Source organism: Lontra canadensis, unplaced genomic scaffold, assembly GCF_010015895.1.
Source record: "Lontra canadensis isolate GAN:19392208 unplaced genomic scaffold, GSC_riverotter_1.0 scaffold85, whole genome shotgun sequence".
Taxonomy (NCBI): domain Eukaryota; kingdom Metazoa; phylum Chordata; class Mammalia; order Carnivora; family Mustelidae; genus Lontra; species Lontra canadensis.
Genome location: NW_022631079.1, coordinates 3282790 through 3426968, shown reverse-complemented (window position 1 = coordinate 3426968; position 144179 = coordinate 3282790). Strand labels below are relative to the sequence as shown.

The 144179-nt window shown below is 39.6% G+C and overlaps 1 protein-coding gene across 4 annotated transcripts; it reads right to left on the bottom strand.

The window, feature by feature from the left end:
• Positions 1–49143: 49143 nt before the first annotated feature.
• PTEN (phosphatase and tensin homolog) lies at positions 49144–135427 on the bottom strand. Of its 4 annotated transcripts, XR_004385662.1 has the most exons (9): positions 134642–135425; positions 109612–109696; positions 82976–83020; positions 77269–77312; positions 75186–75424; positions 60966–61107; positions 56307–56337; positions 56041–56207; positions 52991–53057 (listed from the first exon to the last, which is right to left on the bottom strand). XR_004385662.1 is itself a non-coding variant. In XM_032883028.1 (8 exons), the coding sequence occupies exons 1-8, from the start codon at positions 134718–134720 to the stop codon at positions 50058–50060; spliced, it is 1167 nt and encodes a 388-aa protein (XP_032738919.1). In that variant the 5' UTR covers positions 134721–135418; the 3' UTR covers positions 49144–50057. The 4 variants fall into 4 exon arrangements, 3 of the variants coding, with proteins under 3 accessions (XP_032738919.1, XP_032738920.1, XP_032738922.1); XM_032883028.1 differs by lacking the exons at positions 56307–56337; positions 82976–83020 and adding an exon at positions 49144–50243 and having other exon boundaries at positions 52833–53057; positions 134642–135418; XM_032883029.1 differs by lacking the exons at positions 56307–56337; positions 134642–135425 and adding an exon at positions 49144–50243 and having other exon boundaries at positions 52833–53057; positions 109612–109710.
• Positions 135428–144179: the final 8752 nt, after the last annotated feature.

Here is a 144179-nt window from a genome sequence, read left to right as displayed (position 1 = left end):
ATGTCCAGAAACACTCTGCTGTGTGAACATAGGCCAGGATAATAGAAAATCCCGTCCCCTGGGGTAACTGCACTCACTTCACTGCCTTCTATACTATATTTTGTATGAGTACATTCCTTTTGATCTATTCAAGAATGCAACATTTAAGTATGTCCAAGAGTATTTGCATACCTCCTTGACTCAACTAAAATAATAATTAATATTTCTTGAGTGTTTACTGTGTTCCAAGATCTGTGTGGAGAGCTTTTAATATATATGATTTCATTTAACCCTAAAGATAACCTTCGGAGGTAGGTACAGTCACAATCCCCATATCATAACCAAGGAAACAGAACACAAGAGATAATAAGTAACTCATCCAAAGTCAACACAGCTAGTAAAAGAAGTGGTTTTTAAACTTAAATGTGCTAAAATCTACAATAATACTCTTAACCTAGAACCTTCTACTATACGCCAATGCAAATTGTTTACTGAGTAACAAAATTACTCAAGGGGCACTGATGTCAGATTATGTGACCAGATCTGAGAGTTCTTCTATCTTTCTGAGACAGGTGCAGAAAAACAAACTCTTTACAAGGGGTCATTTCTCTTACAAAACCTGCAGTCACGCCCTAGAAGTTACCAGAGAAACATGGACAGAGCCCTCCTGCAGCCTGGGCTGGGTGAGGGAGTCTGCACCTTGCCCTGGTCCTTGACCTCTTCAGCCTGTCCTCTGCCTATGCTTTTGATACTGTGTTTAAGCCCACAGCTATGCCTTGAAGGTCTGTCAAGGCGAAGGGTTACCAAACCCAAGGTGCTTTCCTGAAACCATTTTTTCAGATTTCGTGTGAGGGCTTCAGTCTAAGCACAGTAACACTATCTTAGAAATGTATGGTGCCGAGAGAGATGGCAGGGGCTCAGAACCCTGAGTAGGTTCAGGTTCCTAGACCACCCAATGGTCAATGGATGTGTTGGTAAGAAGCCCTCTCCCTGATCCCATGCGCTCTTCTCTAGAAGGAAACACACAATAGCAGGATCTCCTTAGTTCACAGCCGGCATGAGTCAGAGCTCTGTCACCTGCATTATTATATTTAATCCTTACATCCACTCTGGGAGGTTCACACACATGAAACCTGAGATTTAGAGAAGCTAAGTGACTTGTTCAGTGTCTCACAGCTCTGGTGGCCTGACACCCTTACCCTTCGCTACCTGCTTATTCTATACTCCATGAGAAAAGGAGGTGGCCAAGATGTCAGCCTCCAACAGAGCCCAGGACAGCCATTCTTCATCAAAGACCCACAGACTCCCAGAAGGATGCTGTATGCCAATCTGTTCCAGTTAACAATTGCCCTTGATGGCTGTAGTTTGGCTTTTACGAGTTTTACAGTAGTCCTCTGCGGGAGAAAGACCCCACAAACACCACTGTCGCGCATGTCCAAGATCAGCCACTGGAGATATTTTTAGTTGACAGCCTCTCAGTCTCCATGGCGGTGTCCTGGATTACTCCCAGAAAGAGGGATCCTTTCCAAGACTGGACATGTAATAAGGAAGCGGACAGAATACAGAAACTAATGATGGAATACTTTAGTGTTTCCATGGGGGAATTCCCTCCCAGCATATCCCTAGAAATTATAAGATGCTTTTTTCTGACTCTCAAATTCCAAGAAAAGTTGGTCAAGAAATTGAGCTAATAGGGGAAAGTATTATAATCACTCTGAGAGAACCAGAGCCTATCAATGGGCAGAGAGACATTCCTGTTTAAGGGAATCCACTGACATTAAGCAGGAATTTAGAGCAGAATGATGCACACACGCAGCCAAGGGTTAGGCCAGCATCTCAGGGACCTGGGGGCGGGGCATGTAAGGGGGATGCTGACCGCACCCCATCAGTTGATCCTTGTAGCTGTTGCCATATTCTGAGGTTGCCATGTTTCGAGTGTGTGTTCATGATCCCATTTGTCCTCTGCAGTGGATAGTTGGGGGGGGTGTGGAAGGGTAACATTAATAAATATATGTGCATACATCCTGATAAAAATGACTAGTACACCAACAAATAAAACATTTCAGTAGTAAAATGAATTCTTACATTGGCAGTTTCAACATGATATCCTGTGTCATGATGTTAACCTTGCTTGGAGATCCAATGTGACGTTATTCAAATACTGCCCAATAATGTTTGCTGGCATTTTCAAACTTTTCAATATTTACTATAAGCTACGGCTCCTTGCAAATCCTCTAAATCAAAGGTTTCTTATTTATTCAATACATTTTCTTAGACATCATCATAATAAGAATATAAGAATGTGGAAATATTTGAAGAAGAGCTTGGGATTGGGGGAATTCCTAAGAATTTCTGGGAGCTCTGATTTCTCATTCCTACATCCTGACGATTAAGATCTGCTGGAAATTTGGAAACACTAGAAGTCTTACATGGAGTGGTTGGAATGGCTAACACGTCACTCCTGGTGTGAGCTCTGAACTCTGGGGTGCTCACGGCAGTGTCCAGAATTCAGACCACTTTTCTCGAAGCAGCGCCACACTGTCAACACGATCCCTCTAGGTTTGGGGTGGCACTTCCAGGACCAATAAGCACAGGAGAAAAGCCAAACCTAAATCCAAAGGAAAGAACAAGCTCGATTTTCCTGAGATAAGACGTGAAACTTAGAATTTTCCACCCAATTTGTGCAACCACTACCTAGAGAAAAACATGTCTCTGTAGAGAAGACAGAGGAGTGGGGACATGCCACAAGCTACAATACCAGAGGAGACGAAGATCCCAGAGCATATCCCACAGACAGTGAGTGCCAAAGGCTCCCCGAGAACTAGGTAGGACACCAGTGAGTTCAGGACAGAAGAAAAGCTGACACACCTCTTCTTTTTGTATCTCTTGCTTCCTGTTTGTGGCTGACACTGAGCTCTAGAACACCTCATCTTAGCCCTGTCCCCTGTAAGGTGAGTGCCTATTCTTTAAGAGAAGACATTACTCCCTTCATGTTTTCTACTTCAACTTTCCTTATGCATCTCATGTAACCTTTCCCCCACTGAGCTTGACAGAGCTCCCCACTCACCTGTGTACCTCTATAGAGAGGTAAATATATAGAGAGAGATTTTTAAATACATAATATGTAATATACGCATATATATATTCATGTATGTGTATATATATTCATATATATATTCATACACACACACACACATATATATATATAAAGATTGGTATATATTGCAAAAAAAATTCCAAGTTTGAGGGCAGTAATTTATCAAGAAAAGTTGACTATGGTAGAAGACTGTTGTCTGTGGATGAACGTTTTACCAGGTTTCCTCATGTACCAATGTCATCCCATCAACAGAGCTAACCGTCTTCAAGTTCTTCACGTAACTATTCCTCCCAAAAATGAAACTCTAAAAAAAAAATAGGTTATCTTTGTGTCAGGATCTCTGCCAGTCCTTTCTCAATCCAGTCAGTGTGAGTGCTTGTGCTGCCAAAATGTGGTCTTGAGCAGCCTTTGGTTTATTGTGTTGTCGTGAGAAATCCAAGCATTCCTCCGGAAAAAATGTGGTGGTAGCGCTTTTTACCAACAGCCTTCATAAGACACTCCCCAACCACAGCACCAAGCAAGGGCCCGGTGAGGCCCCAAACCCAAGAGGGACACACAGAGTGACCTGGTGTGTGAGGTCCAGGCAGAGGAATCTGGTCTTTATTCTGGAGAATGGGCCTTCCTTGGAAGATTCGCTTAAGGTGCCCAAGGCAGTATTTTCGGAAGATAAATTGGTCTCTTGAATGGGATGATACAGTCATCTGTCAGCCAGTGGCTGGCCCCTTACCAAAAGTACCTCTCTACAAATTGCTAGGAAGTAGGGAATTTGAGAGAAGCCGGGGCTCAGTGGCTGCATGGATGAAGAGGTCGTTTTACTCCTTCTGTGAAGTGAGAGTAAGAATCCTACTGCTTGAACATCGGTGTCGAATGCTCAGCCGGTTGGCTCTCCCCGTGCTCGCTAACGCCCTCCTCCTCGTCCTCACCCCCATGTTCTCCAGCACCAGCACCGTCATCATCACCAGCAACGGCACCTCGGGCTTCCCAGAATCTTTTGAGACCCTCTCCACAGGCAGCAACCCTTGCCCTCCAGAGGATTCCTCAATGTTCTCTCTCTCCAGCTTGGAGAAGATCGGATCTGGGGCAGGATCTGAGGAAATAATTAAGAAGGCCCAGGGTGTTGGCCAGGGAAGCAAATTAAGTGTTGATTCAAGCACAATGACAATCCCCAGAAAATGTAAGTGGGTCGGACACCCCTTGGGTGTGTGCCCCTTATAGAGGCTGATCCACCCCACGGGGACCCCTTTACAAATGGCCGCTGCCAACATGCATCCTTGGTGAAATACACCTTCAGGGAATTCTCCAGAAATGGACATGTCCTGTGCGCTTCCAAGAACCAAGTTAGGATCGTTTGTTCCCTACTCAATTCATCTTTTACCCCCAAACACATTCTCTTGGAGCAATCTTCCTCTTTAGAAGTTCCTCTCTTGGGTTTTAGAGAACGTTTTGGCTTGAGCTCTTTCTAAAATTAAAGCCAACTGCTCCTGCTCTCCAACGCGGGGATATTTCACTCCGACCAGAGCTGACTATCACAGACGCATCCCAAACCACATAAGTTCTTACTGTTTCAACTGTCCTAAGCAGCTGTTAAAACATACCCTAAGATATCAAAGCCTCTCTAATTAACTTCCTGCTTCTCTGGGACTTCAAAGTCTTTCAGAAAGTTTTAAATAGGGTTTTGATAGAGAATTTGACCTAATATTTAAAGAAAATTTTGCAAGCTTGCCCAAGAGACTCCAACTTCTCCTTCCCTTTTCCACCAACCTCCCCTCTCTACGCTTAGAATTCTAGTGGTGAAAATCGAAGAGAAAAAATTTAAACCTGCCATAACCAAAAAAGGGAGTCTCTCTGCACATCCCGGGCTATGTACGTGGTCAGTGGCTGACGCCCTGCCCGAATGCCTCTCCCTCCACACCTCCCCATCCTTCTCAACCTGCCAGTCCTTTCCCACCTTCAAGCCCAGGCTCAAATGCACCTTCTCTGGGAAGTGCCCCGAGCCCCCACCCCAGGCCCTGCACAGCCCCCATGCCTCTCTGCCTGGCCCTGACCAGGATGAAGTGGAACACAGGCATTTGCATGTCTGTCTCCCCGTCTAGAACGTGAGGGCCACAGGGCAGGAGCTCTTCTGTCGGAACGGTTGTGCTCCTACAGACTTGCACAGACTTCTGCACATTGGCGGTCAGGGCCAAACAGGTGTCTGATAACGTGACTGGATTTAAAGTAATTCTGGGGGAGGCAGGGTTGCTTTTCAACAGACCCATTTCTTACTCATATTGAGCTCTCTCTCCTGGCTTTCTGTGAACCTTGTAACACAGTCACTGTACTAAGCCATCACTGCTCTAAGAAACAGTGTCAGAAAAATCGCCAAAGCTTGGGGCACCTGGATGGTTCCATACTGACCATCCAACTCTTGGTTTTGGCTCAGGTCATGATCTTGGGGTCCTGGGATCGAGTCCCACATTGGGCTCCATGCTCAGCAAGGAGTCTGCTTGAGATTCTCGCCCTCTGCCTCTCCCCCAGCTTGTGCACCCAATCGCTCTCTCTTGAAAATAAATGAATAAATAAAATCTTGAAAAAACGTAACCAGGGGCACCTGGGTGGCTCAGTGGGTTAAAGCCTCTGCCTTCAGCTCAGGTCATGATCTCAGGGTCCTGGGATCAAGCCCCACATCCGGCTCTCTGCTCAGCAGTGAGCCTGCTTCCCCCCACTCCGCCTCTCTGCCTAGTTGTGACCTCTGTCAAATAAATAAATAAAATCTTTAAAATAAAAAAAGAAAGAAAGAAAAAACATAACCAAAACTTAGAAATAAAGCAAAAAAGGGGGGGGCTTGCAAAACTTCCCAAAGCCACCCAGGACCCCTTTCCTAGGGGAATGCACTTGACTCACCCATTGTTTTTATCGACTTAGAAGTCCCTGACATAGTGAAGCTACTTATTTTCTTACAGATTTCTGTCTGGAAGGGATGAAGATAATTTCTGCCCAGTGGAACAGATAACCCCTAAGGTTTATGGCCTTTTAGATATTAACCGGTTTATATATAACTCAGTGATCCTATCCCTACATTTCTGTATTAAATTGCCTGTAAAGACCCTCACTTCTTAGTTTTTGAGCAAGGCCATAACATGGTCCCTTCATTAATTAATGAGTTCCATAAAATCTTTGGCCGTATTCCCTTCATGTTTCTCTGAAAGTAAAAATTTCCCCTTTTTGAAAATTTTTTTCTAACACCATGTGTAAGCCGGAGTGACAGTAAAAAATCAAATTTCAAGGGAGCAGGGTGCACAGAGAAGCAGAGAGCCTTGGGCTGGGGAGGCAAGAACCTGGCCCTGCTAGGAACTTGCTAAACCCTCTGGAAGCTCCGTGTTACCTGTCAGATGGGGACACGGCCTAAGCTCGCTGGGTCCTTTGCTGGCTTACTGAGATAACCAAGTGGGATGGTTGACTTTAAAGAACTGGGTAAAAGTCTCCACCAGTTCAGCAGTGAGGAAGGCAAGACATGGAAGACATGGATGAATGCAGACAGAAAGAAGGCGCTCTAACTCCCCAGGTGAAGCCACTGTCACCTCTTGCATGGACAGAAGCTGTATGTCCCCATCCATTACCCTCATAGCAGCTGATGTTCTTCCAAAACTGAAGAGAGATCATGTCACACCCCTGCTTCGAGCCCTTCTTGGCCTTCCAGCACTTCGAGAATAAACTAAAGCTCCTTTTCTGGCCTACAAGGTGCTCCATGATCCAGCCCAATGGCTAACTCCCCAAGTTCATCTCAAACCTTTCCCACCCTCGCTCGCTTTGCCCCAGCTCATCTCAGGTGTTGTGAGCTGCTTCAGACATGCTCAGACTTCTCACCTCAGGGCCTTTGCACTTGCTATTCCTTCTGCCAGAAAATCTCCTCCATCTCCCCATTTCTTCACATGACTGGCCTCTTTCTTTGACTTTAACTTAAATTTCACCCTCCCACAATGATCACCCCTACCCATCCTTTCTTTTTTTCTTTTTTTTTTTTTTTCCTAATACATACCATTTTTCTGTCTCTCAGGACTCTGTTCTTTTCCTGCCCAGCACTGCCAGGATGGGACTAGGTTTATGTGTTGTCTGTGTCCTCCACCAACTGTAAGCCCCACATCAGCAGAGACTGTCTCTCGTTTACACCCTCCTGCCCGGCACATCCCAGGTTCTCAGTACATCCACGTTGAATAAAAGAGCATACAGGCAGGAGAAATCCAGCCGGCTCCCAGTAACGGTGCCCTGCAGCATCCGCACTTATTTCTGACACAGTGTGATGCGAGTTCCTCCATGTTGAACCCATATTTCTAAAGACAGCAGCCCTGTAAGCTCATAGGCATGGCCTCGGAGCTGCTGCAGGAAGGGGGATCCCCAGGAGGGCATGGCTTTAAGATAAGTACAGCAGTTGCCCTCGGCCAGCGTTTCATCACTAGAAGGTGGGGACCCCCTTCCTGAGAGGACAGCAACCCTTCCCACCAAGGTTCGAACGTTACCCAGACATATGGCCCCATCTGTACCTGACAGCTGTGTTTGAGGCAGATGGCAGGAGTTCCCGACGATTTCAACAGCCAGATGGGGAGAGAAGGTCCCAGGCCCCTTGGCAAAACCCCACCCGCTTGCTCCGGGGCGTCAGATCACAGGGCTCCCTCCCACCCAGCCTGGGTTTCTCAATCAGAGCCGGCAGAGCCCAGCTCCATTTCCATGCTGTGATTACCCCTCCCAGGGACCCCGATCGTGTCTGCAAAACACCCCATCCCCTCCAAGATGCTCCCCTGGGCCACTGGGCCGCGCTAGCTGGGCTCCGGCCTCCCAAGAAAAGATGCTTGGATGGGCAATTCTCCCCTAGAGTTGCATGCTTGTCTGTTTTTCACAGCAAAGCTATCAGGCAGCAAGCAACAAGGTCACGGTGGCACCGAGCTACTTCCTGGAAAGGTGTCTGGTGGAGGGAAGGGCCAAAAAAGGTTGCGTTCACCATGTAGCTGGCCCTGCAATTGGCCTTGAGTTCAGACGCTGCTGCAAGTCTGCCCCTGGACGTTCTTTCCCTCAAAGGCTGCCAGCCAACTGTAACACTGAGGTCTATACGCCGGTAGGGCCGCCTTGCTTTGGGGCTGGTGGGGGAGATCACCTTATGATCCAAGACAGATTTGGGACGGGCAAAGGATGCCTGTCTCAGAGTGGTCTCCCTTGCCATGCAAGGGCCCAGCTGCAACTTCCACGGGCCGGCCCCCTCCCGGCCAGGCCACCCCTGCCCAGAGCCCTCCCACCGGACCCGGGCAATCCCCAGTGAACGGCCCCTCTTATCTCCACTCCACGACCCATGCATCCAAAGGGGCCGCCCGTCTTCCCCCAGGCACAAGAGACTGAAAACTTCTTCAGACTCACAAAACGACACCCATGAACTTGTTGCCGTGCTTTGTTTAATTTTTTTTCCTCCCTCAGAAATATTCTTGTGGCCAAAAATAGAACATTTTCCATTCTGAGGAACAAGCAGCATCCATGGGAATTAAAACTAGTGCTTCATGCCGCTCCAGAAAATTCCTGCCAAACACGCACACTCAGTCACACAGAAGCAGCTTTCGAGTCCTGAAAAGCGGCCTTCTGTAGGTACAGTGCTGATCCGGAGCCAAAGGCCCTCTGTTTATTTTCTATTCAAGAAAGTTACCCGAAAAGAGCACTAGGGCACCTCAAGGACGCTTTATAGGGAAAAGCTAAGTTAATCTTGTGTAATGACTGTGAAAATGGCCCCATTGTCCGCCGCCCTGCCCGCCCACCACCATCCCAGAATTCCTCTCCAGGCTCAAGCCTCTGAAATTCCAAAGCTCCCCTCGGTACAAAGTTCACGGCCTTTCCTCCAGCGGGCTGCGGCTGGGTGTTTGCCGCAAGCTGTCTCTCAAGTCATTCCCAGGGTAGAATCCGAAATCACGGGTCTAGGAAACTGTGTTCAAGCTTCAGTCCCGAACAATATGTCCTGGTAAAGTCAGACAAGGGTAAAATGTGGAATAACAGTAATCCAGAAAATTATGCTCCCAGCACAAGCCCCGGGAGCGTGTTGTACACGCAGTTCTAGAAACTGATCACTCCGAGCACATCCATAATCCTCTTTAATGGGCGATGCGTGACTATAGGGCCTTGCATGGTTTTGGACTTGCACTTGGGACCCGTTTGTCCATCCTCGGGCCGCCCCCCAGATCAGCGGGGGCTGAGTTTTATGTGCATCTGGTAAGCATTGGGGTACTGCCAAGAAAAATGAGGAGTCCTTTACTTGAGCAGCTACGGCTCACCCCAAAAGTACCCAAGACCAGAAAACCAACGTAGAGAGAGTGAAGGAGGGGCCCAGCGTGAGTGTTGGGGGGGCAGACATATGAGAATAAGGGAGGAAGGAGAAAGGGGGAGCCGGAGGAGAATCAGAATGGGAGACGGCGATGGATGGAGAGTGGAGGCTCACAGAAGCGGGGTGAAGGACCCAAGATGGGCCCTAGACAGACACGCTCAGCCAGACAGAGAGGAGGGGAGACAGAGCGGGCTGTGGGGCTGGACTGCGGGGGGCTGCCGGCCAGTCACTCACCAGCCTGGTTGTGCTGCGCCAGTTCACGGCTCTGAGCCTCCACTCTTTCATGGGGCCACGGAGCTCTCAGCATCTCAGGGAAGCCCGTGTAGATTAAAGGCGTTGGGATAGAGATCTTAGAAGCACGTCTAGTGCTGAGTCAACATCCCACAAGCGCCGGCCGCTTTTATTCCTGAGCGATCAGCACGCGGCCTGTTTCCGTTGGAGAACAGTGGTCTGCGAGTGAGACCTCCTGCTCCACGGCCCTTCGGTGCTTCCAGCACACACGGAGGCACGAGGATGAGCGACGGACCCAGCCCACGTCGGTGAGAGGAGGAGTTTCGGGGTAACAGCCCAGACACTAGCGAGCCCTTGGAGCACCAGGCGAGCCCCCCATCCTGGAAGAAGGGGCTCCCAGCTGCCAGTGAGCCACCGTCCTTCCCTGTGACTTCATTAACTCCTTCTCTCGGAGAACAGGGTCTGAAGTTGCACACGGAGAGCACTGCTCCGGCTTCTCCTCCCAGCTTCCGCGGGAGCCCTTGCCGCCCAGCTCTCCACTGAGTACCGGCCCCAGGATTAGTATACAGCAGGCGCTCCTTCCAGGCCTGCCCTTGCTTGTCTGCTCAGGCTCTTGGGCCTGGATTTCTCTTTCCTTTCTCTCCAGTCAACCAAAACATGAGTCAGCCTTCCAGCCAAAAGCGCTGGGTTTTGTGTGCCCTTTCTCTCTCCCTCTCCCACCGTCTGCAGTGTGACTCTCCCTCACCCTGTGCCCTTGGCATGCACACAGTAAACACATGCACCTTGTTGTGATTGGAACTGTGGCCTCCAGAGTTGATACGTGGAAGAACTAACCCCCCATCCCTAGAGGCAGACTTAAACAGGAGGAAGACGGTGTGGGAGACGCAGGGAGGAATGGCATGTGACAGTGGACAGTCGGAAGGACACATCCACAACCAGCGACCACTGAAGAGCGCCAGCAAACCACCAGAGGCTACAAGGCAAGGAACAGATTCTCCTCCAGCTCTCCGAAGGAGCCAGCCCTGCCAGCACCTTGATTTTGGACTTCTAGCCTCCAAAACGATAAGATAATAAAATTCCCAGTTGATGGGACTTTATTACGGCAGCCCCAACACACCATGGGAGCTCAGTGAGGTCGGGGACTGAGTCCCACCTGACTTTGGATCCTCAGGCCTTGTAGAGCTTCTGGCTGGTGAAAGGATCACTAAACTTTAAATTCCCATGAAGCAACTCTTTAAGAATTCAAAGTCTAGAACACAGGCAGCAAGCTGTGGCTCACGGGTCAAATCCAGTCCCCGCTGCTTGTTTTGGTAAATAAAGTTTTATTGGAACTCAGCCACACTCCGTTCGTTGATATTTTGTCTACGGCCAATTTCACTAACTGCAGAGTTGAGTAGTTGTAGCAGAAATCAGATGGTCCACAAAACCTGAAGTATTCACCCTCTGGCCCTTTACCAAAAAAGTTTACTGACTCCTGCCTGGTCCGGAAAAAAAGAAACATAAATGGAGCCTAGCAATAAAAGAAAATAAATGCACAGGGAGCGTGAAATAGAGAACGATCGGGGCGCCTGGGTGGCTGAGTGGGTTAAGCCTCTGCCTTCGGCTCAGGTCGTGATCCCAGGGTCCTGGGATCGAGCCCCTCGTCGGGCTCTCTCTCCAGTGGGGAGCCTGCTTCCCCCCCTCTCTCTCCCTGCCTCTCTGCCTACCTGTGATCTCTGTCTGTCAAATAAATAAATAAAATCTTAAAAAAAAAAAAGAAAGAAATAGGGAACGATGGGTTGAATCAATGTCTTCATAAGGAAGGTGACATTTGAAAAGTGAGAGAGATTTTACTCAGAAAACACAAAATATTTAATTTATTCACTCTACCGTGCCACCCGGACCAAGCGTTTTTGTCCTCATTGCTCCATAGTGTGAAGAGTTGGAGTTGGAGCTGGTTTGGGGGAGAGGGATGATGAGTTGCATTCTCCACACATTGACCTGGCATGTGTAGAGGCATGTAGAGTGGCATGAGAGGCATACCTGAGAGGAGGTTCCAACCACGGACAATGCTGAGCTGTCACCGTCAGAGGCACAGACTTAGGATTCAATACAAGAAAGATCGCTCAGGAAAAAAGTGGGAAATGAGTAAAGAAGATAGTTGCACGTGAAACTCAGGGGAACTTCAGAACTTCTGTGGTAGGAGAAGAAAAGGACAAAACCGTCAGGGATGGGAGGACAGGCAAAACAGGAAGAAAGGAGCAAGTGGCGTCCCTGAGGCCCAGGGAAGCAAGGAGTATACTACAGGCTGCCCCAGGCTGTGAGGACCAATCCCTCAGACTTAGCAACTGACAGACCACATGGTGTGGTGACAGTCCTTTCAACTGCTCTTCACGAATCATCCCTCATGCTGAATCACCAGGAAAAGCGTACTTCAGGTGTCGTGGAGAAAAAAGAGAAAAGAAGAAGAGTGTGAGAACGGGAGGGAAGGAACAAAGAGATGAGGAAAACTCAGGAGTGGAAGATAGCTGGGCTGAGATGAATACCTACTCCCTAAAAATCTAAATATCCTACTCTTTCTATGCTGATTCTGTACAGATTCCATCCTTTGTCTATATGCAGCGGGACTGAAAATTAATAAAATGCACAAGATCTGTAAACCATCCATCCCATTAAATGACCAAAACACTGGCCTACTGACATCAGTGGCGACGTAAGGCATTGAGGTAGCCACAACCACGGATGACGGAGTCTGCCAGGGACTGTTGTGCTAGTTTCTTCACACTCCTCATTTGATCCCCACTAAAACCCTGTGGAGTGAATATATAGTAACACCTAATCTGTATTTTTTCAGATAAGGATCCTGAGGCTCAAGAAGGTCCCACAACTCTACAGCACTCCCGGGACAAGCAAAGGCAGGGGACATGGGGACAGGGAAGGGAGTTGAAGCCAATATTTACTGAGCGCTCTTTCTGTGGAAGTATTTTATGAAGAATTATACATCCTTTGGCTCATTTAAGCTTCACAAAAACCGAGGTGGAAGAGGAGATGAAGGGGAAATGAACTTGGAGAGGTTCGATACGGTGCCAGAGGTCAAAATGTCGAGGGAAAAAATTTCTCTGTTTTCTGAAGAAATCCTTCGGAATTCAGACGTAAACTACACAGCAAGGTATTTGAGGTTGAGATCAGTCAAAGTCGCTGCTAAAATAATGCAAAATAACTCTGGTGACATCTAAGACGTTTCTGAAGGGCTCTTCTGATCCTGAATGAAAGGTGACAGAACTCCAGCTCCCACAGCCCTACCTCCGGAAAAAGGAAATGCCCTCACGGGGCTGGTGCGGGCTCCTCCTCCTTGAAATAATGGGGTGGGGCTAGATGACCCCAAAGTTATGTTCCAGCGCTAAAAGTTGATGCTTCCAAGCACATGATAGAGTCCAGCTGGTAAAGGGTGTTCAGTGTTTATAAAAGTAGGCAATTCAACAGAGACGAAGAGAGAACCCACTGAAGAATTTTTGGAAAGCCTTTCAGTTGTGGAAAACCACTCCACTGTTGTGGGGAGGACTTGCTTCTCCAAAGTTTTCACTCCCATGCTCCCTCACACAGCTCCCAACACAGGGTGGCCAGTCCACGCTCACTCCTGCCCTCATTCACACGTTCATCCCACAAGCGAAAAATTCTCCTTTGAAATGTAGGTGGCACAGTTTAGTCAACACTTACAGGAAGATCCTGAGATAATTGCGCTGCTAATAAAAAAAGACAGGAAGAGATCCTTCTGCTTAAGAACGCCGCGTGACGTGAAGACAAGAGATAGACGACAAGTTCCCCATCATGGTTCTAAAGACTCGAGCTCTTTGGGCTTGACTCCAGGTACATAAACCCTCATACCCTCTGCCGGTGGAAGTACACAGGGCTTCTGGAAGATCTTCCTGGCAATTCTTCTCGTGAGCTTTAAAATAAATCATGCCCTTTGACCTTGGGATTTTCCTTCTAGGGATGTGAGCTTAGGAAAATCACCAGAATAAAGCAGGCTAAGAGCAGTAGTCCAGTAATACTGTTCTACCTCTGGATTCACAGTGTCTGCCATCTCACCAGCTGGTCAACTTTGCAAGAAGTGATCACCCTCTCTGTGCCTTGGCTTCCTCGCCTGCAAAATAGAGATGATGACTATCTCCACATCTCAGACATGCAATGCGGACTAAGCGAGTTAGTAAATGTAATATATTTATGTACACTGGCTCATTTATTTTTCATAAAAAACTTCATGAGGAAAGCAAGAAAAATATTAGTCTGACCTGGTCAGTCAGAAGCAGTCAATTATCCAGAGGCTCTTTTCTTATTACCGTGTACATCACAGAGACACAGACACGTTCGTCGCAACATAATTCTTCACAGTGAAAATTTGTTCAAAATTAAGTCTTCGACAAGGAGAGAACGGTTAAATAAATAATATTTCCACATGATAAAATAGGCAGTTACTTAAAATGTTTTCAAAAAGAAGTCCAGGCAAGGGGGAAAATTCAGCAAAGAATGTTAAGTGGAAAAATCGGCTGTGAGGTTGCATGTCTTGTGTGAATCCCAATGTTGACCCAATGTTGACATAATGTAGCAGATAAGGCCGGCTTCACCCAAATCCCCTTCTTTGGAGCCCAGATCCCTCCCCAGCTGCTGGGGCCATTGCCCACTGATACCTCACAGCTGCACCCCTCACTGGGAATTGTTCTGGGTTCTAGGAAGTAGACTCATCCAAAATTAGCCCCTCCAGGGGGCCAAGGACTTGCTGATGCAGGGATACAAAAGCCTGCCCACTTCCCTTAATTTGGAACCACCGTGAAAGGCCCGCCCTGCTCGGCTCCCCAGAGAGATGAACCACATCTCAGTGGAAACCCCATCTGGAGTATCCCTCCCTTTCTTACAGGGTAATATCCCCAGGAAACATTCAGTGTGCAGTTTTTGTCCTGGGGTGGGGGTGGGGGTCTGTGTCCAGGGAACCCAATCTAAGGTATTCTTACCTCAAGATTTTATGAGGGAATATCTCCAAGACACAAAATTCCTGGATTTTCCAAATCCTCTGGGATAAGTCTGTATTATTTTAAATGAGCAAAATGGCCTTGTTTTAAAAGAGGCAGGGTCCTCCCTGAGGTGTTAAAATGGATCAAGCCCATGTATTTCAATACCTACATTTTATTTTTTCTTCTTGATCTCAGACTTTTAAAAAATATATATGTAAATATTTTCATTGCAAGGATATCACTGGTAAGTAATAAGCTAAGGTTAAACACAAATCCACACACTTGGGAGTAGAGATCATGCCTCCACCATAATCCCAAAAACGTGGTTTATAATATAATTCTTTTCTCTTGGAGTATTGTCTTCATAAGCTGTGCTACTTACTAGCCAACCTTCTCCCCACCCCACCCCAAAAAATCAGCCTCATTGCTTGATAATAGGACATTGGGCATCTAATTGACCTTGCCCATCTTCTCACCTACCCCAACATCCCCTCGGACTTTACTCCAAATACCACAGAAAGACTCAAGAGATCCAATTCTTCCTCAAAGGATTAACCTTTATTTTTCCTTCCTTGAGGACATTCAGAAGACCCCGACAGCAGTTTCAAGAGAGGAAGCCTAAGAACATTGTGAGCAATGTTGCGTCTCTAGAACAAGTCCCCAGCCATCCAGAGCAGCTCCTTGGAGAGAAGAACGCTTTTTACGTATCAGCACTGGGGGCTGGTTTAAAACCAAATCCGCCGTGTAACTTTCGGAGTCACTTTTATGTCCCACGTAATTCCACTCTAAAGCCACAGGTTGTCCACAGCTTCAGTTAAGAAACAATAAATCTGGGGAGCCTGGGTGGCTCAGTGGGTTGGGGCCTCTGCCTTCGGCTCAGGTCATGATCCCAGAGTCCTGGGATCAAGCCCCGCATCAGGCTCTCTGCTCCACAGGGAGCATGCTTCCTCCTCTCTCTCTGCCTGCCTCTCTGCCTCGTTGTGATTTCTCTCTGTCAAATAAATAAAATATTAAAAAAAAAAGAAACAATAAATCTTCGGAAGTAGCCGTTTGAGTCAGACTTGTCCTTGTAGGTATGGCCCATCTCCTTGTGTGAATAAATGCCAGATTGTTGTAATGATGCCAGAAAAAGCCATCAGGATCCATAGAAGCTAAAGAGGGAGAGGAAAAAAAAAAACAACTTGTAGAAAACTCCTGGGCAAAGAGTATGTACTACCCACAGACGGGTGTGAGTCGAACAATGGATTCATGGGGAAAGAGGACACTTAGGGAAATCCTTGTTTCTGGATTGTTTCTTATAAGGAATTCCGACTCTGGGAGTCTATCTCAAGAAAACAGTCACAACTGTGGGGAAACGTCCATGCACAAAAGTGTCATCACTGTAATGTTGTTTATTTATGTTGATGATGGGGATAGGCTAAGTGCTCAACACTAGGGATGTCATTGCGTAAAATGCTACATTTAATGTTTCTGAAGACTTTAGGATCGTAAAGAAAAAGACTCAGCCATAGTTGAATGAACTAAGCAGGATCTAGGGTTTTATGCCTGATGTGAGGTCAGCTCCACGAAAACACACACAAGCTACGTAATCACTAAAAACCAACTGGAAGGAGAAACCAAAAAATGTCACCAGGCAGTGGGTGTCTTAGGTCTTAGAACAGTGAGGATCCGCATGACTTTCTTTCCTTCCTTTGAACTCGTCTGCCGTTACCAACTCTCTAGAACGGAAGAAAGGTTACAAACCTTGTAACAGTTGGAGGAGGAAGAGAAGGAAGAGAGTGGCTGTCCCTCAGCCTGGTTTCCGAGGCAGTTTTAGAAACAAGAAATCGGAGGCATCACTGCCTCCTGGGACAGAGGGCAGAAAATCAACACTGTGAGAAACAGATCCACATGAACATGTTAAAATAAAGGCAAAAGGGTCCCCACAGCAAGAACAGGAAATCAGGTAATAATGTTTACAGGTTAGCCTGTGTGATTTTCTTGTTTCTTTCCAGCAGATCGTCCTTGTCTTTAGTCTGCTGTGTGTTCTAGGGCCCTTGTTCACACCGCAGTGAGAACCACGAGTCTATTCTTGGCTTGGGTTTTAGAACCCAGAGCCTCTGAGGAGCTGCAAAAAATTGGAGACGTGACTTGGGAGCCAGGCTTGCTGGCTGTCCAGATTAGAAGGCGTTGCCCGGACCAGGAGGACGGGGGAGCTGGAGATGAGGCTGGGAGGGTCTTCAGCGGTCTGTCCTGCTGCCCGCCACCTCCCCTCATCATGTGTGGACGGCAGAGGAAAAAGCACAAACCCCACATAGGCCAGAGGGTACATGCGCCCCTTCCCCGGGTGGGGGGGGGCTGCAAGACACCAGAGCAGAAGCAGTCAAAGCAGCTACTGGGGTTCCCCAAACCCACGGGGTGCAGCCGAGAAACTGGACCCCCCATGTCTAAGAGTAGTAGAGAGGAGGACTCCCACCCTGTGCCCAGCAACCCCGCAGGGTGCACAGGGGGAAAATACACTCGTGCTCCAGAGAGCCCCCCCCATGGGGCCCAGGGCCTCCGCGGCTCAGAGTCTCTGTATCCAGGGAGGGGGACACCAAGCCCTCTGGAACCAGCAGAGAGATCCACCAACCCTGAAGGAGCTCTGAGATGAGATCAGAAAGGACCCAGTAATGACCTGTGTCCTGTCCAGCACCAGACACGGCCATCTCGGTGGCTCCCAGCACAGATGGAAAATCACTCTCAGCGAATGCATGGGCCTCAGTCTCAGTGGTAGCCGTGTGCAAGTCCCCAGGAAATGCAGTGTAGTCATGGGGAGGAGGGATGCTGAACTGACAGAAATTTAATTTCTAATACCCCAGGGAATGGGAAGTCAAATGGGAAAGCTGCTATTTCATTGATACTAAGAAGTCATCGATTGTAAAATGCATCATTAATTTATGTACCACTAAGAAAGAAGGATGGCAATTAGTCTATGAAACAATGCTTTCTCATCACTTAGAATTGGTATTTTATGCTTGCTGAAGAAGCTTTTCTAGACTTATGGGGACAAAGACTTTTATTAGCTATCACTCTTGTGTATGCATAAAAAAAGAAAATAAATTAATTAAGAAATTCCGGAAGTTATCTTTGCATTCAGAATCTAACCATGCCAAACCCATGTTCATATTTTCCTGGTCCAGCATATTTTGTTGGTCCAGGTGTTGATGATAAAACATTTCTTACAAGGGTCCCCACAATTGGCTCCAGGCTTCCTTCCCAGGTGCTGTCACGCATTCTAAGAGGCTTAATGTGGGTGTGTTCTTGTTGGACGCGTACAAGCAGGCGATGTCTTTTCACATCACTCGGTAACAAAATGTACCCGTGTTTCCAATCCTTGTAGCAATCTACCTCTCGGACCTTGCATGACGTGGTCCCTTTTCAGGGACTCCCCAAACACGAGTGTTCACTTTACTCATGCCAACTTTACACCCCACTGTTCTGCTTCCCAACCTTTCTGTCAACTCCAACTTTTCATTTCGATCCTGAAACTCAGGATGATCATTTTGAAAACATTTCAAACAGTGACTAAACTCAATTTGGACGCTACAGACAATGCGTAGAATCCAACAGAAGGGACAAGAATATAAATGCCAGTGAACAAGTTCAAACATTCACAGGCCGCTATGTTGGTCCTGTCACCTGGCCCCTAATCGAGATAGAGAGATGCCATCAACAGTGAGATCCGGATTTCACAGATGTCCACGCATGAAAAGGCATGTATTAGAATGAATGAAGTATGAGCCCTTGGGTTCAAGAAATATTTAAAGTTACATGTGTTGCACAGCTGAGCTGGTAAAATAAAGTTGTGCCCATCACGCAGGTGTAGCGAGGGTAGACTACACTTGCCACTTAAAGGCATCCAGCAAAGGGTACAGTAGCAAGCCGGCCACAGAGGGGTCCAACGTCCTTGTGCCAATGTGGCCTCATGGTGTGTGGCCGCAGCAGGAGCAGCACCCCCGAGCCAGCTGCTGACACGAACAGAGGGAGGTCGCATCGTTTCTCAGAGGAAGGGTCTCAGCTGTCCCTTCCAATAATCCATTTTCCTCCTGGCCCTCAATCAGGAGGAGTGTCCTCCTGACAAAGAACAGATTATAATGTTCTTTCGTGGGATGGCTACAGGACAGGATACAAACAAAACGAAATAAACAACAACAACAAGGGACTGACGGGTGAGGGGAGGAGGAAAGGGAGCGCGGTCCTGCGGTTAGCAGCTTGCAACTGACACATAGGTGAGTCCCAGATCTGGGTTATTTATTATATTATGACTCACTTCACCTTGGGGAGGCAGAAACTAGTTACTCAGTAACACCGTTTCCTCTTCTTCCTGGTCATATAACTGGACCATGCGTCCCAGCAACTTTGCACTTAGATGGGGCTACGGAATTGATTTCGGTGGCCAGTGGAATTGGAGCACAGGGCTGGGACATCCCACTTCTTGACTTGGAATCTAAATCCCTCTGCTTGGTCCTCTCTCCTTCCCCTTCTCTACTGCCGCTGGATTCAGGGGACTGCAGGAGGGATCCTCACGCCCTAGGGGAGGGAGGTCCCTGGATAATAGGGTCCAGGGGAGAACCTTGACCACCACACTACAGGGATAGTAACAGCAGCAAAACATAAGGCTTTGCACGATCTATGGTTACCCCACTCCAATTAATACATGCTCTGCCTCAGATTCCTCATGCAGGGGTAAATAGTTACCTAGGGGAGTCAGCACGGCACGGGCCCCACGGGAAATACACGGAAATAGTGGCTGTATGTTACCATTGTTCCTGGGCCCGTCCTTGCTCTCGCTGAGGCAACGAACTCAGAGAGAGAATTCTCACCGGCAGGAGGCTTTCTGCAGCCTAGAGCGGAGGGAGGTAAAACTCCTATAAATATCAGCTGACACAGACTGTCTTTAAAGTGAAATTTGAGCAATCACATTTTCAGAGACTGAGAATATTCTGCAAATAGTAATAAAGACCCCGAAACAAGGAAGTGATGGATTCCCAAGCAGGCAGAGTAGGTTAAGGACCCATGTCAGACTCAGAAGGAGGTCAGCAGAGGCTGGGAGAAGAGAAATCTGGATCAAGCCAGAACAGAAACGGCTCCCCAAGCCACACTGGAGAACGGCTCTGTGCAGCCCCTCAGGGAGGAAGAGGTGGTGGCTGTCATCAAAATTCTACCCCTGGCTATATAATGATTGCGTTAATATAGAATAAAATATGTGTGGTTCTTTCTCAATGGCATCTCTGTCACCCTTGTTGGATTCCTTTATTATTTCCACGAGGTCCTCAGTTAGGAGACCCCTCTAGGAATAGAGACACCCACTCACCTGCCGTTTGGAGTCATTTCTGGAGAGGAAAGTGGCTTATCTTTGTCAAAAGGGGCTTCAACCATCTTCCTTTCTAGCTGGGCCTGCAACATGTTCTCCTGGCCTAGGAGACTTTCCCCAGCCAAGCTTCTCTTTCCTTTGTTCACTTATTCTTTCGTTTATTCCCTCAAGAAACACTTATTGAGCACCTACTATGTTACAGGCACCGTGTTAGCTACTGGATATAGAGCAACAGCAACATGAACACAGTCCCCGCCTTATTGTTCTTACAGCTCAGCTCTGCACAGGAAGACAGACAAGAAACAGGTAAGCCGATAAATGTACAATTACATCTGTAGACCAAGGGTTCTGAACGTGGGGGGAGAAAATAGGAAAATCATGATGCTCTCCAATGGGGAAGAACAAGAGACATTCCACCAAGCAAGATCATCTAGGAGCCCCCGCCTGGGGAGATGGTAATTAAATCATTTTGGTCTGTATGCACGTTGTCTCATCAATATATCATGAACACCCTGGAGACAGGGATTTCTGCATTTGGCAAAGTTCCCACACACAAATAGGTGCTCATTAAATTCATTGATAAGGTGGCTGCCTCTTTGTCTTCCAGAGAGGGTCGGTCTAACTCTGGGTTTTGACCTCGTCTTCTGCTCATCTGTTGGGTCCCCAGGGCCTCATGGATGGGCTGTGTCTTTGCGGTTCCCAGCAGGCTAGAGGATGCTGGGGAATGATCTTGGGAAAAGCCACCTTCCACATGCTGGCCTTGGCCGTTGATGCAGGCATCCTGGGAGGGTTTGCGGGATTACCTCCTGTCTGGACAGTTGTCTGTAGCTTTAGTGTTGCTCTGTCCACTCTCTTAAAAAAAAAAAAAAAGGCACCACAGTCAGAGTCATTATTAAAAGGGAAAAATCAAACAGTAATAACACTCCAGAGACACCAGAAGTATTATGAAAAGGAAGTGTTTAAGTGGAAAATACTGAGCTTTGGAAACAAAACGGCAGGCATCCGAACTTACTTACGTAGGAAGCCCCGGGAAGAGATGCGAGGGACGGTGGGGAGGTCTTTTGCCACTGAGTCAAGTCCCCAGCATTTGCTCTGGGATTTGAAACTTTCCATGGTCTTACATTTCATCAGCTGCTTTGAGTTACATTTAAAGAAACACATTTTTAGTGAGAAATTTTTGACAGAGAACGGGGAGCAGATGTAATGCTTTGGAATAATTACTTCCTTTGTTGACAGCTTTTTTTTTTTCCACAGCACCCACTTGCAATTAAATACAACAGTAATTAAAATCTCTAAATTCACTCAGAATTACTGTCCCATCGGTCACCTCCAGAAAGCCTTCAAATGTCATTGTGAAAAGAATGTCTTCTCAGAGATGCCGGGTGCTAAGACAGAGGGTTTGCATTTTTCTAATCTGTAGTCAGAAATTGATAATAGGCAGGAAATGTTTCACTGATTTGAAAATCATTGCCGTGAATTAAAAATCCAAGGCTAGAGACCATAGGATAGCTTAAACTCTCTTAGGGAAAAAAAAGGGAGACTAGGTTGGTTTTGTTGTTTTTTGGTTTGGGGAGGCGGGAGTGTTTTGGGTTTTTTGGGCTTTTTTTTTTTTACATTCTCATACAAATTACAAGCACATCCAAGGATTTAGTGACATACATGTTAGAGACATAGACCAACACACTTCCCCCAGTGCAGACATGAAACATTGGGTCTAATTTAGCCACAATCTCAGTGTGTCTTTCTGAGCCTCCCCTTAACAGACAGAGTATGTTTACATCTGTTGGTAAACCTGTCAGTTAAGTCTTTGAAGGTTTTTAAAGTGATTCAAGAAGGGCCTCTCCTCCCCCACCATCTTCACTCCAGTCCTTACAAAGCCGAGCCCTTCCCCAGGGCCTCTGATGAATCCCTCTCCTATTCCTGTAACTCTGATGCCCACTTTGCCCGCCCACAGAGCACGGCAGGATTGAGCCTCAGTTTACCTTCTTGTCCTTAGCTCTCCGTCTCGATAGCATGCTGACCCTCTCCGCACCCTCCACCATGCTACTTTCTCCACAGGGAATGCCTTTCTTCTCGGGCATGCCCACCACATCTCTCTCCACCCTTGAGTCCCAATCTGAGAAGAGCTGCCCCGTGAAATGGGCCCCTAAGGTCAGGGAGCCGGGGGCAGGGGGAGCCTCTGTGGGAATCCTAGGGCATTCGGAAAATTCCCCATGCTGACTCGAATCACATTCAGACCTTCTTTTCTCCACTGAGCCACAATCAGAAATCTTCTCCTGATTTGCCCACCCCCTACAATTAATTCTCACCTTTTGTTCATTTGCTCTTTTGTTTCCAAGGAATGGGACTGAGAATAGGGTGGAATTGCCGTCCTGGCCAGTTTGGGGGGTACAAGTAGGCAGGAAGGAGACTGGCTACCCAGCACTGTTGGTAGATAACCATTCGCAACTTGAGAACATTCGATGAGCCCTCCTTGCGGGGATAGAAGATCTTAGCCTCGTGGATATGAGTGTGAAGAGCGAGCTCTCAGCCTTGCTGGTGACCTTCAAATCCTCAAGCTCCGGACATTCCCAGACATGCTTTGTCCCTGTGGGATTCCCGTGAGGTAGAGAATTAGGAAAAACAGGATAAGAGGAAAGACAGAGTTTCACGGTTCCACTGCCTACAAAAGGAGGTTCTCCTACGGTCAGTGTCTGGAGCTCGGTCTTCTGGCTGCGAGAACACGCAAGCTAACATACACAGGTGGGTCATTTGAGAATCCATAGGACTGTCACAGAAATCCAAGAACAAGAAGGAAAAGCACACCTGGGTGCCTCCCGAGAACCACAACCTGGAAACTTCTAGAACCTAGGCCATTATTTCCTTAGACTCACCCACATTACTCAGCACATCTGTTCCTTCCTTCTTGTCCTCCACTGTCTGTCCTGTTCCCTCACAGTCTTTCCTCCCTAATGATGTTCACCTGCCCTTGGCTTTCTAAGTCCTCTCTTGCTTCTCACCTGATCCCCTTGCCCTCCTCTCTTGATCTCACTTGACCTGGGATCTTCACGTCCATTTCCTGACTGGCTGGACCTCTCAGCCCCCATTCTACCTTGCTGAGAGAGCAGTGTGATCTACCCGAAAACCCTGGGCACAGTCACTGAGCAGCCTAATCAAGGCTCCCACCCAGCCTGTTCTGTGTTAGTGTGAGGGGGTGGTCTTCGTGGCAATCAGTCACGTGGTAGGTGTGACCACTCCTGAGGAGAAGTTTTTCCTTCTAGCAGGGCAGGGATTAGAGCCCACCGGGAGCCCCCCAGGGTCCAACTGGGAAAGATGCTGGAGGGGTTGAGGGTGACAGACCAGAGCTCCCAGTTCTCCCCTCACCGAGTCTGTTTGGGAAGCCTCTTCCACAGTTTGATAACCTAGCCTACTGGGCTCCTCACTAGGACCTTAAAATGTTTTAAGCTGCTGCCTTACTTTACAGTTAAATACTAAGACAGGCTTTAGGATCACACACTCATGAAAAGATGGCTCAACTTCCATGATTGCTGAATTCTTTCTTAAAAAAAGGAGGGTCTCCCTCCCATATAACTCATTAGGGTCTATTATGTGGGAAAGGTCCAGGATGTACCTCATGGAAATAATTGTGAACACCTGAGATAATTGGCCACATTTGCCAACCAGCACTCACAAGAGAAGGATTTGCCCATCGCTGTTGGAACTCCTGAGGCTTAGTCCTAAGGTTTAGGAATAAGGGCAGTTGTCAGATATGAACTAGTGCAGAATCAAAGCCCCTATTCAGAAAAGGGGGAGAAGGTGAGAAGCAACAGTAGAAGGTCCTCATTACCTCGGCCCCTGCTTCCCTTCCGGGCGTGTTGAGCTGACGAGGAGAAAACATGCCATGTCTACACCTGATTATGTAGTTGGTGAAGATCCAGAGAGATAGCTTCTATTCTGTTCCCCAGGTGGCTCTGTCTTGTTCCATGGCTGCAACGGGTCCCTGAGGTCCTGGCCTGGAAGCTGCCTGTTCAGACTCCTGTTCTCTCTGGGGTGGGCTTCTGCTCTCAGAGGGTGATGAAAACTCGCTGTGACTGGGAAAAAACACAACAATGACAACTAGAAGATCAGACCGCAATCCATCCATCTTGCACTCCTCATGGGTGGGGGACGTCCTGTCACTTGTCACTCAGGGTCTTGTTTTCATCCTACTCTGCGGTGACAGTTGGACACAAAGCAAGAAGACCGGGGTAACAGATGACCTCTCTCCATTAGGAAATGTATTTATTTCATTAAGTTAAACGGGGAGAAACTCACTTCTGCATGAAGGTCAAAAGGAACTGGATAAAAATACAACATCAACACTTTTTTTTTTAATTGCTCAGTAACCTAGAAAGAGAGGGAACAAAGAGATAGAACCCAAACAAGATAAAGAATGCCTACATACAGCCAACAGCTAATATGATATACATGGTGAAAAAGTGAGTCCCACTAACACCAAAAATAAGATAAAGATGTCTTCTCTTACCATGTCTAACACAATCTGGAATTTCTAGTCAATGAAATAAGACAATGAAAAGAAAAGCGAGAGGGAGCTTTGGGGAAGGAGATAAAATTGTGGTCTGTATCTAATATCGCTGTTGACCTAAAAAATCCAAAGCAATTAATAAAAATTATCAGTCCAAAAAAGAGACTGGAATAGGACAGAAAGATCTAAAATAGACATAAATTTTTTCCTAGGTACAGCAGGAGTCATATTGGAATTGGATCAAGGTGATAGACTGAACACAGATGACTGCCAGATTTTTAGGACAACAGGGATAAACCCAACAAGCACAAGAAACTAGGAGAAAGAAACATACACCAGAGAAAAACTCTATGAAGAGTAGAAGAGAACGCAAGACCCTCCACACAGATTGGAGAAATATGAAGACTGAGAGGGGGGCCTTGGCTCCATCAATACGTGATTATATGTGATTAATAGTTCACAAGCATTGTTAACATTTCCTTGGCCGTTTTGTATATTCCTGTGTAAATGTACATACATATACATGAATATTCATGTATTCTATTATTGGGTTATTGGAGTCATGCTCCTACTAAGGTTTAGAGTTTGCATTCAGGGAAGCTGAGGGGAGACCTTCAAGGTCACCGGCGATAAGGACTGGGTAATATCCACTGGGCTCGGCAAGGAAAGGGTTAAGCTGGTAGGCTTGTGCGAACAGCTCTAGAGGGCTTCCTGGAGAGGAGTCCTGGCTCCCCAGGCTCAGCCAAGCACCGGAGGTGAAGGAGAACAGACGTCCTACAGGATTCGTTTAGAAGTTTGGCTGTCCGGGGAAGGAGAGCATGCTGTAGCTAGAGGAGGGGCTACGTGGCTCGAGCGACTTGTCTTGTAAGCTGGGAAAGGCTTGAGTGTGTTATGTAGACGGTGGCCATGAGTGTCAACATCTGGAAGAACGAGGAGAGTCCCTAAGAGCTCAGTGGTCGGGGACAAGGTGAGGCAGAGCCAGAAAGTTCTTTGAATGTGCTGAAGCGAATGGGGAGAGAGTCCTGGAGGGAATTGCCTTAGACACCACCAAAGTGACTTCTGCAACACACTCTCCCGCCTTCTCACTAACAAGAAACAGTGGCACACATAGCACTTAGTAACTTCCACGAGCGATGGCAAGAGATGGCCTCCAGCTCTTGGATCCTTCTTAGGGTCCCCCCTGCTTAAGCCCGGGGCTTCCTTCCAAACCACAGAAAAGACAACCGGAAGTGGCGGGGCCATCCTCAAATCCGAAAACCATCATGGCCCTAGCTGAGACCTCCATTTTCTTCACACCAACTGTGTACGCTTAGGGTAGCTAAGCTATGGGAATAGATCCAAACGCACAATGACTCAACATAATAAATGTTTATTTCTGACTCGCATAACAGTCCAGGGTGTGTTTCCGGAGAGTAGGGAGGCCTGTGTTAATGGCAGCACCAGGATCTTCCAGACTTGGTTTCCAAGGTCTCAACTCAGTTGGCCAGTAGAAGGAAAAGCATAAAGGCTAGCACAGGAGAGGTCTCAAAGGCCCTCGCCAGGATGCAGCCCAACTCCCTTCAGCACACATGGCGTAGACTGGCATAAGGACACACGGCCACACCTAGCAGCAAGAGAGACAGAGAACTATCATCTAGCTGTGTATCCCGGCAGAAGACGTACATTTGGGAAAACAGCTGGTGTTCTCCACTAAACATCTTTTCTTTGGCCCCCCCCCTTCACTCTGCTGCCGAAGTGGTCCAACATGGAACTTGGGTAACATCTGGTGAGTGCCTGAGTGGGCGAGAGAATGGCATCTGTAATTCTCCTCAAAGCTCCCCAATGTCTCCCCATCAGCTACAAGGCAAAGACTGTAACTTCCTGTCATTGCCTCAAGGCCCTTCCTGCTCTGCCCCTGATTTCCTTCTTACCTTCATTTCACACTTTCCCTCCGCTCACACGAGCCTTCGGCCAGACTGCGCCATTTGCCATCGCCCGACTTCGCCATGTTCTCTCATATGCGATGTCTTTACCCACTTCTCATCTCACTTTTCCACCTGCAGAACGCCCACGTGTCCCTCAAGCCTCAGTTCAAGAGTCGCTTCCTCTTGGAAGCCCTTACAAATGCCTGACCTCCATGCCCACCCTGGCAGAGGTAGAGATGGGCTCCCCTTCAGCCCCTTGGCATCTGGACCCATCTCCAGTCCACAACTGCCGGGTGATTTCGTGATTCCGTGTCTCTCCCGCAGGAACAGAGCTGGCTCACGGGGAAAGCAGTGGCTGTTCTATCTACTCTCTTCCTGTCAGCAATGGGGCAGCAACCAGTCAGCCATCTTTAGCTTTCTCCGTTTCAAATTCCACTAGCAGCCAAAAATAAGCATCAGCATACAGAGAAAATATCAGAGAGGTAAATAAGAAGTTCCCTCCTCCTGTTGGGTAAAGGGCATCACCGGCATCCAGCGGGGCTTGCTTCATCTCCCCTCATCATTTGCACTGAAATCACCAAATCCTATCCATTCCATGTTCTTGATGTCGCTGGGTCCCCCTCCTCTCTGTGTGCTCCGCCCCGGCAAGTCCTGCCCTTCCCCTCACTCTCCCCTCCTCCTAACTGACCTCCCTCTCCTCAGGCTCCCCCTTCCACCATATTTGCACCGGTATGGATCCAGGAGGGGACTTTTAGGGACACTCTCCCCATCCTAGCTGGGGCCAACTCCTCTCCCTAAGCGCTAGGATGTCCCAAACTCTTCCCAGCTTCATCCCCTGCACACCTGCCTTCCACCGATGCTCGAACCCCAGATTGCTGTTTATCATTCCTTGACTCTAATAGAAGCGTTGAGCCCTCCAAGTCCGGCCCTCTCTTTCAAATCACCCTTCTGCCCCAGTCCCCACCCTGCCCTTTCCTACCACACAAATCTTCATTAGAAAGTGACTCAGAAAAGATCTTCTTCAGAAGCCATCGCAGCACACAGAGGTCCACACAGAGCTATTGAGCTCTACCCTCAGTTAAACCATGTAGAGAAAAAGGGGAGCCCTGCCACTAGAGGTATGGGTGGCTCCCACATGTAGGTGATCCCAGGAAACTTTTCAAGACGGCCAAGAAAGAAACGTCTTGCGGAGGCGCCTCGACAGAAACAGGCAGGAAATTCTCCCAAACTGACCCTGACCCCTGGCCTTCTTCACTCAAAATCAACCAGTATTCCATTAAAAAGTTGCAGCCACAGAATGGGGCATTCTTTCCTTGTGATTCACATTACCCAGAAGTCTCTGGTTTCCCGGAATTTGTGTTAAGTAGTAGCTTTCAAAGATGATAATATTTGCCAACAATCCCTGGGGCACCACTTTACATTTTCCTAAAACAAAAAGGGGATTATTTTGTCTGTATTTCTCCCTTCTACAGGCTTTGGCCCTATAGCCGCTCTTGCCCCCTCTGGCATTAAGTAGCAATGCTGTCCCATTAAATTATGAGAATTATGCTTTGTCCTGAAACATCGGTTGTCAATTAAGGTTGACAAACAAGCTTCCTGACATTCTCAGGAACATCTTGCCCAGCATGTGGTTACTAATTTCTCACTCCTTTTGTGAAACACTGGTCCCGGGCAAGCAGGCAGAAATAAACACAGGAGCGTTTGGGTTTTTAACCAGCTTCCCAGCCCCACCTTCTCGATTCTCCGCGCCTGCATTGCCCTCCCGACTAATGGGCTTGGACGATCGGGAGAAGAAAAATGAGGATGTGATCATTGTCAATCGAATGAAATCGAATAATTCTCTGTGGATGGTTTGTTATTTTTCTCCTCTGGCTTTTTCCAGCCTCCCTCGTAATGCAGGAGGGAGTTGTTATCCGTCTCCCTCCCGCCTGCGGATCCATGGTCCAGATTTTGGCTTCCCTGTAAGGGGCCTTGGGTAAGCTTCGTGAAGGTAAACACAAGTACTCTGTGCCCCTCTGCCTGTTGTGTTTTGTGCTCCACATGTACAGACCGAATTAATTCCTCAAGATCCAGCCCCATTTCTTTCCTAACCAACCCCAGGTTCACTTGTGCCTGATACTACGTACATATGTGTATATATATGTACTCATACACGCATACAGATATGTTTATCCACATGTGTTCACAGACTTTCTTTGGATAATTCAATATACCAAGCATCCAAAGTAAGTAACCTTATCCCCATTTTATAGATGAGAAAACTGAGCATCAGAGACGTCTCAGTAATCAGGTTACTAGCCGGCTGAGGGGCAGACCTTGCCCTCACATTCAAGAACGCCTAATGCTACAGAGATCTTTTTACTACACCGCCCTGTCTCTTACCACCCCCAGAGGCCAAAAGTCTTCTTCACTTCCCCAAACCTGCAGCAGCGTCACATAGTCCTTCCAAGATTACGTTCATTTTAATATCCATATTCCTTTGAGATTATTTCTGTTTCTGTTCTTTACTTCGTGGGATGCTGTGCTTGGGAAAACCTTCTGCCTGCACCCTTGGCGATCTTTTCCATATAGAACGTTTTGGCTTGAGTTTCTCTCAATTCTTACACTTTAGTAAAGCTTCCCAAGCTGCACTGAAGGTTTTGTTGTCTGTACGCACGTCTCCTCTGTCTTCCTGGTCACCCCTCTCTTAGGACGGACCATCTTTTTACTAATAATATTTCATGTGAGTATCAGCTGGGTAGCTTCTCCCCTTTGCTTTTTTAATTATCCAAGTAATACAACTTCACTATAGAAAGGATAGAAATTTCATATAAGTAAAAGGAAAATGTTTAATAATTAGAAATCTCACCCCCCAGATGGGTGTGAGGGAGGACACGTATTGTGATGAGCACTGGGTGTGGTAGGTAAGTGATGAACCACTGAATTCTACTCCTGAAACCAACACTGCACTGTATGTTAACTAGAATTTAAATAAAAATAATAAAAAAAACTGGAATGCCCCCCAAAAAAAGAAATCCCACCACCCAGAGAAAATACTCTTCCTACTGCTGTCTCCATCCTGCATTATTTTTACCCAGAAAAATATATTTGTATACATGCATACAGATTTTTAAAAATAAAATTATATTATGCACATGAGATATTTTTAACTAAAGATTTGTCATTTAGTGTTCCAGGAACTTTAAAAAGAAGACTTTTTTTTTTTTACAAAGAATAAAATTTGTTACATATTTTTAAGTATTATCTTATTTATATTACTCAATTTATCTATAATCACAGATACTTTTGTCTCTTTGATTAGGTAAAAACACAAAGGAATTATTCTAAGGTTTCTTTCCACTGTTGCTTTGATTCTCCTGTTCACAGATTACAAATAGAGTTTGTAGTATATATTTTGTTGTCCAGTGCATATAATTTTATTATAGTAATTTTACTGAAGCTTGTGTATGTCAGCAAAAAGACCGCAATCCTTCCTCCTATTTGCTGATTTTTACACGAATATATAACTTTTTATGTTAAAACTGGCATATATGTATTGAATGCCTACTGTGTACAGACCCCTGCCCTCCCAAACTCATGTTCCCATCACGAGTAGGACTCTGCTAGGCAAAGTATAAGTAAGTAATTCCATAAGCCTGAATTCAAGAAAGTCACCAAGATGTTTCCAGGTACTGTTAATTTTGTCATGAATTCATGCACGGGCGTATCTGGACCTTTCTTGTGCTCAGAAGCAGCTTTGCTCCCTTTCCTCTCTCCCTGTCAGGACCACCGTTTATCCATGTCGCACCTTTCTTTTTTGTCTACCTGTTGCAGTTCCAGATGTTCCTTCCGGTTCTCTATTCTCGTTGTCCTTTTCCTCTGTGTTCTCAGAGCTCCTTACACTCGCCTTTCACTGAACTGACCTTATTCTCTGCAGTGGCGACACTGCTCCTTGTTGCTTCCAATGCTGTTGCAGTTTCTGCCACGGTCCTACCATCCCCTTGCATTTCCCTTTCTCTCCCATTTTGTTGTCTTACCATAACATCTTTTAACTCTTCTGTAAGAATTCATGATTTCTTCCAGGGTCCTGAGAGCGCTAAGCGAATGCTTCCTGAGATTTCACTGTCTTTCCTGAAATGCTTTCATCCCCTGGTTTCAAAAGCTATGGCAATCCTCTAATTCTCTCTGTGGCAGAATTTTTTCATCTATCTCATTTCTGTCTTGTTCTATTGCTGTTTGCTTATTTTTTAAGTCATTCATTTTATTGAAAAATATATTAGTAGAGGATCTCCACATGTCAGGCACCAGAAGGAAAATGGTGAAAGGAAAAAAAAAAAAAAATCCTAGGATTGGCTTACAGTCCCATTCCCTGCTGTGAATGAGACTATAAACAAGCAAGAAACCAAAGATCCGGTATGAACTGGGGCAAGCTATTAAAGAAAAAGAAGGGAGTCCTTCAAGAGAGAATACCAAAGGGGGGAGGAGTCTGCCTTTTATTGGGTGATGCTCTAGACCTCCTGGGAAGTGACAGTTAAGATGAGATTTGGAAGATGAAAATGAGCAATCCAGATGAAGAAAGGGTAGGTGTGAACTAGGCAGGTATGAAGCACAGCACGTGCAAATGCCCTGAGGCTGGGAACACTCTTGCTCTTCTCTGTCCTAATCATGCTACAGGATTTAAAGTGAAAGAGATGGACAAAACCAGGTCACTCCCAGGCTTGGATGTTCTTGGAGATGCTACAAGAAGTTACTAAGATGTTCAAGGTAAGGAGTGCATGGTCTGACTGAGACTTTAGATCTACCATGGCTGCTCCTGGGAAGCACGAGGTGGAAAACAAGTCTGTTAGGATACAAAGTCAGTGATCCAAATGAGAAGTCATAGTAGTTCAGATATTGGCAAAAGGATTCAAGATGTATTTTTGGAATTGGAATTTTGGATTAAGTGAACTGGATCAAATGGGGCAAAGAGGGTTTCATTAAATAAGAGGAAGAAATTGCTAGGCTTTAGGTTCAAGCAATGGGGTGGATAATGCCACACTCTCAGCAGAGAAACAGGTTTATGGGTGAGAATCAGGAGTTGGGTTTGGGACACAATAAGTTTGTGATGCCATTTGAAAAATAGACAGGCTTGGGACTTTGAAGGGAAATCTTGGATAGAAATATAAATTTGGGAGTCCTTGGGTTACAGAAGGTGTCTTACATCACATGAATGGATGAGGGCACCATGGGTAAAACCACAGAAAGAGAGATGAGTAGAACCAGCTGGAGAGCTGATTTGTGTTCTCAAAACCATTCCAAAAGAAGTCTACAGAAAACTGGAAAGAACTGAGCCCAGAGTCTGCCCCCAGGTCCCATTGCACTGGGCTAATTTGTCTTTTTTGGTTGACTTCCATATTTCATTCTCTGTTGTAGGAAGGCGATTCTCCACATCAGTTTACTGTTGGCTTGGTAACCACTCTTGATACATCTGCTCACATGAAACAGCCCTCCATCTTCTAGAGAAGAAAGTAGACATTACTATCACTCTGTTTGGGAAAGTCCTCATCTGCCTCCATGTGAAACCCTGAGTTACTGAGAAGATGGATCAGAGAAAATCCCCAATTTGCTTTTCATTACCGTAAGCCATGTGTCATGTTCTTATTTTAGCCACATATCCCATCCTCATTCTCAACTTTGATTGCTTTAACTTAAGGGGTGCTGATAGGGCTTTAGGATTTCCTTCCCTCTCTATCACTTCCGTCTGGTCCTACTGCTCTGTACTTAATAGAAATTCTTTGAATTTTGAAATTCTTTGAAATGTGGTTGGCATCATTCCCCGGTTTCAAAACAAATTAGTTGGGGGTATTTTGTTTTTGTTTCTTTAATGTCTCTTGGCCATTTCCAATTCTGAGAAAAGCTTCAGAAATGTATACATAAGCTACCATCTTTGCCAAAAGTCTGTGGCAGCTGGCATGGTTTCTTGATTCCCCTACATGTACTTAATTCATATCTAAATATTCTCAGAAAACGTGTTAAAAATAGACCTTTTCAAATTCACAACCCACAAAGGACTTGTGTTTTAATGTATACTAGATCACACCACCTGGTCCCGTGTTCATTCAATTACATATTGTTAACAAGGGTGTTTAAGATTCTAATGCAAACGAAAAGTGATATATCCAAACAAGGAATAGTATTCAGAAAGGGGTGAGATATCACATGGATGAAACTTGCAAACGTCACACTAAGTGAAAGAAGCCAGACACAAAAAAACACGTATTATATGGTTTCGTTAATACAAAATGTCCGCTGTACAAATCTATTGAGACCCAGAGTAGATCAGCAGTTATCAGGAGATGTGTGTTGCATTTGCTTGAATTTCAGTGTACCTCTAATACTCTTACATGTTTTTTCCAAGATTCTCCAGCATCTGTGTCACCTACCTACTGATAACTTTTTGCCTATACTCCAAAAACACTGGTTCCACTCTTCCTCCTGGAGACCTGAGTCCTCCCTGAGGACTCGATGTTTCTGTTTCAGTCTGGACTGGTTTTCCTCTAGGCCTGCTATGTCGTTTTATTTTTAGGACTTCCTTTTGCTGTTCTCCCTCCCCTTTCCCAGATCCCATGCCTTCCTCTTTCTTGGTTTACTTCCGCATTTTCCCAGAACACGTTCTCCCGTACCTTGCCAGGAAAGGTTGCATAGATGATAAAAATTCGGAATCCCTAAATATCTGAACATCTGTCTATTCTTACCTTTGACTTGATTGATAATTGCGTGAGGTCTGGAGTAGTTCTAAATCGGTGTATTATTCTACAGGTGATTCTTGAACGTGCATTTGTAACTGAATTAATATGGTAAATACTAGAAATAGAAAAGTGGGTGAGTGAGATATGAGGAAGTCAAAACAAAGGTAGATTCTTCTTTTTTAACTTGATTTTTTAAAAAGAGAGAAAAGGGGGATGGGGAATGGGCAAAATGGGTGAAGGGAAGTGGGAGACACAGGCTTCTAGTCATGGAATGAATAAGTCATGGGAATATGAGGCTGAGCGTAGGGAATATAGCCAATGATATTGTAATAGCATTTTGTGGTGACAGATGGTAGTGACACATGTGGTGAGCATAGCATCAGTATAGAGACGTCAAATCACTATGTTGTGTACTTGAAAGTAACGTCATAGTGTGTCAACTCTACATCAACAAAAAATAGATTTAAAGAAATAAAAAAAAATTAATACAAAATAAAGAGAGTGATATGTAAGTAGAATGCAAGATAAAGGTTTTTTTTTTCTCCTTTTACTAAAAAAAGAGGGGGGAAAAACGATATCTAATAGGCTCTAAGAAATGACCCAAAGGAGATTAAAATGGGATGAAAAAGAGATAATTCATCTCAAAAATGAGATGAAAAAGAGATAATTCAATAAGACATGACCTAGGTCCCAAGAAAGTGAGGACAAGGAGCACAGTAAAAAAGCTGGCCTTACACAAGAGGAAGAGGATTTTTCCTTTTGCATCACAGGGAAGCAGATTGAAGGAGGGAGAGTGTGGGTTGACGATAGAAGGACAGGAAGTTGAGAGTCTTTATTTATTTAGGAAAAGGCCGGGGTAGGGCTGAGGGAGAACGGAGGAAGCGGGAGGGACAGAAAGTGCAGGCAGAGAAGGTTTGTGGAGCAGGAGAGAGCTGGACCCAGGAGGAGGCTGGGGTTGCCAGGGAGCTCTGGGTGAGGAGAAGCCCCTCTGCTCATGGCCCAGCCCTCAGCGACAGACTCCTGCAGGCCAGGGCAGACACACACTTCCCCCTACTCATGCTGCGAGGACTCAGATTGCCGGGAGGCCTGGACCGAGGGTGACCTGTCTGCACCCCACAGGTGCTCCCCCCCCACGCCATCATGTTGTTCCGGAGACCCGGGCAGTATCCAGACCTGCTTCAGTGACCAGCCCCGGAAGCTTCTTCAAAACATGGCGGCACACGCAGCTCTTGTGCTTCACAGACTGAAGAGCCGGAGGCCCCAGGAGGACGAGGCAGGTCACAGAGCTGGTGAACGGTGGCACCGAGAATCAGCCCAGTGGCCTGAGCCTGTCCAAAGCCTGAACCGTAAACAAAAACGCACACAGATTTCGTATGCTCGTTGCTTCATTCAGTCAGTGCCCGCTGGACAGTCTGCTGCTTGAATAAAGGAAGGGGAGAGAAAGTCCCCTGTGTCCCATAGCAGGCGTCCCTTTGGGGTCTGACCCTCGCCTACTGCTGACAAATCATGGGAGGAGAGCTCGTGGGGCCCTAGCATTCATCAAAGTGCAGACTGAGAACACAACAGAGACCAGACGGAGTCTTCTGGGAGGCCCTCTGGTCAAAACTGGGACCCACGCTCTGCTTGCAAACCTCAGAAAGAATAATTAAAAGTAAAGTTAGGTTCTTCTTCAAGTTTGGTTGGAAACAGCACTGTCCACTTTCTAATCCAAGCCATATATGCAATTTTAAATTCTCTAGGAACCATATGTTTTTTTAAAAATAGAGATGAAATTAATATTTTCATATAAACCCATGTATCTAAAACTTATCTTTTTAACCTGTAATTCCTATTAAAAAAATACCGATGAGATATTTTACATTCTATTTTTCATACTAAGTCTTCAAAATCTGGTGTGTCACTTACACTTAGAGCACATCTCAGTTTGGACTGGTCCTATTTCAAGTGCTCAATAGCTACAATGTGGCTAGTGGCTTTAGTAACGGGCAGCAGAGCTAGGACAGCACACTGTCTTCTTCAAAGTCCCTCTTGGTGATGCTTTGTAAACTGAGAGACCACAACTCCATTCCTTCCAGGGACCGTAACCTCTAATGTTACAGACACGGAACACCGGTCAAGACTTGAAGTCACTTGCCCAAGGGCGTCCACTGAGTTGGCAGAAACCAGGATGAGCACATTTTCAAATATTCTAACTCCTCATGCTATGATCTTCCCGTAAGGCTATGCTACTTCCTCTCATTAGGTGGAGTTCACAGATTTTATACTTGATAATACCCTCAGTAATTTCCTTTCTCAAGGCCAATTCTTTTCTCTGTGCCCCTCCCATCTGCCATTTCCCTACCATGGCATTTTGCATATGGCGGGTACTCTATAAACGGTTTCTAATCAAATGAGCTTGGTTCAGTTTGTACAAGCAGTAGCCATACAAATTATCCTTCAACTGTTTCTTCGTAGTTATTCAAATACTTCAGGGTATATGCCACGTGAAGCACTTGTCAGGTGATTGTGCAGGAAAACGAAACTTAAGATGACCTCCCAACCCTCACGACATCTGGCAGTTGCTGAGTTATTCTGTAGGGTTCTGAAGCTACCTGCTATGGGATATCATGTAGTCTTTTTCTGGGAATCAGAGTTGGCCAGAATACATCCCCCGGGAGAGTGAAGGCAATCTTTTCTCATTCCTGCATGTCTGAACTCTCTCCCATTTCTCCTAATTTATCACAGATTACGGCTAGTGATTTTGAGACCATTTTCATGTTTCTTCAGCACTCTGGAAATTAATTTGTTTGGACCTTTAGATGAATGTTCTCTTCTTTACTTCTCCCCAATCAAAGCTCTTCACCAGTGACCCTCAAAGCGTGGCTGATGGCCCCAGTGGGATATCGAGACCCTTTCAGGAGAATGACGAACAGTATTTGCTGTCAGGGATAAAATTCAAGCTTTTAAATAAAAATTAGTATTTTAAAAAACTTGTATCTGCCACTTTGAACTTGACAGCTTCCCAGTATTTAAAGACTTTTCTAATGAGCTCAGGGTGATGTTAGCAAATGTGATTTTTTTTTTTTATGTTTACAGTGAAGTGTGTCAATATTTGGAAGACTACACAAATCAGTGAGCCAATATTTTCTAAATAATCCATTCATAATGTTACAGAATTATACATGAGTAAAAGATCATTCAGAGAATAAGATAGGAGTGCCTGGGTGGCTCAGTCAGTTAAGCATCTGCCTTCAGCTCGGGTCATGATCTCAGGGTCCTGGGATCAAGTCCCACATAGAGTCCTGCTTGGGCTCCCTGCTCTGCAGAGAGCCTGCTTCTCCCTCCCTCTCTGCCTGCCTCTCCCCTCGCTTGTGCTCACGCACGCTCACTCTGTGACTCTGTCAAAAAAATAACTAAAATCTTAAAAAAAAAAGAAAAAAGAAGAACAAGATAAACTAACAGGTTTGAATCAAACAGAGTACAAAAGGTTCATTGAGGGGTCCCAATCTCACACTGCAGTGAACTTTTAAGAAAGTACAACTTGAGTTTGATAGTATCAAGAATACCTACAACCATCTAAAAAGGCTCTTAAAAAACTTCACCCTTTCTAACCACGTATCTGGTACAGAGGCCATATTTTCTTCATGTGCTACAACCAAAACAACATCTCACAACTGATGAAATGCAGAAGCATATATGAAAATCCAGCTGTTTTCTATTAAGCCAAGTATTAATAGATATAGAAATTTTTTTGAAGCCACCCTTAATTGCTAAAGTTTTGTTTTGGAAAGCATAATTATCTTTACTCAAAACGTTATTTATGTTAACGTGTAATAAGTTTATTGTTATTTTTAATTAGTAAATATTTCTCAGGTAATAATGTCTCAGATTTAATTTCCAATAGGGTAAAATATCTGTAGGTAAAGATAACCTATACACTCAAAAGCTTTTCAAGGTCCTCAATAAATTTTAAGAGTCTGAAAGAATCCTGAGACCAAAACACGTGAGAACCACTGCTTACCCGACTGTCCTACCCATTGCAACTTGACGACTATGCCCTTTAAAGAAAAAAAATAAAGATTCTCATTTAGTTGTTATAGGAAGTAACTATGTAACACAGTAGCTAGTGGTCTAGGCTCAGGAACCAGATAGAGGGGAACTTAAATCCTGGTTCCACCACTTAACCAGTTTTTCCTATGCTGACCAGTTACCGAATGTCTGCCTCCCTTGATTTCTCACACATAAGATGGATACAATTGTGCTTCCTATCTGTTTTTTTTTTAAGATTTTATTTATTTATTTGACAGACAGAGATCACAAGTAGGCAGAGCAGCAGGCAGAGAGAGAGGGGGGAAGCAGGCTCCCTGCTGAGCAGAGTCTAATGTGGGACTTGATCCCAAGACCCTGGGATCATGACCTGAGCTGAAGGCAGAGGCTTTAACCCACTGAGCCACCCAGGCGCCCCTGTGCTTCCTATCTTACAGGAATTAAATGGCAGCACTTGTTAAACTCTTAAATCCAGAATTATCACTATTACAAGAATTCACACTGCTTTTTAAAAATAATATGGCACTAATGTAACTATGGGAGATATTCTAAAGCCTTGAAATTGTCTTCCTTCATCAGGAAGTCATTTTTCCAAACATAATACCAGTCCCATTTTCCTCCAGACTCACCTTAATGATGTCACATAACAGATTTCTAAGTATTAGCAGCATTAAACATTGCAATTTTTTTTTCTGTTATGAGATTGGAAAACATGTATTGGGCCTACGAGATAGGTCGATTTTCATGTGACATCTCTGTAATCACATCCACAATTGGGAAAAGACCCTATTACAAAGGCTGATTCAAAGAGTTAACATGAGGGGGCCTGGGTGGCTCAGTTGGTTAAGCAACTGTCTTTGACTCAGGTCATGATCCTGAGTCCTGGGGTCGAATCCCCGCATTGGGCTCCCAGCTCCACGGGGATTCTGCTTCTCCCTCTGACCTTCTACCCTCTCATGCTCTCTCTCACCGTCTCTCTCTCAAATAAATAAATAAAATCTTTTAAAAAATTAAAAATTAATTAAAAATTTAAAAAGCAAAGAGTAAACATGAGCAGGCGAGCAAAGCAATTTATCAGGCACTGACTCTGATGATGAGCTTGGCAATTATCTAGTGATGACTCTCTTAGGTTTCGAAATTGCTTTTGCTGCAGGTACACAACTTAATGGACCCAATTAGGGAACTTTGTCAACGCATGCCTTAGCTCGGACATTGTAAGTTGCAGAACATATGTGACATGTTTTTACATATTAAGCCTGAATAAAACACTGTCACAGAAAATTTGCATAATCATCACAGTTGGACCTATGATAATGCTAATTCCTTATTCAACATAATTGACAAACAGCAGGAACTTCTTCATATGCATCTCAAGGAGCCACATGAATGTACTTAGATTAATATCTTATCAAGGCTCCCTGTAGCTAATTACAGTCAGATACAGTTTGCTTTTCAAAGCCTCATCCACCTTAAAGAACTTAGGGTCATCATTAAAATTGGACACTTATTAATTTACTTTCAAGTGTGCTGATTCTTTCCTGTCATTTCCATTTTTCTATTGTCCATCTAGTGGTTTTTATTTCTAATTTCGGATATTGTATCTTTGGCCATAAAATTTCTATGTGGTTCTTTTTATAAATTGGTTCTCTGCTGAGAACTTCTATCTTTCTGTTCCAGTGTGTTTATCTTCATCTCATGGGGCATAATTATAATAGTTGCTTTTATGTCTGATAATTCCAGCATCTGGGTTCTCTCGTGGCTGGCATCTCTTGATGGACTTTTTCTTTGGAAATGTGTTACATTATCCTGGTTCTTCCTTCTTAAGCAATTTTGGATACTGGGTTGTATCCTTTGGGTCTTACTAAAATTTTCTGAAAAACATTTTATTTGCTTGTTTGTTTTTTTGTTTGTTTAAGCAAGTAATCAACACAGTCAGGTTCAGACCGCAAATTCTCTGTCACCTTCTGTTAGTGGTGGTTCCCATATCATTTTCATTTTTTTGTAGACTTTGCTATGGTTCTTTAGGTCTGTCTTGTGCACGCCAGCTCCGGACAGAGCTCAGGACTTGGAGAAGTTCATATACACAATGAGAGGGTTCCCCATCCCAGCTCTCCCCTGTTCAGGATTTTCCTCCTTCCCTTAACCCACGCTCTCTGGCCAACAGGAGACACTTTTCCTGGTTTCCTCTGGCTAGCAGGTGGATTTCTCCTAGAGTTTCAGCCGCTCAGGTCTCCATGGCTGCACAGCCCTCAAGTGGGACGGACCCCTGCCGCAAAGCTGTAAGACAAAAGAAAGAAAAAAATAAAAGCAAATCATCCTCCTATAGGGTGCTTCTCCGAGTCTTAAGCCTCCTTCACGGTCTGTCTGCTTGTGTTTCCTTTTCAGAATTCTTAGGTATTTGCTTCTTGGCATTTGGTCCAGTTTTTGACAACCACAGCAGAAATGGCCTTGAGTGGTTCTACTCCACCTTGGCTGGAATCAGAAGTTCCCCCGTCTACTTCTCCAAATATTACCTTCCCCTGCTCTCCACGCCACTCACTGTGCTCTAGCCTTTCTCTTCTTATAGTTTCCTAAACGGCCAAGTTTGTTCCCGCAACAAGCCATTGTACTCGCTCTTCCCTCTGTGTAAACTCTGTTTCCCGCTCTAAAATGTCAGTGAACTTTTCTGAGCTCTACAGCACCATCATTCCACGTGGACACGCTAAGCATGCAGCATACACCTGACAGGCCGCTGGTCGACCAGCTTAATGGAGAACGAATTACTTTAAACCACAGCGCATCTCTAAGTTCAACCACAAGTAAGGTACAAGTTTATTCAGCAAATTTAAGGCCAAACTGGCCCATCTTGCTCTCGTTCTGGGTCTTGCTGTAAAAACATGTGTCTACCCCTCACCATCGTACCTATCGAGAACCTTGCAAGGATGCGGAGTTCTCTTTCATGGCACGAACACCTGTTAGACATTTCTCTTCTTCATCCATTTTGCGGGACTCAAGGCTTGTAATAAAATGGGCTTTTCTTCTGCCCACGATAAAGGATATTGGCAGGATTCCATTACTGATTGTTTATGCGTTCGTTGTTTGCTTTGTAAACTTGATTATGTGTACGGGGGAGCCTAGTGTCATAGTGTGGTCAAGATGCATAGTTCCAGTGGGCTCCAGTTCCGTTCCCTCCTTACTAGTTGTGAGGCCTGGGCAATTCGAATACTCTTTCAGGTTTTGTGCATAAACTGAGGTGAAACCACCCACCTTGAAGGGTGGGTAAAGCCCGGCACGCGTCTGCCACCGTGCGTGGCGCGCAGGGCTGGCAGAGCGTTTCCCTAGCTGCCCTCTAGTACTAAGGGATAGCGGGAGCTCCCCGAGCCCTCTTGTCTTCCCTTTTCCTTCTCTTCCCACTTCAACTTCCTGCCTCTCTGATCTGTGTTTCGGTCTCCAGGTAGGTGACTTATCACAGGACTCCTACGAGTTTCAAATCTGTATCTTCAGGTTTGCTGAGGTAGAACTGTGTAGAAACTTCCTTGGGAAGGATTCGAGCAGCCTGAGGTTTTCAAGTACCTTCCCACCATGGTTTTACCTCAGTGGACCATGTTCATAGTGATACTTGTTTTAACCTTCTTGGATTTTTCTGTGGAAACAATGGCCTCATGTCTCCTCCAAGATCAACAAAACACGTTCTAAGTGGTGTCTGCCAGGACTGGCAAAAGGGAAATGTTAAATCATGCCTACTCTTTGACTGAAGACTAAGCATTTTTGAACATTCATCTGATCTCCAGTTCTAACAATCCTGAGAAGCCCGTGTACCATCAATAGAGTATTAGCTGAGTAATTAAAGATCCTCGTAGCTCCCTTGTGGAAGAAAACCATTTAAAATGGTGGGCTTCCCTGCCAATGACATCTTCATGGAAATATTGAATAAAATGAAGAAGCTGGCTAATTTTCACATCCACCTGTAAAACTGAAATACATTTCCTTACAGATAATAAGGATCGCAAAATTACAAGTTCTGTAATTTCAAAGACAGGATTTTAACTGAAAAGATAAGCATAAACATGACTCTAATCTGTTATTTTCCCTCGTGTGCATGTTACAGTGTGTTCTCTGTTACTTGGACCACTTTATCTAACTTTCAATACATGGATAGCATTGGCGTACTTTGAGTATTTTTATAGATTATATTTTTGAGAAGCTTCACGATCTCTATACATCACATTTAACTGAATATTATTAAATAGAAAAATATAACTCAATTTTTTCCAAGTCTCGGGTATTTTGAGAAGGGTAAAAACATGGCTTATTTCCTTGAATATTAAGTGAGAGGTGTATTTATCATTACTATTAGAATGTCCTTTCAAGTTCCAATGAAGTAGGTTTAGGGGACATGCCCAGTAAGTAATGTTTAATCTTTAGGCCAAGAATAAAGGATGGATACAATATTTTTTCTAAATTTACATGACAATTCTTCTCGCATAGGGGAAACCTATTCTACTACTTTAATTTTTCTGAGAGCAAACTAAAATGTAAAAAACAAAACAAAACCCTCATTCAGACTCAGAATAAAAACAAAATGCAAAATTGCCTAAGTATGTTTAAGATCACCTAAAATCGTATTTTAAAATTTAAATTTAAAATTACTAGCAAAAGCTATTCGTTGATACTTTCTTTCAAAATTTCCTCCTGATGAGAGGAAGAAAGTGATCAATAGCAAATACCAGATAATAATGCCACAATAAATAAAAATTTTCAAGTTTCTATTGTATCAAATTAACTCAGTTATATTACTTGGCCTTTACCACAAACTTAAATTTCTTGGATTTTGAAATGTGGTAGGCGAAGGGGGGAATCCCCCTTTGTGAAAAAAAATTTTCTTTTACTATTTAGGTATTGGTGCTTTCCAAGAAGTTTCTGCTCATATGAGTTAAGAATTAAAGTGTACAGCACTGGAGTGCCTGGGTGGCTCATTCTTAAGCGTTTGCTTTCAGCTCAGGTCATGATCCCAGGGTCCTGGGATCGAGCCCTGCATGCTTCTCCCTCTCTTAATCCCCACTGTTTGTGTTCACTCTCCTGCTGTCTCTGTCAAATAAATAAATAAAATCTTTATAAATAAATAAAGTATACAGCACTAGGACATAAATTTCACCCCTTTTGTTTCTCAGGTAGCTCAAAATTTGTAACTTGTTTCTCATCGATAATCCATAAATGACATTTTCTTTCAGCTTTATAGAAATATTTAAGGCCATAACAGAACTTTAATTTCTACTGAAAAGCCATTATCAAGTATTTTCAATACACGTTTAGTAAGAAAAATTTTAGAATGAACTCAACTCTGGGAACGAAGAGGAACACACTGCTTATATAGATTTTGTCAAACCAATCTAGGAAACAAAATGCTATAGAACACAAAGACATTCTCAAGATCGTCCCTACATATACTGGTAAAAATCTTAAAAACTCAGGAACCAAATATGAGAGTTGTAAAAGGTGAGAATGGAGTTTTATAAAGGATAATGAGTGCCTCTTCCTGTCTGATAGGATGAAAGAACGTCCTAATGCCACTGATCGGGGCGGGGGGGGGGGCGGTTTCTGCTCAGTTGTCACCTCAGGTCTCACCAGTGAGGACAATTCTAGACTCCCCGCTTCAGCACTGTGATCTCACCTCTCCACACCCAGCCTCTCTTCCACGATCACCCGGCTGGAGCCCTTCTTACCTTACAGATGCTACGTTTGGTGATTATCATATGGCATCCCTTGCTAGAACGAGAGCCCCACGAGAGCTGGCATCTGCTGTTGGCCCATCTCTATCTCCAGGATCTAGAACAGTGCCTGACAGGTAATCAGTAAGAGTTGATTTGCAATTTGATTTCTTGACTTGATTACATCACATTGTTGGTTTGAAGAGGTCACTTTGCGTTTTGCTTCATTTTAAATCCCCTTTCCTGCTTCCTTCTCTGACCCTTCCAAGCCATCAGTCAGAATGTAATTAATTATGCAATGGTAACCAGTTGTCCCAGAATCTCGGTCTAATTTAATACTTATTTTTTGTTCATGCTAATGTATAATGTGTTCAATTTGAGGAATTTCTGCTCCATAAAGCCACTCAAGACCCAGGCTGACAGAGCTGCAGCTCCTGAAACACGTCTAGTCCTGGTCACTGCCTCGGGGAAGAGGGGAACCCAAAAGATTCTACATGGGATTTAATTTTCAGTGCCTTCCCTTGGGAGCGTCACAACCCTTTCACTGCTGGCTCCCTGGAATTAATTAGTTACAATGGCCCATCTAACCTCAAGCGGGTGGAAGTCTAGGAGGGCATATGCAGTGTTTGAGGATCATTACTGGATCACATGCACCTCATTTCACAGCACCCGTCACAGTTTAATAAATCTCCCCTCCTGGAGTGGGAACTCCTCAAGGGCAATAAAGTGTATGTCTGTTTTGATCACTAATATATTCCAAATATCTGTTATACATAGCAGGGACTTGATAAGTACTTGTTGTATAAAAAAAATTCAAAACCAAATACTCAAAATAACTTTCTTTTTAAAGAAAAAAATACTCTCCATAGGAAAGCATTTCTGTTTTTATGTCCATCGGTAGCCAAATGGAACTTGATATAGACATTTCCAGTGCCCCAACTTTGATTAAATGCACAGGTCTGAAAGTAATTCATTAATGCACACATCAAGATGCTACTAACAAATTCATTAATATCCAAGAGTCATTCCTCTATGTCAAAGTCATCCAAGGTTGACATTAGTTTCATTACAGTGAACTGTGAGATTTCAGGGAGAACTATTTGCCTGAATCAAACTATTTAAAACCCTGAAGTTGGACTCCAGCACTCCAAAATTTAATGTATCCACCCACCCACCCAACGCACATTTATAAACTGCCCAGTAGGGCAGTTTAGTGAGAGACGAAAGTAAAAACTGAAAAGCATTTGTCAACTTAAGATATCATTTGGACAGCTGTATAGAGTGGGGAGAAAAATCCCGAAGGTGCACGTGAACTGATGCCAGTGAATTACAGGCTAATACAGGAAGCCACACGTGAACATTTTCAGAATTTCGCTGTGGTGAACAGTTGACAATCTGCAACACTACAGCCTTGCTCCATTCCAAACAAAACCTCTGACTCTTTCAAGAACAGATGAGAAACCACATGCAACAAGAGATATAAATTATTTTTAATTAAAAGAATGAAAAAATATAAATCCTTGTTAAACACTTCATTTAAAAATATGCAGCTTTATTTTAAAACCTGGTAATGCTCAAAGATGGCAGCCGACTTCACTCATTCACGTAAAAATATTCTTTAAATGTCAATCAATACATTTCTAAGTTATGTGTTGCCCTGCCGTTGAATTTTTTTCACCAAAATCCTCAAATAACTATCAAAGGAGAGTTGCATGTTTTGTTAGAAGCCCCCCATTATACTAAACATGGTAAATTCCAGAGCTGAAGGTGAACCACTCATGAAATACTATCTCTTTGAGATGCTGGAAGTCACACGAGCACAGATTTCAAGATAATTGACTGATAAATAAGCAGTAGCTTTCCCTTTTGGGCAGGTGTCAAATCAATTCAGTCCAAATTGAACACCTGTTTGGGAACTCTAAAAACTGAGCTCATCCTTCTCCTCCAACCTCCCAGGATGTGGAAAGGCAATAGTTAAATGAACTATTGCACGGTGTCTCACAGGTTCTGTTTAACCACCTAACACGCAATCCCAAAATGCACGTTTAAAATGGTTTTTGAGGAGACAGATCTACAATGTTCAGCTTGTCTATGCTAAATAAACGTAACTATCTTACTTACTCAGACATTTATCACCCTGATGCTAACAGGATTTACACATCATGAGGAACCCGGGGTCTTGGACAGGGCTCTGCACACGACCTGCACCTACAGCACAAAAGTCACTGTTCATCGTCTGATGTGACTCAATACAAATACGTGTCGCATATACTAAACTTAAAGGCTTTGAGTATGCATAGTACAAACTTCACTTCTTAACGAATATACATGAATATGCAGAAAAAAATGATTGCAGAGTCACAGAACGTATCCACAATGGCCATGCCTCCACATGGTGGAATTATGAGTATTTTATTATTGTTGTTATGGGCAAGGATTCTCAAAGGAGCTAACTGAAGAACCAAAGGGTATTACCACCAATGAAATTATCTGTCCTTTCCTGTTTTCACATTGTCTATTTTTAAAGTCACCGGCCAATAGGAATTTGCCAAGAGTGGATAGCAACATTCTCATACACTTGTAAGAAGGAAGCTCCTTGAAGTATGGAGAAAAGAGCAAGATCATGGTTACAAGAGAGCAGACTTGCTCCAAAACCAAAACCAAAAAATGAAACAAAAAACCGATAAGCAACTTAGTCGTTAGGTTTCCTATGGATCTCCAATTTTACAGAAAAACCAGTCTCTAATATTCCATCTTTAAGTTTTAAAATACGGTCCTTATACCAGTTTGGACTGGTTCTGTCCGCATTCAGAAACTTTTCTCTCTGTGCTAGTTAACAGCACTGCCCATCAAAACCTAGACTTCAGTCATCAAGATGTGTGGCTTGTTATCTGGCAGGAATTAAAGAACACAAGGAGTTGGACATCAGCAACAAATTCCGGAGATTTGAGGGCTTGATGTTTCATCCGCCTCTGGGAGCCTGCAGGTTAAACACGGGTGATTTTTACTTCTGAGCAGAAATGTTGGTGGCATTCACTGAATCCCACGAGCTCGAGAGACCGTGTGAACATGCACGAACAACGCTCTGTCTCAGACATCGCCAAGATCCTCGTATGCAACCCAGTACTGAAACCTCCAGGAAGGTAACCCTCACAATACCACACAGGAGTGCATACACAGCCACACGCTTTGCATACTTTTTTAGATGATTATACATTCTTCACACTTACTGCTTTTAAAAAGCCACACAACAAAATGTAACCCTGAAAGGACATTAAGTCTCACTGTTCCATACACAGTCTGCTTTACTTCTCCCAACATCCCTACAAGCTACACCGTCACCTACTAGATCTTACTGTGCCCCGCTGAAAGGAGGATCCGCCATAGTCTTTAAACTTTTACGAAGATTAGAAATCCCAAGATTAATTCAAGCACACGGAGTCTTTCAGACTACTCAGGACTATCAGTATTCAAACGGCACAAGTCACGATGAGCAGATGAGGCTTCCTGTATGTTGATGGCAGTCTACAAAGGATGGAAAAGTCACCATGTTTAAATCTCAAGTATCAAATCCATGCGGGGAAATTTTCTTTCAGACATCTGGCTTAGTGGGGGAGAAAAGACAATTTTTCAAGACTCCTAAACTTTTTCAGGACTAGAATGTTATTTCATGTGCCTGAAACAACTTACTAAGTGTTGACTGCGGCCCTGAAAAAGGGCACGTCTCTCATTCAACATGACCAGTTGGGACACTCTACCCTCAAGCCGACAAAGGCCCATGTTTTTATAACCACAGGCTTTGAAGGACACGGGGCGGGGGTGGGGGTGTTACAGAGAACCACATCTGGCGGCCTTTTATTCTAAACCTCGATTCAGATGATTTAAACAATTCAAACGACCAGTACTCTCATTTAATAAAACACCCACACAGTGACAAGAATGAGACTTTAATCAGGTTTAAGTGGAGTTTATAACACTAAGAGAGAAAGGGTTGTTAACAAACACAGTAACAAACGGACGTCTGATTGGTATGAGGCGTTATCCTGCACACGTCATTATGTGTTTGTGTATCCTCAGTGCATAGCATTTACACACAGAACCACGGCTGCACAGCACGAGAGTATCTGAAGACGCTGAATCGCAGTAAGGCTGTTTAACAGACTGAAATGTTGAGTATATATACGCTCCAGGAAAACAGACTGCTCTGCGGGGCCGGCAGGGGGAAGGCAGCGCCGCCACACGCCGCGGTTAGAGCCCCCACTTCCGCGCACAGTCCCACCCCTTCCGTCTGCATGCATGACACATGAACAGTATGTAAAGGTACACGAGGCACTTTGTGGCGACCACGGCCATCGTTAGGAACATATTGCACACATTTTCTAGAACTAAACATGGAACTTGTACCCTACTTTTTATTTTTTAAAGCTGAAACATTTGATGCTGCCGGTAAACTCCACTTAAGTTTATAACCTGTGCCACAGCAAAGAACGGGGATGCTAGGTATCCAACTGCCCTGTAATAATTATGGCCAAAAAAAAAAAAAAAAAAAAATGTTCGCGAGGAGCTACAGAGGACTTGGGATGGCACAGGGCCCAACTGTATAAGCTTTCTTAAAAGTGATGCCTTCAAGTAACTTCAGACATGTAAGCGGCTGCACATCCAAAAAGTCTAGGTAAGAAAACATTCCAGAAACTCAAAGAGATTACCTACAGAATGCATTTCAGGCTAATTATGAATACTGTCATAAATAAAGTTTTAATTAGGACTCAAAAACCTTTCAGTCATAGCAATTCTTGTCAAATTCTATGGGGATGGTAACTGAAATAAAGGAGAGTAGTATGTATAATATATATTTATATATATATAATATATATATATAATGCCATTTTTCCATTTCCAATGACTACACCATAAAATGTAAGCAAGGCTTCTCAAAAACATTGAAACATTCAAAATCAAAACCCTCATTCAGACCTTCACATTCCAAAGGAAAAATAATAACAGTGCAAAAGCCCATTATAATGTCATTATTGATGACCTGGCCCTCCATGTTACATATTGGAACAACACAAGTTATGTTTTAATATACTGTGCCCAAAACTGTAACAAATAACAGTATTAATAACTATCATCAAAACATGAAGAGTGGATTTTCATTTTAGTCAATAATTTTCAGCTTTTATGAAAGATAAGGTGGCATATAAATTTCAATGCTAAGATCTTAGGAATAGTTGTCTTCTAACTTTACCAATTTAACTTGAGCAATTCTATGTATCAATGTTTAAATACAAATGTGTAAATCCTAAGAGCTTTGTTAAAAATGTAAAATTTTATTTGTTGAATGAAACTGATGAGGTATGGAAAACATGTCAACATTATTTACTAAGAATATTTTAGATGAAGTTCTGCCTAATCTATTTAACCATCAAACTCTATAAATGCTGCTCTAGTAGGTCCTATGCAATCTGTATTTGTAAATTAACTAGGTCAGACCACAGCTAGTGAACAATTTCAGCACCAATAAGTTATTGAAAATGAGATTTTACACCATTAAGAAATAAATTGGCTGGATATTTAAATGTTTCAAGGTTAAGGTACAATTTGAAAGACACCAAATTTCTGGGGAAAAACGTCTTTTTTACATTTTAAATAGTATCTTCACATTAGCTTTACAATAGTAGTTGTACTCTGCTTAGAATCATATGCAGTCTGGGCATATCAAATATATGATATTTAAGAAGTGAAATTGAAGCCCTAGTCCTAAGTCTAGCACTATGAAGAAATGATTCAACACTGCACATTAAAAAAAAAAAACAAGAACTATTCTTTCAATAAAAAATCGATAAAAGCAATATGTGGGACAATTTCTACTGAAAAAGTAAATGCCTTATTATTTGTGCAGTGTTGAAAATTTACTGCAACTCTAATTTCCTTTTTAACACAAATAATGTTCTTTTAAATATAAACATTATATGTATTCAGTATTCAAGTAAAATTCCCTAACAGTTAATGACATTTAAAAAATGTGCAAAACTGCAAAACTCATTGTAATAGAATGTGTAAGGTCAAAAGGGCGGTACGGCTGACAGCTATTGGATTGAATAAGTGCATCATAAATCTTTAAAGAAAAAAACGCTTACTGTAGAATCTCAAATTGAAATTTCCTGTGCAGCATTACAAAATATTTTATATTCAATGAGAAAAAAGAAGCTTGCAGGCAGCACATGAAGCATCCACAGCAGGTATATGATTGAAAACTAATAAAGTAAGTGTACGTGGTTGACTGATGTAGGGACTAATAGCATCTGACTTTTCGCACTGGCCTTGATTACACAGGAGATGGAGCAGTCGTTACAATTCAGAAAATGTATTTTAATAGATCATTGTCGATTTTTATAATGTTTCAAGCCCATTCTTTGTTGATAGCCTCCACATTTATATGGTTAAGTCATTGTTGCTGTGTTTCTTATCTACGACCACATTATTTTTATATCCCTTCATTTGTGGATTCTTAACAAGTTGTGGAAGGTTCATTCCTGTACCCCAATACAGAGTCACTCTCTCTAGCTGCCTTTTCTAGCACCAATATGCTTTAAAAAAAAAATAAAATGCACAAAACAACAAGCAGTGACAGCGGCCAGTTCCTCAAACATCCAGATTAATAACTGTAGCATGCTAAAGAAAGGTGCGTGAAGTAGCTGGAGATGGTATATGGTCCAGAGTCCAGCTAACAGATATCCCTTTCTGAGCACTCCCTCCATTCCCCTAACCCGAATACATGCATTAGAATGTAGCAAAACCCTGGAGAAACTCCTCTTAGCCAACTGCAAACTTATCTGTTGCCACAAGTGCAAAGGGGTAGGATGTGAACCTGTGTTATCACAAAACTCTTGAGCCACTTCAGTTGGTGACAGAACACAAAATGAGAAATTCCTACGTATACACATCAGTCTGTCTCCACTTTTTATAAAACTGGAATAAAATGGGAAAGTGCCATCTTTATTTATCCTAATTGAATTTTAAATGTCCTTTTGACACAAAAAGGTATATACATGACACAGCTACACAACCTTTTTTCAACTGGACAACAAGTGTCAAAACCCTGTGGATGTATAGGGTAAAACAAGATTGGTCAGGAAAAGAGAATTGTTCCTATAACTGGTAATCTGACACAATGTCCTATTGCCATTAAAAAAAAAGGTCCAATTTCAGTTTATTCAAGTTTGTTTTCATGGTGTTTTATCCCTCTTGATTAAAAAAAAAATTCAGACTTTTGTAATTTGTGTATGCTGATCTTCATCAAAAGGTTCATTCTCTGGATCAGAGTCAGTGGTGTCAGAATATCTATAATGATCAGGTTCATTGTCACTAACATCTGGTGTTACAGAAGTTGAACTGCTAGCCTCGGGATTTGACGGCTCCTCTACTGTTTTCGTGAAGTACAGCTTCACCTAGAGAAAAAAGACAGAGTTTAAGTGGAAAATCCATAAATCTGACTAATCTTAAATGACTTAGAAAAGATACATATTTTAACAGATTCATTTTTTAAAAATGCAATGACAAACAAGATCTTGAAAAGGCAGCCGTCTTTTAAATGACCGTCTGCTTCAGATTTCCTATGTTTTCTTGTGATACACTGAAAAGATACACTAGGATGTTAATATCTTTAATAAGCATAAGCTGCAAGCACTAGCCAAATAATTCTACCAAAAAAAAAAAAATGCACTGAGACTGAAGTTCGTTGGTCATTTATAAAAGTGTGTTTTCAATAAACTTCAATGTACAAATAGCTGAGATCCAAAAGAATGTTGCACTTACTACCACTCTGAGCCTCAGTGTATTTTCTGATACAAATAACACTAAACAAGTACTACATTATAAAAACACTGACTAGCAGTGATGTTTGGGATCCCGTCAGCCCTGAAGGTTAAGAACATCAGACAGTGATCTGACAGTGGACAAAGGGCCATCACAGCAGTGCCGGAGAGCCGTCCAACAACTCAGCGAGGCAGGGATTTCCGTCTCCCCGGAGAGGAAGCAGAGGCCCACAAGGCAGTGGATCTGAGGCTTCCATCAGATCCTCCAGGAAGACCCTTGCTCTTTCTGCTCTATCTACAACCTCCCCCCCAACCACTACCCAAGAGTCATCCTCACTTCTCCTCCTCTTACATCCAACATCCGCTCCATCAGCAAACCCTTTTGGGTCTACCCACACGATGCCATCTCTACCTCCTCTGACAGCTTCTCAGTATGCCCACTGCCACCACGCTAGTCCCTGCAGCCACCACCTCTCATCTGCATTAAACCACGGTGGCAGCTTCTCACTTCATCTCCCAGCTCTGTCCTTGCCTCCTCTCCAGTCTACATTTTAAAGACAAAATTCAGATGACATCCTTCCTGTGCTAGAAACACACCAATGTCTTCACAGTCGGACTGATGTGCTTTAGTCAAAATGGCTGCTTGTCTACTGCTCCTCAAACATGGGAGAATCATTCCTGTCTCAGGGCTGTTGTATCTGCCCTTCCCTCCTGTCCCAGATATTTGTACAGCTCACTCATTCCATGTGGGCCTCTGATAAAAGGTCACTGCTAGAGAGGTCTTCTCTTAACTATTCAGCTAAAAAACACACCAAGATCGTGCTCTATGCCACCTCTGCTCGTTTGTTCATAAACACTTACAGCATTATATCTGTTTACTGATAACTGAGTTTTAATTTGTAACCACAAATATATATTCTTATAATATTAAAAAAATATTTAATATTAAAACAATAAAACCAGAGGAAGTCACACCATAAAAGCTTATAATTAAGGAAAACGCAGACTTAGTCGATGGGAACCTGTGAATTCTCAAAGACACTTCTAATCACTTAAAAGAAGCGTAAGATTTAAAGGCACTTAATATTGGATTTATTTTCCCTTAAAATATGCAGCCTCCCATTTATTTTTAGGATTACTCACAATATTCTTATACTTATCAACTATGGGTAGGCTTGCTGCATATTACAAAAATGGAATGAGGCAAAATAAGTAAGAAAATTTTTTGAAAGAGAAAGAAGGGTATGGTGAAAGGAAGGGGGAAAATCAGGTAGAAGGAGAAACAGGAAAGGGGAAGGAAAAAAGGGCAAAGTACCATTTGGAAATACTGACAAATAAGATTTTTTAACCTGGAAAATTCTTCTCAACGCACAGGAGTAAAAATACGCACACACATCACATATAGATATAAGTAATGACCCAAATAATTCCACAATATGAGGAAGTAGAGCTTTAGAAAGGGAGTAAACACAAGAGCTTGATTGGAGAAGGCCTTTCAGAGCAACAAGACTGAAGCGAAGGCTACCACACGGAAGGGTAGCCAAATGTGGGAACAGCAGGGGAAAGATGGAAGGTGGAGAGGTCTACAGGGAGAGAAAAAGAACTGAAAAGACTGGAGGCAGAAGTAGCTTAGCATTTGGTAGAACTGAAGAGAGACCAGGTTGGGTGAATCTCGGAGCAGGAGCAGAATGTGGCTAGAGCTCATGTGGGAGGTAGGCCTGGGCTGAATTATGTAGGTCCTTGTAGGTCAAAAAACCACAAGGTCTTTAAAAAGTATAAACAGGAGTGATAACACCGTATCAATTATAACAATCACATCTATTTCAAGATCACTCTGAGGAGTTGAGAATAAACTGGAAGGGGACAAAAGTAGGAACAGTTAAGCACATTCCATACGAATCATTCCCAAATGACTGAGTTCCCTTTTACTTCTTTCTTCCCTCATTCCTATTTCATGTCCCATGAACTGAATTCCCCTATCCCAACCCCTGCCCCAGATTTAACCAAACAACAACAAAGAAGGGCCGGGGTGAGGGGGGAGGCAGCTTTTTTAAATTCTGTGTGCATCCATGTTAGAAACTCACATTACTGATACCTAAATATTGCTTCTAAATAATAATTTAATTTAACCTCAGTCACACAAGTCCTTTACCAGCTATATACTTAACACAGACACACACACGCAGAGCCACCCACTAATTCCTCGAAATGTTTTTAACTTACCTTAAAATTTGGAGAAAAGTATCGGTTGGCCTTGTCTTTGTTTGCTTTGTCGAGATCATTTTTTGTTAGAGTGAGTACTAGATATTCCTTGTCATTATCTGCACGTTCTATACTGCAAATACTATCAATTTCTTGATCACAGAGACTTCCATTTTCTACTTTTTCTGAGGTTTCCTCTGGTCCTGGTATGAAGAATGTGTTTACCCAAAAGTGAAACATTTTGTCCTTTAAAAAAAAAAAACATTTAAAATTTTTTTAAAGAAAATATATCACCTATATTTAACACTCATCCCAAGAAGTCAATAAAATAAGTGACATGTCATTTGGTAGTCTGAATAAAGAAAAATGTACAGACTAATATTTGGCAAGCTATTGGTTATCAATTGCTCTAATTCACATATGTTTATTCTTTTTTTCAAATTTTAGACCAAAAATGTAACTCCACAGGTTCTAGGATAACTTACTTTTGTTTTAAAACCTTAAGTAAAATATTTTCTTTCTTGTCTAATGTTAGCTTTAAAAAATGTTTGAGTTTGTATGTATGTGTGTATTAAATAATCAGAAATGGGTTTTATGGTCTATTTCAACAAGTTATCCATTACAGGGGCGCTGAGTGGCTCAGTCAGTTAAGCCTCTGCCTTCAGCTCAGGTCATGATCCCAGGGTCCTGGGCTCAAGTCCCGCATCAGGCTCCCTGATCAGAGGGGTCTGCTTCTCCCTCTACAACTCCCGCCCCAAATCCTTCTCTCTCTCCCAAATAAATACATGAAATCTTTAAAAAAAAAAAAAGTTATCCATGAGAAAATTTACTTTAACAAAAGTTCTTGAAACTTCCCAATGAAGCAAGGCAGATACATTTCTACTTCAGAAGCAATGCAAACACTAAGTGGCTCCAGTTTCTTACACTACAATGTGTATGCCTGAAAACCTTCAGAATATGAGGGAAGGAAGACAAGCCATTCTGACTTTTTTAGGTTATAAAATGCTTATTTTTTAAAAATTACTTCTTAAAAATAATACAAGGTCCTGTTAACCAAAAAAACACATCAGAAGTTCATCACATCAGGCCTTTCATAACCAACACAGAAAATGTTCTCTCTCTTCATGACTGGAATTTGGCTGACATGGACCATGTGACAGTTAATGATGTGCAGCTTTGTGACATCTTGTCTCGTGCCCAAAACTGCCATCAAATCTTTTATTCTAATTTACCTATTAGAACTATTATTCTAATAGTTTTGCTATTTTCCCACGAAGATGTAAACCTTCAAGTATCTTTCGTTTAACATTCTTTTTATCTTTTAACAGTACATAGCAATCTCATATGTCTTTTTTTTTTAATATTTTATTTATTTATTTGACAGACAGATCACAAGCAGGCAGAGAAGTAGGCGGGGGGGGGGGAGGCACCCTGCTGAGCAGAAAGCCCGATGTGGGACTCGATCCCAGGATCCTGAGATCATGACCTGAGCCGAAGGCAGAGGCTTAAACCCACTGAGCCACCCAGGTGTCCCTCATATGTAAGTCTTTAAAAAAAAAATTTGTTAATTTCAATTATTTTAGCAAAGTCACTGAGTTAGTAACAGTATATATATTTAACTTAGAGTCAGAAAAACATAAGCTAGTAATATTTAAATCTTAAAAAATGTGGATTCTGTATAGGTAATGATTATATTAAATCTATTTTTATTTAAATCACAGCAACATTTATAATAGGTAAGCAAAATCACATAAAATGCAAATAAATATATGTAAAGTAATCCCAGATATACTACAAATATTAATCTAATCTTCAATTTTGTATGTATTAAAGTAACATACAGACAACTAAAAATAAGGACTTACACATTCCTAAAGGTATAGGGAGAGAGTGATGCAGGTGCTTATTTTTAAAAGTAAAATATAAAATTTTAGGGGCACTTGGCTGTCACACTTCGTAGAGCTTGTGACTCTTGATCTCAGGGTCATGAGTTCAAGCCCCATATTGGGCATGGAGCCTACTTTAAACAAATAATTAAAATAAATAAATAAAATTTTACATGTGCCAGTCTTACAATGAGAAGGGAAAAAATAATTTTAAACACCTGCTAATGCTTCCTGGACTACTGAAAAATTATTTCCCAAAGTTATCAAGATATATTTAACTTTTGCTTATATAGAATAGGTAGGAAATGGGTATCTAGTGAAAAAAACAGTTTAACATTTTGTCATTTCCCAGCTATATGGCTTCTGGGTATAGGAAATTGTATTTCTTTAGTAAGTCAAGGTAGAGTTTAAAGTTTTTATAATAAATGAAACTTCCTTTTTTTTTAAAAGCTAAATATCAGGAAAACTAAATCAGTCCTATTACTGAGAATGTCTAAAGAATGGCAATACACTATGTGGTATGTTTAATGAGGCAGTAACAACATAAAAAGCTAGAATCTTTTTTCATTATACCCCAAAATGTTGCACCTTAGGCTCACTCATCTCAAATGTTCACACTTCACATTTTAAACCAAGACAGTTTTAAGAATGAGCTCTTGAATTCCCTAACTATGGCTCACTAAGAAGCAAACCCCACTAACTTTCTAAATCTGTACACTTAATATCACAATTTTTCATTCGTTATTACTTCTTTTGCATACTTATCACTCTAACTAAAATTTGAAATATTCAATAAATTTGAGAAAGCCAAATATAAAATGACATAGTCTCATAAAAAATAAACCAAAATGGGGAGAAAGTGGTTTGTGTCATTACACAAGACCATGGAACAGATCTTATTTATACATATAGAGAAATATTTTTTATAAACCCATAGTCCCTGGCCCCTTGCTAACTTTTTCTTGGTAATTGATCATCCTGTCTAAAAAGACGGTAACTGATTTAATGGGGTATGCAACCTTTAATATTTTTATAAAATTTCTCTGCATAACCCAACTTAAAGAAAATTCATTTCAAATTACAATGACATAAGGACTTTTCCTCTAGTAACATTTTTTTTACCATTATAATGGCTCATCAGTGCTATAGTAAGCAAACCATGTGCAGATCTAACAGAAAACCAATTATAATTAATTCATTGAATGGTCAGTCACAAAATACTATCCTGTAATCTCTCCTTGCAGAATGATTTCTGCCTAACCAAATATTTTAAGCAAAAGAGCTGAGGTTACTGTTCACAGGATGATTTTGGATATTCTTCCCAATAAAAGTAAAGGGCAAACCTTTTTTAGCATCTTGTTCTGCTTGTGGAAGAACTCTACTTTGATGTCACCACACACAGGCAAAGGCTGAGGGAACTCAAAGTACATGAACTTGTCTTCCCGTCGTGTAGGTCCTGAATTGGAGGAATAGATCTTCACCTTTAGCTGGCAGACCACAAACTGAGGATCTGCATGGTTAAATACATGTTAGCATCATTCCACATGAAATGCCTTCAAATGTCAAACTGTCAAAAACCATTTTAATGGTTAATATTAGCAATACACACAAAATAGTAATTCGGCATCTGTAGCCCAGATCTAAAACACATCAATATTTTTTAAAAAGGTCAGAAAATAGAGCCAGTACAAAAGTTTCCCTAATTTTAACCTTCAGCATAAAGTTCTATTTACTGGTTCTAGTTCACAAATACTAAATCCCAACAGTAGACTTCTGGAACTACAATAACAGCAAAACTTTAAGATTAAAATGTTAAAAATCTAATATAAATTAGATTTATAATTAAAATGCTAAAATAATCTTCTGGCACATCTATGAACTGCATGAAAAGTAACTTTAAAAACAGATATTTGCTGCAGTATTTTAATGTCTCTACCATGTAATAAAACCCACAAAACACAAATCATTACATGTTCATAAGACACATGAGAATACATCTGTAACAAAGTTATAATAAATTCCATAAACACAAGACTGTATTTATAAAAATATTAACTATCATTTATTTCACCTATAGCTCACATTTAATTTCTTAAAGGGATATAAAGCCATCATCATGAGAAACAGGAAGAAAGAGATTGGAAATGTCGGTAAAGAAATACAAGACTCAAGCAGGAACTGCAGCAAAATCCCCCTCCCTCCAAAACACACTCCATTTTCATTAACAAGTATTTTGGCTTTGGTCGCTGTCTGTTTTTAAAATAAAGGAAAGGATTATATGTTTTAGTGATTAACTTTATGAGTAAGTGGGTCTTGAAGGAAATATGCCAAGACCATCAAGAAATAAAATCATAAACTTGCAAAAAAGTACATGAAAAATTTCATGTGTATTTCATATATATTTATATATAAAATATGCACATATATAAAAACTGGCATAAAATCCTTAACGCTAAAAGGCATCATCGTTAGAGATGCAGAAAGAAGTATCCCGTTGTTTATCAATGTGACCAACAAGCGAGAAAAAGGCAAAAGGCGTATCCCAGCTAGATGCACGTTCCCATCAGTAAACACGTATGGGCTTATCCGTGCGTATCTAGAGCAACACCAGCACTCACATAATAAACAGAAGGTCTGATAACAGCCTGTTGGGTTTTTCTAATATGAATCTGTGAGCCATTTATCACAAGAAAAAGGGCACTCCAAAAAGGGGAAACATTACACCAACAATCTGTCCATAATTTTCACTTCCTTGACTAAAGGTTCAAAGTACAGCAAGCCATTTTACAAGACTATGTGATTCTGAAAATTTCACTAGAAACTCTAGCTTGAAAAAGCAAACAAAAAGGTATGATTCCAAAGCCATGATAAAAATCAGCCAGGATGAAAATGCCTTGTAATCTTATTAAGACTCCACTAATTCAGAATGTGATAATCCTCTTTTTAGGACTTTAAAAAGTGTATTAACAGTAGAAGCCAGATTTCAATTAAACTACATCTAAAATGTGCATCTTCAAGAATTCTAGAACTGTGTAATCCATTCATAAACTAATTACAAATCAGCATCACTTAGAATCTACCCCAAAACCTAAGTTTAAAAGTTTTAATAAAAATAAGTGGAAAAGATTTCCTCAAATCACTACAGAAAATCATTTCATTTACAATACGAATTCCCCATCTTAGATCTTCAAGAGCTAACTTATCAGAAGTCCAACATCAGTGCAGTTCTGCTGACTTCTAAGACACAAGTCAAGTATTTTCTCTTTGATACGACTGACTGTGTTCTAAAGAAATGACAAGTCAATACCTGGTCAACAAAAATCAGGATTAAACTGTTTTGACATATGCCTACTGACAGAAAATCATACTGATCATCTTTTACTAACGTTTTAACCCTTTCAGATGTGAAGAGTATAGTAACTTTTCCTTTATTTAGGAATATTAGGACAATAATTCAGTAAGAAAACAGCTGCTGACCCCTGACAACTTTGCAAAAACTACTTCATTTTCCTCACGGGTCCCAACCTTCCCCCTGAACCCAAACTCACAACTCACCAGGTCTCGCAGTCCTCCCACTCTGTTTCCCTAAGCCTTCCCAACCTCTAGCCCAATACCATATTTACACAGAAGGCTAATTAACTACTATGTCTGTTGCCTGATGCTTCCCAAAATACCAGATCTAGCTCTCACCTAAGATTCAAACCCACACTTTCAAGAACCCACTGAGGATCTTCATATAAACAGCTCACCTTAACCTGACCAAAACAGGTTTAAAAACAAAAAACATTCATGTTTCCCAAGTCTCAGTGAGATTCGTTTCTCCTTCTCCCCTCTTCTGTGAATTATTCATGTGGCCAGAATCAAACTGACAAAATATTTAGATATAAAAGGGAAAGGAGATTTGACTGCCTTAGCAAAGCACATCTGGCTCATAGCAAGTCCCGTAACTGGATTCCTTTCCACCACTGGTTCCCCATCGTGCAATCACCACTTCCTACCCAGCCAGACTTAAAACAGAGCCTAAGCCTCTCAACCTGTCACTGATGCAACAGCACCTATCAAATCAAGTCTAACATCCCCATTTAGGCTCCTCTGACAGCTGGCCACACATGCCATCCTACATGCCTCTGGGTCCAGCTCATGTCCTGCTATTGTACTTTGAGTCACACCTGCAGTACTTCCTTCAGTTTTAATGCCAATATAAAAGGTACACTTTCTCTACTATTCAAGGAAGAGCTGGACTTCCTCTGTGAAACCATTTGACAACCCCTAAAACTTTTATTTTTCTGAATACACCATTTATAATTTATACATATAACCTCCCATTCAATTATGTTTACTTTTAATACAGCTTCATTACATAGTATGAAACCAGAGGGCATAAATGGAGAAAATTAGTAAAGATGAAAAGTTTTCAGCAGTCAGTAATTTGAAAGTTTAAATGTAATAGTGAAAAAAGACAAGAACAAAACAAAAATCCACCAGAACATTGCAGGCAGAGCAGAACTGTCAGGTTTTTACTAGAGAAGCCAATGAAAACAAATTACACTAGATAGGTGGATTATTGAACTGAATGTTCTCTTTCTCTTATTCTCTCCCTAATATGTTATACCCTCCTTTTGGCCCTTACACCTGCTATTTATCCTATAGGAAGAGCAGGAATGTTTTCTTCCTTTTTCCTTCTCCTCTATGAACGTGTTAAGTTCCTGTGTCAGTCACCTCTGACAGTCCAATGCCTTGCATTTAGAACTTTTTTATCACAGACTCTATTACTTGTGTTAACGCAGAGTTGACACTCAATGTGCCATTAGTTTCAGGTGTACAACACAGTTGATTCCACAGGTTTACACACCGTGCTGCGCTCCCCACCAGCGGAACCACCGCCTGTCTCCACAGAGCACTGCCACGGTGCTTGGCCTTTGCTGTACAGAGATGACTACAGCCATCAGTGAGGTCTCCCATCGTGCTTTGCTAAGGCAATCAAATCAGTGAGCCTATATCACACTCTATTAATAAATCTGTGGCCTATGATAAAGGTGTCCAGCTCTAAGAATACAGGAAAGGTACGATGAAGGTGATAACACCTAACTGAGAAAGACAAACACTACCAAGAAATTAATTTCCTCAGTACAGGTTAATTTAGAGATAGAAATTTTTTAATTACATAAATATTTTCAAGAAGCAAAACTCAAAACTAAAAACGAAAACCACTAACAAATTACAAAACCTCACTGAAATATTATTAGAGGTATTCAAAGAAATACTGTAGTAGTTTCTTATCTACAAACTACAAAACTGCTCTCTAAATAAATGAAACATATTTCTTAAACATGAAAACATGACTGATCACTGCCAAGGCAGTTACAGAAAAAAAGCATCAACAGTCTGATCTTTTACTGGGCTGGATAATACTTCCACCCACGCATTCTCTCTTGACTAACTGCTTGGGTCTGGGTATTCAGTATTAAGGCTCCTATCAGTCTAACTAAGAACTCCAGCCAAAACTAGCAGAGGAGCAGACCAGGGTCAGGATGACTGAGGGAGGCTCACAGAGGCTAGGGTAAGAGAAATCAATCAATGGGAGGCAGACATCACCGACATGAACTCTGTTTAGTACATACCTAGAAATTTTCAGATTTTGAAATGTCTTCATCTTATTGACAAGCAAACATAAAGACAGGTAGAGTGTGCCTGAGGTTATACAATCTAGCAATGACAGAGCTAACAAAACTGTCACTGGATCTTGGATCTAAACCCAGGTTGTCTCTAATGCTCCACACACTCTGACTCAACCCTATTCACGCAACATATTTCAGCAGGTCACCACGTCTTATAACTTTTTCTTTTCCTTTCTATTGTCCCTGTCACCATTACTACCAATATCTAGTCTTCCTAAGATACGAAGGAACTGGTCCCTGCCCCCACACAGGGAACTAATGAATCCCACTGCTACTCGGATGCTGGATCTCTACTGGGATAGGTTTTTTAGTCATCTGGTCACAGATTAAGCTGCATTTGGTAGATGCAGCAAAGAATGTTTCTTTCATAAATACACTTTGGCATCTAAGACATTAAAACCCATTGCTGGCCTCCTTAGCCCAAAGAGCTGAACAACGGAGCTACTTACTTAGTTTGGATACTTCAGAAATATATACCCCTATGTACATTTTAAGTGTGGTAAATTTCTTTCTAGATTTCTACATAAACGTCTAGATATGTCCAGAAAAGTGTTCCAGTACATGGAGGGATGAGAATTTAGAGCACTTACTGCAAGTTCCGCCACTGAACATTGGAATAGTTTCAAACATCATCTTGTGAAACAACAGTGCCACTGGTCTATAATCCAGATGATTCTTTAACAGGTAGCTATAATAATACACATAGCGCCTCTGACTGGGAATAGTTACTCCCTGGTGGACAGAAAAAAAAAAAAGAAAAGAAAAAGAAAAGCCAAATTCAAAAGAAAAATTCCATTACAGTTATTTTACTAAATTGTTACGATAACTGGGTTGTACCCACTGAAGACCATATATACATTAGATATTTGACCTTAAATGATTAATATTTAAATCTAGTTCAACAAGAGTAAATCAGAGCAACATCAGTACAAAGGAAATATCAGAATAACTTTTCTCCCTTAAAATTATCATAATCCCCTCATTTATTCAATGGTCACCACAATGCTCCAACCCATGAACCCAATAAGATAAGGCCTCTGCAGTTCCAAAATACGTGTCAAAGGCACCTGCACTACAGCTGTGCTCCCGATACACAGGAAATTTATGGACTTTTATTGAACACACAACTCCTCAAAAGCTTGGTTACTTATTTTTTTAGGTAAAAGCATATCAGAATCAGCAGAACACATAAAGGCATAGTGCCTTTAAGAGACAGAAATAGCAGCAGCAAAAAATGATGCCCTGAGACCCCCAATAAGAACAGGAATATGTGGCTGGGATAAATGTATGCAAGAATTCTCTAACAGAGGGACTTAGGAGATGTCCCCGAGCCACATACATCTCTCTGTAGAAGAAACCATGGATATACATAATGTTTGAGAAAATTTAAGTATTACAAATGCTAAATATATATAATTCATGTTCTATTTTTTAAAAAAGTTACCTAAAGAAAAAAATCTAGTGTGTGCAGCCATGCAATTCATTAATGCTGCTGAATAAATGAGGGCTGAGGTCTCCTTTCCTAGGACGTATATAACTTCAGGAAAATTCAGGCATTTAACTTAGAAAAAGAAGGCAAATAGTAACAGGAAGACATCTGATAGTTACAAGTGACTTGCAGAAAACTTAAAAGTATATTCAAGAGAAGAAAGAATTTGTAATATTTTTAGGTTATTATTGGCATCCGAATCTCCCCATTTGTTAAACACTCGGGACATAAATGCTTTTCTTCCCTCTGAATAAAGTATAAAGTATGTTAATATGAATTTAAAGACAAATACACAGAATGGCAGGTAAACAGGTATTCACTCTAGTATTTTCAGGTTTGTTTAAAAAAATTAGCATGATTTAATTACAATTAAAAAATATACAGAATGTCAAAAAAAATGGATAAAAGCCATTTCAAAGAAGGACAGATGACTTAAGATTCTGGCTATAGTGCAAAGACCAGAATTTAAAAGCTAATGGTCAAAACATCAACTCTGAATGGTTTCCTCAGGAAAATGAAGACAATTAATACCTCCCCTGTCTTCATGGGATTCTTATGAGGAGTAAACACTACGTGTAGTTACACAAAAGCCTGCTAAACCTACAAATGTTACACAAATCCTAATTAGCAGTTTTAGAAATCCTATCTACATTTGAAGTATAATTTTGGAAGAACTGGAATTTTGGTTTTCTGTATTTTCTTAAACAGTAGTAAAATACTATTACTGTGAAAAGCTCCTGTAAAAAACTAATGTTAAAAAATCATTAATAAAAAGTGTTTAAACTTACAATGGTTTACTGTATTACATTACTTAAATGCTACTTCAGTAAACAACTTATCATTCATATTTATCAAGATAAGACACAGAATTGTAAAGCAAGGTGGGGGGAATATAGCAGATGGATGATGGCTGGGCAGGAAGGAATCTTTTTTGAACCATGTGAATTTAAGATTTAGTCTAAAAACTAAACAAAATTAAATTCAAAAAATCAAATCAATGGGAGTGTAGAAGACGACCAAGCTGTCAAGTTATTTGTTGGGATTCAATGCAATGATAGATGATTTCTTCCTCTTTAGCTTCTTGGTATAAGTTTGTATGAATAATTAAAAGGTTTTCAAAGATTTAATTTTTTTCAAGTAGCAAGTGACTAGCAGCACATGTACAATGCAGCTTTTTATATAGTTGAGTTAATAACGCTTACCAAAAGGGCAAGGCAAATGTATAGAGGAAGAACATATGAATCTACTAGATGTCAAGAATGGACGAATAATTTGTGTGTAAATATGAGCTAAACAAAATTACTGACACAATTCAAAGAAAAACATTGAAAGGCACAATTTAACTTAATTAATTCTTTTACTATCAAATTATGCATAATTCAGCTTCTGTAGCTTAACTTTGCAATTCCTACCTAGCAGCATGCTCAAATTCAATGCAGTCAGATTAGCAGAAATAATGGAGTTGAAAGCCTCAAATATGTACCAACCATGGGCATTAGTGTGTCCTTCTGTCTAGTCACATCTCTCATGGCCACAATGCACACTTACTCAAATTTAATTAATGGTACAATGAACCATACTGTAATGTAGATTTTGAAATAAAATGAATACAATGTCCATAATAAATTGACAATGAAATTTATAACACTTCAAATATATTATTTCCTGAATGCATATGCTGAAAACAATGGTTTACATGCATGTTTTACCTATAGCATTTTGACTATAAAGACAAATCTCGTTTAAAATCTAAGAAATGAAAATTTTAATGATCTTCAAAAATTTATTTTACATATATGAAAAGAGGGCTGAACTTCGAAGCTCTTGGAGATTAAAAAATAACTATGTGTTTTTAATATTTCCATTTTCATTTAAATTAACCAAGAACGTTTAAGTTAACTGGTCTGTAACTATATCCCCAAAGTATCCACCCTCTACCACCAATGATTCTTCTTTTCTACTCTAAATGTGAAGAAAATTACTTGTATTCTTGACCTTTATTTCCCAAAGGTAACTTTTAAACATTCTAATCTCAGCTAAACTTGGCATTCTCCAGGGTTGCCTTTACACCACATTCCTGGCCATCATCGCAGAAGACCACCATTGCTTCTTCGATTCCCTGATGTTCACAGACCTAGAGGAGTGCCTGCAAAGATGTGTCATGTTCCTCCCAAGGTCTACTGCCTTTACTCAGTCTCACCTACGACTCTGAATCTCTATCATTCCATACGTCATTCTTCTGAAACACACTTATTAAACTGAGTGATGATTTCAGCACTCTGTTCAACCCACCTTTCTATCCTGTCCTAGACATCACCCTCAATGAATGTAACTCCTACTTTACTGGGAACCCTGGGGTCACCCAGTGTGGCACTCTTAGAATTCTCTTGTCCCATCTTAAAATTTTCTCATATTCTCTGATTTTTTATAAAACTGACTGCATGTTTATCTAGGTTCCATTTTGGTAAGTGCTCTATTAATTATTCCCTCTCTGGCATTTGTCTTTGTTTCACCTGTCTCCTCCTAATAAACAGCTCGGGTAATCCTTGTCCTTTATCCAAAGCAATTCACGGGCTAAAAATGCACACTCTCCCCAAATCTATTATCTTTCTCAAATTGTCACCCTTCTTCTCTATATAAACTCTCAAAGGTAAGCCTCTGCTCCTTACTCCATAGGAAACTGTTTTCATAAGGTTGATTTCTTAATGGTAAGTAGTTCTTAAATGTCACTAACAGTCATTTCCTACTATTTTCTTAATCCCATCCTATATCATTTTTCATTGCCATTTTGAAAATTCTCTGCCTCTATCCTAGAACACACTCTTGAAAGTTTTCTCCTAACCTTACAGGGTAAGAGAAAACTAGCTTACCTCTTTCCCTAAGAGTAAGCCTACCTCGAAAATCTGATCTGAGCGAGCCCCTCTTTGGCAATCCTCTCTGTCTCAGTAGTTTTATTATCAATCTTATACATTAACTCCAAAACCTGTGTCTCTCAATACTTTATTCCCAACTCCCAGTCCAGAACTTCTAATACTTAGCTAGGCATTTCTACCCGGAAATTTCAGAAGCACTTTAAACACAACATATCCAAAAACTGAAGCTTTCCTATTTTTGCAGGACCAACCTCTGTTATTTATATTAATGATATATACTATTTTCCCCAGCGCTCAAAGCTCAAAACCTCTTCTAATACCACCACTGCTACTGTTTATTGAACTGTTACAATGTTCTTTGCATTGTTCTAAGTACTTTCATAAGTATAATTTAGTACTCATGAAGTGGGTATTATCAGTAACACCATCTTATAGACGAGGTAAGGTACCATCTCTTGTAAGTAATGGAACTAAGTTTCACCCTAGTACTCCAACTCCACAGTTTATAGTCAATTGCTGATGCTGCCATCTTCTTCCTGCTAGAGTAAAGGAAACAATCTGAGAGGGAGTAGTGATCTACACAGAGCTATAAAAGAGGAATAAGGAAATCCCAGAACTATAGCAAAGGCCCAGGCCACAGAGTAAAGGCAAAGATTGATCAGCAGACCAACTACCCAGCATCTACGCACAGTACCTACATACAGAGAGACACAGACACACACACACAAACACACACACACACACACTGTCCACACAACATGGAAAGCACACCAGTGGTTCAGTTCCTTTAGGATACTCTTAGTAGACTTCTACACATCTATTCAGAGTCAAAATCCAGACTTTGTGACATACCTCTCAAAATACCAGTTCTAGCTTTCTGTGGCCATTCTAGTTCAATCACCTCCTACAATTTTGCAATAGTCAAATGAATACCAGCCTCTGATTGATCTATTCTCCAATCTATTTTTACACCTACCCTTTGATTAACTTCATGAAAGTGTCAGATGAATCACACTAACAATTTAAAATGCTAAATGGTTTCCCAGTAACTATCCAAATAAGAAAATTTATCACAGATTATATAAATCCATTAACAACAGAAAAATACAACCCATCCTCTTTTCTACTCTTACCTCACACAACTCCCCTGAATGTGCTTTTATTTTTGGTCAAACCAAAGTACTTAATTTCTCCATGCTATACTTGCTGCTTTTTAAAATATGCTATCTTTACCAGATTAAGGACATTAATCTGCAAGCAGTCATCTGGGAAGTTTTACGTATCTTCTAACACCTAGACCAACTCAGATAACAGAATTATTCAGTATTTCCAGGTTTGATAGCACCACCTGAAATAGAATTCAGATTAGGTACATGTTGAGGGCTTCTACACATTTTCATTCTTGGATGGTCTGTTCAAATTTTGGATTTCACCTTGAAGCAATGATGTTCATTGAAAATTGCTTATTTCCCACTGAAATATTCAAATTCATTAGCGGGGACCTAAATATAATTTTTTGGTCCCTCCACAGTGTAGTTCTATCACCTTTCTCAAACTTAATGTATAATTTGTGTTTCCCCTTTTTTCTCAAAAAGAACTTTAAAAGAGATGTATTGGTTTTATTGGCAATTTCATACAGTGTTTGAAATGATTAGTTCAAAAGGTTTACTGTCTGCTAATTCACAACTTATATTTTCATCTTTATTAATCCCTCTCTCCTATTGGTTATTATCTTAGTAATCTCTAAAATACATTTGTATTTCCTCATTGACCCCAAATTATTTAAGTAACTAGTTTTAAATTTCCAAATAGCTGATTTGACTTGATTAAACATTTTTTAAAAATCTCTAGCTGGAGGTGCCTATGTGACTCCGTTAGTCAGTTAAGCATCCAACTCTTGGTTTTGACTCAGGTCATATCTCAGGGTCATGAGATCGAGCCCCACATAGGGCTCCAGGCTCAGTGCAGAGTCTGCTTGAGATTCCTTCTGCTCCTCTCCCTCTTGCACACTCTCTCTCCCACACACAAATAAATAAAATCTTTAAAAACAGGGAAAAAAACCAAAGTTATACATTTAAGAAAATCTCTAGCTGTACTGAATTATAATCAAGGAATGGGGTTTATATATTTCTACCTGGAGATGAGATTTTCTTTGTAGGTGGCCTAATGAATTATCAATCTTGATAACTATTGTGTGGATGACAAAAAAAGAAAAAAGACAGATCTTATGGGCCATTTTTCATTCTACTATTCAATCCATCTACATATCTTCTTATTTTGTACCTTCTTGATCTTCAAGTATATTAAAGATTCCTATTATTGTTGTTTTGCCATCAGTTTTTTCTTCATTTCTTTCAGCTTTTCTTACTGCATTTGATGTTACGTTTAGCATGTAAGAATTCATACCTGCTAACTCTTCATTGTGGAGTGCACCCTGTGTTAATATAAAATGACATTCCTGATCTAGTTTTACACATTCTGTTGTAAATGTACTGATAATGATATCCTGTCATCTGCTCTTGAAATTTACATTTGCCCGATGTATCTTTAATGAACCGCTTATTTTTCTAACCTGAGCTGTTTTATGTAAGTCTCTTGTATATAACTAATCTCTTAAAGAACAGAAACTTAGAAGTCGAGATTAAACACATCTTTCAAACCTAGGATATTATCATGGTACTTCCAGGCCAGAATCCCAACCGGGATACCACAATACAAGCTACGCAATGTTTTGCTCATATTCTGTGCCTAAGTACCTTCAGATCATCTTCTCTAAGATGAAGTCACAATCTAGATTCCGCAGTCAAAAAAGGAATTTTCTACTTCAGTAAACTTTCCACTGGCACTTTTAAACTCAGAAATAATGTGTTTTAAAATAACAGTGTTTTCTTGAAGCTTGAAAACTTATGTTTCAGAATCCTCACAAGGTTGTTACAGGAAAGCAACTCAAAGAAGGAAGGAATATAGCTCTTTAGGAATGGTTACTATTGCGATGACACCATATGGCAGGAGTTTTGTTATGAAGCTAAGTGCTGGGCATTGTACATATGACCCTAATACCACCACACTTTGTAAGACAAACACTGTCACCTCTATTTCAAGGGTGAGAAAACAGTCCTGGGGCACATGATTATCCTGTTCAAAACTTGGACCTGAACCTAAATGTGACTCTGATCCTAGAACTTCATCTTCCGATGTTCTGGGTTTTACTAAGAGCACACAAATGAACAAGGTGATATGAAAGAAGTCGTGACCTGTTTGAGCACTATTTTTCCCAACTATGAAGAGCCTCCACAAAGTTTACAGTATCACAGAGCTCCAGCTCCTTGGAACTACTTGTGAGTAACGTATCAACAGTAGTGCTGCACGAATCACAGATCTCTCTGAATAGTACGAAGCAGACAAGGGGCACAGGTCTCTCTGCACAGCATCCCTTCCCCTTTGGAAAAGCTATCACTCCCCCTGCAGTTCAATGGAGGTGGGATGGGATCTATTCTTCAGCATCAGATACATGTCCCAAGCCTCTGGCCAGAATGTTCAGTTCAGGGATGGGTACATGCCCTAATCAAGGTATATCAGAACCTAATCTAGGAATATTCACTCAAACTATAGCTCTCTTCCTCCTGTAGTTGCTAAAGTAGCCAGGATGTAACACCAGAGTCGCCAGGAGTCATACCTTGCTATTATTTGCAAGGAGACCGCCTGAAAAGAAAGCACATACAGAGCAAAGGAGAGAGCGGAGAGAAAGATTACAACACCTATTAAGCATCTAAGTCCAGGCCAGAGCTTTTAAAGTTATATAAGCCAATATAAAGGTCCCCTTGGGTTTACACTCTTTGAGTTGGGCTTCTGTGAGTAGATATTGAGAGAATTCTAATATATTATAATATAGCTACTTCTTTTTTTCTTTTTTAAGTTTCTATTTCTACTTTGGGGATCAAAATAATACAGAAGTATAATTTGGACAGAAGAACACAGTACTGTAGAAAGAATACTAGATTTGAGGTTAGGAGACCATTTTAAATAACATTACACAGACAGATGAAATGACCTAGGAGAGACTGATCTTTACAGATTTATTTGATCATTTATATTAGAACAGGTCTTAACTAAATCATTGTTAAAATCCTTCAAGGTATAAAAACCTTATAATTTTATGAATGTATAGATTGTATGACAGGCTTAAATACCATGTATTAGTGGAACACAGTTTAGCCCAAAAGAATTAATATGTTAAAAAAATAAGAATGTTGTATAGGAGTTTTGTTTTGTTTTTACTAAAAATGAGAACAATGAGAGTTTAAGTGAAGGGAAAAATTAGAAAATTTTTTTATGTTATCATATGGAGAAATTTAGTAGCTAGAAAAAAGTAAGCTGACTATACAATCAGAGGACATAAAAATTCATTCCTCAGAGAAACCAGAAAACTTCCTCTTCATGGGATCACTTAGAATAAAGTTAATACTTATTATTTCTAGGAAGTTTAAGTCTTCATTACAGATAAGGTAATGAACTCATGTACAGAGATCATAATATATATGAATTTTGTCTCTAATAATTGCTTTGAAAGCAAAACAAAAAAAGAAATCAAAAGCTCAAATATTTTTTCCTAAAAGATTAATCAAAGAAAATAAAGATTAATGCGTACTTTACCTGCCACCATTCTAGAAGGGGGAAAAAAACGGAAAGAGAGAGGAGTAGCAGAAATTCTGGATGGGTTTGTCATGTAACTAAAGTTTGCCTCTGAATTCAGAAATTTGGGGAATCTTTCCAAAATACATACTTACCAGTATTAGTAGGATGCTTTAACACTTATTCATAGTTTACAATAAATGCTGTGAGTTAATTCTCATTCTGATACATAAGTGTTAAGTGCAGACAGTGTGAAGCACAGGACTAGACAGGCACCTGCCCTGGGTTAACCTGCACCAGGCTCTCCTGTGGGGCAGAACAGGGAGCTGCTGACAGCCTGTTTCACTCATGAAGAAAAAGGACCAAATCTGAAAAGGAATTACTCTTAGGGAAGTGTAACACAGGTTTCTTCTCAATTATTGAATAAAAGAAGGACTCTTCTTTCCGTCAAGCAGCTATCCTGCTCTGGGAAATACGTTTCTTTAGAGGAGGTATCAGTTGTACTTTGAATTCTCGGCAACACTCAAAGCCTCAAGCACTATTTGGGCATCACTAACACAATGGCACACTGTAGGGTCAACGGGCACCCACCACTCTGCCTTTTAATTTGCACCGAGTCCACTGAGGGAAGCTGAGGGAATGACAACACTGCACCAGATTAGTTTGAGGAGAGTCCCTGCCCAGTCCACAAATTCTTCACTAAAACATGCCAACTGGGTCTTCTTTCTCCATAACAAATAGGGGTTGGGTAGGGGGAGAGAAAGGGAGAAAAGGGAGAAGGGGGAAGAAGGAGGGAAGAGGAGAAGAAACAATATCCTCCCATAAAAATGTCACCAGAACACAACTTTCTTCTTAATGCTTCCCTACAACTGAAATTAAGGATACAGGCAAAGTCACATTAAAGACAGTTTTAATAAAATTAATGCTATATAAGCTGAAAAATTGACAAAATATATGTATCTCCTGTAATAATGGTTCACAGTTACAAAAATACAAATCTATACATTCAACCTAAAAGGAAATACTGGCAAGAAGATAAATTTTTAGTAGGTGTTTCAAGAATAAAACTACTCTGGATAATCAATTATATTTACTATAAGATACTTCCCTGGAAGAATTCCACAGTTGAATGACAACAGCTTTACCATGTTCGGCTTAGCTCATTTCTCATGATGAAACTGTACTTATTAAAGGCTAAAAACAGATTATTTCACTAGCACCCTAACCATTAGGTAAACGTCTGATATGTCTGCAAATTGTTGGACAATTAAATTTCAAAGATTTAAAGGAAGCCTTCAGCATTATATTTATAAGACTAACAACTTCAAGCTGCCTTTATCTGTACTTAGGTCAGGGGCCACCAAATTCCAAAGCATCAGTAAAAAAGGGTATAAACTGAGGAGCCTTGTCAAAACAGGCCCATTTTGGGACAGCTTGTCCCCATAGAGATTAATTCTGAACAGCCTCAAAATTCTTTTGCAGTTCCAGGATTCAACAACGTTCAGGGTACTCAAATTTTACTCTAAATGCTATCATTAACTGTTTGAATCATCTTAATCAAAGCACTTCACCTTTCTGGGCCTCCGTTTTATCATTTTTAAAGTAAGAAAAATTCCTGCAAAAAAAGGCTCATAATCTTATGCCCAAAATCTTTATCTCTTTAATCTAGCTTTCTAACACTGTTTCAACATAAAATGCAAATGGAACCATGCAAATGGAACAGAGCTTCATCAACAGCATCTGCTCATAAATTTCTTTTTGCCTTTTTAAATATATACAGAAGTAAAGGTAGGAGCACATTTAGGATACTGCTTTAGACCACAGCTGTGACTAATTCATCCAAAAATGGTCTGGGTATATTGATTAATCATGAACTAAGCACGACAGATCTCAATGATTTATTTTGACTCCAAGATGCTAAAAGTGATCAATTTTGGCTAAATTACTTAACTCTGAATCTCGATATAATGTAATAGCTAAGCATAACAATTTTACTGAGGATACCCTTGACAGTACACACAGAACTCCATTCTCTGTTAGCCTGTTACCTTCCAACTGGGGGAGATTCAAACACGTAAGAGAAGAGAGCTGTGTGCCTGGAGCATTTCTGCTGATAATGGAGGGATGTTCACGTTCTACAGTATACTGTATTTTATTTTCACAAACACTTCTCTTGCTATCTTTTCACTCAGACCCCTATTTCACAACACTATCCCTTGGGCCTTGCCAGTTTACTAAGTCTCTCTTCATCTTTACAGAGCAAGAGAACTGACAATATTTTCAGATTGTAAGGAATACAGTATTTTCCCAATGATAAATTAAAACATGTCTTCACTTTTTCATTATGAAGACTTCTCCTGGATCTAACTTAAACTGTTTAAGCATCCTTGGGTTTTACTTGTATCCCTGAATATGATGTGAAAGACTATCCCAAGTGCTTCTTACATGGCTGGTTCTCACGATCATAAGCATTTAGCCAACTTTCACACAGGGTAGGTATGTGTGTGGGTGAGTGTGCAGAAGAGGGGGAAAGAGAGCACATGTAAGAGCACAGCTTGGTTAGAAAAGGTTAGACTACTACAAGAACCTTTAATTACCCTCCAACTCAAAATCCTGAACAAAGCACTCTACAAGTCTACTGGTTGTAATGCCAAACAAACAAAAAAGTTGCAGTTCAATGTGGTGAAGACAAATACTTCAGAGATGGTCAAACGTGTTTGTAGCTTGCAAAAGAAAAGTTAAAACTGTTGCAGTATCTCTAGCAAACAAATCTGTCCACTCCCAGAAAAACTGACCTCTTTTTCTAAGACTATGAAGCAGGTCATAAGAGGACTGGAAATACCACTTCCCTTCAGTATATGATAATGACTTCTCGGGTTAGCCAGCTACCCGGTTAGCCAGCTACTGGTTTTCATTAAGTACACACATGGTAACACAATCAAAGAATAATACTTATTTTGGAGTCCTCTTTGGAAACTTTGGGGGAACATTAACATTTTCAAAATGCCCCCAAAAAACCTTCCCCTCAAGAAATCTCAGCATTATCTAGGCAGATAGTACACCTTAACACCTGGCAAAACATCTGGCTTTGTTGCTTGGGTAAAGACAGCGCTCTCCACATCACTGTGACACTCACTGCTGTGTTCATCACTGTGCACGGGGTAAAAGACTAGCTCCACCCTGGGAGAAATTCTAGCCATTGATGGGGAAGCAGCCTGCTCTAGCAGTGCCAAGCCTCGAATCACAGCTGTACAAGAGGACGTTTCATGAAAAATCTACTGCTATGAAAATTGCCAAATTCAGGAAAGCCAAGACATTCAATCAAGGGCTTCTCAAGAGGTTTTGTCAAGAAATGGGAGCAATTATGAAATGCTTTTCTACCCATAAGTTCACTGGTTTCAGAAGGCAAAATTCTACAGCCAGGATTTTAAAATGCAGTCAAATGGATAAAATACAAACTCGTTTACACAGTTTAATTCTTTAACCTTAAAACTAAAAATGTGAAGTCATAATCCTTCCCTTCCTAACACAGTGTTATGCCAGGATCTTGGCAAAAATGATCTCATTAACCAAGGCAAAGAAAATGATGCAACATTAATTTTTCTGAAGACTTAGAGAATTCTTAATTTTTTGATACAAGCCTACTTTCATCTGACAAAATAATCTACATATTTCATTTGCTCTTTCATTCTTTCGTGAGATAGCATTTTAAGCACTTATTTTCACCAAAAACAAAGTCAAAATTGATTGGATATCAAAGATGACAAAGAAGTTGTCAAGTCAAAGACAATGGCATAATTTTAATGTATTATTTATAATCTAAATATTAGCAGCCCTTTCATAAAACTTCCTATTGGCAGAACCAAAGTTTAATTCTGATTAATCTGTAACCATTTAGATTTCATCATTAACCTCAAAAAGCCACTGCTTTTTCCATATAAAAAGGGGACACTGGGGCGCCTGGGTGGCTCAGTAAGTTAAGCCTCTGCCTTCGGCTCAGGTCATGATCTCAGGGTCCTAGGATCGAGCTCCACATCAGGCTCTCTGCTCAGCGGGAAGCCTGCTTCCCCCTCTCTCTTTGCCTACTTGTGATCTGTCAAATAAAAAAAATCTTAAAAATGAATAAATAAATAAAAATTAAAAGGAGACATAATTCTTATGAAGACTCCTTTTATTTTCCACATTAAAAAATCTGTGTAATTAAAAACTATAAGCAAAATTTTATGTTCATGTATATCATGTACATTTTTAGTGAGAGACTATAGCTTTCATCGTATTTTTAGAACATATGTCACATAAATCCTTTAAGAGCCATGAGCTTAAATCTAGTGTTCTGGCTCCATAATACACAGCTTCTCTACTTTTATTTGAAATTCTTTTGATTTCTTTCCCACAACTACATACAGTGTCTACTGTTCATCAACCCTGCTTGCTCTAAACTTCTACCACTGCTTCAGCTACTGTACTTTGATTTGACCGTTTCTCTGTCATTTTCTTCCCATTCATTCTCTTTCCCCTGTGCTGCCCTGGACTTATTCACTTAAGTGTAGAACAATTTACCTTTTATATTTTTAATCAGTAACAGCAACTGTTTCCCTCTAGATGATGAAAAAAATGAACCAAAGTAAACATCTCAGGCCTTCCACTCGAGAATTCACTCCACTACTATCATCCCAGGACATACACAACTTATAAAGAAATGTAAGGCAATCTACTATAATGAATATTTACTAAAATCAAGCACTAACATAAGATTCCGTTTCATAAACTATCACCAATACACAACACTCTGGCATCTTTAGAAGTAATTTTTAAAAATCACAAAGATAAATAAAACAAGAAATGAGGAAGGAGAAAAGGAGCCAGGAATCAATATAATCACCAGCTAAAATAGCAGAAGTAATCATGTTTCTGTTTTGAAGTTGAATTAAAAAGAAATCAGCTTAGGGGCGCCTGGATGGCTCAGTCAGTTAAACGTGGGACTCCTGACCTCAGTTCAGATCTTGATCTCAGGGTCACGAGTTCAAAGCCCACACTAAAAATTAAAGGAAGGCAGGCAGGCAGGCAGGCAAGCAACTTAAACTGGAAGAGAACCTTCCTGATTGTAAATGTTATTAAAACTAGAATAAATTTCTTCATAAAGTTGTAACGTCTCCCTCAGGAGAGTTCTTTCTCTAGGTGAGTTTCTCCCTCTATCTGGAGCGGTTTGGGTTTTTCCTTCTCAGAGACAGAGAAATGTACAAAATCTCTCTGTAAGAAACATAAACATATTTTGTCACATTTACCATCCAAAGAAATGAATCTCTTAGAAATTATTATGAAAGTTCTCCCAAGTTTATGTTCTCCCCTCAAACATACTACACAGATTAAGTTAGAACCTTTGACTAATCTTAATTATAACTATATTCATGAATATTCATATCAAAGAATAATTTTCATGTACTTATAAAAGATCACACTTCAGTAGGAAATGGCATCCAAGTTATTACCCAAAGACATCTTACTCTCAAGCAAGGTTCAGAAATACCAAGCTTACTTTTGTTCAACGTACTGCTTCTTTAAATGCTCTGCCAGGATTTTATAAGACCAAATATGCCATACAGTTAATGGATAAGATTTACTAGCATGATATGAAAATGCCAGCATGAACCGAAAAATTGATTCAGTCATTTGCTCATACAACAGTTAAGGTAGTAACAGATTTAAATGTTTAGAATAAAGAAATAAGGGCTACCAACCATCTTTTTAAAAAACTGTTTTCTAACAAATGCTCAGATCAAGGAAGAAGAAAGAAAAATACATCAAATATAACTTACCTTTTTGTCTCTGGTCCTTACTTCCCCATAGAAATCTAGGGCCTCTTGTGCCTTTAAAAATTTGCCCCGATGTAATAAATATGCACAAATCATTACACCAGTTCGTCCCTTTCCAGCTTTACAGTGAATTGCTGCAACATGATTGTCATCTTCACTTAGCCATTGGTCAAGATCTTCACAAAAGGGTTTGATAAGTTCTAGCTGTGGTGGATTATGGTCTTCAAAAGGATACTGTGCAACTGTGGTAAAAGGATAACCTCAGAATTAGAAAAAAAAAAAAGTCTTTCCCGAATTGTTTATTAAAGTAAGTTAACTTTATAAATGTTGCATATAAGCTTAATAGATGTTTAAAAGAAAAACTGAACTCCAGAGAAAAATAATTTGCTGCCTGATAATTTACCAATATTTGAATAGAAAATAGTATCTCAATTCTTAAACCTACCCACTAGACAGAGAGGCTGAGCATTATTTTCTCCACTTAATGAAAGAGGAAACTTTGTTATGGAGAGGTAGCAGAAGTCAACATGTCAGAGGGAGAGGCAAACTCAAAATGAAATGTCACGTAGGCAGGTTTCCTGTCAGGGCTCTCAATGCGTTTTCTGACAAAAGGAGTCGTAATATTTATAATATTACATCACCACAAAACATATATTCCAGAGAAGATATAAATTACCAATCAATCAACAATGGAAAGGACTGATTTTTATATTTCATATAATAAAAATGCTAAGCATGTTATTTAAAGATGGTCTTGCAAATGTTAGTGTTGTATACTACACATGATTTTAAAGGCATTTATAAAAGAAGATGAAAAAAAACTACTTATAAAAATGTATACAGTTGTAGTAAAGTGTATCTAATGAAGTTTCAGATCTTTTCACTTGAGTTATAAAAACCCAAAGTTTCTCTTTGCTTAAAGTCAGAGGAGTTTTGTCGATGTGTTTTTTAAGTTGCTCAGAAACAGGAGTTCAACTATATCACTATTAAATTTTTTCTTATTGGTCCCTGCCTCAGCAGTTCCATTCTACTAAAACCCTTACAAATCCTGACTGACATCTAATGTACATAATTGTCCTCTGTGTCATCTGAATATGTTAGTAATATGCCTTCTATCTTCAGTCACGTCATCACTAATGTGGAACGGGATTCAGTGTGTCAGGTGAGTGGTCCTGGAAGACGACGATGACCATTACAGGGAGTCGCTGGGATGCTTTCACCTAGGCCTCAGCGTTCCATCTTCATCTCCCCACTGGCACACAAAACAGCCAGGAAACTGTTAAACGTCTATTTAAAGCTAGATAAATGTTGACTAAAACACGCTTTGCCTAGTAAGCAGTAGCTTAAATTCACGAAAAAGGAAAAATTCTTAGTGGATCTGTACTGGCTCTCACCACTAGCACTTCTGAATTCTCAAACCAGCTGTTTGAACATCCGATCTAGATTGTCAGAAAGGATCCAAGGCAAACACATCAACATGGAGCGCATGGACTCCACCCTCTCTTTCTATCATGGTAGCATCTACCAAGCTTCTTCACTCTCCAGGTCTCTCATGGCTCAAGGGGTTCCACAAACAAAGAGGGAAGGTTTTTGGGAGACCTCAGAAAAATTCACTATGCCTGGAGAAGAACTCATTTAATGCAGCTCCTGCTCCCACCTGTCAGGCTCCTCTTATCCACATGTGTCATAAGCTTTTGCCCCTTTTAGGTCACGGCTCCACGGAGTTACTCAGTTGCTCTGCTTTGCTCTTCCTATAATCCCTTACTATTAGACCAAATGCCTCCAACAGTAGATATAACCCTCTCTTCCTCTCTTTATTTTATGGTTAGTCTAGAAACTTTTCCTAATTCTTACAGTCAACCCTGCATTTTAGTATTACTACTAGTACTGGCAGGTTTATATGGTAACAGTTCCCTAAAACACAAAAGCAAAATTAAATTTTTCCGAATTGTCTAAGACCATCTTTAAGATAAATATTTACATCACTTAATAATTGAGCTTATTCACTACTGCTATGACAATAAGATGTGGGCTATTGGTTTTAAGTTATATAACAGAAATACATTTCACGGCAGTTAATACCTACCTCTGCAGTTAAATTTGGCGGTATCATAATGTCTTTCAGCACACCTAAAAGAAAAGTTTAAATGTGATCTAAAGTTATCTTTTGCACTGGCAAAAAACAAAGTATAGTAACACACATTTCCTGAACTTTTATACTGTACCAGGCATCATGCTGTTTTGTATTAACTACTTCTTTCAATCCTAATAATCCTATGAAGTAGGTAGTGTCATTATCCCCATTTTACTATTAAGAAAACTGATGTTAGGTGTTATGCACTTATGGCTTCCATTACTTGCTCACAAAACCTGTGATGCTGCTCAGGCACACACCCCCCACCCAGCTGCACGTGTACCCGGAAACTTCCTGCATGCTGAGGGAGTGTATGTTTGACTTCACCAAGTATGTACAAACACCTAATGAGTTACAGTACTGTCTTTACCCCAGAGTTGAACATACATTCGTTTTTTCGAACTACTATTTAAAAAGATAAATTTTTAAAATCGTAAAATTATAAGGGCAAAGAAAAAGATTTTTTAAAAAAGTGAATGACACTAATCTACTCAAAAACAACAGTTACTAAAAAATTTTCAAGCCAGACTTTTCTAACAAAGGTCATCTTTGTCAAAAATCTTTCAGGTTACGAGTTTTAATTAGTCTCAGAGTAATGAAGGAGTAAGAAGTAAAATAAATACAGAGTAGTAAAATGTTAACTCTAAATTACTTAGAGCATACTAAAATTTGTCTCTTTAATAGTAGTGACATGTCTGTCATCATGCACTGGTTTACTCATGGTTAATAAGTGTATTAACAAACATTAATAAGGCTCTGAAAGGGATCCCACACTTTAATTTGTGGTCAGCAAAATTATGGTAACTACAGCTACTAACCAAATGAGATTTTTTAAAATTATTTAAAATAAAAACTTAGCGTTTTAAAACAAGTCAAGGTCATTGTACAATCCCTTCCTCTCCAATTCTGAAATCCCAAAAGTCTGAAACATCTAACATTTTCTGTTAAACTTATGACAGGCTCAATTGTGGCAGCATCCGATCTGAGTTTATGACACAGTGTGCACTCTTTAACTAATACACTTAAAAGTAAAGAGTCAAACACTTCATGGTAGGGACTGCTCCAGACCCCAGAGGAGTGTTATGTAATATTTATAAGTATATGCTTCCATGTTATCTTTCTGCAAAGGGAAAAATTCTGAATGCTGAGACACAACTGGCCCTAAGAGTTTCAATATGTGATTGTGGACATGTATTTCACATTTAAGAAATCCTAAAGATATCTGTATGGTTCCTCTACTTTAAATGGTTTTAAATCCTAATACACATGAAAGTTGAACTAATTATAAGCAAATCAGAATCCACTATTTTCTAAATGGTCAGACCTGAAATAAATCAACTTTCCCCCTTTTTCGCATATAATATATTGAGTTTTGCTCAAAAAAAAAATCATTTAGTAATGCCATATGCATATTTATGTACCCTTGCTAAATAATTTCATACTCACTCCTATGCAAAACATGACAGGTAAGAGGAAGACTGACCAAGATAATAGTCACATTTTACACTATCTTCAGTACAGATTAAAGAAGAGGTCTGGTAAATAGTGAAGAATCCGTAACAGAATATTTTATAAAAACTCATGTAAAGATAGGACTTAAAAGGTGAGGGACAAGGAGCAGGCTAGGAAACAAAGTTCTAAGAAGTTGGTCTCATGGCAGCATAACAGAAAAATCAACATTTTGAGTTTCACGCAGCTTTAGTCCTCTAAAATTCTCCTGCTTTTTCAGGAGCTCACACATTTGGTTTGACAAGTACTGCTTAAGACTACCATGTCTACCACATGTACACAACCTTACAAAGGAGTTTCCATGCTTTTTAATTCATAGTCACACCCATATAATAATAGAAAATACAATCTCCATCTTATATATGAGAAAGCTAAGATTTAGAAGAGCCAGGACTCAAGCCCAGGACCTCTGGTTACAAAAGTCAAACTTTTTCCAACACAGCTCCATACTTCTTCCACTTACAATACAAAATAGAGAACAGCTTCAAAAACAAAAGCAATAACAAATTCTACTCAAAATCAGCCTTCCTATTAGAGCAGTATTTGGCATAAAAGACAGAACCAACAAAAAACGACCATGAAAACATGAAAAGATTATGAAAATCTCTACAGGTATCGATGCAGTGGATGAAGAGTATGTGAGAACATACACCAGGGCCTGTAGTGATGAAGTGATCTGGAGGAGGGGTTGCTAGAATAAGAATGATGACTCTCTTCTTTAATTAAGACCTTCTCCAATACCCGTGCATACGCGCACACACACTTGCATGTGTGCACACCCAATTCCTTATAACTTTTGTGTGGTATGTTAGTTGATAAGTCCCTCAACAAACCACAACTGAAGATACAGAAATGGAAAATGGGATTTGACTGAGACAAGTAGTAGGTAAATCTGACTATTTACACTTCCTTAAAATTAAAATTCAACTTAAAAGATATCATTTTTTAAAATCCTCACCTTATATTGGCTTATATGAGACAACAGAGATGAAGAAGCATTGAAAGAGTTTCTAATGAAGGGGTTGACAGAAAGTGAAGGAAGAGATAAGACTAACAGGAAAAGCTTCCAGACAAGTGAGACTTGCCAAAGCATTAGCGAAGTATACAGGTCTCTAACTCTCTTCAACATCACTATCACTAGCTTACAAAAGAAACCTTAACAGATAAAAATTAACAACAGGTAAAGGTTCATCACCAAATGATAGAGAGCTGTGTGTCAAATAGAATACACGATGAAACAGAGTAAACCTTTTAAAAACAAGTATCCAGTGAACAGTTAAGGTCCTCAAAGGCAAGAAGTGTATTATGCCTCTATCCCCGTCATCCTCCCTCCTCCTCTTACCCTCACCAGCCTACAGGTATACAGAGGAACATAGAAACATGAAATCCACACATCTGCCCAAAACAAATTCACTTAGCATCATCATACCCAAATTTGATTAACGATATGAAGCTAATTTTGCCCTTTCTTAAAATAATTTATTGAACGCTTGATAATATAGAGATATAAACAGATTCAATTATTAAGAAGTCCATATTAAGAACTGTTCTTCATCCGCACATCACAATTGCCATAAAAAGTTTAATATACCATTAAATACATGTACATCTAGTGGCAATATTTTAAGTCCTTTTAGTGTATATATTTGCAAAGACATACATCACATAGAATTAACATCCCAAAAATAAAAGAAAGAAAAGAGAAACAGCTGCTGCTTGCCAGACTCACTTACCCAGAGCCAGAAATACAAATAAGGGTAGAGAGAAGGTGAGAATAAAAAGTGACATCAGATATCAAAACATGCTACAACCTGGTAGTTCTAGAAACTTCTGAAGTAAAATTTGGGGAGGTTAAAACAAATGACAACAAAACCAGAAAGGAAGACTGGCATCGACGGTGGGTGGTCTGCTACCATATGTACCCATGTGACCTTGTTCAACTCACTTAACTTCTCTAGGCCTCAGATTCCCCACCTGTAAAATGAGAAGGTTGGACTAAATGATCTCTTTCAGATACTTTCCAGTTCTGAAAGTCTGTGACTCCATCAAATGGACTGGGGAAGGGGAGTTGAAATATATATACCAAAAGCTACACTCAACTAACAAAGAGACAGTTCATTAACTCTGGGATCCAATGTTTAGAAACACAAAAGTAAAAGGGCAGCCAAGTTCCCAGACTAGCTCCCCATGCCACCTATAACCATAATAATGTTAAGTGAGCCACAGTACTGACAGTGCAAGCCTAGGTCCTAAAATTCTGGAAGCAGGAAGCCATTGAATACAGGAATGAAAAGAATTTCCTTCCTTTTCTTTGGATATAATGTTAAACTCAAATAAAATTTTGAAAAAGGCAGAATCTGTCTTTGGTATCTTTCTACCTTCCTTCTGGGATTCTAAACGCCTAATCTTAAGAGTCTAAACCTGAACTGACTTACTTAATGGACTGCAGCTTGTGACACTTCTTGTTCTGTGCTTTTTTTTTTTTTTTAACTCAGCTTCTGAATCTAGTTATTCAAAAGTATAAAGCTTTGTGGTTTTTATTTTCCTCCACTGAAGCATTCTGGCATCTGCAACAAGGCTTGTTGTTACAGGAGGTTAATCAGGACGAGAGGAAGATCTATGCACAGATCATGTGTAAGCTGGGGCCCACCTACACGCCAAGTCTCTGCAGCACCTTTGTCTTTCACCTTGTTACCTGTCACCCCACACCCTCCACACCCCACCCCCGAATCTGACCATAATGGATTATCTGCCATACTCTAAACCCCACCATGCCAACCCTTCTTCCATGCCAACCTCTGCCTGCAATGCCATGCTCCCCACCCGGAGGTCTCCAGGAGAGCCTCAGCGGATTCCTTCACCCCAGCTCAAAAATGCCCTTCTTTATGAAAACTTGCCTAGAGGATACAAGTCCTATTTCCACTGTTCTCCACACAGCTCTCTTCTCTACAAGTTACCTCTTCTGCAATACTATGTCTACTTATCACCTTAGACTATAAAAACTACCAGAGACTGAAATGGTATCTTATTCACCTCTGTACCGCCAGCAAGTTTTACAAGGTCTAATATGTGGCAAAATCAGCATAAATGTTTGCTTCTTTGTGAATCCGAGGAAATTAATGAAAACTCACTAGGAGAAACAATAATGATGTCTACTTTACTCTCAAGTCTTCTGAGGTCTTATCGCTCAATTAAAGACAGATCACTAAATTAAAGATAGAAAAGCAACATCCTATAAGCCAACAAAGCACATAGAATCTTTCATCCTTTCTGGTGACGATTTAAATGCCCACTGAAGGCAGAAAAGAATCTTGCTCTTACATTTGAGAAATAAATTCTACAGAAACTATGACAATCAGGAAATGTAACTACAGATTAAAATTTTTTCTCTTGCATAATTTACAGACATCACAGAGGAAAAATAAAAACCAAGGAGAAAAATAACACATTTCATATACCATTTTTTAAAAGGTAGAAAATGGGTCAGTATTTTGGGAAGGAATAATAGTCTTCAAGGGCAAAAATGATAAAATATTTTCTTCCCATTTTTCTTTTGTTCTTTTTTTCCTTTTCACATCCCTACTGACAAAGTCAAAAAGAAAAACAAAAGGTTAAAGATAAGATAAACTAGCTGTAACACCAAGCGGGCAATCCTTACATCCCTGCCCCAAACAACAGAAACCACCCAACTCAACAATTTTAGGTAACTTATTTATGTTATATACAATTGGAGAATAACCTAAAAGCTGTTTCAATTGAATAACCTAAAGACACAGAATAAACAGAACCACACCCACTCTGAAGCACACCTCCATGGAAGAGGTTATTAAAGCTTTAAGAGAAAAGCTCTGCTGTGAATTACACTGCAAGTCACCACAAGGCTACTGGCTCAAAGATGGGCTAGATGCCAAGTCATTTAAACCAGATCAAGTAAAGTGAATGTGTGCCAACATTGTTTTGACCTCATCACTATGCTTTCTGAATGACCTAACAATGCTCTTAATCAAACGTCTTGGACTAATTGTTTTAGGAACACAATTCTGTTAAAATATATCATTAACTCTACCTGATTCTAACAAGGAAATAACTTTCACTTAAGAGTTATTTTTTAGAAGATATTTGCAAGCATACAAATAAAAAACATACTTACAGATTGTATATCTTGTAATGGTTTTTATGCTTTGAATCCAAAAACCTTAAAACAAAACAAACAAACAAAAAGCCACCATTAACAAAAATGAGCTAACATTTGAAATTACATTTATACTATTGAGAAAACCTAAAAGACAGATTCCATTTTTCCTAATCTCAAGCACCATTTAAGAAAAATAAACAAATTCCAATAAATATTCCCTTCATGGGTTTAAATTAATAATCAGGTCATTCTTAATTATTACATTACACAGATTTATACAATCTGAAGTAAAGCCAGAGCTTTTCACAGAATAAATATTTTCATCTCTCTTCTCTATGAGGTTGAATATTAAATAAGTTATTTAAAAGGCAGCATTAGCACTTAGCTTAAGTTCATCTAGCTCATTTAGATGTGAGAAAAATAGACATGTGTAATCAAGTAATCTTAAAAATAACATGAAAATTCAGCCATCATTTTCTTTCAAAGAAACTTTCCATATCTGAAAGATGCAAGTAGTAACTATTAACTCCATACAAAGTTTATTAAGTATTTTCACATATATATTCTCAGTTGATGCTCACAGACATCTGATAGACAGAACTTATATTTTACAAACAAGGAAAGTAAGAGAGAAATTATAAAACTCACCCAAAGTCATACAGCTAATAAGCCAAAGAATCAAAACCAAAGACCTCTCCCTCCAAACAATTACAAAACTAAACAAGAGCAAAAACCAACCAACCAAACAAACCTAAACAAGAGCAACAATTACAGCCAATAAAAGCACTTGCCATGTGTTTTTACCACATGTATGTACTTTATGTATATACATTCATTTACCCTTAGGAGGTAGATAATAAGGGGAGAGAGTTTAGAAAAGTGTAAGCTGAGGAAACAGCAGGATAAACAGAATAAAAAAACAAAGGGAAAACAAGTAAGAAGATTTAAAGTCGAGGAGTTTCAACTTATGAGTTCTAGAGAAAAGAACAGAAAACACAAGGAGAAGAAATCCGAGATAATAATTCAAGAATAATACCCCAAACTGAAGGACAGGAGTTTCCCAAATCAAAGGATACAATGAGTATTCAGCAAAAGTGATGAAAATAGTCCCAAATACAGCATATATAGCTCAGTGAAATTTCTGAATACTGAAAAGATGAACATAGGACCCTATAAGCTGCCCAAGAGGAAAGAGGTCTCATAAAAAGTATCTGGAATCAGAATTACACCACCCTTTCTAATGGCAACACTAGCAGCTAGAAAACAACCTCCAGAAAAAAACCTTCTGACTATTCCCAGCCTAGAATACCATACCAAAAGAGACATTAAATCAAGTGTGAATATATAATAAAGGCATTTTTTAAACAAGAGAAATCTCAAATAATTTTGCTGTCCACATATTCTCTCTCAGGAAGTTACTAGAAGATGTGTTCCACCAAAACAAGGTTGAAAACCAAGAAAGAGCACGATTCCAGGAACTGAAGAATCCAACTCATGAGAAGGGGAAAAGGGAATCCTCAGAATGATGGTGAAGAAACATCCGAAGTAGACAGCTATAAGGCAAACCTAGTGAACAACTGACCCAGCTCACGGTAGATCAGAAGGCTCCTAAAGAAGATAAAATCGATTTAATGCCCAATGGGCTTGAACATGTTAAGAGATTTATAAAGTTTAGGGATAAACTGAAGTTAAGAACATAGAGACTAAAGAAGCTAAGAGAGAGAGAGAGAGAGAGAGAGAGAGAGAGAGAAAATGAATTTTACCTCCAGGGAAAATAAAATGCTCAGGAAAAAACAGTTATAGTACTTAACTGTAAACTGCATTTATCTAGTCATAATCACATAAAACCCCAAACTGATATAACCAAAATTACAATTTAGCTACTACAAAGAGGGCTGAAAATGTGTGTGGTTGGGTAGAGAGGAAAGAGAGTTCATACATGTGGATGTGAAATATCATGCCACACGATAATTATTCATAACTTTGTCACTAATTGAAATGATGTATTTGTATTTGTATGTCATACTAAAACTGTTGCAAATGGCAAAATATTTATAATCAACACTTAAAAATTAGGTTATTAGGCTATAGATTTTATATAATGTGTTAACTATGATATTCTAGCACATATTTGGTTTCTTAGTATTTTCTGAACTATTATAATCAAAACGAATATAACAATGACTTTCTCCTATACCAGCAAAACCTTCTCTAATGGACTTAGTATGATAAGATGGGTTCCTCTTAATTTCTGCAGAGTCAGGCCCTCATTCCATAAACCACTCAGCAGTTTCCAAACTAGGCTCTCCTCGCATGACCATGTTTCATTAAGGGTTCCGGGTCCCTAGTATTTTTTTTTAATGGTATGCTTTCATGTTTTCATTCCTTGATACCCACTCCTATCAAGATTATCTTTTATTTAAATGTATTGAGAAAACGTGAATTAAGTACCTGAAATTGTGCTTGTTTCCCTGGGATAAAATTGTTTATGAATTATTATCCCTGCCATCAAAGTAATACTAGAGTAACTGTATCAGTGAGAATAAGGTTTAGCTATGAGAAACAGAAGAAGGTGGGTGGAGGAGGGGCTCATAAACAAATATGCTACTAATTACACTGAATACACTACTCTCCCACATAAATTCCAGGATTAGTAGTGTACAACTGGTTGGGTAGATTTGTTTCATACAGGACTGGACCCAGGGCCCTTCCATTATATGCTCAGCCAACATGATGGGCAGTGCAAGGTCTACAATGGAGCACCATCATATTTGTATAAGAGCTGACTGGAGAAGGGAAAGAAGGATAGGCCCCTCCTTTAAGAACTCCTCATTTCTACTTAAGAACAACAGATCTTAAGTTATCACATTATCAAATCTAGCCACAAGGGAAGCTGGAATTACCATGGGCATTCTGGGAAAACATGTACACAGCAAACAAGTGGTGTTCTATTAATGAAGGGAAAGTTAAAGATGATCATTGATTTTCTCTACGGTTGTTCTAGTCTCTGGTTGCAATTATCTCTAACCATTTTTCTTCCGCAAAACAAAAACAAGAACAAATGACTAATATTAATGTAACAGGTATATTTGTAATCCTAATTTAAAATCACTCTAAGAAGGGCTAAGAAGGGGTCCATAAGCTCCACCAGACTGCCAAAAAGGTACACGTCATAAAAAAAGACTAAGAACTCTTGCCAAGGGGCAAAGGGAAACAAAGGAAAATTACTACTTTGTGGTTCTGGTGGTGGTGGTTAATAAACCACAGAGAACAATTTCATCCTAATGTTTCAGGTGTACTTTTCTTTAAATATTTAAGGTATGTGTCACTTTTTATGATTCTTCAGTTTAGCCTACTTCTTCAACTAACCAAGGGAAGCACTGATTCTGCTAAGATGACTTCTACTCAAATATGATTATACTATAGAAAAAAGTGGTGCTACACACCCTTCTACTCTTGTCTCTTGTACCTTCTTCATCTTCCCAATTCCTATACATTTCTCAATTTGTACTTTTGGATTTTCAGTTCAAAGTGAGATAAAATTTACATACAGTGAAACAGATCATAGGTGTACAACCATCTCAATCAAAATACAGACTATTCCCACCATTCCAGAAAATTCCTTATGCCTATTTGCAGTCAAACCCAATAAGCTCCCAGGCAGCTAATATTACCACAGATTAATTTGTCCTTATTCTTGAACTTCATATAAATGTGACCATGTAAGATGTAGTCTTTTGTAAATGGCTTCTTTCATTTAATCTAATGTTTTACAGATTTATCCATGTTACATGCATCAATAGTTCATTCCTTTTACTCGGAATATGATTCCACTGCATGACTACACCATCATCTGTTTACCCATCCTCCTTTGATGGATATTTAGGATGTTTACAGTTTGGGTTTATTATGAATAAGTACATATTCTTGTGCAAGAATTTTGGAGACACATGTTTTTATTTCCCTTGAGTAAATAAGTAATAACTAAGAAGTAGAGTTGCTGGGTCATAAGGTAGATAGGGCAGGTGTATGTTTAACTTTATAAGAAACTACTAAAACAGTTTTCCAAAAACAGCTATACAATTTTACAATCTTATCTACATTTTAAGAGTTCCATTTGCTCCACAGTCCCATCAACATTTGGTGCTGTCAGTTTTAATCACAGCTTTCCCAATAGGTACAAAGTGGTACCTTATTGTGGTTTTTAAATTTCCTTTTCCTGATGACTAATGATATTAAGCATATTTTCATTTGTTTATTAGCTATCTTTATACTTTCTTCTTTGGAAATGTCTGTTCAACTCACTGGCTCATTCCCCAGCACCCCCGTTGAATTAACTGGCTTTTTATTATTGATTTATAGAAGTTTTATATATTCTGGGTAAAAGTCTTTTATCAGATATATGTATTGACATAAATATTTACTCCTTATCTAGGACTTGCCTTTTCATTTCCTTAATAATGTGTTTTGATAATCAACAATTTAAAATTCTGATAAAAGGCACCTGGGTGGCTCAGTTGGCTAAGTGTCTGCCTTCATCTCAGGACATGATCTCCAGGTCCTGGGAGCAAGTCCCATGTTGGGCTCCCTGCTCCACAAGAAGTCTGCTTCTCTCTCTGCACCCCCATTCCACTTGTCCTTTCAGTCTCTCTCTCAAACAATAAATACACAGAATCTTTAAAAAAGTAAAATAAAATTCTGATAAAAATCCAATATATCAAATATTTCTTTTGTTTACAACTTTGTATCCTTTCTGAGAAATCTCTCCCTACCCCTAGAGTTCACAAAGATATTCTCTATGCTTTCTTCCAGAAGCTTTATACTTCTATAGCTTCTTCTCAGTTTGCATTTTAATATGGTTGGAAATTCAGAAATTTAGATAAATGCTAAGGATAACTGGGATAAGCAAAACAAAAACAAATTACTTGAAGGACACTGACTATAAAATTCAGAAAACAACAACTCATCGCTAACTGCCGTATCTTTTCCTCCAAGGGTTTTTTTTGGTTTGGTTTGGTTTTTGAGAGAAAATGAGTAAGCAAGAATGATCCGCAAAATACAATTTTCTCCCAGAAAGCTAAAATTTAAATGTGAGCAGTGAAAAGGTATCTGGGGGACTAACAATTCACTTTTAGTTCATTTTGGGTCTGGGACTGTTAAGTTTTGAATCCAAATATATAAACCAATACTGTATAAATAAGGAAACACTCATCTTATAGCCCAAATCCAGGGACCATGATTCACATGTGGCTGCCCTGCACACACTTAAGTGGGGCTGAAATACCAAAACAGTCATAGCAGTTATCACAAGTTTTCAGCGAGAGATGGAGGTTCTCACTATTCACTTTCAACACTTCCGCAACTGTTAAAACATAAGCATATACTACTTTCCAACGGAAAAAAAAAAGTTTCCTGTCCTACTGTATTTTCCAAAAGAGTATACATTGACGAAGTTATATATTAATTATTTTAGCTCCAGAAAGTCTGATGAGCTTAGAAATCCAACTGTTTTTGAACAGTATATTTTAGTTTACATAAAATAAATATTTTCATATACTATTTTTGAATTAGAAAAAAATGGAAACCTGGTTTTTTTTTTAACATGACAACAGTCCTCCTTGAGAAACAGTTTGGGTTTTTTGGGGTATTTTAAAATTTTATTTATTTATTTGACAGCACAAGCAGGGGAGGAGGAGAGGGAGAAGGAGGGCTCTCCTCTGAGCAGGAAGTCCAATGCAGGGCTCAATCCTAGAAGTCAAAGGCAGATGCTTAACTGACTGAGCCACCCATGTGCCCCCAGATATAGTTTTAATGAGATTGATGCAATTCCTGTTTATAAAGATTCATGAGTGGGTGCCTGGGTGGCTCAGTGGGTTAAAGCCTTTGCTTTCAGCTTGGGTCATGATCCGAGTTCTGGGATCGAGCCCCACATAGGGCTCTCTGCTCCATGGGAACCCTGCTTCCTCCTCTCTCTCTCTCTCTCTCTCTCTCTGCCTGCCTCTCTGCCTACTTGTGATCTCTGTCTGTCAAATAAATAAATAAAATCTTAAAAAAAAAAAAAAAGACCCATGAGGCTTTTTTAAGAGGTATCTTCATTCATACTAAGCCTGTCTCGAGGACATTTTTTAAAAAATTACTAGCAGGGGCACCTGCGTGGCTCAGTGGGTTAATAAGCCTCTGCCTTCGGCCCAGGTCATGATCTCAGGGTCCTGGGATCAAGCCCCGCTTCGGGCTCTCTGTTCAGTGGGGAGCCTGCTTTCCCCCCCCCCCCGCCCACCGCCTGCCTCTCTGCCTACTTGTGGTCTCTCTCCCTCTGTCCAATAAAAATAAATAAAATCTTTAAAAAAAATTATTAGCATACACTACCACAAAATTGCAAATCTGATCTCAGTGAAAAACAATGATTAACAAAACACAATTTGTTAAAATGCTGGTCACTGACCTTTAAATCCCTCCTAGAGGCACAGCCAGAGAAAGCTCAACCTTTAATTTCATCAAGACACTTCCTGTGTTATTTTAGCTATGTGTCTATAACTTATATTCAAAACCAGTTTTTGATTCTCTTTTAAATTTCAAGTATTATTTATCAGAGACACAAGTGCTACGAATGTCTGCTTCCCAAGCTTGTATTTTCTTATATTTCACTCAGGAAGTACTGAGAACTTAATAAATAGCCTTAGTGATTCCTTTTAACATGCGTTTAAAAAAAAAAATCACTTCAGTTCTTCAGTTCTAGAGAAGTAAATAATTTACTGGGGAAATCTTTCATAAAAATTAAATATCCCACAAAATAATACTGATTGGGCTAGTAAAATGGAAATACACTAAAATGGTAAATAATCATCAAGTTGGTGGTGGCTTGCTTACCAGTGTGCAATATTAAGGCTATTAAAACAACATCCAGGTTGGAGACTGGGGAAGAATATCATTAATGATTAGCAATGTCTAACATCAGTCAGGAAGAGAGAATGATATAAAAATTTTCACTGCATTTGCTATTTCTGGAAAAAAATCAATACAAATTTACAGGTAAAATTCAATAAAAAGCAAAACTTGAACATTAAAAATTATTTTATAGTAGTAAGGTTATTGTAAAAATTTCAGGCCTTAAAAAAGTTTGTTCTTAAAATCTTTTTATATTGGTATTCAATACAAAGGGGTCATCTATTGCAAGTTTTCTTACAGTAGCATGTATGTACTTTCAACCATTGTAGAGTATCTGGTACAGGAATTATCCTCTGGCTAGACGCAAATCTGAAACTGGACAACCATTTTGGGCACTAAACAAAAGGCAGCAGAGGCTTACAATCCTTCAGAAAAAAGGAACATGAGGTAACTCCCATGACTACCTCACTTTCAGCGTGGAGGCTCTCTTCTAACACGGGGGCGGGGGGGAAAGAGAACAAATGCAACAAAGGTCTCATTGAGTTAAAAGGCAGAGATTGAGTTTGGGGGTGCTAAGACAGCTGAAGTTTGCAGAACAGAAAGGCAGAGAAAAGGGACTGAATAGGAGAGCCTCAGAAGTCTGTGTGGAAATTCACCTTTGGTCCTTGGCCAAGAGTTGGGCTGCCTATGTGCAGGATCTGAAAGCATAATGGAGATGACACCAGAGACAGCACAGCCAGGAGGAGGAGTTCTGGCCCAGCCAGAATGGAGAGACTTCATTGAAGCATACGAGGTATTCAGCTGAGCCCCCAGAAAGGCCACACCTTAGAACTGAGGACCATGCCCTAAGACGAAGGAAAAACCTGAAAGAGGCTTGCCTTAACAAAGAAAACCAAGCCTGACAATACCAGAAGAAATGCCTGCCAAAACGAAACTCAACACCCTTAAAGAAAGTAACAATCCAGATTCCCTACAACATTATCTTTCACAACATACAACATATCAATCACGACATTCAAAAATTAAAATTTATTAGACATGCAAAGCAGAAAAATAAGACCCATGACCAAGAGAAAAATGCAGTCAAAAGAAACTAATTCCAAGATGAACCAGATGTTGGAATTAGCAGATATGGACTTCAAACAGCTACTATAAATACATACATGAATACAAAGGAAGATAACTACAATAAGTGAAAGAATGAAAAGGCTCAACAAAGAAAAAGAAACTATAAAAGACAGAAATTCTAGGCCTCAAAAGTTCAGTATCTGGAAAGAAAAATCTACTCTTAACAGAAGACTGGAGACTGCAGAAGAAAGTTGTGGCAGACTGCATTTTTCAAGAATGACTGCTTCACCCATCCCACATAGCTCTCCTTTCAACCTAACTTTAACACTTCTCCCATCAACTGGTAAAGTCTATGGTTCCTCCCCCTAGAACTTGGGCACATCTTTATGACAACCTGAATCAAGAGAGTATAGCAGAAATGGTATTAAGTGATTCCTAAGACTAGATAATAAAAATGTCAAGCACTTCCACCTTGGACTCTGGATTTTCACTCTTGGCATGAAGTTAACAAACACAATATGATGAAGCATGAACTAACCCACATGGAGAGACCACTTGGAAAGGCCAAGTAGAGGGGTGCTGGCCAACAGCCAGGCTGAAGATCCAGATAACAGCCAGCATTTACCAGACATGTGAGTGAAAACACCTGTAGATGATTCGGGCCACAATTTGCCAACTCATTTCTAGTCAAGGAGTCTTCCCAACTAAGACACCAGATATTCTGGAGCTGAAACAAGCCATTCCACCATGCCTATTCTGAATTCCTAACTCACTGAATTTGCACTTGCAGATAAAATAAGTAAATGCTCTAGATCATATATATGTGTAGAGGTAGCTTGTTATGCATAAATATTAGCTGGAACACAAAAATATGAATCTGACAACAACAGATTAGTAGTAATTATCTAATCTGAAGAACAGAAATAAGTTGAAAAAATGAACAGCTTGTCAGTGACCTGTGTGTAACAATACAAAGTAGTTTATCACCTGTGTTACTGGAGTCTCAGAAGGACAGGTGAAAGACAATGGGACTTGAGTGCCTCAATGGGTTAAGCCTCCAACTCTTGGTTTCAGCTCAGGTCATGATCTCAGGGTCCTGAGATAAAGCCCAACTTTGGGCTCTGCACTCAATGCAGCGTCTGTCTGAAGATTCCCTCTCCTTCTCCCTTTGCCTCTCCCCCCATGTTCTCTCTCAAATAAATAAATAAATCTTAAAAAAAAAAAAAAAAAGATCAAAAAAACTAAAGAAAATTTGTTGCCATCAGACCTGCCCCTCAGGCTGAAGGTAATAATGGGAATAAAGGTAAAAGAACATTTTTTCCTTCCCTTTCTCTGAAACACAAGTGTATAAAGCAAATAAAATAACACTGTATTCTGGGATTTAATACATAGGTAGATGTAAAATATATGACATTAATCATATAAAAGAAATGGAGGACTAAAGAATTTTCCTTTTGTAAGTTCTTACATTTAATGCTCACAATATCAACTCTATGAGGACTAAAATAAACTAAGGACTAAAATAAATAAGAAGTGTGTTTTCTAATCCTTATTGCACAACCTCTAAATATATATATATATATATACACACACACACACACACACATATATAGCTAGAAAGTCAACAGAATTAAAATGAATACCTAAAATTATTCTATTAATCCCAAAGAGGACAGGAAAAGAGGAATGAAAGAGAATAAGAATGAATGAATGAACAAAGGAGTATTGGACAACTAAACACAAACAGAAAAATGGTAAACAAAACAATTCAATAATTATACTAAATGTAAATGGACTAAATACACCAATTAAGAAAGTCCGTGATTATTAAGCAACTTTAAATTTGATCTTACTTATAATATTTTTTATGAAATATAGTCTATGTAGGTTTACATATACTTGCTATATAAACTGGAGCACTCTACAGGCAAAATAAAACACAATGTCCAATTGTGAAGAATGCGAGATTACATAAAACAAATGCAAAACTCAATCTAGCTGCTCTACACACTTATACTATACTAATAAACTTGTTCCAATAAAGGTGGGGGGGAGGAATCTGGGTTGCAAGATAAACTTTCTTTATAGGCCTCAGAAATTCTGTTACTACTTTGGTGAAGTAACTATGACAGTCCAGGGTCTGATCCTCTACCTTCTGTGTAAGATGTAATCCTATCAGTATAGTGAGCGGTACTTTTGTTCAGAAACAAATTCAAACTCATGTCACATGACTGATAAATATCATAAAGACCATAACAGCAATATATTAATTTCCTTGAAAAGTCCAACTGACACAGAAATTATCCACATCTTTATGACAAGTTCAATAAATTCCCATAAGGAGACCCACCAAAAAGTGAAAGTATAGTGCTGCTGAATTAAATGTGGAATCAAAGAAAAGAAGCTAGTTAAAGCAACTTCTAACAAGGACATTTTGATGTCTCCATCTTTACAACAGGAATTGTCTTGCCAAAAATATCTGAAGTTCATTGGCTAAAGCCTGGCCATGCTTTTTCCATGTTTCAACAGCTAACTGATCAATCCACCCACCGAAGGGCTTTATGTAGACTAAATCTATTCTAGACCATTAAATTCAAGCTTTATTGGAAATCCTGAGTCACTCTCTTTCTTGAAAGTGAACTGGTATATCTCTGCTTGTTGTCAATATACACTGCTACTAAAGTTTATATTATTAGAGCATTTGATCACTTTCAAATGCTTGGAGAATTGGTAAAAATTCATCTTACAAATATTTATTGAGTACCTCCTCTGTGACAACTACTACTGTATTTACAGGGTAGCACTGACAACCACAATCATAGTAACAAATGCTCCTAGCAGTCTGAGAGAAACCCAGAAGCAAATCCTTTTTAAAGATATCCCATTCAGAAAAGACTACTACTCCAAAAATAGGTAAAAAAGAAAAATTCATATTTGAAAAGAAAAAAAAATAATAACTACTTATTTGCTACATTTTTCTGTAGCTAACTCATTATTTGGCACCCTACTTAGTTCTGCTGCATTCATTTTAAATTAAAATTTGCTCATACAGTGCCTGGGTGGCTCAGTGGGTTAAGCTAAGCCTCTGCCTTCGGCCCAGGTCATGATCTCAGGGTCCTGGGATCGAGCCCTACATCGGGCTCTCTGCTCAGCGGGGACCCTGCTTCCCCCTCTCTCTGACTGCTGCTCTGCCTCCTTGTGATATCTCTCTCTCTCTCTCTCTGTCAAATAAATAAATAAATAAATAAATAAATAAATAAATAAATAAAATCTTTTAAAAAAATTAAAATTTGCTCTTAGAACTCTAATACACCTACAGCTGCCATTGCTACTACTAAAACATGAAATTGGGTTGTTGTTTTTCTTTTTAATACGTAAGTCATTTCTGCCTTAATCCCATTAACACAGGCAAGCTCCAAACACTCTTTTCTCCTAGTCATCTTCAGGTTGTCAAACTTAAGATCAGTTATACATCCAATATAAGTAAAGTATCCTGTTAAAAATGCACTCTTAACACTTGCCTGCACAGTACTGCCTTCTCCTCTATTACTTCAAGTTAAACACAAAAGCAAAACTAAGAGTTTTATATTAAAGTCTGATCAAAGACAAGGATCCCCAGTAGGAAAGAAAATCTACTCTCTCAAAAGAGGAATAGAACTAGAGGGAAAAGAAACAGCAGAGGAAGTGAACTATCAGTGAAAAAATTCAGAAAGCTGTTACTATGAACTAAAAACTGCCAAGCACTTCTCCAAAGAAGTTGTATCATTCTGCACTTTTACCAACATGGATTAGAGTTCCAATTGCTCTATATCCTTGCCAACCCATTACCCCTTGAAGTTTTAGCCATCCCAGTAAAATTTGAAACAGTGCCTCATTATCTTTTAATTTCCATTTCTCCACTGATTTATTTTGAATATATTTTAATATATTTACTTATCATTTAAGTATTTTCTTTTGTAAAGTTTCTGTTCAAATTTTTTTTTGTCTTTTCTTTATGGGGTTGTCCTCTTGTGAATTTTTAAAATCATCTTTATATTGCATTGAGTTCAAGTCCTTTGGATATATGCATTGTGAGTACTTCTTCCAAACTTGCTGTTTTTTGGAGTTTTTTGTTTTGTTTTGTTTTGTTTTTTAAATTTTACTAATGGTGTCTTTCAAACAACAGAAGTTTTTAATGCTGATCAAGTCCAACTTGTGAATTTTTTCCTACCCGGTTAACTTCTTATGTACTGTCTAAGAAATCTCTGACTAAACCAAAGGTCACAAAGATTTTCTTCTCTGTTTTTATCTATTCGTTTTATAGTTTTACATGTTACTTTTATACTTCTATCTACAATATCCATTTGTATGTAATATGAGATTTTTGTGTATTATCAGAAGTAGTTTCTTCATACTGATATTCAGTTGTTCCAAAACCATTTGTTAATATAAGTATCCTGACCCCAGTGAATTCTCTGTCATCTTTTCTAACAACCTATGTCTGAGTTTTCCTGTAATCTCCATTCTGTTCCATTAACCTAAATATATATACCTTTTTTTCTTTCAGTAATTATATCGTATGACCCAGCAATTCTTTTCATGGATATTTAACCAAAAGACATAAAAATATATGTCCACAAAAGTCTTGGCCATGAATGCTCACAGCAGCTTTGTTCATAATAGACCTAAATTTACAATAACCCAAATGCCCATCACAGGTGAGTGGATAAATAAATTATATCATAACCATACAGTGGAATACTATTCAGCAATAAAAAGAAAAAAGTCACTACTGATTTAAGCACCAACCAAGGTAATTATGCAAAGACTAAGAAACCCAACCAAAAAAAGTACATACTCTATAACTGCATTTATATAAAATATTAACACAGTCAAACTTAACTACAGTGAAGATTTAGAAACTGCCCAGAATCAAGGCTGGGGGACTGACTACAGAGAGACATGAAGAAAACTTTTATGGCAATAAAAATGTTCTAAATCGTGACTGTGGCTATGTTTACGTGGATGTATATACATGTCAAAACTCCCTGGAACTGTACACTTAAAGTGAATATACTTTACTGCAAATAAATTATACCTCAATAAAGTTGATTTTAAAAGTAATGTGATTACAACTACCAAATGTAAAATGCAACCCACGTCAAAATATCTCAAATGTATTTTGCTTAATACCAGAGATAGCAATACAACAAGTAAATCACCTTCAGGAATGAGAACTTTTTAGAATGAAAAGCAAAACGACACTAAGAAAAGCACTGTCCAGGGTGTCTGGGTGGCTCAGTCATTAAGCATCTGCCCTGGGCTCAGGTCATGATCCCAGGGTCCTGGAACTGAGAGCCCTGCATCAGGCTCCCTGCTCAGCAGGAAGCCTGCTTCTCCCTCTCCCACTCCCCCTGCTTGTGTTCCCTCTCCTGCTGTGTCTTTCTCTGTCAAATAAATAAAAAATAATCTTAAAAAAAAAAAAAAAAAGCACTGCCCAATAGAACTTTCCACAGTGATGAAAATGTTCTGAATCTATGCTGTCCAGCACAGAAGCCACTAACCACATGTAGCTATTGAAAACTAATGCAAATGAACATTAATGAGTAAATTTATCTTAACTAATTTAAACATAAATAGCTACATGTGGCTAATAGCTAACATATTGGACAGCACACAGAGATCTTTGAAAAAAACACAACAGACCACAATACATATGCTTAGGAAGGTAGTGGAAATGGGTACATTCTTGGAATAGAGCATAAAATTAATACAGGAAAGTTACAGTAATTACTGGGACTTTACAACTGTCAAAATACCTATTGAAAAAGGTTTTTTTTTAAATATTTTATTTATTTATTTGACAGACAGAGATCACAAGTAGGCAGAGAGGCAGACAGAGAGAGAGAGAGAGAGGAGGAAGCAGGCTCCCCACTGAGCAAAGAGCCCAATGTGGGACTTGATCCCAGGACCCTGAGATCATGATCTGAGCCGAAGGCAGAGGCCTAATCCACTGAGCCACCCAGGCACCCCTGAAAAAGTATTTTCAACCATATGCAGTTTTCTAACAAATTCCTGGTATGTTTGATTAATTTTATTAGATTAATACAATAAACAAGAAAACTAAAATTCTGGATATATTTCTAACCAAGAATGAGAAACAAGTTTCAGTGGAAATGCCAGGAAACAGGGAGAAAGTGTTCATATAATTTTAGAGTTCACGTCAGACAAGGAAGGAAATACTGGCATAGTTAGATATGATACAGATCAGTAAAACGGATTTCAAAAGCTTCATTTAAATAACAGGCTATGAATTCATAACTCAAAATCCAAAAGGAAAGATTACAGAGAGACTTTAAAAACTAAAATTCTGTATAAATAATCACAAGCAATACTAGTTTTAAAAAGGCAAATGAACAGAAATTACCTTAGAAAACTAATCAATACAGTTGCAGAGAATTCACTCACAATGTTCAGATTTAAAAGGTTACAACCGGGGGGGAAAAACGGGAAATAATCCTAGGGGGAAAAAAAGGGAAATAATCCTAGATGAATACAAAAGAGCATATATAAAGGAACATAAGAACGGTAAAGACAAAAGAAAAGGCTTGAAATGAGGAAAATGTCTGGATCCAAAAAGAACATTAAAAAAGGTAGAACTCCACAGGTTAGAGTCGTATGACACTAGAGCCAGAGGATAAGCAGAACTCTAAAAGAAAGAAAGAAAGAAAGAAAGAAAGAAAGAAAGAAAGAAAGAAAGAGAGAGAAAAGGAAAGGAAAGGAAAGGAAAAAGGAAAAAGGAAAAAGGAAAAAGGGAAAGGGAAAGGGAAAGGAAAGAAAAGAGAAAAGAAAAGGCAAGGCTAGGCTTAGGAGCCACTAAATTCCCTTTCACTTCTATTGTCTCTGTCCAAGAGAAGTTTTGCTCTGATTCAGTAACTCAAGAGTGGTGGATTCATGACATTTTTCTGGATTAAAATTGTTTCAATTTGCTATTTAAGCAAGGTTATTTCTTAAAGAATATTCCTGAACAAACAACTGTTAACAAAATCTTTGACAGTCCATGATTATACATATTAGTAAAGCATACAGTTAGCAATCAATAATTTGAAACAGAGATAATCCATCAAGCTCTCTGTAACAGCTTCACCTGAATCTCGCAGTCATAAAATTCAAAAGACTAGCAAGGCGGGGCATTATAAAATTGTCTTAAGAAAGAATAGCACTAACTTCCTTATTTTTTGAAGCGTTCATAAAAATCATTAAGAAAAAAAAAATTAAATATGCTGAAGATAGGGTCAGTCAGTACACATGCACAAACCAAAAGGAAAAAATATGACCAATACACATCACAAAGTCGCTTGATCTCACAATTAAAGAAATGCAATAAAAACTCAAATTACCCAACAAATTACAAAAAGTTTAAGTTTGATAATATTCAGTATGCCAAGACTGAAGGGGGAAAGACGCTGTCATACATGTTGGTGAGAATAAACTCCACTGTGGAGTAGAGAAAAACTCCACTGCTCTACTGCTAAGAATCTACCTTCAGTAAATACCTGTTAAAGGACACCAAGGTATGTGTGTGAAAATGTTTATTAGAGTGCTATTTTCAATAGTAACAAACAAGAAATAACCTAATGTGCATCGGAGGGGACTGTTTATTATGGAATGATCATAAAATGGAATAAAAGCCAATAACAAAATCAGTTCCATCTCCATGTCAGTATGGAAAATTCCTAAGTATGTTAAATGAAAAAAAAAAAAAAAAGAATAGCTGAAAGTTTTAATTGTAGGTATCTTTGGGAAGAGAGTCTGAGGATAGGATGTGTGAAGTAAGAGAAATTTGTAGGAGGTATTAGTCCTCTTTAGGCTGTTCAGCATCCACAACCATTCTAATTTGGAGAGAATTTCAAGAGGTGAGAAGCAAATATTCCCTTTCCTATCTTTCTCATCATGTGTGTAAGCCTAACACCAATTAGGTCCTCCCACTCTGGACACTGAATCCTAGGTGATGATAGCAAGGGGCAAAGGAGTCAGATCACTGAAAGAAAGCTCCAGAAGCGCTGAAAGCTTACAAGCCCAGTCACCAACATGCAGTCACGGCAGCAGTACCTGGGAGAGCAAGTTTTCAAGCAGCCATGTCCTAAGCAGAGACTGCCTTATTGTAACGTCTTGACCATGCCTTGCTTCCCTCAGCTTCTGCAAAATTTCTAAGCCTGATTCTCTACCTATGAGCTATCTAACATTTTTCAAATAATTCTTTTCTGCTTAATTAGAGCTACTTTCTGTCATGTGCAACCTAGAACCCTGACTCTGTTCTTTTATGTATTATCCTATAGCTGTTCTGTTTTATTTTTCGGCTTTTGTTTGTTTTTTTGTTTTTTGGGGTTTTTTTTTTTGACTGAGGGTTGGTAAAATACTTTTTGTACTCCCTTTAATAATGTGAACTATACAATTTCTTATCTAGCACTTTGGGCAACAGTGAGACTGGCAGGAGAATAAACAATCTATTTAAAAGAAAATATCACAGCATTTTTTAAAAGGGGGGAGGGTAAGTTCTCTCAAAGAACTTGAATATTACTTAGGAAAACATTCACCATGGCTGCCCCTCCCACTTCCTCCTCTCTCCTCCCAAGGATTTCATGCCCACAATTGGCTCATTGCCTTATAAATTTGATACAATGGAAAAGCGGAAAAAAGCAAGAAAACAGCACTTTCCAAAGGGAAATGGGAAAATTTAACTACAGATAACTTGGAAAGTAGACTAAAAACTTAAGAGCAAAGAGGTAATACCCTCAAAATGTGGAAAATCTAGAGTACAATCTTTCTAAGACATACTATACCTTACTTCAAATAATTTCAATATATAATAATCTGAATTCATTAAAGACAGCTGTGAGAATAAACAGTCTTTGGCTTTTAGAAGTCTTTTCTTTCCTCAAAGAATTCCTATGAACTCCTATGAGCTGCCAAAGTGCATTTTAAAATTATTTCTGTCAAAGGAATACATAAACATGTATTTCAAAAGATAAAAAAAACTTGTAATAAGAAATTAGTTGAGGGAAGATGGCAAAGTAGGAGTCACCAGGAATCCATCTCCCCACCTAAACAAGAATTGTACTGGCATAATCTGACTAGTGTAACTATTTTGGAACCCTGGAGTCTATTCAAAAGCTTGCAGCTTCTAGGGAAAGGCTTAGACAGTAAATCACAATTAATTTCAGTCAATTTCAACTCTCACTATGGTAGCAGCTACCCATCCCAGGCCCCCCCGCCCACCCTGTCACCTCCCAAAAAGAAGCCATGCACATATGCCTAGTACAGCCTACACCAGCTTATGGGACCTTGTCCTCCAAATATCAGAGATCTGTGTTCTGATCATTGGCTGCTGCTTCTGATTACACACCTGCACACACAGAAGCAGGCCACCACTGCTGAAATCCCCACTGATGGAAAAGGCTTCCAGGGGACTTAAAGATCCAGAGCCCATTTTTTCCCCTCATTTCTCCCCTTTTTCCTCATTTAGGAGCCAAGCATTAAAGACTTGGCATCCATTCTTGTGTGAATGTAAGTTTGCAACTCTTGTGGGTAACTACCCAAAGGGATGCAATTGCTTGATTTTATGGAGTATGTTTAGTTTTGTAAGAAACTACCAACTGTCTTCAAAGTGGCCATACCATTTTGCATGCTGTGGGTTTTTCATATATTGCCATATTGGATAGTACCAGAGTTTTTGTATGCTACATACTGGATGATTTCACCTATATGACAGTATAGAAAAGTCAGAAGTATGGAGACAGTAAAAAAAACTCAGCAGTTGCCAGCAGCTGGGGTGGGAGGAAAGAGACAAACAGGCAGATTGCAGACTGTTAGAGCAGTGAAACCACTAGGTATGTTACTATGATGGTGGATACATGTCATTAAAATTTGTCCAAGCCCATATGACACACAACACCAAGAGTGAACCCTAATGGAAATTATGGATTTTGTATAATGATGTCAGTACAGGTTCATCAATACAACAAATAAACCACTCTGGTAGAGGGCAAGGATAATGAAGGAGACCATCTATGTGTGAGGGCAGGGGACATACAGGAAAGTTCTGTATCTTCTAATTGAATGTAGCTGTGAATGTAAAATAGCTCCAAAAACTAAAGTCGATTTAAAAAGAAAAAATCCACACCCTATAGCTACTATGACATGTGATGGTAAAAGTAAAAAATTGTCCTCTAAGGTCAATAACAAAACAGGAAGTCTGTTTTGCTACTTCTATCCAAAAAGGCAACCATATTGGAAAGGAAGAAATAAAATTATCTCTATTTGCGGATGACATGTTCTTATATGTTTTTACATGTACCTTAAAGATTCCACACAAAAAAAAAATCAGCAGAATAAACAAACTAAGCAGAGCAGCAGCATACAAAATTAACGTGCAAAAATCAGCTGTACTTCTATACACTGACAATGAACAATCCAAAAAGGAAAATTCCATCCATGACAAACACCGAAAAAGAATATCTATCAAAGAACTTAATTAAGGAGGTGATATACAGAGAAAACTATAAAACACTGTTGAAAAAAAAATTAAAGACCTAAAAAACTGGAAAGACACCCCAATCTGATGCTGTTGATATTTCAATATCATCCAACAAAATCTACAGATTAATATCATTCAAAAATCCCCAAAACTTTTTTTTTTTTGCAGAACTAGAAAATTCCATCCTAAAATTCATATGGACTCTCAAAAGCCCTCAGTGGCCAAAACAATCTTGAATCAGAGGAACAAAGATGTAAGACTCACAAATTACGGATTTCAAAATCTACCATAAAGATACAAAGTGTTGTACTGGCATGAAGACAGACATGTATGCCAATTGAATAGAGAACCCAGAAATAAACTCTTGTATATATGGTCTAATAATTCTCTGACAAGTGTGGCAAGACCATTCAATGAGGAAAGGATGGTCCTTTCAACAAATGGTGTTGGGCAAAGAGGATATCCACATGTAAAAGCATTAAGTTAGACCCTTATCTTAAAGCATAGTCAAAAATTACTTAAAATGGATTAATGATCTAAGCAAAAAAGACCAAACACTATAAAACTCTTAAAAGGAAACACAGGAGAAAAGCTTCATAATACCAGTTTAGCAATGATTTCTTGGATGTGTCACCAAAGGCAGACAACAAAAAATAGTTAAATTGTACTGCATCAAACTTTTAACTTTTTGTTCATCAAAGAACACTATCAAAAAGCAAGAAAGCAACCCAAAGAATGGGAGAAAATATTTGCAAATCACATATCTGATAAGGGATTAACATCCAGAATATATAAAGAACTCCTAGAACTCAACAATAAAAACACAAACTGGTAAACATTTCTCCAAAAAGATATACAAATGGGCAATAAGCCCATGAAAAGATGTTCAACATCACTAATCATTATGGAAGTGCAAATTAAAACCACACTGAGGTTACCACCTTACCACCTTACAACTGCCAAACGTCTAGAGTCCAAAAGACAAGAAACAAGTGTTAGTAAGAATGTGGAAAAAAAGGAGCCCTTATGTACTGTTAGTGGGAAATGTGAATTGGTGCAGCCACTATGGAAAACAGTCCAGAAGTTCCTCAAAAAATTAAAGGTGGAACTGCCTTATGGTCCAGTAATTCCACTAGTAAGTATATCTAACCAAAGAAAACAGAAACATTAATTCAAAATGATACATGTACCCCTATGATTACTGCAGCATTATTTACAATGTCCAAATTATGAAAGCAGCCCAAGTGTCCAATGACAGATGAATAGATGATTGATACACAAACAATGGACTATACTTCAGCCATTAAAAAGGAATGAAATTTTGCATTTGCAACATGGATGGATATAGAGTATTACCTTAAGCAAGGTAAGTCAGCACAGAAAGACAAATACCATATGATTTCACTTATATGTAGAATCTGAAAAAAAAAATTTTAAACACAAACAAAAAGCAGAAAAAGACCCTTAAATACAAAAGGAAGCAGGTATGGCTATGGACAAAATGGAAAAATGGGTGACAGGGAGCAGGAGATACAGGTTCGTTATGGAACGAATAAGTCATGGTAATGAAAGGTACAGCACAGGGAATATAGTCATAGTATTCTATGGTGACAAATGGCAGTTATATTTGTTAGATTTTTCCAATCACTATGTTATAAACCTGAAACTAATATACACGTATGTTGACTATACTTCAATTAAAAAGAAAAAAGATCATGCAGCAAAAAGATCATACACAAAATTAGAGTCCCAAAGACTGAAAATCATTGGTCATTTTTCTGGTTCCTCTGGAACTTGAGCTATATTATCTAGACTCAAATTTAAAAGAGGAACAGAAGAGGAAAGAGATGGAAGGCCTCCTATTAGGTGATGAGAAATATAAGACTGAATCAACCAGATGCTTAAATAGGCCTTCCAAGAAGAGAGACCACAGGCCTCAAATTTAGACTTTGTAAGTTGTTTCAAGATAATTACAGTCATTGTAAGTGTGTACGCTGGAAGTACTGATGTGTCCAATGTGCACATTTTAAACACCTCTGTTTCTAAAACCCTCTTTTAGCATTTGTTCATTTTTTAAAACAGTGGGCCAGGGTACATGAGAGTGGCCAAGTGGCTAACACGAATTTCCTAGAGCGCTGGTTCCCAGCAAACGAAGCAATCATCAGCTATCATACTCCAGAAGTAAAAAGAATGGGAAAAATCTTAGAAAGAGTCTAGCTAAAATAAGGGTTCTTTATGCCCCGTCCTTTTCCCCTTGCTTTTGGGGAAGGGGCTTTGCAGGAGAGGTCAGTTACCAAGGCTCATAGAGAGAGGGAAGTTTCTCAAGTTTCTGCTTCTGTAGCTGACATGTGTGACTTCTTCAAGTTACGGTGGTTTAAAATAAAGATGGGAAGAAAAACCATAATGAGATACCACTTCACACCCATTAAGATGGCTCTATTTAAAAAAAAAAAAAAAAGCTCAGAAAATACCAAGTGTTGACAAGGATGTAGAGAAACCGGAACATTTATTCTTGCTGCTGAGAATGAAAAATGATGTGGCTGCCGGGAGAAAAAATATGGCAGTTTTTTAAACACAAAATCACTATTTGACCCAGCCACTCCATTTCTGGGTGTACAACCGAATGAACCGAACGCAGCAAGATGCAGAGATACTGGTACACCCATGTTCATATCAGCATTATTTACAACAGTCAAAAGGCAGAAGCAACTCAAGTATCCACCACGGATGAATAAACAGAATGTGCTACAGACATACAAGGGAAGAAAACATGGCCGATACAGGCCACAACATGAGTGCACCTTGAAGACATTACGCTAAACGAAGTCACATGCTATGCTAAGTCAGTCACAAAAAGGCAAAGATTGCATGACTCCACTTATATAGGTGCCCAGAATAGTTACATACACAGACACAGAAAGTAGAACAGTGGTTGCCAAGAGCTCAGACTAGAGAAAATGGGGGAGCTACTATTTAATGAGTACAACATTTCAGTGTGGTAGGAGGAAAAAAAAAAGTTTTAGGTATGGATGATGAAGACAGCTGTACAATATGAATGTGCCTAAGGCCACTGAAGTATATACTCAGAAATGGTTAAAATGGTAAAGCTTAGTGGCACCTGGGTGGCTCAGTTGGTTAAGCATCTGACTCTTAACTTCAGCTCAGGTCCTGATCTCAGGGATGTTAGATAGAGCCCTGCATTAGTCTCTGGGTTGGGCATGGAGCCTGCTTGAGACTCTTCCTCTCCCCTCTGCCCCCTCACTGACCCCTCTCTCAAAAAAAAAAAAAGAAAGAAAGAAAAATTTAAAACGTAAATTTTAAAGCCCCTTTATTTTGATGGTTTATTCTCTTATTTTGTTAGGGCACATGGTCTAGGAATTTCCTAAGAAATGTTGCATGGTGGATACATTTTTTTTTCTTGTTCTTGAAGGTCTTTATTTCCTCATTTTGCACTTGACTAATGGTTTGGCTGGATACAGAACTCTGGGCTGAACGCAGAACTTGTAAAGCGCTAGTCCTCCATCTTCCATCTTTAAATTAGATTCTTAGATTATGAGAAGTTAGATGACATATATATATTCCTAATCCCTCCTAAATGATCCCAAAAGCTTTTGAGACATTCTCATTATTTCTGATGTTCTTAAAGAAATTTTGTAATAACTGCCTGGTATTGGCCTGTTTTCATTCGTTGTGCTTGGCACTATATAGCTCTTTTCAATCTGGAAACTCAAATTCTAAATAAATTTTCTAGAATATGCCTATATAGGCATATTCTGGTGTACATATATATGTGGTAAAACATTTCATCCTCTGATAGATATGGCTACTAAGACAACCAGCTTTGAAATCTCACAGACTGGACTCGACCCTCAGCTCACTACTTACCTGCTATGGCACTTGGGGAAGTTAACTTCTTTTAAACCATATATGAAATGGGGACAGGTTAATTGTAGAGATTTTTAATAAAATGACACATGTAAACAGCTTATACAACAGAAACACATGTATGTACCTAAATGAAAAATAAGTGTTACCTATTATTAAAATCCTAAAAGCTAGATTGGTGCAGATACTATAAACACTATTAAATCCATCAAGGATCTGCTATTTGTAAGGAAATAAGACTAACAAAAGAAGTGGGAGGCAGCCAATGGGTATAGGCTTTTCTTTTGGGGTATTAAAAACATTTGGGGACTTGAGAGAGGTGGTGGTTACAAAATACTGGAAAGGTACGAAATGTTAGTGAATTGTTCACTTTAAAATGATTGCTCTTGTGTTATATAAATTTTGCCTCAATAAAGAGAAAAAAGGAAGCAGGAAAAAGAAAGGCAGTATAAAGGAGAAGTCAAAAGTTGTTGAAAATGGAGAATGGAAACAATACTCTTTCCTCTTGAATTAGTGTGACACTTTCCTCTATATACTCTCTTTTTAATTCTTGGAACTGAACAGCCAATAATGATAATGTTGGGAAGACAAACACTTCCTTTTTTATCGGATATTAACACATAAATAAAAGGTTGATTGAGAGATCGACATATAATTAAGAGAAGATTATTTTAAATTTCTTTGGGAAGAACGTATAAAACAGGAAAGGTGGAGGATATATACACACACACACACACACGAACAAAAAAGCTGATAGTATAGAAGACAATGGATAAAGTCTTTTTTTTTTTTTTAATCACTATGTATCAGAACGCTCAGCTCTAAGCCTTTTCTTACAACAAATATGGGAATCTACCCGCATCTAAAATCTTTCCAATAAAAGGGGAAGTAATTTACTTCCTACTGATTTCAGACTAGGGGGAAATATTGTTACATGCATCTTTTTTCATTTTCAACACTTCCCAAATTGTGCTCCAAGAAACACTGTTTTAGAAAGATGTTATTTTAACACAGTACAAAAGAAATGAGAGAAGGGAGAATGAGGGGAAGAGAAAGAAAAAAAAGGAAAAGGAAAGCAGCATATTCAAATTTCATTCTTGGGAGATTTGCAAGGCATAGTAGTGTATTAAAGGTTCTGCAGTAAGAAAGCCAGTTCACCTCTATTAAACCTACATTTGGCTGATTTATTAAGTACAGAACAGTTCTTAAGCTATGTCGGTTAAACACATAATGCATCATTTTGTTAAAGGCTACTTAGATTTATACCAGATAACACATAAATTAGGGTAATTTCAATATTAGCCCAGGGGGATAAGATTACCACACATATCCAAGAATAATCAATTATCTGAATAAAACATTGTTTCAAATTACCAGCTGGTCAGAGCAAGAGCTTAATGGCAGTAAAGGAGGGGAAGAGAAGGTGGGAATAAGAGGAAAAGAAGAAAAAACAATGTGGGAAGAGTTAGCTCTTCATCTTCCCTTGTTGAGATGTCCTTGTCCTGACCTGTCAATTCTTATTATTAAGCCTAACATTTGCAGTTAAGATAGTAAAAAATTCCAACTTGGTTCACTTCTCCCCCACTTTCTATTTTTTTACATTAATTCTTAATCCTAGGAGGTAACCTCAAAAGGAGAAGTTAAATATTTGTCGCTTGAGTACCTCAAGTATAAAATTTCACGTTGCCATAACAATCCATATCCCAAAACAGTTAAATACTGCATAATTTAAGCATACAGGCATTTGCAATTTCAGTTTCTTTTACTCAGAGCAAAGATGTACAACACCAACAAAATCTGAACCTGGAACAGTATTTCTTGTTTGGGGGAAAATCATAGGAAAAAACATGGATTTAGAGAAGTAAAAATTTAAATAGGGCAAAGGAAAATCCAAATGGAAATACGTTTAGGAGAAAACTTGTAAGAAGATAAAAAGACACGCTTTTCATTATCACTTTATCATCTTTGAACCAAAAAGAAATCACTACTGTTTATTACTACTATTTCCCATATTGTGGGAACCAATCAAGGAAATGAATCATTTAGGTATTAGAGAAGGCCAATCCCTTAGAGAAGTTAATCCTCTTCTTGGAAATTATTTTACTTCATAGGGGAAAAGCTACAGCTACCTTCCTGATGACTGTTCATCCTTTTTCTCATAAAAGAAGTGGAGTGGAGTGAGCAAATGAAGCCAACGAAAGCCTCAATACCCAGTCACAAAACTGGGGGGGTGGGGGGGGCAAGACAAGCCAGGCATGCACGGCCTAGCTATTCTACTCAGATCATTCTTCGTCATTTACAGGCTACCACCCTTGCCAAAGGGTGACAAGATCATTTGGCTAAAGCAACTGCTGGCTAAATAACAAACCATACACATAAATCTTTTTAAGGAATAACAGATTTGAAAAAGACAAAAGCTAGATAAAATAGATACATTAAAGTAGATAGAATAAACTTCAACTTTGGTTACTATCTCACAAATTAAATTTGTGAATCTTAATTCAGTGGCATAAACGCGGGAGTTGCAAAGTTGGAAGATGAAAGAACAAAGCACTACCGGCACAGTATTTTCTTGGTGAGACTATCAGTCTAAGGTCTGAAAATGAAATGTGCTGATTGGGAAACCGAACTTTATCAGTAACTTAAGATGATCCATCAGCTTCAGTGACTTATTCACAGTCAGAAGAGAGCAAAGAGAGCAAGCATCCCAGATAAACTCACCATAAGGAGGCCCTTACAGTGACCCAAAAACCTGTCCTCTATCCAGAGTATTCATACTTTTTCCACCTAAGTACTAAACTGATCTGATTAAGTAGTACTTGGTTGAATACAGAATTATATAGTAGTAATATAAAACAGATCAACCTGCAAGGCATTTCATCTAGGTCCTAAGGGGGCTTGATAAACACTCCTGCACTACAGGAGATGCACTGCTCATTTTCCAGATTCTCCATCTCTCTCGATGCAAAATTTACACCCGTCATTCTGTTTTCTGTCACCCTCTGTGTTTTCTGTAGATGTGTATTATCACTGACTAAGCCATATCAGGCTATTGCTCTCGTGGATCTGATGTTATGCATCCTTCCAACTGTGTCCTGCCCAACCATGAGAAGACACATTTATTTCCCTATTTTCAAATTCTTAAACAGTACTTCTGACAGCCCCATGTACCTCTAACTGTAATAGAAACTACGAAAAAGTAGTCTGGTTTTTCTGTACTTTTTGTAGATACTGATACTGATTTTAAAATGCTGAACAATTTAAACACAACAACAGTCCAACTGAACACAACTCAACACTGCGAAATGTAAATATATACACTGGTTCAAAGCAAATTGTTAAAAATTAACCACTACAAAACAACTTATGGCTAGCTCATAATAAGGACACAGATAGGTTCATATACTCAATTATATAAGGATTCTACATTTGCATAATGCTTTACAAAGTGCTCTCCCATTCAAGATAACATTAATTCTCATCAAATATTTAAATTGAAAGTCTCCAAGAAAGAGATTTCTCTAAGAGGATAAACGAAATAATCCAAAATTTTAAACTTTAAAAGCCATTAAATTTTCTACTGATGTTTACAGTTAATTTTTCATACATATATATTTTTGCTTTGAAATGAGAAAATATATTAAGACTACAACAGACACAAATTCCTTCTCTCATAAAATATATCACATACTCTTAGGTTATACATGTATTAAAATTATTTAAATCAGTCTTGAGAAATACAGTTTCAAGCTGGATAATAATTACACTTAGAAAATCATGCAAGTTTACAAAAGAGACAAAGTCAGGCTTTGGTTTGCCCAGCAATTCCTGTCCAGATACTCTGTACCAAATTACTTCTTCAAATGCTTGTATACTTATGCTCCATTATAAACTGTTCTATGTAAAAAATGCATGGTATCAGTTATCTCTACCTTAGAACGAATAAATTTAAGTGACTGAATACACTCAAGGATTTAAATCTAATCCCCAATTATGAAATAAAAGACAAAAACCATAGTGTAACTGAATCCAGGACTTAAATTGGTAAGAAGCCTTCAAAGGAGTTCAGGAAATCCTATTACATACACCTAACCATGACAAAGGTTAGTTCTTATCAAATGAGCTGTATCCCATTGAGGTCCATTAAACAAACAAAAAGCAGTTATAGAGCACCAACGTAATAAAAATAGAGTTTACATCACAAAGCACATCATTTTCTAAGACTTAGAAATCTTCTCTAAATGAAAATATAGCATGAATACATCAATATTTGAAACAGAAAATTAAGAGTTCTTACCTTACTACATCATCAATATTGTTCCTGTATACGCCTTCAAGTCTTTCTGCAGGAAACCCCATAGCAATAATGTTGGGATAAATATCTGAGTACTTAAGTTAAGGAAACATCTGAAATATACAACAATGCAAACTACATGTACATGTTGTAAAACATTAGCTGATTATAAAAATCACTATACCTATGCTAGTAAAAGGATGTCAAATGTATTTATTTATAAACCATCATGTGTAATTAAAAAACACGGGTACATAAATTAATTCCCAAAAAAATCCTCAAAATAATTATATGGCAAAATAATTTTCAAATCTCTCTACCTAGTATATTAAAAGTAAGTACATAAAAATTAAGGAAAAAAGTAACTTCCACATTTACTCTATTTAGGCCCACATACATGAAAAACAAAAACCACAGACTTTATAAATCAGAACTGAAGTTACCTTGGGACAAAAACCAAGTATCAAAATAAAAACAAAAATAGCTACACAACTTCTCATTTTTCATTGTTATAAAAGGCACCACAACATAAAGAAAAGTAGATACAATTAAGAATTAGGAAGCCAGATTTAAGACCTGGCTTATGCCGCATCCCGTTGTATAACCTGGACATGACTTAATAATCTTTTCAGGCTTCAATTTCCTATTCCACAAGATTAGGTTGAGACAACCACAATGATCTCTTCCAAGTCCTTGGTATTTGTGACCTGGTAATACTGAACTAAGGTAGAAAGTTTTCCTCATTCACCATCAAGGTAGTCAACATTTAGCATGCCATTCTATTTACTTATGTTACACACTGTAGTCAGCATAAAAACAAACTTCTGTGTTCCAGAAGAATCTGTATCAAACTAAAAAAACAAAACAAAACAAAAAATACCAACCAATCTACATTTCTATGCATTTGTCAATAGTGGCAGACCTCATTTCTCCCCGAGTACCATTATTCCTCTCTCTAATCTCATGATTTTTCTGAGATGGACCTTCCAAAACAGCCAAGCTGATCTGCCCCAAGCCTCCCTTCAACACCATCCCTGAAGTTCTCCGCCTACCTACTCCTGGACCCCATTTGATCTTCAAGTACAATCCAAAATTCACCAAATCCAGTGCCTTTTTGTAGATCTTTTTTCATCACTTTCGGATGCTTTCACATTGTTGAGTTAATTTCGGTATTATTTTCAGTTGAAAAATAATTATCAAGTTACTAAAAGCTTTTTAGAATTATTTTTTTAAAAGGTTTTATCCATAGTTTTACCACACACTGATTGGACAGACCTAAAAATATTTTAAAGGGAAAAAAAAAAAAAAACAGGGGTGCCTGGGTGGCTCAGTTGGTTAAGCATCTGCCTTTGGTTCAGGTCATGATCCCAGGGTCCTGGGGTAGAGCCCTGCGTCAGGCTCTCTGCTCAACTAGGACTCTCTTTGTCCCTCTCCCTCTGCCCTGCTCATGCTCTTTCACTATCTGTCTCCATCTCTCTCTCTCAAATAAATAAAATTTTAAAAATAAAATAAAAACCTTTCATTAAAAGAAAAAAGACCACACACAACAGCATATACAATATGCTACCTTTTGTACAAAAAATATTTTCTTTTTGGATAAAATGAGTAACATATACACACATTTGCCTGAATCTGAATTTCTCAGCACACATGTGCATTTGCACACACACAAATGATAACTGAGAAACCAATAAAAATGTTTGCTTCATGGAGAAGGGGTGGCAAAGGGGAAAAACATACACTAAAACCAGCAACAAACAAATCCAATTAAATATCAAATTGGTAACCAGGAGATAGAGTTTATTTCACAGGAGTTATCTGGCTACTGCAAGTTTACTGTACTTCTTGGTAGGAAGCACTGTAAGAACAAAAAGAACTACAAAGAGGGGCTCCTGGGTGGCTCAGCTGGTTACACATCTACCTTCAGCTCAGGTCATGATCTCAGGGTCCTGGAATCGAGCCCCACACAGGGCTCCGTGCTTAGCAGAGGAGTCTGCTTCTCTTCTCCCCATGCTCATATTCTCTCTCATGCTCACTCTCTCTTTCAAATCAATAAAAATCTTAAAAAAAAAACAAAAACTACAAAGAAATTTTAAACTACTTCTGTGAGTTTGTTTTTACTATTATCAGTATTGATATCCTCAAGCTTTTTTCTTTATACTGTAGAAAAAAATAATGAAATTTTACTAATGATTTTATGATTTATGATTATAGGTATAAAATCAAGAAATCAAGTAAAAACATTAATTAGAAATATCAATATGAACTCATGTTTATAAAAATCTATGTTCTCTAGGTCTTTTCACTGAAATGGCCTAAAAGCATATCAATCTTAGCAGCAAACAATCCCTAGATGGACCCAGACTGCATCTCTAGTATTTAATATATTAAAAGGTACTAAACTTGGAACTACAGTTGATGCCAGGTCTGTGGCAGGAAGGTACAAGATGAGTCTGGGATATTTTTATGTGCCAGGAGACAAGGAAGGTACTCAGAGATAATGGTCTCTATCAGACAGATATAGGAGCTAAAATGAAGGACATCCCAGGACCTAAAGCTCTAACAAACTGAGTATCAAAAAAACAATTTAAATGGTAGTAAATTAAAACACCCTAAATAAAATTAAAACCCTTGAGTCTATATAAAGACACTCAAAAGAAAAAAAGAACAAACTATTTTTCATTTATCACCTTTTGAAGTGGCTGTTAGAACAGTTCTTTCTCTACTCTGAAAGTAGGAAAAGGGGGAGATTAAGTATTTATGCTACTTTTCCTGTAGGTTCTGTATTTCAGGACAACCAAATAGCACCATTTCATACAGTAAAGATCTACTTTACAGAAAAACATTGTGTTAATAAACACAAAAGAACAGAACTTTAAAAATCATATTTTGCAAACCCTAATAAATTTATTGATTTAGGCAAGGATCAACAACTGGTTCTAAACCAACAGGTTAGTGGATGATGAAGAACTGAACTTTTTTTCTTAAGAGAGCCAAAGCAACACCACCCAAAATACCTTCTGATGTAAGGAGACCAATGTAATTGATCAGCGGGCAGAAAAGACTGCTACCACCCAATTTCAGTGATCAATCTGAGCATCACCAAGGAAGTTAAGCAGAGATCCTATAACTTTCTGTGTGATACAATATGAAGGACATAGCATCACCTATGATATCCAAGGTATCTTCAACCTGAGAATCAACGAAGTATTTAGATATAAGTTTTAATTTACATTAAATACAAGAGATAGAAAAACGAGCTAAATGACATGAGAGAATAAACTGGACAAATTCAAAAGGTCTGAAGCATATGACCCAGTCTCTGCTCAAATGTCTTTTTAAAAGGCAAGGAGGGGAGGAATGGGTATCCCTTATTTTAAAAGACTCAAGGGTCAGGGTGCCTGGGTGGCTCAATCGTTAAGCCTCTGCCTTCGGCTCGGGTCATGGTCCCAGGGTCCTAGGATCGAGCCCAACATCGGGCTCTCTGCTTAGCGGGAAGCCTGCTTCTCCCTCTCCCACTCCACGTGCTGTGTTCCCTCTCTCACTGTGTCTTTCTCTGTCAAATAAATGCATAAAAAATCTTCAAAAAAAAATTTTTTTAATAAAAAAAAAGACTTAAGGATTATAAGAGCCAAGTTCATAGGTATAATGCTATCTGGATATAGTTCTAGACAAACAAGCCATAAAGAACATTTTTGAGCCAACCAGAGAAATTTGAAAATGATCTGGGCATTATAGGAGATAAAAAAAATGACTGAAATGGAAAAGCACACGTTATTGACTAAAAAAAAAGTTTCAAAAGAGAATACACAGCATTATGCCATAATCGAGTAAGAATACATATATACCCATATAGATATATGTAGACAAAAAGATTACAAACTAAGGTACTAAAAGTAATCATCTCTAGGTGGTGGAAATATATATTTTTCTCATTTTTGTTTTTTATTTTCTGTTGTTGATACAATGCACCTGCACTATTTCTGTAACAGATTTTTAAAAATTGTTTGCTTTATAATTATCTCCAGGTCTATTTACCAAGTATCATGACAAAATATTGTTTTATCCCACGTGACTTAAATTCAGCTCTGTATGTAGTTTTAAAAAAATGATGAATTTCTATCTATCTATATATATGTATATACAACAAATATGTAATGAAAAAAGATTTAAGTAGCATTTACTATGTGGCAATTTTGTCACTTTAAGAATATATAAATTCACCCCCAATCTCAAAGGGTTCTTCTACTATGGAGACTCCAAAACTATTAGGATTATCATTTTTAACATTACAAATAATCGCTGTCATCTATTATTCTCACCTAAGAAAGTAGTTCCACCTAAAAACATAGCTCAATTCGAAGAACTATGTTCAATTATCAAAATGTTTTGGGTATTATGTCCATTCATGAGAAAGAAAAAAAGAGAGAGAGAGAGACTGGAGGCTCAAATCAAGCCTATAGCAGTAATAATTCCTGAAAGTGAATAATCTTTACTTTGTAACCCTGTCTTGGGAGCACCAACATATAGAAAAAAACACTCAGAAGACAAACGAGGCAGCGGTAGGGACCCAAAGCAGTGGCAGTTTCCGCCAATCCAAAATTCCTACATAAAAAATTATAAATAGATATAAGTAAAAAATTTTAAGTTGAATTTTTCTGAGCAATGCAACAGCAAAATATTTCTTATTCAAAGTAATAGTAATTACTGCTCCTAACGAACTTTTCAACTGAATGCTTAATTTCAGTAAAGACACTAGTATGATTTTCAGCCTTAAAGAAAAGCACAAGAGTACAAAGCCCCTTGAAATGCAGTCATTTTAACCAGGACTAAACTCCAATGTATCCTTGCACTATGAATACTAATAAAGGAGAAAAAGTTGCAAAGAACTTGGTTACCTTAAACAAAACCATTTGTCTCTGATTATACATAAATAGGAATGTTATATACTCATTAAAGTAAACTCAGTTGGCCCCCTTTCATTCACTTAATTATTCAAACACACAGTGAACATTCCGTGCAAGGGGCAGTGAGAGCAGAGGCTAAGTAAGCAAAGACTATTGCACTGGAAAAGTCCCTACTCTGTCAGGGAAGACAGACAGACACACAGACATGCAACGGTGCCACATGACTTATATTCTACTGAATATAAGACCAAAATATTTTAAGAGATAGAGAGAGAGGGATTAATTCTGCAGGGGCACAGATAAAGCTTCACAAAATAGGTGATATGTTAGAAAATCCTTAAGAAGTCAGTCAGACATCAGTAGACAGAAGAACAAACAAGCAATTAGAACACTTCAGGCAGGGGACAGAACAGGGAGGAGGAAATACATACAACATTAGGAAGCAGCAAGCAGTCCAGTGTGGCTCACACACAGAGCTGTATGGAGAAAGCAGGACAGAAGACTGGATTTAGTTTGAAGGACGCTGTGAGAGGGAGTTCAATTTAACCAGACATATAAGGAATCAAAGACCAGAATCGGAGTGGGGGTCTCTTACAGAGCAACAATCCAATGCTTCCTTTACATAGAATCTAGACATCCAGTCTTTTGAAGGTTTCATTTTTCACAGATTCTCACCTTTCTTATTCACAGTTTGAGATTTTACCCAAGACTTTAACCTCCATCATAAGTTAGAAAGATGCAGAGAACATGTGCCACACTACAGGAAATACATTCCCATTTAATCCTGGCAACCCTACAAGGTAATATTCCCATTTCATGAATGACAAAATTGAGGGTCAAAAAGACTGGGTCACTTGCATTAAGTTCCACAGCCAGTAAATACTGAGTTATGATTCAAACTGGTTAGGTACATAACCCAAAGCCCAGCTTTTTATACCATGCTGCCTCATAAAAGATTAAGATTTCCTTATATTTCCAAATCAGTAACAAAAATATAAAAGCTTCAAAGGAAGCAGGTTCAAATGAAAGTGAATTTACTAATCAAATGTTAAAGCTGAAAAACTTCTAAAAGAATACAGAATCACTGGAATTTCCAAAACTGAGTAATGAATGATAAGACACATATTTCTTATGACAAGAATTATACCAATGCATGTCCAATTTGACTTTTTTGCTTTCTAATGTTAAATTTCTGACATACTTTTTTTGGACAATTTAAACCAAATAAAAATAACTGAGAAAACTATATATATTTCTAATACAGAATAGTGTTAACTTGCAATTACCGGATATACTTTCGAATAACAAGGAGAGTGTTTCATATGAAATTCTCATCTAATTACTTATAAATGCTGTGCATAAAGAATTACACTAACTAGATCAATGCAGGAAGCCAAGTATTTTTGCCATCTAGTCATCTACTCGCAGGCAATGTGGCAACATGGTTAAGAACATATGCTCCAAGAGCCAAGCTGCCTGGATTTGAACTCTAGCTTCACTTACTAAGTAATCTTTTGCAAGTTACCCATCTTCTGTGTAAAATGGGACTGGTAGAAGGTAACATTTTATTTTCTTCTCTGTTTAATTTTTATTCAAGCTTTTATTTAAATTCCAGTTAGTTAACATACAGTATAATATTAATTTCAGGTGTAGAAATTAACCAGGTGTAGAAATTAACTGTATGTAGTTAACTGTATACTAACTGGAATTTAAATAAAAGCTTGAATAAAAATTAAACAGAAAAGAAAATGTTACCCTCATTAAAAAAAAAGTACTTATCACATAGGGTTGTGATAAGGATTAAATGCATTAACATATGGAAAACAACTAGAACATAGGGATAGCTGTCTATCAGTTAAACAAATGGGACAGACCTATACCATTAGGGCTTACTATAACTATCTGGGTTTTTTTTTTTCCAATGACACTCTTTATTTAATAACCTAATCCTTCTAAAGAGCATCAAAGCCTAATAGAAACCTTAACTCTTTGAAATCTTGACTATAGCAATTTGCCATTTAAGTATTTAACTTCAGAACAAATGTAAAATATTCCCAAATTTCCCAAAGGGAGCAAAACAAAAGACTGCTTTCCCCATGTTATCAGTGGCTACATGAAGTAAGCAGAGAGGGAGAAGGAATTTCTGTTGGCCCTCAGAGGGACAGCCACCACTGCTATGGGAGATCTGCAGACACAAACACATGACGTTCAGTACACGACTTTCACCCCACCTCTGAGCAAACATGTTCAATTTGTTTGGTTTTAATTAAGGTATAATTTACATACAATAAAACACAAGATCTTAAGTGATTCATTGATGAGTTCTGATAATCATACATATCATGTTGGAGAGTCTTGATTCAAGTGCTGCAACAATCCCATCTCAACCATAGAATGCTGACCGCAAGAAAGAAAATAATAAATGGTAATTAAGTTCTAAAGCCTGTCCACAGAAGTCAATTTCACCAATAATAGAACTGACACACTACAAAATGATGCAGCTGCTATATGAGCTAACTCAATTTTTACTGGTTGTTCTTAACATCCAATCCTGACTTAAAACACTAAAAGTATATTCTAAGTTACACCAAATTAACAAAATGTCTTTGGAAAAAAACATGTGAGCTGAGATTTCATATTTACCTTGTCTCAAAATTTTACTTGTACCCAAATTAATGTGGTTTGCACTACAAATTTAACTAGAATTTTCAAATAGAGAATAACCAAAAATAGCTCCTTAAGCCTTATTTTATGTGTCCCTGAATACAGTCTTATTTTAAGTACAATTATTAAAAATAAAGCACTTCTGAAGTTTCTTTGTAGTACTACTCAACATAATATATAGATATACTTATCCCCAAACAAGTTATAAACTAAAATACCAGTATACAGTACTAGTCTTCAAACCAGTAACACCTTTTTCCTGCCACCATTATTTTAAGAAAAATTACTTCCACAGATCACATATAAGTTATTTTAAAAATACTAGTTAACTGGAAGCAGTAACATACATGGAACGCAGATGGCAAATAGAAAGTGACATGTAGATTACGGAGGTAGTGATCAAAAAGCAGTAAGAGCAAACCTGAAGTTGCCTAGCTCCTAAGAGGAACGGACGTTGAGCTGAACGGCAGCAGGAATGAAGGAATAAAGTCAGACTAACAAGAGGAGACAAGAAGAATCGAAAGCTAGTTAGTAAATACCAAGACTGCACCACTTAATTCTATTTTCCAGGAATTTCTGGAGATTTTCCCCTGCTTTCTGTCAGGGCTATCAACCAACAGATGCTTAAGGATCAGGTGAGGGGAAAAAAATTCAGCCACTGATTCATAAGCTACATCAGGGCTACACTTTTTTTTCCAACAAATTTTAACAAGTTTAAAATTAACAGTTTCCATGTATGTCACAGTTATAGCCATATTAGCAACTTCACTAAACAAATTATGCTTTAAACAACTGCCACTCATAGACTTATACGGGAGTCTCATTTAATGTAAGATTTTTTATTTCCGACTAGGTATTCTTTTTCTCTATTAAATGTGTAAAATGTTTGTATCTGGTTTCTAAATTGAAGATTCTTATTGGTAGGAAAGCAGAAAAAGGAGTTCCTGATTTTTCCAGTTGATAAAGTGCTAATTGCATTATTTGAGAACAATTTGTCCTAACATATAAAGCATATAATCATTCCTGTACAGAGCAAATTAATGCTGCCTAAAATCTGATTTTCTAAAGTGAAAAGGGTGCATAAGCACCAAAGCCTAAACTACAGAAATATTAAAAATATTTCTCAAAAAAATACAGAAAACTACAGAAATATTAAAAATACTACTCCAAAAAAAATCGGGATTTTTAAGAATAAAATATAGTGGTCAGAAACAGCACAGGACACAGGAACGTTTAAATATTCCCTAGGTGCCAGGCCTGCACTAAAATACTTCATGCATAATGTCGTTTATTTGTTTTTTATTTTTATTATGTTATGTTAGTCACCATACAGTAAACCATTAGTTTTTGATGTAGTGTTCCATGATTCATTGTGCATAATGTCATTTAATAAATAGAAGACCAAAGTTCCATTCTCAGCTTTGCAACTTAAAAGCCTATGACTGCAGGTAAGTTACTAAGTCTCTGGGCCTCAAATATTTTTGTTTCTTTTTTCTGCAAAATAATGATCCTAACACCTGCTGTAATTTCTTTATTGGTTGTTTCAAGGATCAAATGCGGTATCTGGAAATATCTTTAAAACTATAAACTGCAAAGGGCTATTACAATTGTAATAAGAAGTTGTTATGATTTGAGGTTGCATGGACTAGAAATATCCTGTTATTTAATTTTAGTTTCAATGTCTCATTACAAGGCAACTCAATATGATGTTTTTATAAACAAATTATAAAAGAAAAGAATTCCAATATATTCACTTAAATCCACTTTAGCATAAATTTTAGGTTCCTTTTAACACTTCTAAATTAGCTGCCCACAATGCCAAACCAGAAAGGAAAACTGACTGCCAAGTCATTTATGAGCTCTACTGGAGCTTTCTCTTCCTCCAAACAATTAGGACCTCACAACTTTCTCTAAGATTGTTACATTATACCAAATTGCCTTGACTGAAGAGTTTATACATATTTTTGCTTTGAAATGAAGTTTAGATCTCACTTTCTGGAGTTCTTTTTGTTGCTGTTGTAGTTTCGTTTGTTTTAAGTAGGCTCCATGCCCAGTGCAGGGCTTGAACTCACAAACCTGAGTTTAAGGGTCCCATGCTCTACCAACTGCGCTAGACTTAGATCTTACTTTCTGAAGGAAAATACCACATTCTTCAAAGGTAACATCAAGAATTGCTAGTAATTCTTCTACTTAGTAGCAATACCATAAATTGGTTCATTTGGCACAAAATCTGCAATCTGCAACAAAGAGCTATCAAACTGTTTTACCTTTTATTCCAGAAACCCCACTCTAACAATGTCCACTAAGAAAACAATGTAAACTATGCGAAGGCAGTCACAATATGCTATTTATAAAGGGAAAAAATGGAAATAATCCTAACACAGTACAGTAAGCAATGCCTGATATTTAGCCCAATGAAATGCTACCTATATAGCTTTAAAAATGACAAGTACCCACTGACAGATAAAAATTAAGCTGTGAATACCTAAGTATGTAATTATGAGCATATACACATTAACAAAGAGGGAAAGATAATTTCCAGTGACAAATACCTGACACAGAATCAACTTTTGCTATTGTTTAAATTGAAGATTACAGTTTTAAACAAATACTTTTTAAAAGATCAAGGCCCTCTGAACTTTATTTAAATGTAAGCAAATCAGAACCACAGAAAAATATCTAATCAAGTCACTGATAATGCTAGCAATGCTCTAAAATCCAAAGTACAATTTTTTTGTGTATTAGCTGAGGGATTATTCCCCTCAACAAATTTAATCAATTTTTCTTCAGAGCTGTTATGAAATAATGTATCTACAACTGTTCAAACCTACATCTGTGAATCTCTAAAAATTTAAGTTGCCCAACTAACTGGTTTTAACGAGCGTAAGAAACAATTACCTCCTTCCTAGCTCTCTGGATGAATACGATAAGGCTGATTTCCTGTTTCAGAACTCTGCTGCTGTTAAAATACACACACGTATACCCCGCCCCCTCCCCGCCATGGTTCTGCTCCCACTAACAAACATCCAAGACTGACTACCAATGACAAATCAAATAAAATATGGTTGTAACTTACAGAACAACTTTCAGAAAGATCATCGGTTCAACATGCATTAGATATACTTGTCAGCATTATATACCTGAACTATAAGCCAAATGCTAACCTATTTTTCTACAGCAAAATCATAATAAAGTATATGAAAAATTAGAAAACTTAAAATTATGACATCAATGCAGCATTATTGTAAAGTACATAAGAATATATCTTTTATGCTCTAATCTTTATATTCAGGATTAGGTTTATGGTACTTCTGTAATTCATTTCATTATAAAAGCCATGCTTTTTATCATTTAATTTACCAGAGATAACTATCTAAAACACTAGGTTTGGGCTGCCCTTTAAGGCCACTAACTTTCACAGAAAGAAAGACATTCCAACAGGTAAGACAAAGAAAATGATAAGGGATGTATCAATAGTTTGAGAACAAAGGCCTAGTAATATTTAGTGGAAATTTACTCAATACTAGTAAACGACATTTAAAAAAAAAACAAAAACCAAAAACCACAACAGATTCCAACATTTCCAACTCTATTGATCTTTTAGATGCAGCCGTGCACAATTTCCTGATATTCAAAAACTACTACACATACACGATACGAAGGAATAAACTTCAATACAAAACGTATCTCCAGCAAGTGGGTTTTCATTTTCCTACTAATTAAGCTAAACTGTAAAATTTCTAAATTTACTTCTGTCAAATTTACCTTTCAATGAAACCACTGCTAATTTGAACAATTTTAATGGAAGAAAGCTCCAAACAAGTGTGCGCTAGACTGCTTCATTTTATATTTGGCTTTAATATAACAGAACCAAGTCTCTTTATTTTATATCTAAGCCAGGACATCATCTAGAAATGACTTGTTTTTTTTTGTTTTGTTTTGTTTCAATTGGCAAAAATAGTTTTGCCTAACTGCTGTATTTTAATCCTGGATAAGACTAATATAAACTAGAAATACAAGTCTACTTTAAAATATTAAGGCACAGGGGCACCTGGGTGGCTCAGTGGGTTAAGCCTCTGCCTTAGGCTCAGGTCATGATCCCGGGCTCTCTGCTCAGCAGGGAGCCTGCTTCCCTTTCTCTCTCTCTGCCTGCCTCTCTGCCTACTTGTGATCTCTGTCAAATAAATAAAAATCTTTAAAAAAAAAAATTAAGGCACAGATATTGGCATTTGTGGTATTTATTACTATATTAATAAGAATCACATTACTGATTTTATGAAAACTGCCTTGTTTTCACAATACTATGTTTGTTGAAAACAAGTATCGTTGAAAACAGCAGTATTGTTGCTAATACTGAAAAATATGATTTATATTCTCACTGAGGATATTTTTATCATTATATCAACTTTATAATCACTTGAATAAGTGGATCATCAAAAAAACCCTCTGAAATTACATATACTAAAATACTAGCCAAAATTCATTTTAAATTTTAATAATATGCAGTTTTTAAATATACCAAAAAACATGACAGCAAGTCTACATTGCTTGGTTTGAAAAGGTAATATTTTTAATTTTAGTCAGCTACCCATAAATGCTTGTTCCTAAAGCAAGTATCATTTTAGTATAAATCCAATTATCACAACTGGGGGGAAAAAAGCACAATTACTAATCAATTAGTTGTGGAATCTTCATATGCAAAGGAGAATATACAGAAAAAACTTCAAAAATTATTAAGCTGAAACATGAAAGATAAAACTAAGGAGTCAACTCTGTCAACCAAAAACTGTTTAAAAACATAAAAGGTCAACATACAGAAAAACAAAAATACCAACAGTTAGATGGGAGGGACAGAAATGAAAACAAGGGAAAGGAGCTCATAACACCTCACACCCTTTAAATACTATTAGGCAAACAAAACAGGTAAAGACTGAATATTTGGATAAAAATCTCACCTACATAGGTACTCCCTCACTTAATATAAGAGACAGAATTTACATACATATTATCTGTTTATCCAAAAGGACACCATTCTCTTCATGACCTACAGCTCAGACCTGAACAAATTCTATAAAGTGATGCTTGTCAAACAATCTACTTTCATCAGACATGAGTTTTAAATTGGCAAGATGTTTCTTACACAAAAAATAGAGGCCCTAAACACAAAGTCAGATCCTATCTACACTGAAATAGTATGCCTGATCATATTAATCATTTGGCATAACAAACTTCTCAGTAAAAATATCAATATAATAAATAAACAAAGTAGATTAAAACTAATAGACCCTATTAAGCCCAATATGCAATTTTAAAGACATCTATGCAACCTGGCAACACCCAGTTCTTGGGGGAGGGGTGTGAAAAGGAATTATGTTACAGAAACAACTTATATATTGTAGCTTGAAAAAGCAAAATTTTAAATGGGGAAAATCACTTAACAGCAGAAAGACAAGAACTGAGTTGTACAAGAAAGCAGAGGACCTGAAAAATATTTAAAGCAAATATTTAAGGAATACATATTAAATCAATTCCCTGATGAAGTTCCGTAATAATGAATTCCTATATATCAATTTTTAGGAAAACTACAGCTTAAAACTACCAAAATTTCATATAACTTAATATCTCAAGATAAAACATGGTGTTTCCACTTAAATATCCAAATAATCTTGTAAAACTAAATGACTAAAAAGCCAGACTTCCATTACATAAGCTTTAGTTCTCAACCAATATCTTCACATTTTATAAGAAAAATATAAACACTGGCATAACCTCTAAGCTTTATTTTTGCAAAAGCTTAAAATTTGATATTAGTCTTTAAAGACTATAATTAATAGATGATTCCAAAAAACAGAAATGTCAAAACCACTCATATCACTAGATTATCTTAACTTTTTCCTGTATTTGAGTAACAGATGGCAAACCTTAGTTCTTGGACACTACACAGTAATCACAATCTGTGTGACCTTTTCAGTATTAAAAAGAATCCAAATAGCCTTAATAACCAGCACCTGAGTGTATTTTACAGTATTATCTATAATCCTGATCATAGTGAAGAGAAACTAGATATGCAAAAATGCATCATACTTTTGGTGTGCTGATATTTATTTTCCATAAATTTCCTACAACTAGCCCACGGAAACTATCCAGATGTCAGACTGCTTCTTCAGTTTTCAAAAAATATTTATGCACACATTTACAAAGTATTTTTACCATTACTTCATTTTCATTAGCACCAAAAGGTATAAAGCATACCTAGATCAAAATTTCCTTATGCTTATTGAAACAATTTTATCTCATTTAGAAAATGTTACTCTAACAAGTAATTTTGTTTAAAAAAGAGAAGAGTTTGTTTCTTCCTCAATACTTTTGTTCTAAGTACATGAATTAATACATTTGCTCAAGACACCATTTAGCTAATAAGGTTAAAATTATCTCCCTGTTTTAATACGTGACACTTAAAAATCTGACACTAACAAATGCAATTTTTGATTATAAGTGAAATGCAGAGCAAACCTTCATCAGTAAATATCACCAATTACCGAGGCAACTATGCAAATATAAACTGTGTCATTCAAAATATGCTCCAGGGAACAGTATCATCATGATAAGCCATGCCCTGATTACAGACAGGAAAGTGATTGGTTATATCCACTTTGGTATAAAACAACGTGAAGGTTTATTCAAATCACTTCTATATCCACTTTAATTGAAATACAATTTAATATTCCCACAACAGGAAAATGAAATTTGACAGATCCAGAGTATTTAAATTTTATTTTGTCTTACTCAAAGAAGTAAAATATGCTTAAATTTTAAGTATGTAATAGCTTTCCTAGAAATAACTAAGGGGAAAAAAGTTTCAAGAGTCCAACACTTTAGCTTTTTTTGTGTGCAGATTATGATTTTGTGAATCTAAACCATGAAAATCTTTCCTAATAGGTCACCTTAAATCCACTCTAACAGAAAAAAAATTAGCCAAATATTGGAAACAAGTTTAATGTGTAACTAACTACAGAGAAACAAGTATTTCTAGGGTGCCTGGGTGGCTCAGTCAGTTAAGCATCTGCCTTGGGCTCAGGTCACGAATGCCAGGGTCTTGGGACCAAGTCTAACATCGGCTCCTGCTCAGCAAGGTGTCTGCTTCTCCCTCTCCCCCTTCCACGCTTGTGCTCTTTCTCACTCACTCTCTCAAATAAATAAATAAAATCCTTTAAAAAACTATTTCTGATAGCTTCACCACTTAAAATAACTAAGGCAATTATGAAGGGCTCTGGAAATTGTTTTAAAATGCACAAACACCTTTTAAGTTCACTACGATGAATTATATTTTAAACTAGATGCATACGAAAAAAACTAGAATATGAAAGAAAGCATGACATTTCAGAGAAGTAGGACAACAGGCACTTTTTAAAAATTTTCTTTAGTTGTATTTGTATAAAATGAATTTTTCAAAAGAAATTTTCTTAAGTATAGCAAATGAGATTTATTATTCATATACTGAAATAAATACCATAAGCCTTAGTCAATTAAATTACAGCAATAAATACCATCTGTTTGCTTAACAAATTTGAAGCTATCATATAATTAGCAGTCCTGGTTTTAAAATATTTATCACTATCTCTGGATGTCTCCTATAATCTCAAAAAGAAATCACAACATTCAGTCAAAACTTAAATTTCATAAGAATTTTTAAGAAAGGCCTGACATTTTATTCTGCTTGAGCCAAGCAAGAGGCAAAGTAAATTGTAAAATCAAGCAAACAGGAAAAAAAAAAAAAAATCACAGCAAACAATCTATTCCTAGAACACTTTCGTAATTACGTTTGTCTGCTTTAAAAACAAAATTCAGAATCCACTAAGCTACTCCCCTGACATTTTCTCTTCTCTGAATTAATCTAAAGCTCCATCTTAATTTTTTCTAAAACCTTCACATTAATGCAAGTTTTTTAATTAGATAAGTAAAGCACTTCAATTCAACAGGCTGACCTAGCAAAGTTAGGATCTAGAAAAGAATGTAACAAAACACATGCATCAGAGAACCTTAGAGTCAGCCCTACTTTATCTGGAAAGATAGAAGTTTTTCATAACTTATCAGAAATTTGCCATTTTACATCAACACATTTAACTCCACCAGATCTGAGTATATAACAAAGCTGCTTTAGAATAAAGTTTAAGACTAAAAAATGCATTAAACAACAAAAAACAAGTACACTGGGGGGCAAAGTATCTCTCAACAACTCAACAACCACATAATTAAAGGAAACAAGCTAAAGATTACTTTAAAAACTATTGCCAAAATAAAAATTCTAAAAAGTGGTTTTTTTTTAATAAAGCACATCCACTCTGTTAGAGCAATTCTACGTAATGTCCTTCTGAATACCTCTGAAGGTGCATTACACTTACACGCTTACTGAAAACATCTTCAGTCTTTTCTAAAAGTTCAAAGCAACACTTTCACAACCAGCCAAATAACACATGAGCCTTCTTGAAATAAGGCTTTTTGGTTACCAGTGATATCTTTTGTAGACAAAGTTCCTATTATAAAGAATACTGGCCTAGCAGCAGGTAGAAAACCTAGATGTTAAAAGCCTCGCTCCATCACGTATTAGCAAACTGACCTTCTTAAATACCTAGGCCTAAGGCCAAAGGTACTGACTTTTATCAAATACCATACTTCTCTTATTACCAGGTACCAGACACTTTATACCTTTAGAGTTTCTAGGGACGCCTGGATGAATCAGTCGTTAAGCATCTGCCTTCAGCTCAGGTCATGACCTCAAGGTCCGGATGGAGTCCCACATGGGGTTCCTTGCTCAGTGGGGAGTCTGCTTCTCCCTCTGCCTGACCCTCTCCCCTGCTTGTGCTCACTCTGTCTCTGACAAATAAAATCTTTAAAAAGAGTAATAAAGTTTAGTTTCTCAACCTCACATTATTGGCACTTTGGGCCAGACAATTCTGCTGTGGGAGGGACCGTTCTGTACACGTAGGACACACAGCAGCCTCCCTGGGCTCTACTAGAGCACCTCTCCCACACTGACTGCCCAGCTGTGACCACCCAAAATGTCTCCAGACACCGCCAAGTGCCCAGACAAGGTTGGAGGTGGTCACTCTCAGTTCGCAACCAATATTCATTGAACACCTCACCTATACTTCTAACAATCCTAAAAACTACCCTATCAGGATTTTTACCACGTTAGAGATGTTGAAAGTAGGGTTCACTAATGCTAAGCAGTGTATCTTCTATTACACAACTGATATGTGGCTGAGCAAAGAGTTAAGCTACACTTTAACTAGCTGACTCCCAAGTCCATGCTCTATCTACCCCAGCACGCTTCTTTCCTAAACTTACTGCCTCATCTTCATAATCAGAATAAAATTTGCCATGTTGAGCTATTTAGGGTTTACAGATCAAATTAGATAATGTATGTATAAATTCTATTAACCTAAAGGAAATAACACATTAAGGATTTAATTGAAGAGAACATAATACAGTGGTTCACAAAGTGTGAACCCCAGACCACCAGCATCAGCATCACTTGGAAACTTGTTACAAATGCAAATTATCAGGCCCCAACCCAGACCTAATGAATCACAAATTCTCAGGGTGGGACAAGAAACTGATGGTTTAACAAGTCCTCCAGGTTATTCTGAGGCCCACTAAAGTTTGAGAACCACTAATATAATGGGGAAAATACTGCACCAAGTACCTAAAAACCCTACACCCTTCTTTGACTCAATTTCTACTAGCCCTTAACAAGTTACTGATTCTTACCGGAGCTATGATTCCTACATTAAAAAAGGAAGAAAAAAAAAAAATAAGGATGGACAGTAATACTTGCTTTTAGGCTTTTTTCTTCTATGCAAAACCAAATGGGCTAAAGATTAAGAAAGGGCTTTGTTAATTAAAAAAAAAAATACACTAAATAAATATAAGACACTGTGAAGATATATGCCAGCTAACACTACTACATTAATTAAGCAGAAAAAAAAAAAATCTTCTGACTCAAGTCCTCATTTTTCTTATTTCATATTTCTTGAATGATTAAGTTAGGAATGTTAAATAAATTTTACAAAGCTGGCAAAACAGTCTTCACATTATAAAAACAAAACAAAACAAAATAGGAAAAGCCCAAGCATTCCATGTGATCTCTAACAGACTCAGAACAAAGTAATTCATAAGTACACATTTTAAAAGTAAACACCTAAAAATCAAACTTAGTTAACATCCCCCAAACTTCATTTTAAAAGCAGAAACAAGTTTTCAATTCTATTTATTTAATCTCTAATCAGTTCAGAATGACTAGAATACTCAAAAAGAAGTCTCACTAATTCATGAGTAAAGGTATTTTAAATGGAAAAAATTGCATACATTTTAAAGCAGAGTTGTTTGCAACTTTGAACATGTATGCTCTACTTATAACTCACTTCAAGAATACACCTGATTGAAAGACTATGTGATTCAAATCACAATGCATTTCATAACACATTAAACAACACTATACTCTCTTTTTAAAGGTCAAAAATATTAAACATACAAAATTGGCAGAATGCAATCCTTGCAATTACTAGTAAAGAAAAAAACCTGGTATTTTAGCCTGAAAATCCACAAAAATCAAAGGAAATAAAATTCTAAACTATTCTGAAGTCTAAATAATATTAAATCCACTGAGTTTTGGTAGCACATAGATGGCATGTGTCAGGAAAGAGTTTTAGACAACTCAATTGTCCTAGAAGATGTCAAAATGTTGAATTCTATAACAGAGACTTAGACCAAAAATACGGCTAGTTTATGCAACACATAACAATACATAAAAATCATATCATCAGACAGTCACATATATAATGAGACAGAGCATCATTCATTCTGCATTGTGAAACAAATAAGCAAGCAAAAAAACTCACTGGAAATCAAGTGCTTCACTAAGTGATAGTACTGGGAAACAGCTGGGAGACCAGCAAAGGCAAAAGAAAAAAAAGAATCATCCCTATGCACCCAAAATGGCCTTTACTAGGTAGGTCTCAACCATATTCCATCCTTCCCCATACCTGGCAAGAATAAATAAGAAAAAAAAAAAAAAATCCTTTAGTTTTCTTCCCATTTCCAAGGCCTAAAATTATATTGAAACTCATGATCAAATGTGAAAATGGGATGCAGTAATACAAACGTTTTAACACTAAATTAAAATTCCTGGGGCGCCTGGGTGGCTCAGTAGGTTAAGTGGCTGGCTGCCTTTGGCTTGGGTCATGATCCCAGGGTCCTGGGATTGAGTCCCACCCACATCAGGCTCCCTGCTCAGTAGGGAGCCTGCTTCTCCCTCTCCCTCTGCCTGCTGCTCCCCCTGCTTGTGCTCTGTGTGTCAAATAAATCAATAAAGTCTTAAAAAAAAAAATTCCTACATTATATGGAGGCATTATCAGATTATGTTAAGTGTAAGTTGTATTGTAATAAGTGTAACTTGGCATTGAAAGTTGCATACCTCTCCCAAAAACAAACTTAAAAAGTATATACCTTTACGTATAACAGTGATGTAAGTTTTGTATCATACATTAAAAGCCTTCTTTAAGAAGATTACTCTTTGTGAATAACATATATTTAAGTTGACCTACCTCTAACACTAAAGAAAAATTTATTATAACAAATTTTTATTTTAAAATGTCTACTTCATTATGCAATAATAATATGAAGTTTTCAACTTAACCTTAATATATTAAAGCAAACACTTTTTAATTAGCCTATTTAACTTTTCTTTGGTCAACAGTGTGAGTGAGCAGACTTTTATATTTCATTTGTGATGAAACAATGAAATCACAGACATCTTATACTCGGAGCTCCTAAAGGAATACCCCTATTTAAAAATACTCACAGTTTGAACCAATTAAAATTCTAAGATGTCCAAAACTGAAGAAATTCGGTTACAATCACTGCTCCTCCCATAAATGAAAATACAAATAATTTCACATAATGGGTAATCTGAAATTACAATTTTTAAGAGCAGCAGTTACCATGTGGCAGGTAGTATGCTAAGACAATTACCCATATTTATCTTATTTATTCTTTAAGATAAATTTTACAAAAGAAACAGTTTGAGAAAGATTAAGTAACCTTCTCAAAGTGGGAGAGCCCAGATTCCAACACAGGCAAGTCTGGGTCTAGAGCCTACACTGCCACCCTAACATCTACAGTGAAACAACGGACACACAATAGTATAGATAAAATTAATACTCAACATTTTAATGTCATTTAAAATAAACTTAACCTTATGTGAAAATGATAAAGTAAGAGCCACCGAGGTAACCTCATTTTTTAAATACTACAAGAGAGTTTGCAAACTTTGTACTTATTTACACATACACACAGAATATCCACACAGATTCACTGTCCATATATAAAGTGATGACTGTGGATGACAAAGTGCATAAATACCTAAAATATAATATGTCAACGGTCTTCTTGTCCACACTATATACAGGGTAAGAATATTCTTTGCTGTCAGGTGCAGCCACAGTATCCATCTCTCAATATTTTCAGTACAACCAAGTGCATACCTAACACCCTACAGATGTCCACCTGCCTCTTAATGCAAACCGCTGCAAATGGACAAGAATATGCCTTAACTACACTGAACTGAACTAAAACTTCTCTGAAACCGATGCCTAAATAATGTTTTTCCTATATTAATATTTTTGCAAGAGCCTTTAATCCAGTGTAAATTACCTTAAAAGAACCAAATTGCTAATACCTTTTCCATAACCAATGAAAAAATTGGAAAAATTGGACAACAGGTGAAGAATCAAATCCAATACACTAACTTCACCTTTCCCGACAAATGAAAGCATTTTACATCAGTAGGTGCATATACCCAATGCTTAGAAAGACAATCATTTATTTAAAAAAAAAAAAAAAAAAAAAGCAATCATTACAGACCAGAACACTTCTGACCACCTAGCAAAGAATGCATGTGGCAGTAAGTGGCCTTTATAAAACAATTAAGGATATCAGTTCACTCAGCAAATCCTTACCAACTTAAGGTCATGCAGTCTAACCTCAACATTATTGACAGCTCTGACAGCAAATGCATTAATTTCAAAGCTACCAGACAGAAAGCAACTGTAAAACAGAACTGAATTATTTACAGAAATCATTACTGACCCCTACCTCAGAAGTTGATACAAATGTCTTAAGTCACTATCCTTAGAACAAATTCTAAGAATAAATTCTCATTTTCTTCATGAATTCAGGTCTCAAAAGAATTCTCCAAACTGACTTCACTTAAAATCAAAATTTATCTAACAAAAAACGAGGGAGAAAGAGAAGAAAAGGTGAGGAAGAGGGAAGGCTCCACAAAATAGATATAAAACTTCAGAACTCATGGTCTCTACAGGAAAAAAAAAAAAAGATATTAAATAAGTATTTTATACAATCATTAATAAGATAGCTTCTGGTAGCTAAACCCTTGGACTACAACCAAGGCCAAACACTTGAAGTAAGTGAAAAACCACCAAGTGCATGCATACTTCTAAATTTCTCTTTACAAACGCCATCTCACATATACTGTTTTAATATAAAAACATTTCCTACACATTTGTCTTACTAAAAAGGCTGAGGTCAAAATTTAAAAGTAAAATGATGGGGTGCGTGGGTGGCTCAGCTCAGGTCATGATCCTGGAGTCCTGGGATCGAGTGCCCCATCAAGCTCTCTGCTTGGTGGAGAGTTTGCTTCTCCCTCTGACCCTCCCCCATCTCTTGCTCGCTCTCTCTCTCTCATTCTCCCTCAAATAAATAAATAAAATCTTAAAAAAAAAAATGTTTACTGAGAGTGACTTAATGTTGAAACTTCGTGCATTCATTTTCCCATAGTAACTATTCCTCCATTAAAAGTCACTGAAGTATAATTACTGAAGTGGCCTAAAAAATATTAAGTATTAAGGTATCACCAAATGAACAAACAGCAAATGGAGCAAATCTCAAAATGAGAACATGTGAAAATATGAATTAAGAAGCTTGTGTATTTTATTTAAGTGGTTATTAGGAAAAAACAGATGTACTGTTCCACACAAAAACTAAAACATTGATTGCTGCCTTGGTCATGTTGTTAAAATTCCAAAAGGAAGGAACAGCAATGCATCTTTCTTTTTCTACAGTTTCTAAAAATAAATTTTAAACTGAGGTGGTTATAAGTCACCATATTTCAGGACGTTTATTCACATACTATGCCTTTGGTGCACGATACACAATGTGAATCCACAAATGACTGCACTACTCTGTAAACCTTCACAATGCACAGCAATAAAATCCCTTTTTCCTTACATTAAGTCAGAGACTGTAAATTATTCTCCTTTCAGAGGCACTTTATTCTTGAATAATCTTCATGAAAATGAAGTTTGTAAACTGTTACACAGCAATTAGGATGCCCAGTCATGTTGCTCAGAAAAGAAATGCAACTTAGCAGATATGAAACAGGGCAAAATAAAAATTGTTAATTAAAAAAAAAAAAAACACATCTCACAGTATGGTCATTTCAATAATCACTAATCTTAAAAAACAATAGTTAACTTCAACAGTCCCTGTACCATCTACAAGTTAAAAAAACTCCCTACGATTAACATTTGAAAAGATGCAAACTTATCAAAAAATAAAAATACATACAACCAAAGCCTAAAATTTCCAGGAAATCTAAAGACACTAAACTTTTTTACAGTCTCACGGTCAATGCTACTTTCCAGACTAACAATAAGGTACCAACAAATTATTTTTAGAATAACTCAATTTTGCAAATAATATAGAAAAATTTGCAAATAATCGTTCTCAATTTTCCTCTGAGAAATCACTACGTTCTTAATCTTTCTTATCAGATAGAAACACTCCAATCACTACTTTCATAAAGAAATTTAACTTCTCACAGGCTAGCTGCTGAAACAGATACTACAACCTGTCAGAGACCGTCTTCAATGGCCATTTTAATCACCACCCCCCCAAAATAAACACAGAACACTAAAGTGAAACCAAGCAAACCAAAGTGCTTTGGTGTATCAAAATTATTGGAAGTGCAACTATGAAAAAAGAGCCCTTCGCTGACTTTTTCCTAAGTGATTTTTTTTCATATCAATATTTGGCTCAATAAAACCACTACTCTAGAAATTAAGTGTTATTAGTCATTTGATGCAATATTTGACACTGCTTTCTATATATAACTAAAAGCAGTGCTCGAGAAAGTTTTAACTCACATAAATTTCACGTGCAAAGGCACACTTCTGAAATCAACGGAGACCTGGCCAATCATCTCACTACTCACGTGTAAATAACCTGGTAGCATAATTTTAAACTTAAAACCCTGCTAAATTTTAAAGCAAATGAGTAAAGTAAAAATAGTATAAACGTACTCTGAATAATAAAAGCGATCTACCAAACAGCATTAGAGGCATTTTTTTGCATGGGGACTTTTCTGAAAAAGTTAACGAAACAGTTAATCAACTTGTTCCTATGCATCCAGATGGCTGTCAGTTCACACCAACAGTAGACGGCTTTTGAAATAAATTACAAGTCAGAAGTTTTTCCATAATTACCTTCTAGGCAAGTGGGTCAAGTTCAGCCTGACTAGTTCTGCAATTAATGCAGACTCCAGAACTTCTAAATATTCTTCTCAAACATTAATTTTTTAACTTAACAGAAAACTTACGTTTTGTGTGTTATATAGCTCCTTCTTCAGTAACTTTTACCTTCATCTCAAAACAAACACTTGGGCAAAATTAGTTGTGCACATCTACGTGCAGCTATATAATCCAAAGGAATAAAACCTCTTCAGATAGAAAACAGTTTCTTCAAAAAACAAATCTTCCCCCACAGTTTTTAGCAGGACATACGGACACTTTAGCGCCACTCAACCTTTAGGCAGAACGTTTACTGATATTTGCTAAGACATAGTTTCTATTAAGAATATGAACACTGATGCAATTACATAATTTTAACTAAATATTGTCCACTGTGATAATTCACATCACCCAATTTTTGGTCTTAACAGCAGCCTCAAAAAGATGTTTCAGCCACCTCAAACCAACAACTTAATTCTGTTTTTTCATGCCTTGAACAACACAGGCCTACCAGGAACTCTGAATGTCTGTGATACTTTCCATTCTGCAAACCAGGAGGGCTCTATCCCCCTCCTTGATCAAAAACAGTACCTTATACCTGAAACTGCAAAGATCAATGCCTTTCGATAACCACTATCTTTTGAGGTACAAAGGCCTAACTTGTAGACAACCGAAACAATAATGCTTCTTAAAATTCTTGGGTTTCTGTCTTATTCAACAACCTGAGTCAGTAAATTTAAGGCAATGGGTGAAAAACAGCTAACATACCTACACAGTCTGACGCTGGAGTCATCCCCTCTTGCCGGTTAAATGACACTTGACATTATACGTTAAGTCAGAGTCCGAGTCCGATTAATGGACCCTCAACGGTGCCAGAGGATCTGCAACTGGAATTAGGTGAGCAGCCATTCCGGCATCACAGTAACACTTAAATTTCAAGGAAGAACTGACACTTAATCTCTGCAATCACAATTTGCGGCACACAATACCCTCGGAACCTACACATCATCATCATCTGGGATCAAAAAACCTTCAATCTCCATTCTATTACGTGTGACAGGACCACTGAATAGAAAATGCTACTGAGCTGCAAATTTCATGCCCTATCCTCTATCACCCCATCAGGAGAAAAAAAAAGGGGGGGGGCAAATTTAACAAAGATCCAGTAAGAGCGCCTTATGAGGCATATTCCCTATGACACTATTGATTTCAAACTACAAAACTTCTAAATGCAGTTCAAAGTTGTAATTAAACTTAGCTTAAATACACAAACCTACTTCTGCCCTCCAATGAACACCCATACAAGCCGAAAACGATTCTGCTTCCAAAGTTATGCAAATCAGCTCACAACTCACATTTAAAAAAAAAAAAAAAGTCTATCAATGCAACCCAGGAAACTAAAAACAATCAGTGCAAGATTCTGATGCAATATGCATACGTGCAATACTAATTTTCATTTTAATCTAATCTATACCCTTGATCTAGGGCCTAAAGCCAAGATTTAATCGAAATATGCTCAACCTCAAAGCGTCTACTTTTCTGTTTAGCAGACCGGATTACCGAGCTCACTAATCCACCAACAGTGTACCGAGTTCTGTGTTAACGGACAATAGCCCTTCGGAAGAGACCCCGCAGACAGACCCGAGAAAGCAATCGGTGCCTTGACACTCGCAAGCGGGCCAGAGTTCCATGTAGCCGAACACACCCTAGGCAGGATGCATTCGAGAGAGACACCAAAGAGACACGATCTAGAAATTCGAGCAGGGTTAGCTGCTACGGTCACCCAAACCATGGAAATTTTTCGCCTCTGTCTGCTCCCACGTTCTAAGCGAGAGTGACAGAAAGGCAGAGAGGGGCAGCGGCAGAAATGGATACAGGTCAAGTCTAAGTCGAATCCATCCTCTTGATATCTCCTTTTGTTTCTGCTAACGATCTCTTTGATGATGGCTGTCATGTCTGGGAGCCTGTGGCTGAAGAAAAAGGAGGAGAGAGATGGCAGAAGCTGCTGGTGGCGGGGCTTCTTCTGCAGGATGGAAATGGCTCTGGACTTGGCGGTAGCGGATGCCCCTCGCTCTGCCGCCGCCTGGCTCTGGACCGCAGCCGGGTAATGGCTGCTGCGGCGGCTGCTGGATGGTTGCAGCGACGGGGCCTGCTTCTCCTCAGCAGCCAGAGGCCTGGCCGCGGCCGCCGCGGGACGAGAAGGAGACGGCGAATCCTCGGGACGCCCGCTGCCTCCGCCGGCGGCCTCCGGAGCCCGGGCCGGGGGGGGTGCGGCGGCGGCGGAGGGGAGGTTTACAGCCGGCCCGGGTCCCTGGACGTGCCGCCGCCGCCGCCGCCGTGTTGGAGGCAGTAAGAGGGGAGAGACCAACTCTCCGGCGGCCCCAGCCCTGGAAATGGTGACAGGCGACTCCGGCCCCCTCCCCGGAGCTGCAGCCGCCGCGGCCGCCGCCGCCGCTTCTCCCCCCCGCTCCAGGAGCGGGAGGTGCCGCTGCTGCCGCCGCGCCTCAGCCGGCTCCCGCCCGGGCCCGCGGCTTCCACCGTCCCTTGCACGAGAAGCCGAGCGAGAGGCTGCACGGTTAGAAGAGAGGACGAGGACGAGGCAAGAGACGCCGCCGCTGCCGCCGCCGCCGGCCGGCCGGCTCCCCGAGGGCGCTGCCCCCGCGGCTGCTCACGGGCGCTGAGAGGGGCTCTGGGCCGCGGCCGCCGCCGTCTCTCATCTCCCTCGCCTGAGCCCGGCCTCGCCTCACAGCGGCTCAACTCTCAAACTTCCATCATGGCTGCAGCTTCCGAGAGGAGAGAGCCGAGCGCAGCCGCGGCTCGGCGCCCCAGCGCGTATCCTGCCGCAGTGCACAAAGAGTCCCGCCACATCACCGCCCGCCGGCCCGCCCGCCCCCTCCGCCGCCGCCGCCGCGCCGGGAGCCCGGCGCCTGGGAGCCCGAGGGGAGGTGGGAGGCGGGCGAGACCGCGTCGGGGGAGGGAGGGACGCGGAGGGGCAGGGGCGGCAGCTCCGGGGGCGAGCGCCGAGCTTCTGGCTTGCGGCCGCCACTGAGCATGCCCAGTGCGAGCGCCCGAGGCTCGCTCGGGCTTGTGCTAGGCGCCCGCCCGGAGCTGCACTTGCCGCGGCTTCTGCAGCAGCGCGGGGCGGGGGCTTGGGGCGGGGGAGAGCGGTGGAGGGGGAACGACCCAAGCCTCGGCCTGTGCCCAGAAACCCGGTCGGGGACGGGGAGGGCTGAAGGGGAGAGCTGAGGGTGCACTGAGCGGTGTCACTGACTTGAGTCTGAGGTTACCTGTGTGCACAGGGAGGCTCAAGTGACTCGCGCTGGTCGGGGTACAGGGAAACGCGGGTACGGTCCCCACCGCGAGGGCACCCCTCCCCCGCGCCTCCGCCCCCAGCCTCGTCCTTCTTTTGCACCGCTGTCGGATCACTGTAGTTGGCAGGGACTCGCCGACAGCAGCCTTTGCCGAGAGAGCCTACCTCTCTTCTCCCCCCCACCCCGCCGTGTCCTCAAGGTGTCAGTCTTTGCACAAAGAACAACCCCCTATTGTGTCTCCGTGTGTATCGCCTCATCCGGCTCGCTCTCCCCGCCCCACCTCCCGCTTCCCCAGCAACTCGGCTCCTTCGCCCTGAAAACGAGAGCTCGCAACCGAGCGCGCTGCGTGTGAGCACACCGTCCCTAAATGTCTAGGCTCCAAGGACCACTGCCCGCGTTGCCCGGAAAGCGTACCCCGGAGACGGGACCCACACCACAGCCCCCCACATTGCCCCCTGGAGAGCTGAGCATCCCACCCCTCGGAGATCCAGCTCGGTTCTCGGCGGCGGACCGAGGCTCGGGACTCAAGAGCTGCCTCGCCCCGCCCCCTTTCGGGCCGCTGTGAAAACCCGGCCGGGTGGATCGCCGCGGGCCGGCTTCCGCGATCCCCGAGCCGAGCTGCGCACGCCGGCGGCCGGCGCTGCCCGGGCCCGAGTGTGAAATACCGGACGGTAGGAAGCGGCAGCCCCTGCGAGTGGGCGTGGCCGAGGAGACAGAGGAGGGTTCAAAAGGAGGTGGAGGGATACGCGGGTCACAGTCGGAACTACTTTCAGGAGGAGGTCACGTGTGTTCCTAGTTGGGGAACTTTCCAAATTCCCACTCCCCTATGATGGCTGGGGAGCAAGTGCTTCTCGTCCTTTGCCCGGGGTGCTGCTGCCGTGTGTCGGCAGCGGAACCTCGAGCCTCCGGGTCGCGGCGGAAACGCAGGCTCCGACGGCCTCCGGCCCGAGCGCTGTCGGTGCTGGCGCCGGGGGAGCTGGTTACACAAGCACCCACATTCGAGCACGTGCCCCCGCCTCCCCGCACCGCTGGCCGCGGCTTCTCGCAGACCACGGAGGGAGAGCTTCCAAGCTGGTCCTACGCATTCGCGAGCTACCTACCGAGCCAGCTAAAGGGCCAAGACCTGAGACGGAGCTCTGGCGCGGCCAACAGTGCGCGTTCCTCACCGTGGGAGAAGGGGCAGAGCCCCGGGGGTCTGGCATTTCCCTCCCTGGTGCCCTGCGCTAGCAGGGACGCACCTTCCTGCTGCTGTGCACCGGGGGCAAAACGGTATCTCCTGCAGCAGCCCGCTGCTTGAATTCACCAGCGTTGCGACAAACTTCCAGTCACTACCCTTAAGCTGGTGAGCGCGCCCCACCTACTGTAGACTCAGCCAAGTGACTTATCTGGTCGGAGAACCTAGTCAATGGCCATCAGCCCAGAACAAACCTGTCAAGTCGACTAACAGCCCTGGTTGGTTGACCTATCCCTGTGAGAGAGCCGGTTCAGAAATTCGGAGAGCTGGAGCGCAATTACCATGACATTGATCAGCTGCGGCAAAGAGAGTTGTCCACTTTCTGCTCGAAAAGAATGAGTATCAATCAACATCAATCTAGGAATTTCTTCCTTTTCTTTCCCCCTGGGAAGTAGAACTCAAGGAGACAATCGGAGTCCAAAGTATCTGAGTTGAGACTTGGGCTGAGGCGCTGGCTGTCCGGCTTGCCTTTTTTTTTTTTTTTTTTTTTTTTTAAAGACCTGGGAGAATGGGATCAGTTAGCATGTGTATTGCAGTAATTGTGAGTAGCTGCCTAGGAAGGTCTAAAAGGATTTATTCCGTATCTGCAAAAGAAGACTGTGCATGAGCACATCATGATTGCAGGCAGCCCCTTGAAGACTAGAAACCCCAAGAGGGCTTGCTTAGAAGCCACAGGCCATTACCTAATTCCACAAGTACTAATTAAACCAGGGATATTTACAGTGTTCTTAGAGATCTCCCAGGCTCCATAACACTTTGCATTTATAGACTACATCCTTTTAAGATAGCCCTGCAGGAGTTAGCAACCTGCTGAATCTTCCACGTTGATACTCACTGGAGGCGGTTTTGTGCATGATCCTAGTCAGCCTGTGGGAGGTGAAGGCCACAAGTGGAAAAGGAAATGGGGGGAGGGGCTGCGACAATCTGGAAAGAGTAGGAGAAAGGCCTCCATTTGGTTTCCAAAAATGAAAACCCAATCCACACAGCCTAGGGTAAGCCAGAGATTTCCTTATTTTACAAATAACCAATGATAAGGAGTCCCTGATTTGTAGGTGTTCTACTAGACTATGTGTTAAGAAACTGAGTTGTGCTCCATGAGGTAGCAAATACCACTTGGTGGGGAACGGGGAAATGAAGAGGAAGTTGAAGGGAGGTAGACTGGGGAGGGGTAAAATGTTCCACCTCAGTTTCTCAAGTCGCTGATCTTGTCTCCAGAGTCCACGGTGTTAGTGCTGCCCTACTCTGCCCCCGCCCCTGGAGCCTACCCTATCCTGAAATCCACTTCCTGGAAAGGAAATGGGTTCATGAGGAGACAGGACGCTTTTCCACTCCCATGGCACAGAGTTCTTGCGGAGAGAAGGCATGCACCACCTTGAAATGCTGGAATGGGAGACTGGCCCACAGCAGGAGTTCCTTTGTCAGAGGGAACAAAATGGAACAAGAGTTTTGCTGCTTCTCTGAACGTGAGCTCCCTCTGCTTCTCTCGAGCAACAAACGAAAAGGATCATCGATGCTGACAGATGTCTGGCCAGCCAGACAGTATCATCAGGTCGTTATTAGTAATTACTGAATAAACACCTCCTTCCCTCCCCAGTGTTAAATAGGTTCCTGAAGGAAACCAGTTTTCCTTCACTTCTTCCTTGTACCCAGGGGCTCGCCTTACCCGAGTGGTGGAGCTGAAATTTCCAAAGAGCTAACTCTATCAAATGCACAGGAAGTTTCAAATCTGTATATTGTTTTTCAACTTCACCTGCAGGTATCTGCTTGGCTGTACAGATATTACCAGACGTTGGTTTCCAGGCACTCTAGTTCTTTACCTGTCTGGATTCAGACTGCCCTAGGGAGAAACAGAAGCTTGTAACAAAGAGAGAATTATATAAAGCTTCAGGGAGACTAACTATGCGAATAATTAGTAAACATGATAAACCAGCTTTAATTATAGTTTCTAACAGCTGATTCCAAAACTGTATTGTTACTACACCCAAAGAATGTCCAAAGAAAATAACTTTCTTATTTTTTTTGATAAATGAAATGACCAGCAACTTGATGTGGGCGATATAAATAGTTGATGTGCTCTTTGTAGGTTCTGCTGCTAAAATGTCTTTTGTTGAACGCTGATCACTATAATGCCTTGCTCAGCTCCCACACACTGACCTTTCAAATAGAGATCTAAATCAATGGCTTTAATTTTTAAGCAATCTTTTCTATTTTTATCTGTTTAACCACTGTTTTCTAAATCATACAGAATAGAAAAATATAATAATTATAAGTCTGAATTTTAAACCACCCTATTATTCCAAGGGTCCAAGGCTTTTCCCCTTATTTCGCTTATCCTAATTACAAATATTGCTGTTCTTTTAAATAAAGATGTTTTTGCCCAAGACATGTCTCCAGAAGGCACTTTTCCCGAAGGCACTTCAAGTAACCATACCCTAAAAAAGAACTTTCCCTTCTTGTGTCTAAGCTGTCCCGGAGCTACTGCACACAGCACTTGGGTCTCCTTTCATGTCCCAGTAGAGAGGTGTGCTGTATGAAATGATCACTCTCAGAGAAACAAGGGTGGGGCCGGGTATTCCTGGGAGAACCACAGAGCAGAACAGGCATGCACGGGGTCCAAGCTGTGTTCAGAAATTGAACCAGAGAGTGATGGGAAAGAAAAGACCTAACATGACAAATCAGCTTTGACTGTCTGACTTTGGACTTTGACTGTCCAACCTAACACTGGCTATTTTATATTCTACTCTGGTCCTTTTGGTACTAACTCTAATTATAGTCCTATGGAACATATATTCTGCTTTTAGCTCTTCCAAGAATAGAAAAAAATAATAATTTTTATCTACCAGCAGGTGTTGGTGCATTTGCCAGGTGCATCCCAGAGTCGCCCTCTTTGGTCTAGGTGTAGGAGGGACATAGAGAAGGAGTCAAGGTTGCCCGTGCCTCACTCCTACAAATCTTCCCTTCAGGACATCTTTCTGCATCCAAAGCATCAATGTTTCTGAAGACGAAGAGCACCTTTTCGAAAGAAAAAAAAAAAAAAAAAAGAATGAGACAAACTCTTTTTAAAATATATTTTTTTGTCTTTCTTTTTCATGGTGTGGCATCTTTTATCTCCATTCATTCATTTAATTGTCCTGTCAACAAATATTTGGGCATCTGTTATGTGCTCATCCTGTGCAAAGCTCTGTGGACAGAGCAGTGACTGGCATAGAGGGTCCAGCCTTTATGGAACGGAGTCTCCTTGAAACTTGGCTTCTTTATCTGTTACAACCTCTTCACAGCCCAGGGAGTGAAGTTAAAGCAGTTGAAAGAACCTTGACATTTGGTAAGGGTTTCAATTAGCAATGATCTATTGTTGCATAAAAAACCACCATAAGCTCGGTGCCTTAAGAGGACCACCACCACTTCTTTGCTCACGATTCTGCAATTTGGAAAGGGCACAGCTGGGCAGTTCTTCTGCCTTCCCAGGGCGGCAGCTGGGGTCAGACGTGTGGTCGCCTCTAGCTGTGAGTTATGCTGGAGCTGGGACGGCCTAGATGGCTTCCCTGGCGTCTGATGCTTCCATTGGGGCACTGAAACGGCTGGCGGTACCCTCTCTTCATGTCATTGCTCATGATTCAGTGGCCAGCCCAAGCTCCTTTCTACTTTCTTTACAGCCTGGATCCCAAGAAAGAGAAAGCAGAAGCGACAAGGCCAGTGAAAGCCAGGGCTTGGAAGTCCCAGAACATCACTTTCACTGTATTCTTCTGGCCAAAGCCGGTCACAGGGCCAGCCAGCCCAGACCCAAAGGAGCAGGCAAGAGACCATACTCCTTAATGGAAGGAGTGCCTGGAATGGGAGGAACTGTTGGCAGTCACATTGGGAACCACTGTATCACAACCCACCCTTGGGCCACAATAATTCTCTCTCTCTCTCTCTCTCTCTCTCACACACACACACACACACACACACACACACACACACACCACCAGATTAGCAAAATATACTCCCTCCCGCCCCCCAGATTGTCATTCTGTGCAACACTGGCTCAAAGGGCCCAGATCTAATGATAGACACCAGGCCCAAGTGTGACTGAGGCATTTTAGATACATTTAGCTGCTGTGAGCTGAAAAGACAAGTTACAGACACAACGTATGATGCTGAGGCAGGGATAAGATAACTAGACAGATGCTCCTGATCAAAGCATTGGGGAAACAGAAGGCATGGAGCAGCCACCATTCCTAGCAGTTCAGAAAGCTGGCTGAGCACTGTCACCCTCACTCTGGACCCAGACCAGCATTGGGGTCCGGTTCTTCTCCTGGGAGGTGCTTCCCAACCCACTATTCCTGGCTCCCACCTCCGGAGTGCAGGCTACAACCTTTGAAGCTCTCTTTTCCATAGGCCACTGCCTGCCCTTTACAATCCAACATCTCTCTTGGCCTAGGTCCTACCCACAGAAAATTGGGGGCCCCATAGCTTTTTTTCCATTTTGAACTCTTTCCTCTTTAGTTCAGGCTAGCACCAGCTTCATCAATATAACTGTCTTCAACGTTCTGTGAGTCTCCTATGACTCTTAATGGAGTTTACTTCTTGCCTACAACAACTTTGCCCACAAAGCAACATCTGTAATTCTTCTAAAAACAAACTTCTGTCAACTTTGGGCCCTACCAAAGCTGCTATTGGATTCACTGAAGGTTCTTCTTAGAAGCCCTTTGGGCTAGATGAGATGGTCTATGAGACAACATCTTAACATCTGTAGAGGCTTCAACATGGAGTCTTCATTGGATTTTTACCTCAAGGCCCCATTTGAAAGGCAGGCCCCAGAGGCCATTTCTTCCTTTGAGACTATCGCTGACATCACAGAATCTCCAAAGCCCTGTCTATTTCCTCTACATTCTGCTTGAAAACTGAAGAGTTCCTTTTTTAACACATCTCTCTCTTGTAACACTGTCACATATCACTCAGAGAAGCCAACTGATACTCTGAATGTGTAGCTTGAAACTGCCGTTTCCCAGATCTACAAGTTCATTAGGTACATCTTCTGTCTTTTCTGTGTTTCACTGCACGCAAGGGCTGCCCAACATTTTGCCCTACACAGGACCACGGCTCCAACCTGTAGTACAATTTCCTCATGACCCTCAGAGACTCCCCTAAGAGTCTCCTTCCCAGACTAAGGAGATACATCAACTAAATGCAAACGCAGGACCCTGGATTGGATTCTTTTTTTTTTTTTTAAGATTTTATTTATTTATTTGACAGAGATCACAAGTAGGCAGAGAGGCAGGCAGAGAGAGAGGGAAGCAGGCTCCCCGCTGAACAGAGAGCCAGATGTGGGGCTCGATCCCAGGACCCTGGGATCATGACCTGAGCCAAAGGCAGAGGCTTTAACCCACTGAGCCACCCAGGCACCCCCCTGGATTGGATTCTGAAATGGAAAAAGAACATCACCAGAAAAACTGGCAAAGTTCCTACAAGATTTGTGGCTTATGTCAATTTCCTGGTTTGGATCATTATTCCCTGGCTATGCAATTTATCACCATGAGGGCAGCTGGGTGAAGAACATGCGTGAACTCTATGCCATTTTTGTGACTATTTTGAAAATTGTTTCAAAATAGAAAATTTTTAAAAATTACTGAATTAAAAAAAAAAAAAGAGTTATGGTTCCTTCATCATCTCTCCAACCTCTACCCAATGCCTGGTCCCAAAGCCGATGCCATGGGTCTTAGATTTTGGTTAAGCCAACACCCAACTTTCAGACATCGATTTCCATTATTTATTATGCATAACACACTACCCCAAAATGTGGCAGCTTGAAAAGCACTGACCATTTTCTTGCTCACCATTCTGTACAACGGACAGAGCACAATGGTGACAGCTTGTCTTTCCTTCCTATACTGCTGGCTGGGGTGGCTTGATTGGAGCTGGAGGACCTGAGACGACCTCGAGCACAGGGCTAGTGGTTCAGCTACAGTGGGCTGGAACAGCAAGGAGCTGGGCCTGTCTCCCTCCACAGGGTCTCATTCTCCAGAGGCATGCTGCCTCCATGAAGCCTTCCTCTTCAACACAGCTGGCAGTGTCCTTTACGTGGTGATTACTGTCCAAGAGAGCAAAAACTTAAGTTGCCAGGTGTAGGCACAGAACTGGAATAGCTTCATTTTTGCTTTGTTCTATTGACCGAAGCAAGTAACAGAGGCTGTCAAAATTCTCAGTTGGGGCGGTGGGGGACGGGGAAAGAGAATCTGCCTCTCAGTAGTAAGCATGAAGAGAAATGGAGGAATTGTAGGTGGTCCTCTACCACCATGATCCCAGCTCACTCCCCTAGAAATGCCTCCTCAAACCAATCTTCATGGTCAATTCTTCCTGGAAGCTCTATCATTTAAGAATCATTGCTATCGGGGCATCTGGGTGGCTCAGTCAGTTAACCATTTTGTTTTTTATTTCAGCTCAGGTTGTGATGTCAGAGTCCTGAGACCCAGCTCTGTGTGGGGCTCCATGGGGAGTCTGCTTGGGATTCTCTCTCTCCCTCTCCTCTGACCTTCTCCCTGCTTGTACTTTCCCTCTCTCTCAAAAAAAAAAAAAAAAGAAAAGATAAAAAACCTTTCTTTTTTTTAAAAAAAGAATCATCGCTATTAGTTGACAATTTGATTAGCAACTGTTTTCTGTTTGTTACCCATCTTGTTCCCTAATCCTATAATTTCTTCACTGGTTCTCTCATCAATGTTACATGCATATTTCTACACTAGGATTAATACATGCCACAAAATTATACACCAAAATTCAGTAAAATAAAACAGAAGTGACAATACATTTATCTGTATTTACATAAATCCATGGAAAATATCCAAAAGAAGAAACAGGAGAGAAGATAACACTGCTTATCTCTGACTACAGG

Coding starts and splice junctions, on each gene's coding strand:
- PTEN (XM_032883028.1), bottom strand. CDS start 134,720: ATGACAGCCATCATCAAAGAGATCGTTAGCAGAAACAAAAGGAGATAT. Junction 77,313..109,611: donor AATATTGATGATGTAGTAAG/GTAAGAACTCTT, acceptor CTTTTCTTTTAG/GTGTGCTGAAAGACATTATG. Junction 56,208..60,965: donor GTTCAGTGGCGGAACTTGCA/GTAAGTGCTCTA, acceptor TTAACCATGCAG/ATCCTCAGTTTGTGGTCTGC.